Source organism: Sesamum indicum, linkage group LG3 (assembly GCF_026168435.1).
Source record: "Sesamum indicum cultivar Baizhima isolate 11 linkage group LG3, ASM2616843v1, whole genome shotgun sequence".
Classification (NCBI taxonomy): domain Eukaryota; kingdom Viridiplantae; phylum Streptophyta; class Magnoliopsida; order Lamiales; family Pedaliaceae; genus Sesamum; species Sesamum indicum.
The window spans coordinates 14,682,529-14,824,724 of NC_142659.1; the positions used below are offsets into that span (position 1 = coordinate 14,682,529).

The 142,196-nt window shown below is 34.8% G+C and overlaps 16 protein-coding genes across 23 annotated transcripts; 14 read left to right on the forward strand and 2 right to left on the reverse strand.

The window, feature by feature from the left end:
- The first annotated feature begins 2,222 nt into the window (after positions 1 to 2,222).
- Positions 2,223 to 4,329, forward strand: LYSOPL2 (lysophospholipase 2). Its single transcript, XM_088878237.1, has 2 exons — positions 2,223 to 2,846; positions 3,719 to 4,329. Exons 1-2 carry the CDS (start codon positions 2,304 to 2,306, stop codon positions 4,169 to 4,171), a joined length of 996 nt encoding a protein of 331 aa, XP_088734363.1. The 5' UTR covers positions 2,223 to 2,303; the 3' UTR covers positions 4,172 to 4,329.
- An 855-nt stretch (positions 4,330 to 5,184) lies between these two features.
- On the reverse strand, positions 5,185 to 7,848 carry LOC105157553 (V-type proton ATPase subunit c''2). The gene is made up of 4 exons (XM_011073961.3): positions 7,610 to 7,848; positions 7,455 to 7,532; positions 5,687 to 5,857; positions 5,185 to 5,569 (listed from the first exon to the last, which is right to left on the reverse strand). Exons 1-4 carry the CDS (start codon positions 7,720 to 7,722, stop codon positions 5,401 to 5,403), a joined length of 531 nt encoding a protein of 176 aa, XP_011072263.1. The 5' UTR covers positions 7,723 to 7,848; the 3' UTR covers positions 5,185 to 5,400.
- Positions 7,849 to 22,771: 14,923 nt separating this feature from the next.
- LOC105157554 (plastidic ATP/ADP-transporter) lies at positions 22,772 to 26,371 on the forward strand. Its single transcript, XM_011073962.3, has 5 exons — positions 22,772 to 23,782; positions 24,494 to 24,748; positions 24,912 to 25,055; positions 25,153 to 25,500; positions 25,727 to 26,371. Exons 1-5 carry the CDS (start codon positions 23,003 to 23,005, stop codon positions 26,078 to 26,080), a joined length of 1,881 nt encoding a protein of 626 aa, XP_011072264.1. The 5' UTR covers positions 22,772 to 23,002; the 3' UTR covers positions 26,081 to 26,371.
- Positions 26,372 to 28,796: 2,425 nt separating this feature from the next.
- Positions 28,797 to 31,230, forward strand: LOC105157555 (Phototropic-responsive NPH3 family protein). The gene is made up of 2 exons (XM_011073963.3): positions 28,797 to 29,947; positions 30,673 to 31,230. Exons 1-2 carry the CDS (start codon positions 29,219 to 29,221, stop codon positions 31,123 to 31,125), a joined length of 1,182 nt encoding a protein of 393 aa, XP_011072265.1. The 5' UTR covers positions 28,797 to 29,218; the 3' UTR covers positions 31,126 to 31,230.
- Positions 31,231 to 34,343: 3,113 nt separating this feature from the next.
- Positions 34,344 to 41,327, forward strand: LOC105157556 (pleiotropic drug resistance protein 1). Its single transcript, XM_011073964.3, has 24 exons — positions 34,344 to 34,762; positions 34,849 to 34,969; positions 35,052 to 35,140; positions 35,225 to 35,309; positions 35,392 to 35,551; positions 35,644 to 35,720; positions 35,978 to 36,031; positions 36,115 to 36,205; positions 36,290 to 36,591; positions 36,712 to 36,993; positions 37,081 to 37,394; positions 37,476 to 37,636; positions 37,736 to 37,839; positions 37,933 to 38,089; positions 38,171 to 38,245; positions 38,360 to 38,457; positions 38,551 to 38,883; positions 39,141 to 39,431; positions 39,511 to 39,594; positions 39,683 to 39,816; positions 39,929 to 40,156; positions 40,248 to 40,419; positions 40,558 to 40,812; positions 40,908 to 41,327. The coding sequence occupies exons 1-24, from the start codon at positions 34,425 to 34,427 to the stop codon at positions 41,163 to 41,165; spliced, it is 4,263 nt and encodes a 1,420-aa protein (XP_011072266.2). The 5' UTR covers positions 34,344 to 34,424; the 3' UTR covers positions 41,166 to 41,327.
- Positions 41,328 to 55,013: 13,686 nt separating this feature from the next.
- LOC105157596 (uncharacterized) lies at positions 55,014 to 55,613 on the forward strand. Its single transcript, XM_011074007.1, has one exon. The coding sequence runs from the start codon at positions 55,014 to 55,016 to the stop codon at positions 55,611 to 55,613; it is 600 nt and encodes a 199-aa protein (XP_011072309.1).
- A 1,454-nt stretch (positions 55,614 to 57,067) lies between these two features.
- On the forward strand, positions 57,068 to 57,964 carry LOC148788692 (uncharacterized). Its single transcript, XM_088878096.1, has one exon. It carries the CDS (start codon positions 57,068 to 57,070, stop codon positions 57,962 to 57,964), a length of 897 nt encoding a protein of 298 aa, XP_088734222.1.
- A 250-nt stretch (positions 57,965 to 58,214) lies between these two features.
- Positions 58,215 to 58,844, forward strand: LOC148788693 (uncharacterized). The gene is made up of 2 exons (XM_088878097.1): positions 58,215 to 58,460; positions 58,590 to 58,844. Exons 1-2 carry the CDS (start codon positions 58,215 to 58,217, stop codon positions 58,842 to 58,844), a joined length of 501 nt encoding a protein of 166 aa, XP_088734223.1.
- Positions 58,845 to 69,405: 10,561 nt separating this feature from the next.
- On the forward strand, positions 69,406 to 77,341 carry LOC105157557 (pleiotropic drug resistance protein 1). Its single transcript, XM_088878948.1, has 24 exons — positions 69,406 to 69,888; positions 70,038 to 70,158; positions 70,291 to 70,379; positions 70,672 to 70,756; positions 71,813 to 71,972; positions 72,062 to 72,138; positions 72,217 to 72,270; positions 72,351 to 72,441; positions 72,533 to 72,834; positions 72,956 to 73,237; positions 73,321 to 73,637; positions 73,718 to 73,878; positions 73,982 to 74,085; positions 74,188 to 74,344; positions 74,420 to 74,479; positions 74,597 to 74,682; positions 74,798 to 75,130; positions 75,254 to 75,544; positions 75,634 to 75,717; positions 75,820 to 75,953; positions 76,033 to 76,260; positions 76,363 to 76,534; positions 76,635 to 76,889; positions 76,999 to 77,341. The coding sequence occupies exons 1-24, from the start codon at positions 69,587 to 69,589 to the stop codon at positions 77,254 to 77,256; spliced, it is 4,203 nt and encodes a 1,400-aa protein (XP_088735074.1). The 5' UTR covers positions 69,406 to 69,586; the 3' UTR covers positions 77,257 to 77,341.
- A 143-nt stretch (positions 77,342 to 77,484) lies between these two features.
- Positions 77,485 to 83,703, forward strand: LOC105157560 (PII, uridylyltransferase (DUF2921)). Of its 7 annotated transcripts, none has more exons than XM_088878952.1 (4): positions 77,485 to 81,438; positions 82,287 to 82,389; positions 82,704 to 82,985; positions 83,369 to 83,703. In XM_088878952.1, the coding sequence occupies exon 1, from the start codon at positions 78,205 to 78,207 to the stop codon at positions 81,406 to 81,408; it is 3,204 nt and encodes a 1,067-aa protein (XP_088735078.1). In that variant the 5' UTR covers positions 77,485 to 78,204; the 3' UTR covers positions 81,409 to 81,438; positions 82,287 to 82,389; positions 82,704 to 82,985; positions 83,369 to 83,703. The 7 variants fall into 7 exon arrangements, with proteins under 7 accessions (XP_088735078.1, XP_088735075.1, XP_088735079.1 ...); XM_088878949.1 differs by having other exon boundaries at positions 82,950 to 82,985; XM_088878953.1 differs by having other exon boundaries at positions 77,485 to 81,414; positions 82,117 to 82,389.
- Positions 83,704 to 84,746: 1,043 nt separating this feature from the next.
- Positions 84,747 to 91,898, forward strand: LOC105157561 (pleiotropic drug resistance protein 1). 2 transcript variants are annotated; one of them, XM_088878947.1, is made up of 23 exons: positions 84,749 to 85,263; positions 85,393 to 85,513; positions 85,603 to 85,691; positions 85,806 to 85,890; positions 85,982 to 86,141; positions 86,219 to 86,295; positions 86,436 to 86,489; positions 86,570 to 86,660; positions 86,752 to 87,053; positions 87,134 to 87,415; positions 87,510 to 87,826; positions 87,952 to 88,112; positions 88,213 to 88,316; positions 88,410 to 88,566; positions 88,647 to 88,837; positions 88,948 to 89,280; positions 89,368 to 89,658; positions 89,733 to 89,816; positions 89,896 to 90,029; positions 90,121 to 90,348; positions 90,661 to 90,832; positions 90,911 to 91,165; positions 91,467 to 91,898. In XM_088878947.1, exons 1-23 carry the CDS (start codon positions 84,938 to 84,940, stop codon positions 91,722 to 91,724), a joined length of 4,272 nt encoding a protein of 1,423 aa, XP_088735073.1. In that variant the 5' UTR covers positions 84,749 to 84,937; the 3' UTR covers positions 91,725 to 91,898. The 2 variants fall into 2 exon arrangements, with proteins under 2 accessions (XP_088735072.1, XP_088735073.1); XM_088878946.1 differs by having other exon boundaries at positions 84,747 to 85,263; positions 88,213 to 88,566.
- Positions 91,899 to 101,678: 9,780 nt separating this feature from the next.
- Positions 101,679 to 104,341, forward strand: LOC105157597 (putative 2-oxoglutarate-dependent dioxygenase AOP1). Its single transcript, XM_011074008.3, has 3 exons — positions 101,679 to 102,110; positions 102,790 to 103,114; positions 104,024 to 104,341. The coding sequence occupies exons 1-3, from the start codon at positions 101,737 to 101,739 to the stop codon at positions 104,267 to 104,269; spliced, it is 945 nt and encodes a 314-aa protein (XP_011072310.1). The 5' UTR covers positions 101,679 to 101,736; the 3' UTR covers positions 104,270 to 104,341.
- Positions 104,342 to 108,795: 4,454 nt separating this feature from the next.
- On the reverse strand, positions 108,796 to 110,653 carry LOC148788694 (uncharacterized). Its single transcript, XM_088878098.1, has 4 exons — positions 110,291 to 110,653; positions 110,004 to 110,183; positions 109,787 to 109,894; positions 108,796 to 109,356 (listed from the first exon to the last, which is right to left on the reverse strand). The coding sequence occupies exons 1-4, from the start codon at positions 110,651 to 110,653 to the stop codon at positions 108,796 to 108,798; spliced, it is 1,212 nt and encodes a 403-aa protein (XP_088734224.1).
- A 5,239-nt stretch (positions 110,654 to 115,892) lies between these two features.
- On the forward strand, positions 115,893 to 117,832 carry LOC105157599 (putative 2-oxoglutarate-dependent dioxygenase AOP1). The gene is made up of 3 exons (XM_011074009.3): positions 115,893 to 116,366; positions 116,886 to 117,207; positions 117,399 to 117,832. Exons 1-3 carry the CDS (start codon positions 115,993 to 115,995, stop codon positions 117,645 to 117,647), a joined length of 945 nt encoding a protein of 314 aa, XP_011072311.1. The 5' UTR covers positions 115,893 to 115,992; the 3' UTR covers positions 117,648 to 117,832.
- A 6,542-nt stretch (positions 117,833 to 124,374) lies between these two features.
- Positions 124,375 to 125,769, forward strand: LOC105157562 (putative 2-oxoglutarate-dependent dioxygenase AOP1). Its single transcript, XM_011073968.3, has 3 exons — positions 124,375 to 124,880; positions 124,979 to 125,300; positions 125,396 to 125,769. The coding sequence occupies exons 1-3, from the start codon at positions 124,507 to 124,509 to the stop codon at positions 125,639 to 125,641; spliced, it is 942 nt and encodes a 313-aa protein (XP_011072270.2). The 5' UTR covers positions 124,375 to 124,506; the 3' UTR covers positions 125,642 to 125,769.
- Positions 125,770 to 129,518: 3,749 nt separating this feature from the next.
- Positions 129,519 to 131,791, forward strand: LOC105157563 (putative 2-oxoglutarate-dependent dioxygenase AOP1). Its single transcript, XM_011073971.3, has 3 exons — positions 129,519 to 130,009; positions 130,755 to 131,076; positions 131,285 to 131,791. Exons 1-3 carry the CDS (start codon positions 129,633 to 129,635, stop codon positions 131,531 to 131,533), a joined length of 948 nt encoding a protein of 315 aa, XP_011072273.1. The 5' UTR covers positions 129,519 to 129,632; the 3' UTR covers positions 131,534 to 131,791.
- The last annotated feature ends 10,405 nt before the right edge of the window (positions 131,792 to 142,196 follow it).

A 142,196-nucleotide genomic window follows, 5' to 3' on the forward strand; every position in this document is an offset into this window, starting at 1 on the left:
AGTATATAATATTATTATAAATTTCAATGAACATATCAAATATCAATATCTGATAATAATTTATAATGAACTAACATGTAATATTATTATTGTGATTGAAATTTCACAATTCAATTTTAGAAAGAATCAAGAGAAATTAATTGCACAACTATTCATCTCATGATTTGTTTTGAAAAATGCAGTAATTTTTTAATATTTTACAAACTTTTCATTTTATATTTAAGAAATGAATCTTTAATATAACCTAATTACTTTCCATAAACAATAAATAACACAAATTTAATAGTATTATATTATATTATAAGTTGTATTAAAAATATTGCCATTTTATTGTTATTATCTGAAATTTTAAATTTTATAAATATTAAATATAAAAAATTGGGTATTATCGACCCAATCCAATCCATTTGCAACCCAATCCATTTTAAACCCTTTAATTCAAATTTATTTTAAACCAATTCATTTGGACTAGATCCCAACCTAACACAATCCACCCATTTACCACCTCTATATTTTAGTAAAACCATATCACTGGCTAAAAAATTGGGTGGCGTCAATTTCAATCTCCACCACGAGTGATGACATGCCCCCGAGATCGTATATTGCTTGTAGGGCTACTTACATCGTACTCGCCACAATCATTTGATTGAAAGTATCCATTCTTACCAACTAAGCCAACAAATCTGAACATACCATTGTTATAACTTGTTTGAAATGTTAACGAACGAAAATTTGCTTTAGAATTTATTTGATTATTGATGTAATTAAGCTCAAACGAGTTTAATTGAATCAAACATGAATCAATTTATGTTGTTTTGGTCCGTCAAGCTTAACGAATCAAGTTCGAACGGGCTATTATCAATTTATTTCAATTGAACATCGAATAGTTTTGTTTATTTTTCAGCCCTACAGATTATTGGGCCGTTGGGCTGAACACTCTGAAGCATTTCATTCATTCTTTGCTTTCCTTCAAATTCAGACCATGGTCCATGGGTGTGAGCCCATGATGAAGTTTTTGGGCTTGGGTTGTAACGGGCCCAAACATCTGGACTTGGGTTCACAGCTCTAATAAACTAACTTAAAACATTTATTGCTGTAAAATACAGGTATAACTTCAATTTGAACATTTATTAATGTAAAATACAGCTCCAAATACTCTTTATCAAAAGATAATGTGGGCTTGTGGATATTTATCTACTTACATGGTAGAAATTGTAGTTTTAAGGTAAATAGCAACGAGTTATTATGAAATTTTAGTATAATTATAAATATTTTTTCGTTAATTTGTTAGATTTTTATTTATTTTTTCTAATAAAATAATTAAAATATTCTTAGAAACTATGAATTATAATTCTACTTATTCTTTAAATTTCTTTTACATTTTCTTGTGGACTACATAGGAAATAAGGAATTTTCACCTAGTTATTTATTTTTGTTTTCAAATTTCAATTTTTTTTAAAGCTAGGGAAAAGTGGACATGTTCAGCTTATGTAGCAGGAATACATAATTTTATCAAATACCAAAGGAGGATATTGATGACTTTTTAAAAAATAAGAAAATATTTGTAATTTGTTGTGGTTGACGCTTATAGTTTATCATATTTATTATTTTACGAAATTTCTGATGTACTCGATAGGATTCTGTTTATTGTTATTTTATAAAATTATTATTGTACTTAAAAAAAAAGGCTGAATATTTTCTATACATTGTATGATTTAACTGATAGTTTCTATCCATACAGCTCTAAAATCAATTTAAAAATTTATTTATGAACATTAAACTCTACAAAGATAGTTGAAATAGGGGGATTGGTCAACAATATTTGTATCAGGTTTAAAATATAAAAATGTTCACATAAATCATGATATTACTTGGGATTATATATTGAATTATTTCAAAAAAAAAATTATATTGGTATTTATTTTCATTACATATTTTCTAAAATATATAGAAAAAATTATGTTTGAAATGACTAAAAAGTATATATCAATTTATGGACTGAAAAGTTTGAAGATTTAAATTTTACATTTATTTTTGAAAAAAATGATTTACTTATTTTTAGAATATATTTAACAAATAAAGATACTTTTTGAAAATAAATTCAAAATGTTTTTAATAATGTGTTTCTCAGTGGTGTAGTGGACCAGAGAGGGTAGGGCCCCACAGAAAGTTGGTCTACCAACTCCCTTCCAATCCATTTTCATTTCCACCAGCTAAGTACCAACCCGCGGTTGGTGAAATACCACCGTATAAAACCCCCATCGCGTCCAAATTTTCTCCACGTCCATTAGCATCACCGCAAAATGTCGCCGGAGCAATCAGCCGCCCCACCCCCACCGCCGCCTAACTTCTGGGGCGACATGCCGGAAGAAGAATACTACGCCTCGCAAGGCGTCCGCAACTCCAAATCCTACTTCGAGACCCCACACGGCAAACTATTCACCCAATCCTTCCTCCCCCTCGACCCTACCCTACCCATCAAAGCCACCGTTTTCATGAGCCACGGCTATGGCTCCGATACCGGCTGGATGTTCCAGAAAATCTGCATCAGCTACGCCAATTGGGGCTACGCCGTCTTCGCTGCCGATCTCCTCGGCCACGGCCGCTCCGACGGGATTCGGTGCTACCTCGGTGATCTGAACAAGGTTGCAGCTGCTTCTCTGTGTTTATTTAAGAGCGTGAGAGTTAGTGATGAGTATAAGAATTTGCCGGCTTTTCTGTTTGGAGAATCGATGGGTGGGCTTGCAACTTTGTTGATGTACTTTCAGTCGGAGAAGGATCTGTGGACTGGGTTGATCTTCTCAGCGCCGTTGTTTGTCATTCCTGAGCCCATGAAACCATCTAAGGTAATTTTTCCTGATGCTGATGATTTCAGGTGTTGTAGATTAAGTTTTCCTTTTTGTCATCCCTAACATCACGTAGTTTACAAATAAATGGAGTATATGTGTTAAAGCAATTCGATGAAACGACTAAAATCTGCAGGGGCATCTGATCATTAAGGAAATATTCATTTTGGTCTTCTGATATCTTGAGTTTTTTTTTTGGGGGGAAAACTTGAGGTATATACCGTAAGTGTGTATTATAAGGTCGTAAAAGTCTTTATTTTTAAGATAATTATTATTTCGTTCTGGTGCTAATAATAATAGCAATTTGTCTCTCAAGACATGTCGGACTATAAATTTTGAGAAATTGTAAATCAAAATAATATTTTGTACCTCTCTTAATAAAAGACAAATTTCTTTTATTGCTAATACTTTTAATGCTATAAAATGTTTTTCAAATTGAATGAATGAAAAGAAATGGGAGGACTTATTTATAAAAGTTGAAAAAATATCATTGAATGATATATCCAATATAAAAACATGATCTTTTTAGAATTTATAATTTTTCATCCGAAATGGATGTATCGTTTAATCCAAATGGCATATCATTCCGCCCAAACGAATCAATTCACCTAAAGAGTTTCATCTAATGGCCCATTGTTCCACCCAAAAGTTTTATTTAATGGACATATTATTTCAATCAAAGTATACACTTATTTGTCTGAATTGACATGGGTAGATGGTGATCGAGCTCTGGCAACATCATCCACGTATAGTAATCAATAACTTATTACAATTTAATCCGATCGATATAAATTTATTCTTTAATTTGTCATTTAACATTTTCTAACAAATTAACAAATTTTTCATCTTTTGCTATGATAATGTTTTCGAAGGTACACTTATTCATGTACGGACTACTGTTCGGATTAGCTGACACATGGGCTGCGATGCCGGACAACAAAATGGTGGGCAAGGCAATTAGGGACCCTGAGAAGCTGAAGATCATTGCAAGCAATCCCAGAAGGTACACTGGGAAGCCTAGAGTGGGAACAATGAGGGAACTAGCAAGACAGTGCGAGTACGTGCAGAACAACTTCGACAAGGTCACTGTGCCGTTTTTGACTGTACACGGGACAGCGGATGGGGTGACTTGCCCAACGGGCTCAAAGATGTTATACGAGAGGGCGAGCAGCGAGGACAAGACACTGAAGCTGTATGAAGGATTTTACCACTCCTTGATACAAGGTGAGCCCGATGAGAGTGCCAATCTTGTGTTGGCTGATATGAGGGCTTGGATTGATGAAAGAGTTGAGAGATATGGCTCAAAATGTAACGGCAATAAGTGATGCCAGGGATGAGGTTTGGTTGGTCTGTTGTGGGCTTTAAAGAAATGTGGTTGGGACATAATGCTAGGAAGATGGAAATGTATTGGGACATGGGCTGGATACATGGAAATGTGTTGTACGAATTCTATTAACATTTAATACATATTTCTTTGCTGGAATTTACTTTGCTGGTGGTTGGTCAATGGATCAGGATAACTTGTCTATGTTGAAATGGAGGTTGGTAGACCTAACGGAAGATGGGACATGTGGCAGGTAACATACTGCTTTTTGAGGCTTTCACGTACTCCCGGACTCTAGTCAACTAAATGTCCCAACAATTGGTTTATGTGTGTTTGAATGTTAAGATGTAGTGAGGAAAAGATGTAAGAAAGGAAGTGCAAAGAAATAAAACACAAATACTTTATACTTGTTTTAATTTTAAATTTGATGCAGAAACGGGGTAAAAAGATGACAAATATAAGACATGTAAGTTGAAAAGCTGTGTTCCTCAACTCTTCTTTTTTTACCTTTACCAGTATAACCTTATCTATTAACCAAGAAAGAATGATATATAAGAAATTGAGAAACTCATCAACTCGTCTTAATCTTATCAACTGAAGATGTTTTAGTTGAGGCAAAGGTACTTTATATCTGCTGCTCTGCTGATAAATGAGTGACTGATAAGCTTGGTAATTTCACTGGTTCCAGTTAAAAATTACTAGTTTGTTGTTGACATGCAAATTAACGATCGAAGTGAAAACTTCTGAATGGAGATTTAAATGGACTATATCAACAAGAATTCCATTGTAAATTATCCATCCCGAACATCCAACACCACAGGTGAAGTTATATTCCATCAGTTTATAACTACTTCACCCCTTCTGGAAGAAAGCCTAGCCACACCCGGCAACCGCGTAATGGCTCTACCGTGATAGAAAATGAGAAATTTCGGAATAACTAAGATTTGAAAATAATGATATAACACCAACCTAGAAGTATAACAGCATGCTGTATCTCCGGGAGAACAAGTAATCTGGGAACTCAAATGGGCAAAATTTATTAGTCGGAGGCAAATACATACAAAACCCATATGGTGTAAGATTGAAGTTTTGGTTCCTTGTTTGTGACCAAGTTTCGTTGCTTCTAAGTTGCACATAGCAACAAAAATAAAAAATACAAAAACCAGATTACAAGAAATAAGAAAAATTATAGCATTACAAACACTTGACTGATAACACAAAGTTAACCGTTCACACCTTGGATGGCCAAGTCGCTTGTGCAGACATAATGATGCCTACGATGACACCGAACAGCCCAAGTGCACTGCCAAATATCTCTATAACCAGGATCTTAACAAAAAGGGATGAGTTTTGTGCATCAGACAAAGCGCAGCTGCTTCCTATTATCCCAACGCACAGCCTTTGTGACAGCAATAAAGAGCCAACAAAGTGGAAGAAAACATCAGTCGGCAGAAAAATATGGCTTTAAATCCAAGCTCATAAACTACTTAAAAGAGCGACGGAAATATAAACTCACCCACAGACAAGATTTGCAAAGCCCACAATAATTCCAGATGCAAATATAGCATAGCCTGCTCTGAGGGACTCTGCGTCATACATCTTAGAAGAAGGTACACTCTCCAGCTTTGTCTGAAGAATGATAGCCACAATTACTCCATATATGGCGACAGCCTCACAGAAGATCACACTGCGAGAAGGATGAAGATACAAAGAGTAAGTGATAAGACCAGAAGTCATAATGAATAATAAGAAACTCATGTATTTCCAGCTCAACAACACTAGTCATCCCAACAACCACTGATGACTTTCGCTAGTGTAAATCCAAACCATTACTTTCAAGGCTATTTGAAAACCTTAATTCTGTTGATTAATCGTCTGGATAGACCAACCTGACAGAGATGTCATTTGGTCATTGTGACATTAGTAAAACAATTTGCATATGATTTCTCTATAGATCCTTCATCTACTCAGCACAGGTACCATACACCACAATGTATACTGAAACTGGACACCTTTAACTGCTGAAAATACAATCAGCTTGAAAATGCCAGAAATCTTAAAGCTGGATATGGCATTAGAATTTTAATAAAGCAACCTCAGATGCAGAAACTTTCTTCGTTTTGTTTAAAAGGAAACACAATGGAAATTCTTGTACAAGTAAATCTACGATTAACATTAATTATTGTATCCATTTTAATTTCTTTATGACATTCAATCTATAAAAGGAGCTTTCAAACTGATAATCAGTTCTTCCCTAAAAAAGAAAAGGATGAAATTTAGTTTTCCTTGCTTTTGCTTGTCGTTTTCCTCCACTAAATCCTAGACTTCAGTGGAGATTAGAACTTGATGAATGATGTGACTGGCTAACAGCCAGATTTAAATGTTCAATTATGCGCTCTGGAATATTTATATTCTCAATTATTTATACGCATGGGAGAGTCTGAATATATACAGGCTACAGCTAATCTGTACAAAATTCTAGAGCAATAACAACAGTTACTTTTGAACTCCGAGAACTTCCAATATGAAAACTTCGGTAGTCCTGTTAGTCCAAAATATAAAAGTCATTCACTTCATTTAACTGTTTAATCCATCATACTAAAGAAGGTTTGACCTAGTTACAACAAAGAAATGGGGAAATTAAAAAGAGAAGCGGAGACACAACTGATGAGTGTGCATCAAGTCCATCACTTTCCTGATACAAGTTTTTGAGGAAATGAGTTGAATTTACTACACAAATACATACCACACATACATAAGGTCACACGAGAGACACCCTAACAGCGACTCTGAAAACACAGAGGGTAAAATGCCTCAAGGGGATTCATACTGAGTGCTTTCAGAGGGAATATTTAAGAAAATAGGCTCAATTATGTACTTCATCTTGCCTTCAGTTTTCACTGTTGGATATTACTTAAAACTAATTTTCTTAGTCATTATTCACTGTTTGATATTTCTTCATGCTACCATCTAGGAGATTGGCGAGTCTTCTCCCCCAATCATAGATTCAGTATCAAGAAGTTGTGGTAGACATCAGCATCCAGGAACTCAATTTAATCCATATCTCCCATCAATCAGATTTTTGAATGATTGATTAGTAACGTCAGATTTCACGTTCTAATTCCTACACAATCCAATCCCCATGTCTTACAACAAGCAAATCAAACAATCAGCGCGACAATAACTGAGCAGCAATTACGATTTCCTAAACTCGTCCCGCTTAAAACAAACAGCATTTTCAAAGTTAATTGAAAATATATTACAACTCAGATTTGACAAGGTACCTGATTAGGTTTTTGGAAGTAATGCGAGGAGCTTTGATAGCAGCACCAATTAAACTACTCCCTGTTATATATATTCCCCTACAGATTCAAAAAAATCAGGCAAAACATACCACCGAAAGATTCAGAAGAAGTATATATGCAAGTATGGAAAATACCAGGCGGCGCCTAGGACAGAGACGCCAATAGATATAGCAATTCCGATGGCGGAGAAGGTGTAAGGAGAGATCTGGACCAGAGCCTGTGACCATGAGCTCGATGACGTCACCATCGTGTTTTACACTTTCTTCCCCTTCCACTCTCTCTCTCTCTCTCTCTCTCTCTCTCTCTTCCTCTCTCAGATCGGAAAAGAATCAAAATAGTTTTCTCTGATCAGAGAGAATCAATCAATTATGGGAAGATTGTATGTCTGGGCTAAAAAAGGGGCCTGTTTTATTTGCAGCTGTATGGGCTTTAAGTGGAAGTTTGGCCTATTGGGCTCAGATTTAAAGCCCACTATGATAGTGCAGTCATTTGCCCTTGTCTTTTACAATTTTTTTTTGTAAAATAATTACAACAATACCCACGGCATTTAGATTGTTCATGATTCAGGAATGGGCTTTCGGGTTTGGGTAGTTCAGGTTCCAATCCGATTGAGTTTGATTTTTTTTTCTTTTTAAAAATAAAATGGGTATCAAATAAGGCCATATTTATCCACCCGGTTCCCCTATTCGGCAGTGGGATTCATTTGGGATTCGTAATGAGATTGCACAATATGGGACAATGTAATGCTATGTTTACTACCCAGGACATTAATAACAACATATCCTTATGCATCTGTTTACTAGGAGGGATTATATACAACACTTGTAAGACATTTACCTTTTTGCCCCCTTCAAATTACGAAATTACATAGTCAGCTTATCCGTTCTTCATTTCTCTTTCCCCCCTTTTCCCCTAAATTTGATTTATCGACATTTTGCGGCAAAGGACGAGATTCCGTCCGATTCCTTCGAAACGACGACGCGAACCACCATATTTTGGGTAAGTTAACTGTCACCCACACATTATCCGCATGCTGGTACTTAATTTTTGTACCGCTTAAAATGTTTTGATGAAATCGTATTTTGATTTCTAGGGTTTCTCAAGTGCCCGATCCTCTTCGTACAGACGGCTAATTCCGTGGGTTCCTAACTGCTTCCGAACATAATACTGTGAGGTTAACATTTATTCCCAAAGCAACTTGTTCCCCTTCCTTGCATTTGTTTACTCGCCTTTCTATCCGCTGTTCTGATACGAAAAATATTTTGTTTATTTTCTTAAAATAAGTTACTACTATATCACATACAATACTTTTTTGCTATTGTTACCTGTATTTTGGGCAATTTAATTGCCTTGATTTTTGTCAGTATCCTGGAATACACCTGGTAAGTGTAATGTCATCTGTCTAATTGGTTTTTCTATTCCTTAAAAAATGTAGTTCATTCACGACTGTGACTACTGTATAATTTGATTATTGCCGTCCAGGTCAATTGCTCTGTTTGTCAATAATATATGTTACTATTACCGTAGGCTTATCTTACAATTGACTTCCTTGGATCATCATGTTGCATCCTTTCACTTTCATTCCATAGGGCAACGTAGATGGAGACCCCTTGTTCCAAACACGATTTTAGTAGTAACGATTCCGAAGCTAGAACGGATAGTAGGCACCGTTCTTCTGTCTCAAACGACCAAGTTGTGCATTTTTGCTATTGTGGTAGGGATGTGGCCGTACGCACTTCATGGACCACCCTAAACCTAGGTAGAAGATTTCGCGGGTGCCCGGGCAATGAGGTTTGTTAATAAATAAAATAAATATTTAAATTGTGCAAACAATGTTTGGGGGGATAATTCATATACGATACTCTCAACCGTATACGAATTATCCCTACATTCGTTGGTCTTCCATTATCGAGGATAGCTACATATATATCACATACCGTTCTTTTTTTTTTCAGGGTCATTACTGCGGTACATTCCAATGGGTTGACCCCCTAATGTGCCGTAGGTCTAAGGAGATTATTCCTGGACTGTTGAACAGAATTTTCAAATATGAAAGTCGGATGAAACATTTAAATGAACGGCTGCAAGTGGAGGAGACGCGCCATTCTACATTAAGAAATTATTTAATTGTCTTAATATTTGTTTGGCTAATGACTATTTGTATTGCGTTTCATGTCTAACCTTGCTTAATTCCTCGTACTGTGTATATTTCTTTGTTAACTACAGTTTGCATCCACGCTTTGATTTATGCAATATTCATTATCGCATGCGCTGAAATGACAAGTAAGTGCTCCTAAATCTGCTAGGTTTAAATTATTTTGCCTACTTGATGTTGTACTGTATATTCTCTCTAATCATTTATTTGTCAACTGTGTACTGTTTTCCATTTCTCATTATTATCACTTTACAGAAGATTAATAATCTGCTTTGGCCATTGGTTTTACCTTATTTGCAACATACATATCTTTACATCTCAAATGCTTATTATATTTAAAGCATAAATCTCGCTCAACATTCGTATGGTGTTATTTTGCGTTTTAAATATAGGTTCTGTGTTATGAGTACATTGTACAATTATATTAGTTGACTTGCTAGTTAATACTAGGAACTTCCATTGTATGGTGAACGCTACATTACTTAACGTCATATATATGAAAATAGGCGCCCCTTAACTTTTCCCAATTACCCTGACTATTCCCTCAAATCCGATTTTAATTGCTGCACAGACATTCATTCATCTAATTGCCCATTGCCCAACTACTTCATTTACCGTGACAGAACTTTCAACATTAATTGGGTACCTGATCAGGGTCTTAAATTTGATGCGAATGTTAGAAATTGGAGGCGAGATCCCATTGTTTCCATCTGCTTCATATGCATTTACCACTAAGGCCGCTCCAAACCCAGTGATTATGCCAGAATGTGGGATTAATTAAACCCATCTACCATAATTTAATGCAACAGACACATGAATTAATGTATGTGGACCTACTACTTTTCATCAATACGATATGTACAGTTTTTGCAAGTCAATGGCTAACACATCATATTACACTGCCCTCCTTTCCACTATAAATGTGACTGAATTGATTATTCCATCTCATTGCAACATCATCAACTTCCATTTTATGCCCAAGCAGCTTACTTTTGTCAAAGATAGTTAATGATGTGGCATGATGACTTCTACTATCAAAGGTACATGTTTTATTGTGACAAATGGAGAAAGGATATGAAAAAAACTTTTGTTAGTAAATTGTCGTATCATGCCAAGAAATGACGTTTTCACCCCGATCGTGAGAACAAGTTTGCGATAACTGATGATTTGGAAGAGGTGCAAAAATATCACGGAGGCAAGATTGACTTCGGCTGGGGAAAATATGTCCTTAAGTTCCTTTGCGAGAGACATGAGGTTTTTGGGAAGCTGATTGCCCGCCGGGATGTTGTCCATAACCCTAGGCTACGATTCGTAACTGCGGTCGACTTAACTTGGAAGGAATTATGCAAGTTGATTTGTTCTTTTTAATGTTTGTACGTACATGATGTTATATTAGTATATTACGTACAACACTGACAATGTGTACTTTTGTTGTTGATGCTGTATGACTTCTTCCTTATAGGAATCTCGCATCGACAAATGCTACGTGAATGCCTATGAAGATATGTGGGATGACTTATGTTAGCTGTTTGCGCAACCGGTGGACTCAAATACTGTTTCTATTGATGATGAAGGTTTACAAGGCAAGGGGATTCCAAGGAACAACCTGATTGTCAAGCCGTCGTCAAAGCAATCGAATCTCTGGGTGATCCACAGAAAGACGGGTGTCCTTATGGATATATCTCTGATAGCCCGACCTCCAGTTCTTCCCTATGGAATTTCATTGATGATTTCTATGGTTGCGAGGATGACACGGATTCCTTGCAGCCACTGCCGGGTGTTCTAAGCACTGAACAGAAAAGCAGAATTAAGCCGTGTGAAGGCCCTGCCGCTGCAAGGTCTGAAGAAGAAGCAAGTTCCTCCGCATCAAATCGCACTCCGGTAAAGAAGGAAGATTGAGGCAGCAAAAGTTTGAGTGCGTTGTGTGGACGTTTTACGTGAAAGGGTTTTGAGGAAGAAGGTCGTCTAAGGTGGTTGTCTTACTTGCATGGGATCTTTTCTATTATATTATGTACATATACTTATATATATTTATATATAAATATGTATTAAAAAGTTTGCGGAATTTTGTCGGGAATAATGTTGTATTTTGCAATATTTTCTCATTCTGTCGAAGGTTATTTTACTTTCCCTTTTAGTAGGCCTATAATGCATTAATGTGTATCAGGCAAGGAATGTTTGTTCATGACAGTTGCAGGTGGTATTATTTTTTCCTATATAATTACATGGGTTGTACACGTTTTGTGGACCACTTGCATGTATTAATCGTGGCGTTTGTACTGCTATACAATTTTCTTTAATGAATGAACTAACGGAAAGTTTTTTTTTTAATGTAGTGTAATTATGTGATATTTTCAAATTATAATTCTATTTGTCAACTATTGTAACTTTATTGTATTTTATTTTCTCAATTTCTTTATAATTGGCAAAATATCATTATTTTTTATTGCATAACGTGCACATAGCAGCCCAGTCATTTATTGGTTATTTTACCTGTTGAACTTAATCTGTAATTTAGTATAAAAAGCCTATCACATACAAAGTTAATGCTGTGTCTGAAATGTGAAGTGATGTATCCATTATTAATTGTGTTATCCTAAAATATATCACTTACACACCATAAATAATGCGGGTTTCCAAAGCACCCTTCACAATCACTGCAGGCAATGATGAGTAGGTGGACATTATTGGTGGCATACAAAAGACTTCAAGTCCGTTTCTATATAAATGGACAGCTCGCAGTCAGAATCTGAAAAGAAATGAACATCTATTCCCAAACCCTATTCACCATCCATATCCTTCTTTCCACTTCAACCACCGGTGTCTGCGACGAACTTGAGAAAATGCCTCGTCGAAAATATCCAATGGGTCAGTCGCGCTATTTTTATACTCGTACCTGGACGAAGAAGGTGGACAATGCATTCTGTACCTACCTACACATCTATGCCATAATAGGCAGCCCACAGACAAACCCACTACGCCCGTTAAACTCTGCGTTCCGAAACGCGGCGGATGCCGTCAAAGAATACGCCCGACGCTACTGGTCTTACGATTTCTTCAGATCCAGACTCAGGTTGTTAGGTTTGCGACACGATACTTTCGGAAAACTGCTTGAGGAACCTAATATCAGATGGAACGAAGAGGCCAACCGGATGTCTGGAACTAAAGAAGACTGGCGCAGAATCATATGGGTATGGCATTTTTCCTTTGCATTTTGTACCCACTTTTTATGTACGCAGGTGCATTTGCACCCTTACAAAACACTAAGAGATGCTGGAGAACCCCTTCGCCAAAGTGTTTACTACTTTGGTGAGCCAAAATGGGAGCAGCTTCAGAAGATCTTTGGTGGTCGAGTTGGCCCGCCATACAACGAGACAAGCGAGGACCTTGGTGACTTCAGTTTTGATGGGTCGGACAACTCAGCCGTGCAGTTCTTGGGGGTGAAACCAGATGAGGAGCCAGAGGTGATTGATCTAGTTACTAGTGAGGATGAAAGCTGATTGTATTGTGTGCGATGTTGGATATGAGGGTTTCTCTTTTTGGGTTAGCAGATGAAGGAGACTTGAAAATTTTTTCCCTTGATTGATGACGGTCGACATGCTTCTGTATTTTGTTTGTTTTTATTTTTCTTTTTAAGTTTATGTTGGAAAATATGAATGAATGGTGGTTTTACATTTCTGCAAGTTCGCATGGCTAAACTATTGTAATCCGTTGTTCATTTGATAATTTTGTTGGCCGATTTTTCATTATTAATGAGCCAACAAATTAAATGACTAATTATACGTAAGAAATGGATCTAACCCAAATTAAATGAGTTAATACATGTATGTAATATACTTATACTGGCAAGATGTAACAAAAAAATAAATTTTCACTACATTTTATAAACTTGACTTTTTTTTTCCATAGCCATTGTAAACCGTAGCAGAAGGTATATGTAATAAACCCTTAGTTGGAGGTTAACTGTAGCACATATCAGACAAGACAACACACATAGTCATTGAAGGCATAAAAATTGTGAAACCTACCACTGACCCAACGAAAGTGCATTCAACCAATTTTAGTTTACAAAACATGCGCAGGGTGCCATAAATTGCGGCGTGTACTAGAACTTATTATCTATAAAGGCACATTTCCAAGTTTCGTAAACATCTCCTACGCATTCTTTCAACTTCTGTGTCAACTTCTACGAAACCCTAATTCCCCAACCCTCTTTCTGAACGTCAAGCTCGTTTTTCCTTCATTACTAACCGATCGACGGGAGGAAATGCCAAGAAGGAAAAGACCCATGGGACAGGGACGATACTTCTATAGTAGAACTTGGACAAAGGATGTGGACGATGTGTTTGTTGACGCCCTCTCGTTCATGGCTTCCAGAGGAAGAAACTACTCAAATCGACGTCAAAGCGATCTCCCCTCGTTGAACTTCGCTGCAGATGAGATAAATAGTTGTGCCGGCAAAAACTGGCACTTATATTTCTTCAAAGAAAAATTGCGTGTACTAAGGGTTCGGTATCACACATTCCGTAAAGTACTTGCCGATGAATCCATCTCCTAGAATGAGAACACGAACAAGATGCTCGACAAGCGGAAGGAATGGAACAGAATAATACGGGTATGAGTCTGTGAATTCCAAACCTTACCTTTTCATATGGACAACACATACAATCGTCTATCCAATATGCTAATTTAATATTCGTACTGGTATAACGCAGGAAAGACCTTTTGCCAAGGTGTATTACTATTGTGGCGAACGAAAGTGGGATAAGATGAAGGAGATATTCGGGGGGAGATGACGTCCTTTCATCGAGTGAAGACACTGCACGACTGTACGAATCCACCAATGATGAATCGGACGGCACTGCGTATGGGTGCCATGAAGAGGAATGTTTGCAGGTACTCAATCCCCGTACACAATCGGAGGACGAGTAATCATGTTCCGTAAAAAAGTATGGATGGATATTCCATCTTGTTTTGGTCGGATGAAAATGGTCGGAAGTAGTTTGTGATTGTCCCTGTTCATCTTTTAGTTGCCGTTTTCGACAGTTCGTACTTTTGTAGCAGACCATTTAAAATTTTTATGAAGTTTGTGCTATTTTTAATGAGGCTTAAGGCATCAAATTTGTATTTATGCTGTAATATTGAACCTTATAGAAGCGGACATGCTGTTTGTCTCTAACGTGCAAAACGAGCTCGTGCATAAAATCATGATATTAAGCAACAGTTTCTCCCGTTGATATATAATTTGATGTATATTTCGAAAATAATTGAGGTTCGCTAACCTTCAAACCACGTGAAAAAAAGTATGCATTATATTAGACATACAGTAGAAGAAGAAATATTTAAACGTCAGACAAACAACACACTTCAAAACGACGATGTTGTATGGACCAAATATTCCAAATCAATACATAAGCCATATGTATGATTAGCAACAATTTTTGCATATTGTTACGTAGAAGTACGGACAAAAAATAAAACCTTCACCATTTCGAATCTGTTTTGCCCTTAAATATTACCTGCTAGCATTAGCCGTACCATCTTCACTCTGGAATCCTTCGACAAAACAAGAAAAAGCTCCATTTCCTTTAGGTCCTTAACAAGTCTGTTTGCAACAATGAGGTGTTCATTCTCGTTAAATGAGTCAAGCTCTCTAACCTGTTCCAGGATCATCGCGCGATGTTTGGGGTGACCGAATTCGCTTTGAAGGACCCTCGTCAGTGTTGCCAAACGCGTGTTCGCTGACTAGTAAAATGAGGATACCATTTCAATCAACTTTGAAATCTCAAAGCCTGCGTCGGTTCTCTTGCGTTTTCCTGATGAAGTGCTACCCGCCCGTTTCGCAGCATTAGATGAATTCGTTACGAGATCCACGTTTGCATTCAACGAGCACAGAGGGTCTTCATCCAACCCGACTACACCTACATCTAGATTCCATTCAGCATTCAGTAAGTTGCATTCTTGCATGTCGGCAATCTCCTCATCTCTAATGTCATTTGCATCATTGAATGGATCCGTGCTACGGTCACCCGTTGCACGGTCCTTGCCAAATGTTTCTCGCCATGCACTGAAAAAAGGCCATGTCTTGTACCGCATTCCCTTTGCGTAGGGATCCATCTGCAACATCAAATAAAGGAAGGTGAAAATAGTTCATAAGTAAAATACATGTTTTGGTTTATTTTCGAAAATCATTGAAAGTGTGGTTTAATACCTTCACGTAATTGTCCCAAGCATTGTCGTCTTCCACCGTGACCATATTCCAGTGGTCATCCCAACCCAATCCTGACCGCGTCAGCATGGTAGTTAGCATCGAATACTGCTTCTTCCATACATGCAACTTGGAAGTAATATGTGGTTCAACCTTGATGTCAGCATTTGGAAAAGTCTTTGCAATGTACGCCTCTAGTTGGGTTAGATAACCATTCCTAAACCCATTCTCGCATTTCCAGCCTGTCACTACCAGATTCTTAAGTCCTGCTACCAGACATTCTTTTTGTAGAATCGTCCACATTCAGTGATTTAATGGCTTATCTCTGTTCCCTCCGCATCGTATCAACCTGCTGGTACCTTAATCGGATCCTATGTCCATTATCGTATAGTTGATTCACCACCTTATACTGCAGTAACCTGCACCGAAGAAATTATGTGGATATTAAAAAACTCATAGTAGTTTAGTGCTATATCATGAGAGAACATGTAACAAAAATGTAAATGTAATGACACACGTAACGTCCAAATATGTGGCAAGACCATATCCCATAAAAAATAAATAAGAGAAATATAATTTCGTGTGTTAGCATAGATATTTCAAAAAAGAACAAATAGAACAACAGACTCTAACACGGTCATAATTTTTATGTGAACATGCCGTGTTGACTAGGGGTGGCAGGCGAGTCGAGCCGGCTCGCGAGCTCGGCGAGCCGGCTCGACTTTGAGCTCGACTCGAGCTCGAAAAATTCGAGCTCGAGTCGAGCCAGCTCGAGCTCAAGCTCGAGCTGGGTTTCTGTTGTTCACCAGCTCGCGAGCCAGCTCGCGAGCTGGTGAATATATATATATATATATATTTTATTTTTTTTGAATTTTTTATATATTTAGTTTTATATTTTATATTTGATCAATTTTATAATATAAATTGACCATATATTATAATTATTAATTAAGATCATACATTTTATTTTGGATAATAATAAATTATGGTACTTTTATTTATACATTTAATCTTTATACAAAAATAAATTTAATCAACAACTTAGTAAATTATAATATCTTTTATAATTAAAATTATTATTTAATATGATATATAGAACTTTAGTCTTTATGTTTTATTTTAATATATATTTTTATTACGTTAATATCTTCTAAATTGACAAGTAATTCACTTATAATTTTTTATTTTTTATAAATTTATGTCAAAATTTAGTAATTCCTATGAATTAATCTTATCTAAAAATTATAATAATAATAATAATAATAATAATGATGATGATGATGATGATGATGATGATGATGATGATGATGATGGTTGAAAAATTTTAATTATTATTTTATTATATAAATAATGAGATTAAAAAGTTTAATCAATAATTACGATATCTTAAAATCTGGGCACCTGATTCATACGAAATTTAAACATATACAAGATTGTGCACATTAGATCATATCAGACGGTATGATTTAAAATCACATGGCCTGATTGAACGATACACCGTATTGAATGATTACTATTATGTTTCGAGTACGATATCTCGACATCCGTATATCCAATAAGTCTAAAACTTTACCAAACGTATTTTTTTGTAAGTTTTATCATATCTAACGGTCTGATCTGAATTTTGATGGTTTGATTAACCTATTTTGTTCAATAATGTAACATGATAGTTACATCAATGTCATATTAACATTTATAAATATATAAATTTTGCAGATTGTGAACATATATTAATTTCAATTATATCTATGTAAAAATTTTAAGATACGATCTTATGATTTAAAATAATAATAATAATAATAGTAGTAGTAGTAATAATAATAATAATAATAATAAAAGTAGTTACTAGTAGTAGTAGTAGTAGTAATAATAATAATAATAATAATAATAATAATAATAATAATAATAATTAGAATAATAATAATAATTATAATAATAATAATAATAATAATAATAATAATAATAATAATAATAATAATAATAATAATAATAATAATACAAAAAGTTGTCGAGCTGAAATCTGCTCGAGCTCGAGCTCGAGAAACCGAGCTCGAGCTCGAGCTCGAGAATTCATTGGCGAGCTCGAGCTCGAGCTCCATCTTGGCGAGCTCGTCGAGCTCGAGCTCGAGCTCGAGCTCGAAGTTCCAGAGTCGAGCTCGAGCTCGAGCTCGATAAAAATGGTCGAGCTCGACTCGAGCTCGACTCATTGACAGCCCTAGTGTTGACACAATCGCCTCCCAAACCTAAGAGGGCAACATAACTCTGGGTACAGTAAATGGACGGAACAATACAACCGATCTTTCATCCTTCATGTTAGAAGCTTTATGAAGGATGAAAGATGTAGGCAGAATATTCCACAAACAACGTCACATACGACTCGTCCGCTCATTGTACATAGACGTTGCCAATGTATCCCTCCAAGAATTCCATGAGGGGTTGCTCTCAATGTTCTACACGCAATCGACATCAGCCTCCGCACGTTCATCTCCATGACTAGGCAACTCGTTGGGCAGTGGATCATCGGGCATTTCGATCTTTAAAAAATTGTGCAACAAGCAACAAGCCAAGATGATCTAATTTTGCACCTTAATGGGGTAGAATGATTGACTTCTTAGAATTTCCCATTGCATTTTAAGTAGACCAAACGTACGCTCGATGACATTGCTCGCGGAAGAGTGCTTTAAGTTGTGAAACTCATGTTTATTTTGCGGTCTACTAGCTCCACTGTCCCATTCTCGTAGGTGATACCGTTACACCTCTGTATGGGGTCAAGAAACCTTTAGCATTCGTGTAGCCATTATTAGATAAGTAGTACTGCACAATGCGTAATCGAACGTTACAAAGTGAATTAATTATTTAGAAGAAGAAAATGTTGTAATTGAATGGGCTATAGGTAGATGGTATAGCTGAAGGTGACACCTGTAGGAACTCTTAGTCTACCCTGTCTGTGGACGGTATCACGTAAAACACGACTATCCGCTGCGCTCCCCTCCCAACCAGAAAGAACGTATATGAATTGCATATTAGGATTGCAGACACCAAGTAAATTCACGGCCATGTGGCCTTTGCGTGTTCAATACCGTCCCTTTTCAACTTCAGGTACTCGGACGTCAATGAAGGTTCCATCCAACACCCCGAGACAACCCTACGGCGAGTAAGATAATCACAGATGTAAGGTGTATATAAGAAGCACATTGAATTTGAAATTGATCATATTTAATTTTTTGAAAATTAAGAAAAAAGGTAATATGGTGTACTACTACCTTAAAACCATCTCCAGCGTGGGTCCATGCAATCGTCGATAATTGGCGTCGATCGAGCTAGGAGTATGTTGTACAATTTGATTATTGCTTTAAGGATCCGGTGAAAATGTTTGTGGATCGTGCGGCCGGAACGTAGAAAATCATGCTTCACCACACAAATCTTTTTATGATGGGCCACAACACTAAGAAAAATTGCGACTTGCTCTGGCACGGTACAAAATTTGCTTTCAGAAATCACACCGGAATATTGGAACAAATAGCACAGCCGACCGAAGGCGTTACGGTCATATGTACGTTGCGCAGGCATGACTCATCATTAACAGAAACTAGCCGGTGAAGGTGACTAATCTGGTCCGGTACCCGAATATTGGTTATGTATCTCGGAGGTCCAATCCGAAGACGACAAGGTTTACGTGTGTTCAGGTGTTTTGTAACATAAGTGAACATAGTGAGAGCGATTGTAAGCTTGTCGAGAATTTGTTGTACAATAATTAAAGCCAAAATAACTCTTTGAAATGACCTTATCCTAAACATGAAAAAAACTTTTATTCACAATGACAATAGTTTGGATGATTGCAAAGGCAAGGACAATGAAAAATCACCAAACATTGGGTCAACAACATCATAAAACACAGAACATTGCTATATTGTAAATAACCTAGGTACAAAATCCAAAAATACAGGCATAATTGCATGAAACAAATTGCCCACTTTTTGGGCGAATATGGTAAACATTAAAGAATAACAAAGGCACATACCCGTGTAACCATTATATTAAAACGACCAAACCTAATTAGCTAAATGTTATAGTATGCTCAACCCAAGTAAAATTTGACGGCAGTAAAGAGTATAAGGCACAAAAGTACTGAAATGTTCCACTGAGAAAGTAATGACTTGAAAGAAACCCACCTTCAGATCGTGAACAATTAAAGTACGAACCACAAACAATAACGATTCTCGGGAACAAGAACTCACTGGACAACGTAAATGGGACCTCCGGGTGTGATTCCTGCACCCCTCACAAAAAGACCAGAAAAAAAACATTAATTTTTCAATTTAGGAAAAGTGGACAACGAAGACGAGATACCATACAACCCAGTGATTGAACAGTAAGATACGTAGATACAAACTAACGTACTGACGAACATTGGCGACGATGAACTCACCTCGAGGCGATGCTACCGGTAGCTACCTGGAAGACATGTCCTTAAAGCGGGATTTTGAAGAACATGGAGAAGATGATGGTTTCAAATGGAAAAGCGAGAGCGAAGTAAAGGCGGTAGGGGTGTGTATAAGGCCAACAATGTCATTTCAAGTGCTGATTTGAGGGTATTATAGTCAAAGTAACACATCTTGAACGCTGGGATACATTGTCCGGATGCGAATCCCACCCCAATTGACGAGATACTTATCAGGCGATTAATCCCACTTCGTCCCGGGCTTCACTAGGTAGTAACGGGCCGCCTCATTCGCAAGTAAACGCTCTGCTGACCAGGCTTACTCCGTATATACTGCCTAATCCACCATAGTAAACATGGCCTAAGAGTTCACAAAAATTGGGTTGGTGTTCGCGTAAGATTTCCTACCCAAATTATCTGATCAGATACCTGAATTTATATATTAAAAAAATAAAAATTATGTGTTTTTTTATGTTTGAGTCTAAGTCTGTACACATTTCCTTCTCTTTTCAATCTTCTATTCTTCTTCTTCCCTTCTAACCTCAACAAAAATCTCTTCTTTATCTAAATCCTAAATTTATAAAATATCATAAAAAAACAAAGAAATTAGAACACCAAATTCAAAAGTTAGTATTATTTTTTTCTTTTATTGTTTAGTTAATTATATATTCAAATTTCTATTATTTATTGTATCAAAAACTTAAATTTTAAAAACTAAAAAGAATTAAGTAAAAAACTTTTATTATTTTTTTTAACAATATATGTATATATATATATATATATATATAAAGAGGCAAAATTTTGCCTCTGTAAGAACAGAGGTTCGAAGAAACAGAGGCAAAGTTGCCTCTGAATTAATGCATTTAGAGGCAAAATATGCCTCTATTTTTTCTTAATTATTCTAAAAAAATAAAATAATTTGGGTACCCGACATAAAAAGTGGGTCAGGATCAAGTAGCTAAAAATAGCTATCAAAAAGTTTGAGCACCGAATCCGAACTACTTGAACTTTTATTACCCGACCTGACTCCCACCCCCATTCATGAATGGGCTTGGGGTTTCTAACTCAATTATTTTGATAATGTAAATGCAAAATTTCTAGTTTTTCAATGAAAATAAATAATATTAATAAATGAGCCCTTTTTTTTTCATTTAATCTTATATTTAACTCGTAATATATATAAAAGTATTTTAATTACATCACTGCTCATAAATTCAAATCTCACTGAAAATATAAAGTTAATCTATTTTATTTGCACATATTATAAGTTGATGGTGGCTAATTTATGATATTTGATTCAATAAAAATTGACATTAATTCTTGTTGTGTTGGTGAAATTATGATAATCTGTTTAAATGGGATTTGCCTTCTTTTAACAACTACCTTTTTACTCTATTAAAAAATAAAAACTCGTATGATGTCTTAATTTAGTTGTCAAAGTTGATATTATTCCATGAAAATATTTGAAATCATGACTTTAAGTCACACAAAACTTGTAGGAATTGTCCCATTGTATGAGGATTTATTATCATTGTTATTTATTATATTAATATATTGCTAAATTTATTAAAATATTGATGTAGTTATGTAATTATCAAATTTATAAAAGAATGACAATGATAAAATGAAATAGTGAATATTTCTATACTTTATCCTTCCCAAAATTGATTTTTTTGTTTTCCTTTTTCTGCAAACTAATAAATTTTTGAGTTATAATTATTTCTTTCTTGAGCCAAAATAACAAACTTTTTCTTTCAAACTTACACTTATAAAGCATTACAATAACTTACTAACATTTTGCCCGGAATCCTTAACCCACATGGTTAACGTTGCTCCAATATTACAAAACCTAAAGCGTGCTTCACGCGTTCAATTTTTTATACATACATAACTAATAACTTGGTCAAGGAAAGTGGAACTGAGCAGCAGCCCACCAACCCATTCAATCATGGTTGCCAATCTGTACTAAGAATTCAGTTCATGTCCCAAACAACTCAATTCTTTACTAAAGAATATGCCGACTTTTCACAATTTTAACTACAAATCATTGTGTTGATACACAGTTGCATTCTGTCTGAAAAGAAACATCAAAGAACCTCACTCCCACAAAGTTTAGGAGGGCTTTCGTAGGCCAATTTTCATGAGAAAATATCCGGAGTAGGCCTTGTTCTTGGCCCCATATGCACTTTTTTCACATGTTTCTCTTGAATCTTTGGTTGGGTGCCGTAAAGATCCTCTCTTGATTGCTACCCTTTTGTTTTGTCTTTCTGAATTTTTCCCTTTTTTTTCGGCTGCTGTCTCTATTTAGTATTTCCTCGATTTTTCATTTTAGTCCATAGATATTTGTCTTATTTCTTTATTTAATGCAAGAATGCATTTAGATTAATAAATCCCATTTTGCTGCAAATGCCTGACACCAAGATTTTGCTCTCATCTAACCATTTCAGGAAAAAGGTAGGTAGTATTTCTTTATTGACACCCTTTTTTTGTCTGTATACAGTCGAGGGTTTCATTTTACTCTCCTCTCTCGTGTATAAAAGATATTTGTGTATCTTCCTCAAGCCCTCCTCTGAGCAAAGCTATCTTCCCATTCCATCCCCCCAACCTTATCTCCACCACCCTATCTCTCTTTCTCTCTTGTGCTCGCTTCATAAAATTAAATTGGTGAGTTTCTTGAGGGAATTCTGCGTTGAAACAAGAAGAGAAAGAGAGGGGGTGGAGAAATGCAGGGCGTTTTGCAATCAAAAGGGCTTCTTTCATTGCCTTCAAACCCAAGAACGAGAGCTTTTGCTCCACAGCCATCACAGGGTTTAAGGTATAGGTTCTATCCTTTAAATCCCTCGTTAAAACCAGGGCTGCTTAATGGATCTTCTTTATCGCTTAACGCGTTCTCAAAGTTTCAAGGATTTATTGCAAAGCCTCAATTGGTTGGGCAAAAGAGCAGAAATTATCCCTTGTTTAGAGCTGAGGCGGCAGCAGCAGCAGCAGATGGGCAGTCTTTGTATGGAGAGAAAGAATCTCCCAAGTTCATGGGTATTGAGGTGGAGACTCTCAAGAAAATAATACCGCTTGGGATGATGTTTTTCTGTATTCTGTTTAATTACACCATTCTCAGGGATACTAAGGATGTTTTGGTGGTGACAGCCAAAGGGTCTAGTGCTGAAATCATACCTTTCTTGAAAACATGGGTGAATTTGCCTATGGCTATTGGGTTCATGCTCTTGTACACCAAATTGGCTAATGTGTTGTCAAAACAGGCTCTTTTCTACACTGTCATTCTTCCATTTATAGGCTTTTTTGGGGCGTTTGGGTTTGTATTGTATCCACTCAGCCAGTATTTCCATCCCACAGCTCTGGCTGATAAGCTCCTTAATATTTTGGGCCCAAGATTTCTTGGCCCTCTTGCAATTTTGAGGATCTGGAGTTTCTGCTTGTTCTATGTGATGGCTGAACTTTGGGGGAGTGTGGTTATATCTGTCCTGTTCTGGGGGTTTGCTAATCAGGTAATAGTCTCATATCAGTATTACATTTTGTCTGTGCATGTGTTTCTCAAATCATGCATTTAGTTTGATAAAACATAAATGATTGGATCAACCGTTGATTATTTCTTTGTTTATTCATCTGTTGTTGTTTGTCCTGATTTGAAACTATTGGTGATATGTACTTAGACTGTAATGTGGAACTGGATTGAAGTTGCTCAAATTATAACAAGAAATTCATTGTTTTAGTTAGCAAAAAAACTCTGTTTTCAAGAAACTATTTCGTTTCCTGGGCTTTGTTATTGTTTCCATTAGCCTGAATCACGATACAGTCTTGTATGGTTGGGAGTTTATGCATGCACTTGATGGCCGTTGCTCTGCTGATGAGTTATTCACTGATTCATATCTTGCTGAAGAAAGTTTGTAGGATCTGAAGTATACAACTTAGCAATTTTTTCACAGAAATGTGCTAAGTTGTTTTCCTATTAAATAATGCTCACTTTTTAGCAGATTTTTTTATGATATCGCTTTCGTCGTGCTTTTGTCCACTGGTAGTATGCTATTCCCGTATCTTTCCCAATAAAGGAGGAGATAAGGAAGAAAATATCTTAGCATATAAGAGATTGGAAACTTATTGTGATTTTGCTATCAGGTCATGTGTCTGTATATTTACTTCTTTCATCTTGATGAAAAATGTACTGGATCATTTACCACTAGTTAAATGCATTCTCGCAGATCACTACTGTTGAAGAAGCAAAGAAGTTCTATCCTCTTTTTGGACTTGGTGCTAACATTGCCCTTGTTTTCTCTGGTCGAACGGTGAAATACTTCTCTCAAATGAGGCAAAACTTGGGTCCTGGGGTTGACGGCTGGGCCATCTCCTTGAAGGGAATGATGAGTATTGTGGTGCTGATGGGGTTTGCGATTTGTTTCCTGTATTGGTGGGTGAATAATAATGTTGCTCTTCCCACCCGTAGCCAGAAGAAGAAGGTAATTGGCTGCAAGAATCATGCTACTTTTGCTTGATTCTTGCGATATTATGTCTTAAAATATAAGTTTCCTATAAGTTTCAATGCAGGCAGTTCTTGTACTTGTTTCCATAGTGGCTATGTTGCTTTAATTGTCTGTTAACAGTTTTATTCGGTTTTGTCAGGAGAAGCCAAAAATGGGGACAATGGAAAGTTTAAAGTTCTTGGTGTCTTCTAGATATATAAGAGATCTTGCGACCTTGGTTGTAGCATATGGTATCAGCATAAACCTCGTCGAGGTTACATGGAAATCAAAGCTCAAAGCTCAGGTAAAACAAACCTCGCCCATTGTCATCTGCACCATCCGTCAGTGATTATGTGAATTTTCAATTTCTTTCATTTCTCACGGCTCTCTAAATTGTACAGTTTCCAACACCAAATGAGTACTCTTCATTTATGGGCGACTTCTCAACCGCTACTGGGATAGCAACTTTCACTATGATGCTGTTGAGTCAATGGATCTTTAACAAATACGGGTGGGGAACAGCAGCAAAAATCACGCCGACCGTCTTGCTTCTAACCGGAGTTGGCTTCTTCTCCCTGATTCTGTTTGGCGACCCTCTTGCTCCAGGTCTTGCCAAGATTGGGATGACTCCACTTTTAGCTGCCGTTTACGTGGGAGCAATGCAAAACATTTTTAGTAAGAGTGCCAAGTACAGCTTATTTGATCCGTGCAAGGAAATGGCCTACATTCCTTTGGACGAAGACACCAAGGTTCGGAAACTTAAGTTACCTAATAACTGTTCGACAAATATGAACTTGTTCGCTTCTGAACGTACGACGAACATGCCATTTCATTGAATGGATGATTATGTTAACTTCTTTAATCCATGTTTAGAACTTGATAAACAGCATGGCGTTGAGCTGAAATTGATTTAAACTATGCTCGCCATCTTTGTCTCTTTTTCTTGTGTAGTAGTTAAATAAACTCTGTTGTCAGGTCAAAGGAAAGGCAGCGATCGATGTTGTTTGCAACCCGTTGGGGAAGTCCGGAGGCGCTTTAATTCAGCAGTTCATGATTTTAACCTTCGGATCACTTGCAAACTCGACTCCATATCTCGGAGGCATACTTCTTGTGATTGTTCTTGCGTGGTTGGGAGCCGCAAAGTCATTAGATGGCCAGTTCACCGCTTTGAGGCAAGAAGAAGAGCTTGAGAAGGAGATGGAAAGGGCCGCTGTGAAGATCCCGGTCGTGTCTCCGAACGAAGCTGGTAACGGTTCTCTTGCTGATGGACCGACCCTAAATCCCACCGGAGGCGACTCATCGTCGGGCGCCTCGTCTCCGCACGTGTGATCATATTTTTCCATTACCTGCAAAACAGGAGTAATAATTCAAAGTACTTCAGAAAGATTTATCAGGTGGATTGATGGTGTTAGGATTTTTCTGTCCAGAAATCCTTATTTGTAAGAATTTGTTTTAGCCTCTTAAATAATCAGAGCCAGTTAGTCTTGTCACTGACTGAATTGAGCCCCTCTGATAGATATAAAAATCTTTGCCCAATGTATTTTGTTTTCTTTAGCTTTGTAGTTGAGGGATAGCATCCTATCCAGAGGGCATGTTTATAGTAAGCTCAATTCAAATCCATACCTTTTCTTTTACACACACACACACACACACACACACATCTTAAAAAAATAGGTTGAGTTAGACCCAATCAATCCAACAAAAACTTAGAGGGTGTTTGAATAAGTTCATAAGATTTTCAAATTATATAATTTTTTTTTGTATAAGGAGCTTTTTTGTGATTTGATATAATTATAAATGTTCTTTTATTGTTTGAAAAATTATTAATATTTTTTGATTTTAAACGATGGTCTAACAACCAGCCCAATTTGTTAGTTTTCCATCTATTTTTGGTGAATTTATCAAAATGCCCTTGTTGACTATCAATTATAATTTTACTCATCTTAAAAATTTTATGAAACATTTTCTATGGATTAAGTTGATCATTTTTCTATAATTTTTAAATTTTTTTCATCCAACTCACTTGATTTTTTTTTTATAATTTTTGTTTAAGAAAAATCAATAAGCGCAAAATTGACAATTTTAGATATATATTCAAAAATTAAATAATTTAATCAAATATCCAAAGGGAAATTGGTATTTTTTCACAAAATGAGAGGACTTTTGAAATCATGCTAAGTATCAGGGGAGCTTGTTGTAATTTATCATTTTTTTTTTAAAGGAGTATATAAGATTCAAAAATAAGATATTAGAAGTTTATAATTTCGTTTTAAAAAGCATGGAGTTACCAATTAATTTTCAAAATTTTACCGAGTTCGTTCGATTTCTTTTCAAATTAATTATAAAATTATCATTACTACATCTTATAAGTTTCATAATTTTATTTTATCCAAGCAACAGGGCTATTTTTAAAATAAAATTTAGGGATAATTACATTCCCTTCACATGTGATTTGGTGGAATTACACGTAAATTCTCTATTACTTGAAAAATTACATCTTGTATCCTTGAGGTTTACTTTCTTCTAACAAATAGATCTCCTCGTTAGTTGAAATTCCCTGAATTTGTTGTTATTAACGAAAAGCACTGGATGGAAATTGATAAACATACCATCAATTGACTTATTATTAACTTATTGCAGATCAAACAAACATTTTTTTTGGTTAAAATATCTTTGCAATGATGAAAATATACATCCTCAGATGCATTAACATGCGAAGATGTATAAGGGTAATTTGGTCATAAGAAGATATATTTGTCATGCAATAAATTAATAATAATTCAATCACGTATATATATGGATTTTTCTTTGATATTTTTTTGTTTATCAGTAAATTCGGTAAATTCTGGCTACTAGAGAGACTTATTTGTTAGACGAAAATAAATTTCATAGATGTGATTTTTTAAATTATAAAAAGTCTATATGTAGTTATACCAAATCTCATGAAAAGTGTAATTATTCTAAAATTTAACATTTTGTAAAGTTCAGAAATATCTTATCTTATAAGATGTATCCGCGTACATTTATGCAATGCATGAAATAAATTTAGCCAAATATCCTCTTTATCGTGCCCCCAGAGAGGCCAACCCAATAGTTATGACACAAGACTTCCTTAAGAGAAATTTCATGTTCAAATTTTGGATGTATGCGTGTTTTAGGTGCGCGAGTGTAAAGAAAAAAAAAGAAAACAGACACCCTCTTAATTGTCATGAAATGCTTCTGGCTTGAGGAGTTGGTGAAATATTATTCATTTTAATCGTTACGACTCTACCAACATATTACATATGTTGAGTATCTACCGAATCAAATATTATGGGTCGAATTCTCACGACAATTCGAGGTCTGTCGACCAAAGTGATATCTCACTGGAGAAACATAGGCAAGAGCATTTGTTCATCTAGCTAGGAACTTCCAAGTACCAGGTTAAAATTGTACCACATCAAACCCACTGATTTCTTGTTTTTTATTAATAATTACAGTGTAAGAATGAATTCGTCTTGTACCTCACCCTTCTCTTGTGAACTCTGAAGAATACAAGTCCCAGCAAATCCGTGACATATTTCATTAAATGCTGCAACAAATGTAGACAAACTTGTAGCAGCTCATCACATGGTTCTTCTCGCCATTTATGGTGCCAAATGTTATTACAACATATGCATCACAAAAATCATCTTAGCCAACTTATGCGTGCTTTTGAAATAACGGGTTATTTTTAGCGAGGTTCATAATCATTTTAAATAGCGGATAATTCTTAGTGAGTATTGGGACGTCGAGTTTCAAACGACACCCTTCGATTTGAATCGAACCCACATTCAGGTTACATATACGAAGGTTTAATTGTGATCATATTGAAACATATCACACTCTTCGATCTGTGTGGGGTCGATATGTATGAAGGGTTGTGATCATTCGAGGACTTGAATATGTTACGTGAAATATTTATGAATTTCAAGTTTTTGTTTCTTGAAAGGTTCGCTCAAATCCAAATCTTTTCATTACGATGAAGTCCGAGAATGAGTTTTACATCTCAAGAAGTATGTAACAAAAGATAAAACTTTAAGGCCACATTGCAGCTTCAGCAAAATGAGGAAGAGAAAGAGGACAATGATTTTTAATGCAAATATGCCCTCCAGTGACCTATCATGGCTTATTCTCTACTAGATGAAGAACAAAACTCATCACAACACCACACAAACCGTTGATAGTGACTTCAGAAGGGATCTCCCCGTTCCTCTTAATTTCCAATCTTATCCTCCTTCTCCCCTCTCCAATATTATGTTCACAGATCACTGATAAGGAAGGTTTCTACCAAAAGCAAGGGCATTCTTGTCAAGTACAAAAAGTTCCTGCACTTGCCGCGTAGTTCGTGCACTTGCCAAGTGATGACCTGATAGGCACAGATTATCTATCTACACTAAGTTATGCAGCGTTATTGAGTGCACATAACTACTTCACATTTGTCCCAAAATGCAGAATTCCTCGCCGGAATCCGTCACGTTATCCAACAAGTTAGCACGGTCGCCGAGCGATCAACGCTGGTCCGATGATGCCGACATTTTAGACATGGATGGTTTCATCAAGACTCTCTTAGGAATCCAGGGGAAGGGAGTTAGGCCTGACTTGATTGGCTCAATCATCACACATTATGCCTCTAAATGGATTCCTGACCTAGCTGGAGACGAGCCAAAAAGTGCGGTTTCCAGCTTCCAAGACTCGCCGGAGAGTATCACTGTCTCATGGATGAAGCAGAAGCTCTTGATTGAGACTCTAGTTGGAATTCTGCCCTCAGAGAAGGACTCTGTCCCCTGCAACTTCCTGCTACGTCTCCTACGTCTTGCTAACATGGTCGGCGTGGAGGCTAAGTGTCTTGCTAAGCTTGAAAAGCGTGTTTCTTGGCAGCTCGATCGGGCTTCGTTGAAAGAATTGATGATACCATGTTTTAGCCACACGTGTGCCACGTTGCTCGACTGTGAGCTCGTGCTTCGGCTGGTGAGAGGGTTCTTGAGCTCGGAGGAAACCGTTAGGAGTGGCGCTGCCCTTGCGAAAGTGGCAAAGCTTGTGGATTGTTATCTTGCTGAGGCTGCCGTTGATTCCCATTTGACATTGCCTGAGTTTTTCGCGCTCGCTTGTGCCGTTCCAAGCCATGCACGTTCAACAGATGACGGACTCTATCGTGCGGTGGATATATATCTCAAAGTAAGTCGTATTTCACTTTTCATTATTTAGTACGCATCACTAGCTAAATATGGTAATTTTTGAGACGCCTCAATTGAGCGAGTCATTACCTTTAGTAAATATATTATACATAAATGATTGTGATTGTTTAAAAATAGAATAAATTGGGACTGAAAGTATCAAAATGTGTATTGGGGAATTGCTGTGTTGTCAGCAACACACGATTCTTGAGAGGTATTCCTGGGCAATGTCATGTGTATGAGACTTACCTTTCCCTTGACAAGAACAAACCAAGAGTGCCTGAAATTGGCTTTTGTGCTGTCAATTTGGAACGGGTGTGTTATGGTTATGCATACAGAACTGTTGGCGCTAATACATTATCAAGTGGTCTCGCCATTGCATAAATCTCACGGGCCCGGTCCAATCAAAGTGGGCCGGTCTGTATTGGTTTATGTGTATATGTTTTGGGTTTCACAGGACTAATAATTTGACTTTTTATAATGTTAATATGAGAACCAAATATTTAGATCGTTATTGAATTTGTTAATTTATATCTAAAAAAGATACTATATTATAAACACTAACACGAGTGGTATGGGTCTGGATCGAACAGGCCCGCAATAGTACATCGGGCCCAAGGCTTCTATCTAGGTACAATATACTCTCTTTACACTCGGTTTCTCAAACACAAGATATTCATCTCATTTCCCTCTCCCACAACACATTTATGTACTCATGGTGAACAGGCACATCCAGGATTGCCAAAGCAAGACAGGAAGAGACTTTGCACTTTAATCGACAGCAGAAAGCTCTCAGCAGAGGCATCACTTCATGCAACTCGGAACGAGAGGCTTCCAGTTCGGGCCGTGATCCAAGTCCTCCTCTCGGAGCAAACCAAGCTCAGCAAGCAAGTCGACTGGAGTGGGCCCTTGAGCAGCGGCCGTAGCCCGGCGGTAGGGCCCGAGGGCCCGGCCCGGTGCATGTCGAGACGCGAGATGTTCACGCAGCAGATGGAGATGAAGAGGTTGAAGGAGGATGTTCTGAGGCTGCAGAGCCAGTGCATGAAAATGGAAGGCGTGATTGAGCAGATGTTGGAAAAAAAGAAGGGAAGTTTCAGGTGGAAGAAGCTTTTGGAGTTGCAGTGTTTGAGGCCCGCAAATGATCATGATAGGTTTTTGAATCACTATGTTGAGGCTTGAGGAGTGATTTGGTGTATTTGTTGGTTTATTTCCACTGGGGTTATAATTTGTAATGTTTTTTTTTCAATTTTTTTTAAATAATACTAACTATTATTAGTGTTTAAATTTCTTATTTTTTCTTGGTAAAGATAAATTTTATTACAGAAAATATACGTACAAAAGCTATATAGCATCACATGGTCGCCCATACTACCCTCCGAATTCTATACATTGTCAAAACTTGTATAGAATCCGGCCTATGATGAGCTAATAATTTAATACGAATTTGCTTAATCACTAGCTCGACAATGCCCATTGGGATTTATGAATTTGAAATTAAATATTTGAAATTCTTAATAATAAATCAAATACACTAGCCCAAATTTACTATCAACTATGATTTCATTGGCTACGGACTAACATTATAGTGAATAATTATATATCATTAACCATGATTAAATAAATATCGACGTAAAAAGTTAGATTCTTTATCATGGAAACTATTTTTGTCAGGGCTATAAATCATATCAAATATTTTAACAAAACTTGTAAAAACTACATCCAAGAACCATTGCATGACCGTCATCAATAAATATTTACACAATTATTTACTTTTAATATAATAATTAGTCATAATTAAATATTAAATTCCATCGACTGATATTAGTTACCAATCCAGTCTTTCTAAATTTTTTTGAAGCAATTCCAGTTTAACTAATAATATTGGTAATGTTTATCTGTAAGTTGTTTAGATTTATTATTTTAAACTCTATCCTATTTTTAAAAATTTATTGATTTTAAATTATTTATTTAAAATTTGATGAAAAATCAATCTAATTGAACATATTCTTGGCACCATAACTTATTTCTTAACTCTTGTAATTTTAATTCATGCTTGATAAATTGTATTTTTAGAAATAGGGTTTTAAATCTTTGATAGCATCATAAAGGATATCCAGACCTCTCTATTCCATATTTATCAGTAATTACAACCAAGCCTTAAGAAAAGTGGAATATTGCAAAACGGCCAATACCTATTTTCATATTACTATTCTACATCTACTATTCCTATCAATATTAGATATATAGACTATGTTTTGTTTCGTGTTTGGACATTTCCTGAAACAAGATAAAACACATCCAATGTTTGTTTTTATGTTTTTTATACCTTATCTGTGTGTTATTTTATTTTTCAACTTTTTATATATAATATAAAAGAGACATGATTTGACAATGCACATTGCTTTTTGTCGTAAAAAAAATACAATATTAAACATGCAATATTTATATATATACATATATATAAATATATATGAAAGAGATATAATTTGACAATGAATAGTGATTTTTGTTTCCTAAATCCCAACATCAAACCTAAACCATTTATTTTAAAATATTTTAAATTATCTAAAAATACAAATCCAAACATACCATCTATCTCCAACACACACTTATTTATCTCTATTTTTTTATCTTTATCTCTAAACTATCAAAACAAAACACTCAAAACACAAAGATAATTTCTCACGAAGGGCTGTGGCAGCTGGAACTTTCATCTTTAGAATAAAGAGTAAATTATATCCATCCCCTAAGATTTCATTTGTTATAGTTATATTTTAATTTGTTAGATTAAAAATTATAATTATTCTACTTGAGATTTGTTCCGTGTTTTACGTAATTAACTCTATTCAGCAGGGTTAGTTTGATAATTTTATGCGTGACATTTCAAATATATATCATACAAAATTTTATTTACAATTGACGATATTTTCGAGGTGAGATGTCATTTGAACCAAATTTTAGGGTCGAATAGGGATGGCAATAGGGTAGGTCTCGGCGATTTGCCAAAATCAAGGACCCATTCCACTAAGAAAATTCTCACTATGTTTGGTTTTGATTTTGGCCCATCTTTGAGATGGGTCAAAATATAGAGTATGTTTGGTTTGCTTAGTTTTGTAGGTTTTGAATATATTTTTGATTATTTTAAAATAGTTTTAATTATTTTTTCAAAAAATATAATTAATTAAAAAATAATATTTATTTTAAATCACTCACAACTAAATAAATTATATATATTTTTATACATATATATATAAATATATATAAAAGAGACGTGATTTGACAATGAACAGTATTTTTTGTCTCCTCACTACCCAACATCAAATATACCATACTTATTTTATATTATCTCTAAAAACAAATCCAAACATACACACTATCTCTAACTTATTTTTATTTATCTTTGTTTTTCTTTCTCTATCTTCACAAAATACCCCAAAATAAGTTAAAAACAAAACCAAATATTATGTTTGAATCCTGATCCGCTCTGGATTCCATAGCCTAATAGACGCAGTTAATACTTTTAAAAATATTATTCTTTAAAAGATAATACTACCGTAACTTTATGTGTATATTTTAGGCATTAAATGTTTTTTGATTGGGTTAAATATTTTTTAAATTTTAAAAAAATAATTATAATTTTTGATCTAATATGAATATATATAATATCATACCAATCTCATATAGCGTAGATGCATGTACTCTAACTCTACCCTTACAGTAAGAAGAGCAAAGTGTAGAGTATTTCTTGGCCCCCCCCAAACTCTATCAAATTTCCCATCTTAAGGAGCTTAATTATTTTGTTTAGGCAAAATCTTCTTAATTATGAATATAATCATTGATGACCTAAGCAAAGTCTAACCTTTAGGATAAAGCTTAAGGGCGGCTTAAACGAACTAATCTACTTCATCAATTAATTCCTCCACATAATTAAATATATTTGAAATCTGAATCGAAAAATAAAATCTGAAAAAATAAAATAAATTACCCCCCCCCCCCCCGCACTCCATTCGACATATACAACCCCATTACTTTGGAAATGATTTTAGACAAATGGCATATGTATGTTGAGTGCAGTAGATGTAGTAGAGATAGAGTAGACTTGCAACAGAAAATCTGATCCGTCTGGACTTGGGATAACGAGGGTGAATCATGTTTTTTGCTGTAAAAATCCGTACTTGTTAGCGTAAATGGCGTATTCAAATGTGCATGCACAAAGGGGCATAGGTTACTAAGCAGTTGGCTATTAACATCCTATCATGCTGCTCTAGCCTAACGCACAGCCGTAGAGCAGGACGATTCATAAGGTTTGGCGCATTTGAATCTGGATTTACTCCATACTACATAATTAATGAGCTCTTAGGTGGTTCCCTGCATGAAACTTGGTCACAGGATTATAAAGTTGGAAACTTGTCTGATTCTTGATCACCACTATGTTTTGATTTATTTAGCTAATTTTGGACTTTGTTTTCTCCTGTTGTATGGCTAAAATGGACATGAATGATGTCTATAGAGCCAGTAATGGCTTCAGGAGAAATGCTTCAGCCGCTTTCAGGAATGATGTTTTAGAAATCTTTGAGAGTTCGTCGCGAGTTCATGAAGATGATGATGAAGCTTTAAAATGGGCTGCCCTGGAAAAGCTTCCCACTTTCGATCGTTTGAAAAAAGGTCTTTTGCTTGGGTCCAGAGGCGCCGTCAATGAGGTTGATATACAAGACCTTGGCTTTGAGGAAAGGAAACAACTGGTTGAAAGGCTGGTGAAGGTTGTGGAAGAAGATAATGAGAAGTTTCTGTTGAAGTTCAAGAATCGGATTGATAGGTAACAGGAGTCATTTTTCTGACTTGTTTTCCCTATTTGTTTGTAGTTTATTTCTGATATTTTCAAATGTGCTCGAGTTTCTCCAGAGTTGGGATAAATTTGCCAACAATAGAAGTCAGATTTGAGCACCTAAATGTTGAAACAGAAGTTCATGTAGGCAATAGAGCTTTGCCTAGTTTCAAAAACTTCTTTATTAATATCTTGGAGGTAAATTTTATCATCAGTCATCTGTTGAGTCTTTTTTAATCTGATAAGGTGATGTTTAATCTAACTCACTTTTCTCTTTAAGGGATTCGCGGCCTATCTTCACATAACCCCGAGCAGAAAGAAGCATCTCTCTATCCTACATGATGTTAGTGGGATCTTGAAGCCAGGCCGGTATGAAGTATCAAATCTTGTGAAATTAGTCTCTCGCTATTTCTAGACGACTTAATGTTATGGTTGTTCCTTTTTTCTTGGAAGAATGACGCTCCTTTTAGGTCCTCCGAGTTCTGGAAAGACGACACTTTTGTTGGCTTTGGCTGGAAAGCTCGATCCTGCTTTGAAGGTTAAGTTGCCAAACAGCTTTTGCTATTTTACTTCTTCCAGTTTGTTCTGCATTGAATAAAGAGAAGCTATCGGATCAGCAGGTTTCAGGAACAGTGACATATAATGGACATAGCATGAAAGAATTTGTACCCGAAAGAACAGCTGCATACATAAGCCAGCATGATGTCCACATAGGAGAAATGACAGTAAGAGAAACAATGGCGTTCTCTGCAAGATGTCAAGGAGTTGGAAGCAGCTATGGTTTGTCGACATCTTTTGATCTTTCATTAACTCAAAGGATGAAGAAAGAAATGTCATCATCTTGTTGATGTTTCATGTTGAAATTTCTGCAGAAATGCTGGCAGAGTTGTCAAGAAGAGAAAAAGAAGCAAACATAAAGCCTGATCCTGATCTGGATATGTATATGAAGGTAAGAACGGTTCATCTCTCATAGTTACATTAAAGTGTCCCCAACTCTCCCTTTAGTTTACCTGCCCTTCTTCAATAACTATTCCTTTCAACGTAACATGTTTAAGTTCTATATAGTTTTTGAAGCTTACTTGTTATGCTTGATAGAAGTACCAAATCTTAAACTTTGAAAGTGGAGTTTCCACAAGGAAGTCACTTCCGGAGCTAGTAGCTAATGCAATAAACCTATGTGAGGACTAACTCTATTCCTAATCATAGGCAGCAGCTATGGAAGGACAAGAAACAAGCGTTGTAACAGATTATGTAATGAAGGTAGCCTAAGTCATTAAGTATTTATAGTAGAAGGACTTTTGGAAGGACAAGTATTTTATCCATCTAACTTAATTATCTTGCAGATTTTGGGATTGGAAATTTGTGCGGACACTATGGTAGGAGATCAAATGATTAGGGGAGTCTCTGGAGGCCAAAGAAAACGTGTTACAACAGGTAGAGAGGTCATCTCTATGCGTAAAAGGGTTTGGTTATTGTATTTAAGCTGTTGGTCTGACTTTTCATTTGTTAAAATCACAGGAGAGATGCTGGTTGGACCAGCTAAGGCCCTATTCATGGATGAGATATCCACCGGCTTAGATAGCTCTACAACTTTTCAAGTTGTTAACTCAATTAGACAATTTGTCCATATTCTCAATGGCACTGCTATTATTGCCCTCCTGCAGCCTGAACCTGAGACATTTGATCTGTTTGATGATATTATTCTGATATCCGAGGGCCGGATTGTTTATCAGGGACCCCGGGAGAACGTGCTTGAGTTCTTCCAATCTATGGGTTTCAGATGCCCTCAGAGGAAAGGATTGGCTGACTTCTTGCAAGAAGTAGGCATCTGGATGATTAAAACTCATGAACATCCATCATGCATGACTCTCATTCTAATGTAACTGAACATCGTACCTTTTTCCAACTCCAATATTCTGATAACAGCTTCCTTGATTCAGGTAACTTCAAAGAAAGATCAGCGGCAGTATTGGGCACACCATGACAGGCCTTATAGGTATATTACTGTTGGGGAACTAGCAGAAGCTTTCAAATCATTTGAAATCGGGCAGAAACTTAATGCTGAACTCTCAAACCCATTCGACAAGAGTAAAAGCCACCCAGCTGCTTTGTCAACTGCAAAGTACGGTGTTAGCAAAAAGGAGATTCTAAAAGCTTGTGCCTCCCGAGAACTCTTGCTTGTGAAGAGAAACTCATTTGTTTACCTCTTCAGGATCTTTAGGGTCAGCATTCATGTCTTTCATGCCTTATCTTTCTTTTGCTCTATATATGATGTGCTTCCCATAATGACTTTTTGAGTCAATCTGTAGCTTAGTGTGATGGGTGTCATTGCAATGACTATCTTCTTTCGTACTCGAATCCATAAAGACATAAACGGTGGACGAATGCTTGTCGGTTCTCTTTATTTCGCTGTTGCAACAATTTTTTTTGGTGGGGTCACCGACATATCCCTGACCATTCAAAAGCTTCCAGTCTTCTACAAGCAAAGAGATTTTTTGTTTTATCCTGCTTGGGCTTATGGACTTCCCTCATGGATAGTGAAAATGCCTGCTCAAGCTGTTGAAGTAGCTGCCTATGTGGCACTCACTTACTATGTAATTGGATATGATCCAAATGTTGGAAGGTAAACCGTCCATTTAACATGTCTGCTTAAGATTTCACTATTCTCATGTATGTCATTATCAGTCAAGAGTTCATCTTGCAGATTGTTCAAACAATACTTGCTAATCTTAGTTGAACTTCAGACGGCATCTGCAATATTCCGTTTCGTTGCAGCAGGCAGTAGGAATATGATTACTGCAAACACATATGGGTTTTTTATATTGCTCATAGCCGTGTCAATGAGTGGCTTTGTTCTCTCAAGAGGTACTGAATGTACTATGCAGATTCTTGTTATACGTCTCGTACTTAAAGAGACCTGATTCCTCAATTTTTTTCTCAAAACTTGTGATCAATGCTCTCCAGATAATGTAAAGAGCTGGTGGTTATGGGGTTACTGGACTTCACCGCTGATGTATGCAGCGAATGCACTTCTTGCAAATGAATTTACAGGCCACAGCTGGAGACAGGTATGCTTAAATATGCTGTGTCCACATTCTGAATCCTGATATTGTCTTTATTTCAAACATGTTAAGCTAATATATGAACTTTGATATTCTAAGGTTTTGTCGAAAGATAATGTGTCATTGGCAGTTGAGATTGTAAAATCTCGAGGTTATTTTCCAGGCGCGTACTGGTACTGGATAGGATTAGGGGCACTATTTGGCATGTTACTTTTATACAATGCATGCTTCATTCTGGCTCTGACATATCTTAACCGTGAGTATCTGAATTTTCCATCTTTTAACAATCTTCGCTTGTGTAAAGTTCATCAAGTAACATATTGTCAACATACTTCAGCATTGGGAAAGCCTCAACCTGTCCTGCTAGAAGATGAGACAAGAGATGAGAATGATGTTTTAACTACAGCGAGTGGTAAGTTTTTTTTGGCTTGGCACTCAATTACAATCCAAAACCAACAACACTGTACATGGTTATCTTCTACTTAATTTTTCTTGGCCTGATATGTTTGGATCTTGCAAAATCCAGAGAGAGATGATGAAAACAAAAACCAGGGAATCATTCTTCCATTTGAACAACACTGGATCACATTTGATGAGGTCAAGTACTCTGTAGACATGCCACAGGTAAGTAGCAGCAGAGTACTTTACTTTCTTGGGCGGAGCTGGACATTGGCAGCATTCTAGATGTAAAGGAGTAATTGTTTGGATGAGTTTCAGGAAATGAAAGATCGCGGTGCTACTGAAGATAGACTGTTACTTCTGAAGGGTGTGAGTGGAGCTTTCAGACCTGGAGTTCTCACTGCTCTGATGGGAGTTAGTGGGGCTGGTAAAACTACCCTTATGGACGTGCTGGCTGGTCGAAAGACAGGTGGATACATTGAGGGAAGGATTACAATTTCTGGTTATCCAAAAATGCAAGAGACCTTTGCTCGGATTTCTGGATACTGTGAACAGAATGACATCCATTCTCCATTTGTTACAGTTTATGAGTCTCTGCTGTTCTCAGCCTGGTTGCGTTTGCCCCCAGATGTTGATTCTGAAACCAGGAAGGTTAGAGGTCTAATGATATGTTTAACTTGATAATTCTATTCTACTGACAGAGAGATTAAAAGACTTCACTTGCTTTGATTTGACATGCTGACTTCCCACTTAAGAAACATGCAACACATTAGTTGGATTTTGTCATAGTTGAGATCCGAATATAAGACATCTTTGTAGCTGTCTACGATTTGAGGCACCAGCAGAATTTGAACTGGAAACGAAAAAAGACACTTGTAATAGTAGTATACATTCTGTGCATATTACAGATGTTCGTTGAGAAGGTAATGGAGCTTGTAGAGCTAACTCCAATAAGACAAGGATTAGTTGGGTTACCTGGGGTCAGTGGTCTATCAGCAGAGCAGCGAAAGAGGCTAACTATTGCTGTCGAGCTTGTTGCTAATCCATCCATAATATTCATGGATGAGCCAACTTCAGGCCTAGATGCAAGAGCTGCTGCAATTGTGATGAGAACCGTTAGGAACACAGTGGACACTGGAAGGACTGTGGTGTGCACAATCCATCAGCCTAGTATTGACATATTTGAGGCTTTCGATGAAGTAAGATGCTCCTGACAGATAAACAAATAACTGTACTTTTTCTCTGTGGTGCTCAACTTTTTCACTATGGAATTTGCAGCTGTTCCTGATGAAGCGAGGCGGACAAGAGATATATGTAGGGCCATTGGGTCAAGGTTCTTGCCATTTGATCCAGTACTTTGAGGTCAGTCAAGAACAATATAGAAAGTAATTCTGTATCTTTATTCGTGAATAAAATAGTAGTTTACGTTCTGATCATATCTTGTATCCAGGAAATTGAAGGAGTGAAGAAAATCAAGGATGGGTATAATCCAGCGACCTGGATGCTAGAGGTAACATCTTCAGGCCAAGAAACTATGCTGGGGATTGACTTTGCAGACCTGTATAAGAACTCAGAACTGTATAGGTCAGTTCATTTTGAGATTTAAGATTCCTGCTTTACAGGACTCATTAGATAAGCTGAGCACACAGTTTGCATATTTTAACAGTGCTAATATTCATATCGGTGTCAAATCTAGGAGGAATAAAGCTCTCATCAATGAGTTGAGTAGCCCGCGACCGGGCACGAGAGACTTGCATTTCCCAACTCAGTATGCGCAGCCATTATTCACTCAATTCCTGGCATGCCTGTGGAAACAACATTGGTCATACTGGCACAATCCTCTTTATACTGCTGTAAAGATACTATACACAATATTCGTATCGTTCATTGTAGGTTCAATGTTCTGGGATCTTGGTTCCAAGAAGTAAGTCGAAAATATATTATTATGAATCTTAGCTAAAGACATCATATTACTTGACTTTGGCAAAATGATTTGTAACGTCTTAACTTTGCAGGGATACTGAACAAGACATTTTTAATGCTATGGGGTCGATGTATGCCTCCGTCTTCCTTTTGGGGCAGCAAGGTTGCATGTCGGTGCAGCCTCTGGTGGCTGTTGAACGAACGGTCTCTTATAGAGAAAGGGCAGCTGGGATGTATTCTGCCTTGCCATTTGCCTTAGGACAGGTGATCAGGAAACTAACTATAAATACCTACACAAATCTTCGTTCTGCCGTGTTCTGTAGTCTTAGAGACAGGACATTATGATCATGATGATGATAATCATCATCATTACTATCTACATTTCTTCTTTGTGTGCTGCAGGTTGTCATTGAACTCCCATATACGTTCGCTCAGACGGTAATATACTGTCCGATTGTGTATGCTATGATCGGATTTGAATGGACAGCCGCAAAGTTCATGTGGTACACGTTCTTCATGTTCTTCACACTATCATACTTCTCATTCTTTGGCATGATGACACTGGCTGTGAGCCCTAATCAGCAAATTTCTAGCATCATTACCACTGCATTTTTCTCGTTATGGAATCTCTTCTCCGGATTTGTAATTCCAAGACCAGTACGTCCTTCGTTCTAATCTTCATAAAATGAGTTTTACACGACTACGCTAACACACTTGAATTGATTGTTTCGTTTATGTTTGTTTCAACGCAGAAAACGCCGGTGTGGTGGAGATGGTACCATTGGGCGTGCCCCGTGTCCTGGACTCTATACGGCTTGGTTTCGTCGCAGTTTGGAGACGTAAAAGACCAGTTTGACAGTAAGCAGTCAGTTCAAGATTTCGTGCGGACTTACTTTGGCTTCAGACACGATTTTATCGGTGTCGTTGCAGTTATGGTTGCAGCATTTGCACTTCTTTTTGCCTTTATATTTGCATGCTGCATCAGATCTTTGAATTTCCAACGGCGATAACTCTCATGATTAAACAGATATTTGCATATACCAATATATCGTTGTTTGTGTGAAAAAATCTCCCAACTTTTCTTGGTTTTTCCCTGAAAAGTATGGCAATAAATATGTATGACAGACCTTGTAATGTTAAAGAAGCAGCAGATTTCATTTCTCTATGAAGAACCATGATGTTAGTTCCAAGTACCCCCTCCTTTTGCCTGATTGAAAATTCTTATGGTAAATTGCATTCACACTCACCAAGCTTAACCTCTGTTTTCGTCTAATAAAAGATCCATTCGTTGGTCATAATTCACGAATTGACTGATTTTAACAAAAAAATTGACTGAAAATCTATATTTATTCTCGACTGACTTATTATAAGTTAAATATATCGTCATATACTAATGCATGAGAGGAGGCGCATCTTCACCTTTATAAGAATAATTTAATTATAAAAAAATTATTAGGCCTATAATAAGTTTGTACGTCAATTAAAAATAAAAATGGGATATCATTCAATTTTTTTGCTTATGTCTGCAGATTCTCTCGATCTATTAGATAAAAACAAAGAGAGGAAAAGTTTTAAATGCTTATCTTTATTGTGGCTTATTATAATGTTAAATTCAAAATCAAGGTATCAAGAACTTGTTAATTTATCAACAAAAAATAAAAATTAAAAAAAAAAAGTATCAAGGTGCAGTGTAGATATGCGGAGCCTTATTACCTTCTTGTAGTCACACCTAGAGCTGTAAATGATTCGATTTGAGTCGAACACGTCATTGTTCAAACTTATTTAAAATACTATCGAACTTAAAAATTTATTTTTTAATTTAATTTGATCATTGCTCTAATCAAGCTCAAATAAGCTTTAACCTGATCAAATACGAATCGAGTTTGAGTAATTTGGTATTTTTAATATATTTTTTATTATTTTATACAAATTAATCAAATTGTATTCGAGTCAAGTTTGAAAGCTTATTGAACAAAAAATTTTGTTTAAATTTAATTTGTTAAGTTTAACAAATCTAATCCAAACAACCTTTTATCAATCAACTTTAATCGAAAATCAAATAATTTGATTTAATTTGTAATCCTAACCACAGCTTCCCCTACTCTAGCACAGTCATGCATTTATCCCTCTATTGCAAGTGGGCAAACAGGTTTGAACTTTTATGGAGTAGAATGGACACTATTGTTCACCTAAACCAGTTGAAACTTTAACGTTGTGTTTGGATTTATGGATGTAAAGTTCCAGAAAAATTAACAGTACTGGTATTGACTTTTATTCTGATACTGATCTAGTTATAAACGATTGGGCCAATCCAAATTCGAATTATTTTCATATATATCTCATTTTACATCAATATGATTAATAATAGTAATAAGTTATAAATAATTCAATAACTCATATAAAGTGATACATATAACCACACATCGTGTAGGACTCGAACCCATGATCTTGAATTTGTTTATGAGATTTCAGTCTTAACCTTAACCACTACACTAAAATAATAAAATCTTTCGGTCCCGACTTGGGCCTTTGTAAAAAATCATCAAATTCGATAAGATAATAAGATAATAATTTTTTGAAAAATTCCTTTATAAATATTAGGTTCCATTAAAACTCTAAATTAATAATTCATAAATATTACAATTATAAATATTATGGTAATTTGCTAAAATATGAAATATGTAATGCTTTATGCATTTGATCATTCATGGATGATTTTGCGATGCCTTTTAGATGAGAAGACATGGTTGTGTGTTATGAATTATTTTATTGAGATTTATAAAGTATATGTTTCATTCATCAGGAATGGATATATTTAATTGGCTATAATAGTTATTTAACTGCAACAAATTAATTTAAACATGTATAATTAAGTAATTCCAATGAATTGATACATATGTCCATGAATATAATAGTTAATTGTATATAACGAATTTTTATTATACATGAATATATTTAATTAGTTACAAAGAATTGGCTGATGCATGAATATATCCAATGAAGCATATATGAATTCATTTATTTTCAATACATATGTACTAAATTTGCTGAATTTTAAAAGTCTCTTTTTAATTAATAAAATATTAATTTATCGATATATTAATAGCTCTCGAAATTAATAAAATTTTATGGTTCCAAAATTATTAATTTATAGAGATTTTACTGTAGTTCATATTTTGTCTCAAATATTTGATTTTTAGTTGTAACATGAATATGCGAGGAAAGGTTTTAAAAAAATGACTCTGTATCGAACGAATTAAAGATCCATCGACAATAATATTACGCAAATATAGGAATGATTTGAAATCTTAATTTTGTGAAATGGGATTATTCAAATAAAATTTTTAAAAAATAGTAATTAAACATTTGAAATCACTATGTTCGAATTTATATATGAATCCAAACACAACGCAAACAAGAAGCTTTGTTCTCACAAATGAAAGCATGCATGCATGCATACATACCTATCAATATATATCATTGTCACTGGAGTGTGGAAATTTTGAGTTTGATATTCAAATGGACTGTGAATTGTTAGACTGATGATGATTGATATCTCATAAATTAAAATATTTGACATTATTGGTTTATGTAAATCGTGGTGAATTTAAAATTGAACCACACAAATTCAATTATTTTAAGTTAATATGGATAAATAGAGATATTATGGTATTAAATATATTGGTAGGATATATTTTATCATTCGAATTATATTTATTTTTTATATTTTTTTTATTGTGTCAACTTATCCTTTCAACTTTGTCAAATTTGCATTTTTTCATATATTGTTATTCTTTGGTTAACTTTTCTGTCAGGAAAATATCACATATAATGCACATGTGATATTTAATGACAATGTGATGTAATGTTTTTCACATGTGCACTATATGTAACTTGTTTCTTCAATAAAAACTAATAAGAAAAAGTGTAAGTTTTGCAAAAGTTGAGATAATAAGTTAACAAAAAAAAAAAAAATGATAAAGTGTTAAGATTGACATAATTCGGATGACAAAATGTAATTTATCCTATACCGATATTCATAAATACTTTAGGGTTTCAAAATCTTTCATACTCATGAATATTTTAAGGTCTAAGAGGAAAATCATATTTTTGGTCCTATATGTTGCGTTCTTTTTTAATTTAGTCTAATTTGTTATGATTTTCTCATATTGCATCTCATAAATTAAAAAATTTTCCAATGTTAGTCATCACTTGCATTTATTTTTTCTAATAATTAATGGAAAATGCACGGCAGATGCTAATATTTCCATTAATTATTGGATGAAAGATGACTAAAATTGACATTTTTTTAACTTATGAGGTGCAATATGAGAAAACCATAATAAATGTACTAAATGAAAAAAATCAAAACATGTAGGACTAAAAATACAATTTTTCGAGTCTAAAACCTTACCCATATCCACTCATTTAATTTTATTGGATCTAAGATAGGATACAAGATCTACTACCCATTAAATAAGATACAGGTATACAGCTGTCCGGTTAAGTATGAATTTATTTATTTATTTTTTCTTCATATGAGTAGGGTATTACTTACCTATTTACAGGCCTACGTAGGATCATATTTTCGAATTTGGACTTTTTCTCAGTAACAATTATCCAAGTGTTTTATGCTATTTCTTTTGCTATGTTATTTATTATTATCTTTCCATTTCTAAATTTATCAAAGTGTTGATTGTTTTTTAAATAATTATTGATTTTTTACTAAAATATTAATACAATAGAACATTTCATAGTATTATCCACCTTTCCATGTCCAAATAATTTAACAATCTTCACATTGATCAGATGTAGGATTATAGGGGGAAAAAATGCAATTTTGGTTCCGACATCGTTGTAATATTTTCAATTCTACCCAATTTAAAAATTGCAATAGAGGACTGTAATTAGACAAATTAGTATATTTTTAGCCCATATCTTATCCAAAAAAAAGTTAAATTACCAAGAAAGTATTATATATTTTATACGTGATCTAGTTGATTTGAGATTTTTTAATTTCTTCGGCCACTGACGTGGCATGATGAATGTAAAGAAAAAAAAATAAAATTTTGGTCCAATAACTGTACGAAGGTTGACACATTTCATTCATATTTAACTAGGATAAAAATGCTACATCAGCAAAAGTGGCTGGAAAAATAAGAATCCCCAAATTAAAGGGATCACGAGCCAAACATATGCTAATTTATGATGAGTTTGGCATTTTTTTCGATGATGTTTGAACTAAATATTTTATGATGAGTTTTAACTAGGATACACTAATATTTTTTAATTATAGTCCTCAATTGTACATTCAAAATTTGGAAAAGGATCAAAAGGCCAATAAATAAATAAATAAATTGGTTGAAGCTAAATGGTGAAGGTTTTTATTGCTCAATAAAAGCTAAATCAGCATAAGTTACAAGAAAAGAATAAATTGTGGCTTAGAATCCTCTCACGACGCCTTAGACAAACCGCAATCTTGTGACTGGGAGCCCCCCCTATTTGCCCAACTTCTCACACAACTAAAGCTAATATAATTAAAAAACTAAAATTATGGCTATAAAGTGTTTGGATTTGTTTTTTAAAATAATTTAAAATAGATATTGTATCTTTGATATTGTGGTTTGGAACGACTACAGTTAGAAGGTTTGCTGCAATGTGAGTTACTACTGTTGATTGAAAGTCTTTGCCACTATTGATTGAAAGAAAAGGTAAATTATAACTATCTTTTTTTATGTTTGACATAATTATAAATATTTCTTTGTTATTTGAAGAATCTTAATATTCCCTGATCTTAACGGATGTCTAACAATTAGCCCATTCTGTTAGTCCCCATTAGGTTTTCGTCTATTTTTTTTATTGAACTGACTAAAATACTCTTGTGGACTAACAGTTATAATTTTATTTATTTTTTATGACTAAGTGAATAATTTTTTTGTAATCTTTCAAATTTTTTAATCCACTCTGTTCGATTCTTCAATAATTTTTATTTTTTTAAAAATACAATGAGGGCATAGTTGACAATGTCATATGAGTAGAAATAATTATTTCTTATGATTAATTGTAAATTTGGATGCTAATTTCACTTTGAGATTTTCATGCATCTTTTTCTGTCATTATTTTTTTTATAAATTTAATATTAATTTATTATTCTACATATATAATGTATATAATAAGTATTTTATAAAATATTTTATAATAAATAGTATTATAGAATTGGGTAAAATACACTTTGCCCCCTAAGCTATTTTTGATGTAATATTTACCCCCTTAAACTAATAAATGTAACACTTATCCCCTATAATTAAATTTTTGGACAATCTTGCCCTTATATTATATATATAGTTCAAAGAATTACTTTTTCTAATAATTTTGTAATTTAAGTTCAATTAAAATTTTCTCAATTGGAAAAAGTATCTTTTAATTATAATGAAGTAATAGAAAATTAGTAAATTAAATAGTTTGAAAGTTATTATATATTACAGACCCAAAGTTAAGTAATGAATGTGTACAAAAAATAAACAAAAAAATTTTCATAAAAAGATTTTATTAATTTGGTAATAAAATTAAGCTATTAACTATTTATTTTTTAGATAAATTCAATAATTAAACAGTTTTTCGAATATATTTTCTTTAAAAAATATAATATAATATTTATATTTATTTATTATTTTCTAAAAATATTTAACTTTTCGTTAAGCATATATATTTGTCAATTTCTTCTAAAAAGCATATATGAATTGTTGGTTATATTATATTTATTATGTATCTACTTATATATATTAACTTATACTTCACTTGTAATTTAAATTCTTCTCTTATTAAAAAAAATTAATTAAAAAATAATTTAATATGCAAATACTAATATATATATAAAATAATATAATTATTCAAAGTATGAGAAATATTTTTGTCCAACTAAGAGAGTAAGTATTACATTTATTAATTTAGGGGGTAAGGTTACATCATGAATGATTCAGAGGGCAAAATGTTTACCCTATAGAATTTGCACATCTAGTAATTTTTTTGAATTTGTTTGGACAACTCTAAGTTAAAAGAATATTTTAAATTTGTCGACTATAAATTTGAATTATATTTTATTGAACATTGATGAATTTCAAATTCCTCCAAAATACAATTATTTAAAATCTTTTCTCAAAATCATTCTCTCAAACTCAAATCTATCAATACAAACATAACCCAAGGGTGGATTTGGATTTGAGGAAAGAATTTGGAGAAAAGATTTAAAATGACTCAATTCGAAAAGAATTTAAAATTTATCAATATTCAGCGGAACATATTTCAAAATTAAAATTAAAAAATTTAAAAATCCTTTAAATATAGAATCATCCAATCACATTTCAATCCAAATACAACTTAAGAGTTTTGCAGTCGAAGAGACTTGAAGCTATCGACGACTAATTAAATTCCAAGGTGCAAAAGCCCGTAACGACTCTTCTGCAATCTACTTCGAAGATAAGGTTGTCCCATCAATTACAGTAAGTCAGGTGAATGCCTCGACCGCCTCGCCTGACAAACCGTAACTTGTTATTTAGTCAACTGTATATAAACAAATGTGTAAATCATTATTATCATTTACGGTCAAATAAATCAATACAAAAGATTAAGTTATCGGACTCCGATTCATTAGAATTTGTTATTATCTTAACTACAATAAAAAATATTTAATTTTCCATAATTTTTGGGTGTGGTCGATTACTTAATTTACTATATATAATTTTTTACTTTTAATCATAACAAAATATTGTGTGTTTTTGCAGTGGTAGTAGAGTAATGGGATGATAGCCTTTTTATAAAGGCTATCTATTTGGAGGAAAATGTCATTACTATTTATGAGGTTAGATGTAGGCTATAAATATGCATGTTTTATATGTAAAAATCACAGTGACTGATATGATTCTTGGGGTCGCTTTTCAAAATTGTCTAAATCATCCAATTTAATTTAAAATTGACTATGGATAATTTGATCAAAAGAGTTCTATAGCCAATTGTAGGACAAAGCTTTTATGTTTTAACTTGAACCTTATTAGATACAAGAATACAACCAAGGGATGATTACACCGTCCCCTAAAATCTAGTGTAATTATGAGTGGTTTTTGTATAATTTGAAAAATTATATTTAATACGTTTGTTGTTTATTTTCGTCCAACAGATATTAATTTACTAGTCAAAATTTATTGAATTATTGACATCAATAAGAAATTTGAATGAAAATTTATATTTACCCTCGATTGACTTATTACAAATCAAACAAGTATTTTCTGATCAAACTTTATTAGGATGAAAATGTACCTCCTCACACATAGCAATAGCGTATAAAGATGTATAAGGGTAGATAGAGATGTACTTCCTCATATGCATTAGCATGTGAAGATGTATAAGAATAGTTTGGTTAGCGAATGCATGTTTGACCTACCACGAGTCTGTAAGTCAATTGAGGGTAAAATTCATATTTTCATTCAAGTTTTTTTATTGATGTCAACAAATCATGTGAATTTTATTAACAAATGAATTTATCTGTTGGACGAAAATTTTCAAAGAGGGTATATTTTGAAATTTTATTAAAAAAAGTACAATTTCATATTTTTAAAGTGATTTTAAGTGTAATCAACCCTCTTATTTATGCCACCTCCAAATTTTAGCCACATCCAATTAATGTAAGGTAGATTTATATTCAATGTAATGACTTAAACACAACTGTCCGTAAGTTTTCGGATCAAATGTGTTTAGTATTTCTTGATAATCTAATAAAGCTAGAGACTCCACACCCCGCCCCCCCCCCCCCCCCCCCCAAAAAAAAAAGTATTTTCTTTTCATTATATTTAGGATAAGGTTTAGCCTATTGGATAATATTACAACAACTTTTCTTAGTTTAACATAATGATATATACCTCCTTATTTTTTAAAAAATTACCAATATTTCTATGGTGTTTGATGACATTATATAATTCTTGAATAGAGGTATGAAATTATTAACTTTTTGTTTTGTTGTATTTTTTTCTTTTTCTTTCTTTCAGAAAAACTGAAAACTTATATAAAAATTAGAGGAGGTGAATGGAGAAATTTATAAGATTGTAAAAAAATTATCCACTTAATTTATAAAAAAATATTGTTTTTCAAAAATTAAATAAAATTATAAAATATATAGTCCATAAGTACAAGTTAGCCAATTCATTGAAAAAATAGATGAAAATCTAATGGGGACGAATGGACTGGGCCAGTAGTTGGACGACCGTCAAAATCAGGGATACTGGTAATTCTTCAAACATACTACAAGAAAATATGATATTAGTGACAAACTAATATGTGATAATTTTAAAGTTATTATTAATAATATAATTAAGTTATAATATAATTTTTATCTTTCGTTACTGTATAATTATTAGTGACAAAAAATATGTATAAAATTATTACTAAATACAATAATAATTTTTACAAAATAATAATAATTATTAAAATCATAAAATTCTTATTCTGACAAAATTAACGGTCTTCTCACTAAATATATATAATTAGTGAGAATATTAAAATTGTCTCTTGATTTTTTTGTCACTAATCTTCTATTTTCTTGTCGTGATAGCAAGGGGATATTTGTAATGTCAAATTTCAATAGAGCTTGTTGTAAGTTACCGTAATATATTATGAATACCTTCTCATTTTTTGAAAAAATTAAATACCCCTTAAATAAAAAATAATTATTTCTAGACGGTGAGTGAAAATTATTATTTTATCTTTGCTGATTATTTTTTTTTAGAAAACTTTTGAAAAAATATAAAAAAATTAAGAATGCGTAAAGTAAATAATCTATAGGACATATTAGTTCATAAAATATTTTTCAAAAAATTATTTAAAATACATATAAAATTATAATCAAAATAACGTTTTAATTAATTCACTATAAAAATTTAAATAAATATTTATTTGAACAAACTCATCTAACAACAAATATTAAAATAAAAAATATATTTATTATTTTTTAAATAATAATAAAAATATTTATAAATTATAGAAAAAATCTCAATCTAAGTGTCTATATACGAAATTGGAAGAGGGGTGACAGTTAGGTCGGGCGTGGAGAGTAGGGGCTGGAACCTAGCTGTGCATTATTGGTAAGAGTTTTAAGTTTCTGCAGCATGTCCACTTTAGGACATTCCAGACGGTGACAATATTTACTTTCCGATCCTAATGGTCAAAGTTTTTTATTCATTGTGTATTTCACGTGTGTCTATGTTTTAAATTCACTATATATTTTATTGTATTAATTACGAGGCTTTCATTAATTGTTATATAAATTATAAAAAATTTCAATCTTAGTTATTTCGTTAAATTTTTATTAGTATTTTACTGAAAAAGGGTACGTGCTAATCATATGATTATTATTTAAAGATTTTTTTGACGAAAAAAATACGTGCTAAGTATGTGATTATTGTCCACATGACCATTTTTTCATCAAAATACTAATGAAATCTGATGAAAAAACTTATAATTTATAAGAACATTAATGCTAACCCTAAGATTTAAGACAATGTAATTGTGTAGCATAGTATGAGTTATATAAAACAAGATATATATTGTGATAATACGATTTTTCACGATGGTTTTTCGTGAGCCTCATTGGTTAGTAGAAATTTAACCGAAAAAAGATGAGGGTTCAAAATTTTTAAGTCACTCTAACTTTTTATCTATACTTGATAATTAAGTGAACACACCCTCATGGTGTCTCATTATTTTTTATGGCCTGTTAAATTTTTATTTTTTTTAATTTTAATTTTAATTTTTTTTCTCTCTTCTCAACTTTCACATCTATTTTTTTTTTCACAATAATTTCTATAACTTTATATTGTATTTGTCTAAATAATATTTTTTTGCAAAATGATAATTGACTTTATAAATTTAAAATTAATTATGCATACGCATTATATTTAATTTATAATTAATGTGGGGTAGGTGTCAACATGGGATTAATTTAGATGTTCAAAATGAAGGAGGGCGACTCCTAGTAATATGTAGCAGTTAGTTGCGCCAACGCCTTGTTTTAATTGTTCAATTTGAAAAGCAATGCTAGTCTCAAGTAGATTTCAGATTTTTGAAAAAGCAATGCTGCCCTAGTTTTAAGTACATTCAATATTATTATTATTATTATTTGATTTATTTTTTTGGGAGGTAAGGTGGGGCGCATGGCAAGAGAAATTTATGGATACTTCAAAAAATTATTTGGTGCAGTATCGAATATCTTCAGTTACGGATACGATTTGGACATAACATCCGCGTGTCCGAAAACATAATATAAAAAAGAAAAAAAAGCACACGGTGTCACACACGTCTTTTGGTGTGTTCGACACGTTTAGGATTTTTTTATGTATATTTTTTAGGTCATGTAATTTAGTTATGAATTTAGATATAAGACATGCTTATTTTATATTCTATCTTAATATTTTTTATATGCATATTTTAATGTTATGAAAAATTAAGAATGTATAATAAAAAATATAAAATACATAAATGTGTCAATACCGTGTCGCGTCTTAACCTTTTAAAATTTTCCATGTTTGTGTTTTTGTCTGTATCGAGTCGTGTTCGTATGGCTCTATCTCTATGGGTGCATCATAATTTTATATTAGGTGAAGTTTGTATTTTTAATCCCATTTAATAAGATGTATATCTTTTATATATAGAGTTGTAAACGTTATATATGAGATACACTAACGAAAAGTAGCAAAGTGAAATCATATCCTGATAAAAGTCTCTAATTATGATGGGGCAAATTCTCTACAAAAATGTGTTATTTTTCAATATACACATCATAAAACACAAACAAAGTTATATTTTTTGTTCTATAACTATAGATAGATACTAGTATTTTTGGTCCTATAACTTACTTTATTTACACATCTAGTTCTTTTCTTACGAATTTAGCCCTTGAACATATATCTCACATTTGGTTATTTTCTTTTGATAAATTTAGTCTTGCGTTAATAATTTTAGGCTAACGACCTATAGTTAAAGATAAAAAATGAGATATATTCTAGTGGGGAAAAGTATTATTTTAGTCCTTTAAGTATGCCTAATTTTAATTTTAGTCCAATAACTATGTCCAATTTTGTTTAGGTCCAGTAACTTACGAAATTGCTTACTTTCAGTCTTCTGGTAGATTTTCAGACAATTTTACCCCTATGCAACTTTTGAAAGGCAGTTTTAGTCCATATGCACTCATAGGGGTAAAATTGTCCGAAAATTTGCCAGAGGACTAAAAGTAAGTAATTTTGTAAGTTACTGGACCTAAAAACAAATGGACATAGTTATCGGACTAAAATTAAAATTAGGCATACTTAGCAGACTAAAATAATACTTTTTCCTACTCTAATGTGAAGGGACCAAAATTATCAACACATGGCGAAATTTATTAGAAATGGACTAAGTGTAAGATGTTCAAAAACTAAATTTATAAAAAAAAAGATTAAATGTGTAAATGAAGTAAGTTACAGAACAAGAAATACTAACAACCTATAATTATACGATCAAAATGTAATTTCGCCTAAAACATATTAGACTTGTTATTTCTTAATTTAATATCTATGTAATGTTTTAAATTCATAATATCATAATTATCATTCTTTCACCTATACAAATTTAAAATACACTACAAGAAAGCAGAGCATCCATCTCAGAAACTGTCGCTACACTTAGTAGTTGAAGGCCCGTGGCTGAATGTTATAGATGGTGATTTTCCGTTTCTGAGGCAGAGACGGAAAGTTCCATCTCTAATTGTGGCGCCAAAATAACTAAATTTTAGAACAATTAATCTCTATTTTCATGAATAATCCGCCAGTGATTCCGTCGATAAAGAAAAAATACCTTGTCTCCAAATCCGTCTGTAATTCCGTCTCAAATATTCAAGTTTGTATTTTTACTTCCCAAACTTGCAAATTTTTGTCTCTTATAGGTTTCAAATTTTTTAAACAAACTTTTGAATTACTAAATCTAAATTAATACTTTGCTCGTTATACCATCCAAAAAAAACAAAACATATCAATTATATCTGAACCCCAAATCAAGAATAGCAAAAATTAAATCACAATATACACAAATAACAATAGAAATTAAGCCATAATATGAACCAATGATCACTTTCACTATCTATAATAATGCAAATTAACCAAGTCTAAATGTCATGCACCAACTCAAATATGTTCATTTTAATATGAGCAATTATCAGCAGTATAAGCTTTGATGAGAGAGATTATCAAATTACCTAATACCCCTGCTTTTTTAAAGTATTTATATATTCACAGTTGATTATTTTGACTATTTTGACCAATTTTCACCAGGAAATAAGTCATTTCTAAAGAAGGCCCTTGGATTGGGATGACGTGGCAGTATCTCAGTGGAGACACGTGTCGCTCTCCCAGACGGTACCGTACGGTTATAAATAGTCTCATTTATGATTATTCAAGAGAGGTATTTATTACTATTTTACCGCCATTTTCTGATCTAGTTCGACCACAGTTATCTTCAATCTCATCTTTTTGACCCCACTTTTCTAACTTAAACATCGGAGGGCCATCGCCGAGGGCTACTCGGCTAGTCTCACGTTTGTTGTGTTCTCTGGATCCACTAACAAATAGCTCGAAAGAAGGATCAAGCGACCTGACCTCGGGATCCAACTCTGCGACCCGATCCAGATTTTGTGCGACCTACATCATTTGGCGCCGTCTGTGGGAATTTGAGAACGAACTAGAAATGGAGGGTCATCTCGACGAGATCAACAGATGGAGGAAACTCAGGGGAGAGAGGAGGAACGAATGATACAGGTGATGAAAGAAGAATTGCAACGAATGATCGAAGAGGCAAGCAAGAAGGCTATTGTGGAGTATGAACGCAGAACGGTACCCCAGCTAGAGAAGGGGTTAGGAGACAATTATTCCAGGAAATGGAAACAGAGCAAAGGAGAGAGGTCTCGATGGTGCCTGAAAAAGGCCCCGAGAGAACCTTGTCAAATGAGGTGACCAGTAAAAGAAGTCACTAGACAGCCGGGAATCTCACGAGCAGACGTGGATAGTGTTAGCAAGCAGATAGAGAAGTTGGGAAAGCAAATAGAGGAGCTGAAGAAAAGGGGAGAGATTGTTTCTCAAAACAGGAGTTCACCTTTTACTAATCGGATCTTGCTGGAGGTGGTGGACAACAGCTTTCGATTCTCGGATCTTCCCAAGTACGATGGGAGCACGGATCCTAGGGAACATGTGGTAGCATTTGATCTGGTCATGAACTTATATGGCCAGACCGATCCGATCAAGGCGAAGTTATTCGTAACTACTTTGAAAGGAAAGGCTCAGGAGTGGTTTATGAGCTTGGGAAGTGGAACGATTGATTCATATGAGCAGTTAATTCATAAACTTTCTTTTTATTTTGCCAGTAAAAAGGAAAGCGAAGAGGTCGGCCATTCATCTCATTACGATCAGGCAAAGGGAGATGAGATGTTAAAGAATTTTTTGGGAAGATTTAATAACGAAGTATTGGAGGTGTAGGACTTGCGAATTGACATGATGGTGAGCATTCTGATACATGGTCTGAAGAAGGGCCCGTTCGCATCGGCACTGGCTTGAGACCCGCCAGCAGGGACGGAGCAATTAATGGAGATGGCACAGAAATACATAGATGAGGAAGAAATGAATGCCATGAAGGATAATGAGTGGACAAGGGACCCAAGGCAATAGAAGGGTGAACGATCGAGAGACGGAAAGCAGCAATCTGAAAAAGATCGAGAACGGAGAGGACCATACTAGCCCAGGTATCACAGGTACACTCCCTTGACTACGACTAGAGAAAGAGTGATGACAATGGTGGAAAAGGAAGGTCTCCTGCAGTGGCCAGGTAAGATGCGTGATACACTTGCGAAGAAAAATTCTAATAAGTATTGCAAGTTCCACAAAGACAAGGGTCACAACACAGAAGATTGTTACCAATTGAAAGATGAGATCGAAAGGCTTAAAAGACAAGGATACTTCAAACACTTGATCGACAGGAGGATTGAAGCAGGAGATCGTAGTAGATCAAGGAGTCGCGAGCGACATCAAAAGGAGGATGCTGGAAAAAGTTTAGCTCGGGACAACACACCTACGAATGGGGTTATTCATACTATTTCGGATGGTCCGACGAACGAAGATTCATCAAGGGCGAGGAAAAGACATGCTAGAGAAAGCAGATTCAGATATGGAGAGCAGAAGATGCATGTGGAGTCGCAGGAAGACATTGTCTTTGGTGATAGAGATTTGAGTTCTGGTGTTCTCGACCAGAATGACCCAATAGTCATCAAGATGGATATAGCAAATTATCAGGTACATGAAGTGTTGATAGATAATGGCAGTTCAGTTGACATTATTTTTATTGATGTTCTCATAAAGATGGAGTTGGGGAACATAAAGCTGAAGCTAGTTTGAACACCCTTAGTTGGGTTCGGGGGTAGTGAGGTCGTGCCTAAAGGTGTGATGGATCTACCAGTTTCTTTAGGAGAGGAACCCAGAAGGAAGACGTGTATGATTCAATTTTTGGTAGTCGACAACCCATTTGCATACAATGTAGTATTGAGGCGATCGGAACTGAATAAATTTAAGGCAGTGGTGTCGACGTATCATCTAAAGATGAAGTTCCCTACAACACAAGGAATAGGGGAGGTGAAGTGCGATTAGCGAACGGCCAGGCAGTGCTATAACTTGGCCATTAAACAAGGAGAGACAACGAAGAAAGAGAAGAGGAAGGAAGAAATGAGCCAAAGCGAGGAGGTGAAGCGGGGAAAGATGGAAAGGCTCAAAGCGTCAGAGGAATACAAGGAAGTGGAGTTGATTTCAGGGGACTTTCAAAAGACGATCCGAATCGGGTCTCAAATGGCGACGAAGATAGAGACGTTGATGATTGATTTCTTGAGGAGAAACAACGACTTGTTTGCATGGAGTCCCTCGGATTTTCAAGGTATAGACCCTGAGGTAATTGTATATAGACTGAATATTGATCCGCACGTTAAACCGGTGAAACAAAAGAAGAGGATGTTCGGGGTCGAGCGAAACAAGATCATAGAAGGGGATGTTAGGAAGTTGCTGCAGGCCGGGTTCGTAAGGGAGATCCAGTATACGATTTGGCTCTCGAATGTGGTCATTGTTCCTAAAGCTGCGGAAAAATAGAGAATGTGCATGGATTTTACCGATCTCAATAAAGCGTGCCCAAAGGACCCGTACCCGCTCCCAAGGATCGATCTTTTGGTCGACTCAACTGCAGGGTGCGTGTTGTTCAGCATGATGGATGCGTACCAGGGTTATCACCAAATTTTTATGGCAAAAGAGGATGCAGAAAAAACTGCGTTCGTGACAGAGAAAAAAATTTATTGTTACAATGTTATGCCTTTCGGATTGAAGAACGCGGGTGCGACCTAACAGAGGCTGGTTAATCGAATGTTCAAGGACCACATAGGGAGCACGATGGAGGTGTATGTAGATGACATGTTGGTAAAAAGCAAACAAGAATGTGATCATTTGGCGCACTTGCGAACAGCTTTCAGTGTCATGCGATCCTATGGGATGAAGTTGAATCTAGCTAAATGTACCTTCGGGGTCCGAGGGGGTAAGTTTTTGGGCTATATGGTCAGTGAACGAGGAATAGAGGCGAATCCTAAAAAGATAAAAGCGATCATGCAGTTGGGATCGCCGAGATCGATAAAGGAAATGCAGAAGTCGACGGGGAAGGTCGCTTCATTGAATCGCTTCATTATCAGGTTAGCTGATCGAAATTTACCTTTCTTTAAGGTTTTGCGGAAGGTTAATGACTTCGAATGGAATGATGAGTGTGAGAGAGCTCTTTAGGAGCTAAAATTGTATTTGACTACCCCCTACTCTATAATCCCATGATTGGAGAGAGATTGTATGTATATTTAGCAGTTTCAGATAATGCTGTTAGCTCGGTGTTGGTTCGAGAAGATGGAAAGCATAGCCCCGTTTATTATGTGAGAAAAATGTTGCAAGGGGCAGAGAAGAAGTATATCCAGATCGAGAAACTTGCGTTGGCTTTGGTTACGACTGTGAGGAAGCTACGACCTTACTTCCAATCTTATCCTATTGTTGTACTGACTAACCATCCATTGAAGCAGGTTATGTCGAGACTAGACACGTCAGGTAGGATGGTCAAGTGGGCAGTCGAGTTGGGAGAATTTGACATAGAATTTCAAACGAGGAGTGCAGTCAAAGCACAAGTGTTTGTTGATTTTTTGATCGAGCTCACTGGTGAGCAACTAGAAAAAGATGAGAGATGGCTACTACATGTTGATGGGTCGTTGACCTCAAAGAATGGGGGAGCTGGAATCTGTATACAGGGCCCGAATGGCGTTGAGATCGAGATCGTTGTAAGGCTTAATTTTTTGACAACCAATAATGAAGCTGAATATGAAGCTCTAATCCAAGGATTGCAGACGGCATGGGATGGAGGTATAAGACAGGTAGATGTTTATACGGACTCACAATTGGTCGCGATGCAGGTACATGGCACTTATGAGACGCGAGAGTGGTCCATGATGCAATATTTGGCGAAGGTGAAGGAGATGATGGAAAAATTTGATAGATGTACCATTAACCAGATCCGAAGGGACGAAAATGCACGAGCGGATGCTTTGTCGAAATTTGGATCACTAGTGGAAGGAGTCAAGGAGAGAAAAATTACTGTTATGGTAAAATCACTCCCAGTGATAGATGAAAAGGTCGTTCATGCGGTCGAAGTTGCAGATTCTTGGAAAACACCCTTCATTTGATACCTTGAAAAATGGGGAATTCCCTAGTGATCCGATTGCAGCAAGGAGGCTATAGTTTAAGGCTAATCGTTTCATGATGCTTGGAGATGAACTATACAAGAGAACTCCCGAGGGCATTTTGTTGAAGTATTTGGATGGTGAGAGGTCGCAGTATGTGATGAAAGAAATACATGAAGGCAGCTGTGGAAACCATTCAGGGGGAAGATCGTTGGCCCAGAAGATCTTTAGGTAAGGCTATTTTTGGCCCACTATGGTGGAAGATGCGAAGGAATTTACCAAGAAATGTGAAAGTTGCCTGAAGTATGCAGGATTGCTGCATTCCCCTACGACCCTATTAGAGCCATTGAAGGTCACATGTCCTTTTGACCAATGGGGAATAGACATTGTTGGTCCGTTTACTCAGGCAGTGGCCCAGAAAAAGTTCTTAATTGTTTCTGTTGAATACTTTTCCAAGTGGGTAGAAGCTGAAGCTTTGGCAAAAATCTCTGAAAAAGAGGTAATCAATTTTATTTGAAAAAATATTATATGCAGGTTCGGGATCCCACGGGTCCTGGTATCAGACAATGGAATTCAATTCCAAGACAAGAAGATCATAGCATGGTGTAAGGTGTTGAAAATTCAACAGAACTTTACAGCGGTCGCGAACCCTCAAGCGAATGGGCAAGTTGAAATCACGAACCGAACATTGTTGCAGTATTTAAAGACCAGGCTAGAAGGAGCAAAGGGGGCGTGGGTCGAAGAATTGCCGGGAGTGCTCTGGGCATATCGAACGACCCCACGAACAGCTACTGGTGAGACTCCCTTTTGTTTGGTCTACGGTAGTGAAGCTGTTATCCCTGCGAAAATAGGAGAGGAGACTGCCCCGAGTCGCCCAGTATGAATCAGAGGGAAACTCTCATGAGCGGTCATTCGACCTTACAGTAATTGAGGAAGGTAGAGATCGCGCGTATGCTAAGATCTTGAGATATAAGAGCATGATGACCAGAAATTATAATCGAAAAGTGCGACCGAGGAGTTTTCAGGTTGGCGACTTGGTGTTGAAGAGAGTGGAAGTGTCAAAGCATATTGGAAAGCTTGATTCAACATGGAAAGGTCCATACAAAGTAGTAGAGATCAGACGGAAAGGAACATACATTCTATAAGACATAGAAGGGAAGAACCTGCGCGGCCATGGAATGTGCATAATTTGAAGAAATTTTATGCCTAGATGATGAACGTATGCGACCTACTAAGGTCTTGCCTGAAAAAGGCTTGAAATTGTCTGAAAAAGACACCGTAATAATGTCTAAAAAAGACGACCTGAAAAAAGGTTATTTCGCATGTACAATTCTATTTTATTTTCAAAGCTAACCTTAAAAAGGTCCACTAAGCAATCTGAAAAAGATTGCGGGATTTCTAACCTGAAAAAGGTTCACTAAGCAATCTGAAAAAGATTGTAGGACTTCTATCAGGAAAAATATTTATGAAGCAATCTGGCAAAGATCATGGTGTCTTAACTTCAAATTTAATTAAGCGATCTTGGAAGGAACCCTCCTAGTTTTACACGAAGTAAAGCAATCTAATAGTCGGACGATTTGGAAATGAAGAGATAATTCCGGTTGCTTGAAGGTCAGTTGAACAAAATATTTGGTATTGACAATCACAGCTTCATATACAAAAAAGGGAGTTGATCCCTACTTCACCATATCAGGCATCATAATTCAAGTACAAAAGAAAGTCAGCTAGCAGTGAATTACAAAAAGAAGTTTCTAATCCAACATCTATGAATGTGGAGATGGTAGTTCATCCATTAAAGGTGCAAATTCAGGAAAATCATCTTCAGGTGCTTGACCAGAGAGGTACGGCTCGAGATTTTTATCCAGGGATATATCTAGCTGATCAAGGTCAATACCTTGTGCAAACCCGTTGAGTTTCTGGATATGGCCTTGGCACTTCTCGGATCCCTCGAACATGAACTCTAATGCTTGATTCTCCACGGCCTCCTTGAAAGTTCGAGACTTAAGAAAATCGCGAGCACCATTCAAACGAGCTCGATCTAGCATCTCTTTATGCTCCTCGCTCTGTAGAAATTGGGTGCGGCCTTCAGTTAAACCCTGCTCTTTGCCCGATTCAAAGGCAGCTTCACGATCGCTTTGGGCCGTGGACCTCACTTCTTCCAATTCCTTCTCGGAAATTTTAAGTTTGGAAGAAAGTTCCATTTTCTCTCGAGCATCAGATTGCAGGGACTCAATCAGCGATTGTTGCTCCAAAATTTTCTTCTCCATCTCCAAAGCTCTTGCCTCTGCAACAACCTTGTCATGTCTCCAAATCAAGCATTGGAAAGAGAGATTATGGGCAAATGCCATGGCCTATCAAAGAAAGGAAGAGAATTAGCTGGGGAATGAGAAGTCAATTCATGAGTGATGAAATCGTTAGTTACTTGGGTTATGTTGTGCGCAAAGTGTTTCTCGATAGATGTATGTGAAGTTTGGGCAAGAATGACCTGATCCCGTTCGGGGCAAGCAACCCTATAGATTTCCTAGGAATCGTGTCCAGCTAGGGTCCGCAGAACACTGATATTTTTTAAGATCTTCCAATCGGGGACCTATTTCTCTCTAGACATTTCAGCGACCTGCGCAGAGGGAGATTGCTCGTGCCTTGTTTGTTGCCACACTTCTTGGAAGGCGGCAAACCTTCGGCGATTTTCGGGTTCGGCGGCTCTGTCAGCAGCGAGCTTGGCCTCTAGCCTACCTTGCCTAGCTGTTCTAGAAGAGGGATCGCTCTTGCTCTCTATGGGTTCTGCTGTAGAGGTCGCCTTCTTCTTGCCTCTCATCCTCTTGAGGCCACGATCCTCGGAGACCTCAACCACCTCTAGTTGTATGTTGGATGTATGATCCCCCACTTCAATTGGAGAGGTCGGTTGGTCAGAAGCTGTGGCGGTTGCTGGTGATGGAGCAGGAGTTACTGCAGGTTCTTTGGTTTTTCCTTTTGCAGTAGCTGCAGTACGCTTTAGTTTGCGGTCAACGGAAGGAGGTACCAAAACAGCGTTATGTAGTTGATGAGGTCGCTCTCGAACCCCTCCCCATAAGTTTTAGGTATTAGGAACTCTGATGCTTGATTCTCCTAGGCCTCCTTGAAAGTTCGAGATTTCAGAAAATCGCGAGCACTATTCAGACGAGCTCGATCTAGCATCACTTTATGCTCCTCGCTCTGTAGAAATTGGGTGCGGCCTTCAGTTAAACCCTGCTCTATGCTCGATTCAAAGGCAGCTTCACGATCGCTTTGGGCCGTGGACCTCACTTCTTCCAATTCCTTCTCGTAAATTTTAAGTTTGGAAGCAAGTTCCATTTTCTCTCGAGCATCAGATTGCAGGGACTCAATCAGCGATTGTTGCTCCAAAATTTTCTTCTCCACCACCAAAGCTCTTGCCTCTGCAACAACCTTGTCATGTCTCCACATCGAGCATTCGAGAGAGAGATTATGGGCAAAGGCCATGGCCTATAAAAGAAAGGAAGAGAATTAGTTGGGGAATGAGAAGTCAGTTCATGAGTGATGAGATCGTTAGTTACTTGGGTTATGTTGTGCGCGAAGTTCTTCTCGATAGATGTATGTGAAGTTTGGGCAAGAATGACCTGATCCCGTTCGAGGCAAGCAGCCCTATAGATTTTCCAGGAATCCTGTCCAGCTAAGGTCCGAAGAACACTGCTATTGTTTGAGATCTTCCAATCGGGGACCGTCTCTCCAGATATTTCAGCGACCCGGGCAGAGGGAGATCGCTCGTCTCTTGTTTGTTGCCACACTTCTTGGAAGGCGGCAAACCTTCGGCAGTTTTTGGGTTCAGCGGCTCGGTCAGCAGCGAGCTTGGGCTCTAGCCTACCTTGCCTAGCTGTTCTAGAAGAGGGATCGCTCTTGCTCTATCTGGGTTTTGCTGTAGAGGTCGCCATCTTCTTGCCTCTCTTCCTCTTGAGGCCATGATCCTCAGAGACCTCAACCACCTCGAGTTGTATGTTGGATGTATGATCCCCCACTTCAATCGGAGAGGCCGGTTGGTCAGAAGCTGTGGCGGTTGCTGGTGATGTAGTAGGAGTTACTGCAGGTTCTTTGGTTTTTCCTTTCGCAGCAGCTGCAGTACGCTTTACTTTGCGGTCAACGGAAGGAGGTAGTGTTCTCTTCTTAGCTCTGGCTTTGTTCGCGATTCTGGCAAGCATGATTTTAGATTCTGCAAAGGAGTCAGTTAGAAGATCGCTTAAGGGAATAAGAAACAAAAGAATGAGATTTCTGAAATCACCTAATGAGCCTTTGACTAGAATAGGAGCAGAGGAGAGGCCCGCGAGCTTCAACACTTTCTCCTGTAGTAGTACTTTTGGAAGGTACCAAAACAGCGTTATGTAGTTGATGAGGTCGCTCTCGAACCCCTCGCCATAAGTTTTAGGTATTAGGAACTCTGATGCTTGATTCTCCTAGGCCTCCTTGAAAGTTCGAGACTTCAGAAAATCGCGAGCACCATTCAGACGAGCTTGATCTAGCATCACTTTATGCTCCTCGCTCTGTAGAAATTGGGTGCGCCCTTCAGTTAAACCCTGCTCTATGCTCGATTCAAAGGCAGCTTCACGATCGCTTTGGGCCGTGGACCTCACTTCTTCCAATTCCTTCTCGGAAATTTTAAGTTTGGAAGCAAGTTCCATTTTCTCTCGAGTATCAAATTGCAGGGACTCAATCAGCGATTGTTGCTCCAAAATTTTCTTCTCCATCACCAAAGCTCTTGCCTCTGCAACAACCTTGTCATGTCTCCACATCGAGCATTGGAGAGAGAGATTATGGGCAAAGGCCATGGCCTATCAAAGAAAGAAAGAGAATTAGTTGGGGAATGAGGAGTCGGTTCATGAGTGATGAGATCGTTAGTTACTTGGGTTATGTTGTGCGCGAAGTTCTTCTCGATAGATGTATGTGATGTTAGGGCAAGAATGACCTGATCCCGTTCGAGGCAAGCAGCCCTATAGATTTCCCAGGAATCCTGTCCAGCTAAGGTCCGAAGAACATTGCTATTTTTTGAGATCTTCCAATCGGGGACCGTCTCTCCAGATATTTCAGCGACCCGGGCAGAGGGAGATCACTCGTCTCTTGTTTGTTGCCACACTTCTTGGAAGGCGGCAAACCTTCGGCAGTTTTTGGGTTCGGCGGCTCGGTCAGCAGCGAGCTTGGCCTCTAGCCTACCTTGCCTAGCTGTTCTAGAAGAGGGATCGCTCTTGCTTTATCTGGGTTTTGCTGTAGAGGTCGCCTTCTTCTTGCCTCTCTTCCTCTTGAGGCCATGATCCTCAGAGACCTCAACCACCTCGAGTTGTATGTTGGATGTATGATCCCCCACTTCAATCGGAGAGGTCGGTTGGTCAGAAGCTGTGGCGGTTGCTGGTGATGTAGTAGGAGTTACTGCAGGTTCTTTGGTTTTTCCTTTCGCAGCAGCTGCAGTACGCTTTAGTTTGCGGTCAACAGAAGGAGGTAGTGTTCCCTTCTTAGCTCTGGCTTTGTTCGCGATTCTGGCAAGCATGATTTCAGATTCTGCAAAGGAGTCAGTTAGAAGATCGCTTAAGGGAATAAGAAACAAAAGAATGAGACTTCTGAAATCACCTAATGAGTCTTTGACTCGAATAGGAGTAGGGGAGAGGCCCGCGAGCTTCAACAATTTCTCCTGTAGTAGTACTTTTGGAAGGTACCAAAACAGCGTTATGTAGTTGATGAGGTCGCTTTCGAACCCCTCCGCATAAGTTTTAGGTTTTGGGAACTCTGATGCTTGATTCTCCACGGCCTCGTTGAAAGTTCAAGACTTTAGAAAATCGCGAGCACCATTCAGACGAGCTCGATCTAGCATCTCTTTATGCTCCTAGCTCTGTAGAAATTGGGTGCGGCCTTCAGTTAAACTCTGCTCTCTGCCCGATTCAAAGGCAGCTTCATGATTGCTTTGGGCCGTGGACCTCACTTCTTCCAATTTCTTCTCGGAAATTTTAAGTTTAGAAGCAAGTTCCATTTTCTCTCGAGCATCAGATTGCAGGGACTCAATCAGCGATTGTTGCTCCAAAATTTTCTTCTCCATCTCCAAAGCTCTTGCCTCTGCAACAACCTTGTCATGTCTCCACATCGAGCATTGGGGAGAGAGATTATGGGCAAAGGCCATGGCCTATCAAAGAAAGGAAGAGAATTAGCTGGGGAATGAGAAGTCAGTTCATGAGTGATGAGATCGTTAGTTACCTGGGTTATGTTGTGCGCGAAGTGCTTCTCGATAGATGTATGTGAAGTTTGGGCAAGAATGACTTGATCCCGTTCGAGGCAAGTAGCCCTATAGATTTCCCAGGAATCATGTCCAGCTAAGGTCTGCATAACACTGGTATTTTTTGAGATCTTCCAATCGGGGACCTATTTCTCTCTAGACATTTCAACGACCCGGGCAGAGGGAGATCGCTCGTCCCTTGTTTGTTGCCACACTTCTTGGAAGGCGGCAAACCTTCGGCGGTTTTTGGGTTCAGTGGCTCTGTCAGCAGCGAGCTTGGCCTCTAGCCTACCTTGCCTAGCTGTTCTGGAAGAGGGATCGCTCTTGCTCTCTGTGCGTTCTGCTGTAGAGGTCGCCTTCTTCTTGCCTCTCTTCCTCTTGAGGTCACGATCGTCGGAGACCTCAACCACCTCTATTTGTATGTTGGATGTATGATCCCCCACTTCAATCGGAGAGGTCGGTTGGTCAGAAGCTGTGGCGATTGCTGGTGATGGAGTAGGAGTTACTGCAGGTTCTTTGGTTTTTCCTTTCGCAGCAGTTGTAGCACGCTGTAGTTCGCGGTCAAAGGAAGTTGGTAGTGTTCCCTTTTTAGCTCTGGCTTTGTTCGCGATTCTGGCAAGCATGATTTCAGATTCTGCAAAGGAGTCAGTTAGAAGATCGCTTAAGGGAATAAGAAACAAAAGAATGAGACTTCTGAAATCACTTAATGAGCCTTTGAATGGAATAGTAGCAGGGGAGAGGCCCGCGAGCTTCAACACTTTCTCCTGTAGTAGTACTTTTGGAAGGTACCAAAACAGTGTTATGTAGTTGATGAGGTCGCTTTCAAACCCCTCCCCATAAGTTTTAGGTTTTGGGTTTAGACTCACACCAACCCAGGTAAAAGTCCCAAGATTTACCAGGTGGAGGTCGAAGAAAGATATACCTATCACGCCAAGGACCGACATTAAACCTTAGGTCGTCCAGATAACGACAGTCCTTACGTGTGGTTAGATAGAACCACCCAGTTTCTCCCGATATTTTGGAAGCGGTGATATTGTACAGTGACCAGAAATTATTAAAGGTAGGGGGTAGATCAAGGTGTTTCATGACGATAATGAAAAGAAGTATGTGGCTAATAGAATTGGGGGATAATTGCATGGGACAGACGCCTGGACGGACAAGGATATTATTCACTTCGTGGGGTAACGGAAATCGCAATCCTGTATCTAAGTGGAGAGTGGACAATGCACAATAGCCCTCTGGGGGTTGATGCATGCGATCAAAAGAACGAGGAATCATGACATCATAATCAACAGGAATATTATATCTTCTTTTTAATTGCACAGGAGTAGTTTTAATGATGCTTACAATCCCTAACCACAGTTTTTGTTGCATCATGTTAGTATATTTTTTAAAAATAGGGACCTCATCAGAATCAGCGGTTCCTTCAGGGAGATTAGAATGAGGGGCAAGAATAGAAGAAGCGGGATCGCGGGAAGTACCAGCCGTCTCCCTTGGGGAGGTCGCTGACGATCCCAACATTGAGCTCGAAATGGAGCTCGATGCAGACTCAGATGCATACACAGGGATAGAGAGACTCTTGGACCTAGAAGACATGATATTGAAAGCTGGAATAAGAAGGGAATGAAGAGTAACTAGAAAGAGGAGAAAGTAGCTTGCAAGGGGAGATCGAATGCGATTAGCTGGTAGGGGCGGTCAAGGAAGTTCAAAGAGGGGACTATATATAGAGGAATATCTGAGGCAGCGCACCCTTCCACACATTACCGGATGATGACACGTGGGCAACAGCTGACGGTTTGGATCCCTCCATCTGACAAAACGCCTGTTCACTTCCCTTAGTGTCATTAATGACACTAAGAGAAGTGGGGGAGTAATGATGAGAGAGATTATCAAATTACCTAAATACCCCTGCTTTTTTAAAGCATTTATATATTCATAGTTGACTATTTTGACTATTTTGACCAATTTTGACCAGGGACTAAGTCATCTCTAAGGAAGGCCCTTGGGTTGGGATGACGTGACAGCATCTCAGTGGAGACACGTGTCGCTCTCCCAGATGGTACCGTACGGTTATAAATAGTTTCATTTATGATTATTCAAGAGAGGTTTTTATTTCTATTTTACCGCCATTTTCTGATTTAGTTCGACCACAGTGATCTTCGATCTCATCTTTTCGACCCCACTTTTCTAACTTAAGCATCAGAGGGCCATCGCCGAGGGCTACTCAGCTAGTCTCACGTTTGCTGTGTTCTCAGGATCCACTAACAGGTAGCTCGAAAGAAGGATCAAGCGACCCGACCTCGGGATCCAACTTTGCGACCCGATCCAAATTTTGTGCGACCTACATCAAGCTTAAATCTTGTCAATGTTCATTTTCATATTTTGAAACTGATCATTTCTTTTTTGTTAAGAATTTGCATCGTTATTATTGTTTTCTTTCTAGTATAAATATAAGATTATGACTTAAGTAATGCACAGAACACGACCAAAGCAAAGAAAAAGTGCATTAGTCATTTTGCCGTCAAATACAATCACGCGTGGCTTCTTAGTTGCAAGAAAAAAGAAACTAAAAAGTAGCCCTCCAGTCAATTAAGGTTTAGCAATAAAGCACTCATTATTTGCTCATTTTCAGGCATTTGCAAAGGCAAGAATGAGCTCAAGCTCTTCTTTTAGAAATAAATATTCTTAGGTATATTCAAAAGTTTAGTCATAAAAAAAAGGAGAATTTTGTAACAGTGATGCAAGTATCGAGCTTCTGAATTTACCCGAGAATAGGTAGAATATTTACTCCTGTAATAAGAACTTGAACGTCTTTTTTAGGTCTTTCTTTGCTGATGCTCTTCATTCTTACCTCTGCAATGTCTGAAAATGAAAACTCGAAGACAACCACTTTTCAGGAGGAGAATGGTGGTTTTTTTCTCCAAACAACCTTATGTGCTTGGTATATAAGGTTTTATATTGTATTCGACGAAAAAGACTAGTTTCATATTTGAGGGTCCAAAGTGAACTAATGGTATATATAACATGAGGATTAAAGGTGTAATTCTCCCCATAAAATCTTATCATAGAATAAATTTTAATTTCAATATTTGAAAGTAATACAAAAATAATAATAATAACTTATAAATACCACTTAGATTAATATTATATAGGAGCATAAAATCTAAAAATATATTCATGATTACATAATAGCAAACATAGTGATAGAGATAAAAATATTGGTGCTTCCTTTTGATTTCTCACTAAAGAAACTTAATATTTAATTATGGCTAATTATCATAATTAAAAATAATTACTCATAATAAATAGTCGTTGATCACGATCATGCAACGATTATTGACCGTAGTTTAAAGATTTGTCATGGCTAAATGCCATAACAAAAACATTTGATATGGCTCATAGCCATGACAAAAATAGTTTCTACGATGAATAATTTTTGCATTGATTTTTATTTAATCATAATTAATAATAATAATAATATTATTATTTACTATAATTTTAGTCCATAGCCAATAGTAAATTTTCTTATAGTGTATCTGATTTTTTTACTATTTCATATTCTACTACAAGGATATATTTTTTTAATAGATATATATAATATTTTTGCAAAGAATAATTAGTAGGAGTTAATAAATACAAAAGTAATAATTAGGAGGTTATCAATATGAAGTAATAAATATGGCAAGTAATTATAATAGGAGCATATTATATGTATAAAAATAATATATTCAAGGTTAATTTAGTTATACTAGAAAATGAAAGAAACTTTCAGCCATTCAGATTTTTAATATAGTATATAATATATTTTCATAAAAAAATGATATGATATTACTGACAGTTCTAATTAAATTGATTAAAAAATATATAACTATATAAAAAGTTAAAAAAATAAACATAAAAATATAACTAAAAATCAATTTAATTCAAACAAAAAATGTATTAGTGTAACACCATTGACAACAAAAAATAAAATTATTAATTTCATTCAAATGAAAAGGTATATTAATTAAATTGACGCTGCTATAATATACATAAAAAACACAATCTTATTCACTAATTTAAATATATTCTTATTTTTACAGGAAAATTTATATAAAGTTAAATCACACGTTTTTCACTTAAAATAGAGAAATTAAAATGAAAATAAAACCAAATTAAGTAATAATATTTTTTCAGTGATGAATACACATTCTCTTGTGAACCAGAAACTACATTTTCCTTTAGTGTTCTTTATGAAAAATTCTAGAAACTTTATTATCGCTTTTTTATAGCATGTGCCCGACACGTGCTTTTTAATTTAAATTCTAGAACCAGAAACTGTATTATTAAAGTTCCAGAATACATGAGGTTTTAATTTCACTGTTCAGGAATAAAATCTTACCCTTTTAACATAATCAAAAAATCAAAGTTTCTAGATAATTAGGTTTGGTCTCAGCAACCCAACATTAATTAACTAACTATATGCATACAAAGTGTCAAAACTCCTATTTCAGTAGCTACGCTATGTGTGTATATATATGTATATACATATGGCAACTAGCTCAAGAAGATATAATTATAATACCAATAATCTGATTTAGGTAAATATATCTATATATATATATAGCCCCAGTAATTAATTAAATTGGTACATTCTGCTCTACCCACCCTCCCTGCATAATTTTCGTATTGTATATTTTATATTTTGGTGTTTGAATATTTTATCTTTTTAGGGTAGTAAATAAATTTGGTAATTTTTCAATTTTGCACAATTTTGGTCTTCTAGTGGTCGGAATTTGTAAATATTGTCGGAGAAAAACATGTGATCTACACTTGCTTCTTTTTAATTTGGGAGTTTTTTTGTTCCTATTGATCAATTTAATGGACCAAAATTATAAAAAATTATATGTTACAGGACCTATTTCCTACCATGGAACGACAAAAGAGTAAAACGTTAAAATGCAAAAGATACAGAACCTAAAATTTGCTTCAATTCTAGCAGAAATTAACCAATGGGAAGAAAAGTCCCAAATTAAAAAAAGCACAGGCACATGCTTTCTTCTGATAATATTTGCAAGCTCTCGAACAAAAGGACCAAAATCGTAAAAATATAAAAAATTACAAGACCTATATTTACTATCCTAAAAAAATTAAAGGACTGTAACGCCAAAATACAAAAAATATATTGCATTCGGTCCCTCCCTCCCTATATAACTGTAGCTAGAAGACTTGATCACTTGTATGATTTTCTTGAATGCTTTCCCTACACAATTAGAAAGAGATGTAATAAGACAAAGTAGTTGCATGCATGAATCTTACAACTTTATGATTTCATCAGACCTGTAAGAAGCTGAAGTTGGATCCACATCTTGTTGTACCATTTCAAGGTAGGTAGTTAAAAAATGTACACTAGCAACAGCTTGAGGGCAAATTCTTCTTGGAGGAATCATGGTGCTGAGAGGTTTTCCAATTCAACACGAGAAGAGGACGATGAAGAAGCTCTGAAATGGGCTGCCCTGGAAAAGCTCCCGACGTTTGATCGTTTGAGAAAAGGGCTTTTGCTCGGGTCGAGAGGCGCTGCCAATGAGGTCGACATAGACGAACTTGGATTTCAAGAACGCCGAGATTTGCTGGAGAGGCTGGTTAGGGTTGCGGAAGAAGACAATGAGAAGTTTCTTCTGAAGCTCAAGAAACGAATTGACAGGTAATAATCTCATGACCTTATACCTGATTTTGGTCACACTTTAGTCATTTTCACTTGCCGTTAAAGCTCAAGAATATTTTGTATGTATTAGTATTTTCACATATATAGGGCGAACAAAGCGATTGACGCGTGTTCAATGATTTGATCAGAGTTGGAATAGAGTTGCCGAGGATTGAAGTGAGATTCGAGCACTTGAAAGTTGAGACAGAAGCTTATGCGGGCAGCAGAGCCTTGCCTTCTTTCATGAACTTCTATGCCAATATCTTGGAGGTAAGAGAGTTGTCAACTTCTCATCAATCATACATCCGTGTAATATATATATATATGTGTGTGTGTGTGTGTGTGTGTTCTTTCTTACAACATGAATTTAAATCTAATTAACCATGATGTTTTGTCTCCAAGGAATTCTCAAGCTATCTCCGAATATTACCAAGCAGAAAGCAGCCACTGACAATCTTGAACGATGTCAGTGGAATCTTGAAGCCTGGCCGGTAAACTTCCTTCACTACCAAATTTGCTTGTAACCCATCAGGCAGTATGGAAAATTCTTATCCGGAACAGATTTAATCGAATCAAATTAATCACGTAGCAACAGTAATACACTTGCATTGGTGTATGATTCACTTTTTCTAGATTGTACATCACAATAAATATATTACACTTACTATATAATTGATTCAGTATTAATCAAACCCGATTTGATTTAGAATTTTTCTGCCCCTACATATATGGTTGTCTATGAATTTATGATATCACTCGCTCTCTCTCTCTTGGGGTTTGCAGCATGACACTGCTTTTAGGGCCGCCGGGTTGTGGGAAGACAACGCTGTTGTTGGCTTTGGCTGGGATGCTTGATCCTAAACTCAAGGTTAGGTCGCCAAACATATAAATTGCACCTTGCTCCCTCAAAGTAGTATTTATTGCACTTTACACCCCTACAAATAAAGGGGTATAATGGACACAAAAAGTTTACTGCTCCCTCAAAGTAGTATTTATTGCACTTTACACCCCTACACATACTTACTAAGGGGTATAATGGTCACAAAAAGTTGACTTTTTTCATCCAAAAGCTGTTGATGTAGTCATGTAATTTTAACATGATATTTAAGGAAAAAGAAGGCCATTTCACCAAAATTGCAGTAGTGAAGAACTTATGAACTAGTAAGTTTGTTCTCAAATATGCAAGACAGTGTATATTTAGTGAGAAATGCAATTTTGATCCTCTAATTTGAGAGGGAATATTTTAGTTTTGCATGAATTGATTTTTATAAATTAGTCCTGTAATTTTAAAATTTTGGCAATTTTAATTCTTTTTCAACCAAATTGACCGAAAAAGTTGCATGTACTTTGCATATGACCCAATTAAATTGGGGACTTCGGCAAAAACGGATTAAAATTATCGAAATTTTAAAGTTACAGGACTAGATTGAAAAAATTCTTTGTGCATGACAAAAAATGTCACCCTCTTAAATTACAGGACTAAAATTGCATTTTCCCTGTAGATTTAAGTATACATGCAAGTAAAAATCAATGTTATACGTGGATATAAATAGACATAAATATAATATAATCATCATAGAATATACAAGAATAATAATCCAAATGTAAAATAGGCAGGAATAACACTGATTGATCAAAAACCACAAAATAAACTAAAGATGCAAATTGAAATAATTTTAGAACTTGCAATATATATATGTATCTAAAATATGTTTCAAATATATACTAATTTTGACAATATAATATTTGCAATATGTATATAATTTACAAAGTGCCCGATAATCTACATTATACTTTTTGTCAATTTGAGAAAAAATATAATATTTAACCATAATTGCTGTGCAAAAATCTTATTTTATGTACTACAATTTCCTCATCAAAGCCTTAAACCGTAGAGCTCAAAGCTAAGGTTCTTGATCACCAGTTTTCTGGAACTGTGACATATAACGGACATGGGATGAAAGAATTCATACCGCAAAGAAGTGCTGCGTACATAAGCCAACACGATGTCCACCTTGGTGAGATGACTGTAAGAGAAACACTGGCATTCTCCGCAAGATGTCAAGGAGTTGGAAGCAATCATGGTTAGTCTCCAACTGCTGATTTTTTTACTAAGAAAAAGGGAAATGTTACATATATAGCTGTTTATAGCATGTGCTGGAAATCTTTGCAGAAATGCTGGCAGAGTTGTCAAGAAGAGAGAAGGAGGCAAACATAAAGCCTGATCCTGATGTGGATATATACATGAAAGTAAGATTTTGTAACTTACAGAGATTGAAGTAGTTTAAATACGAAAGTCGTGATTGTATTGCTTTTTTGATTGTTCAGGCGGCCGCTATAGAAGGTCAAGAAGCAAGTATTGTCACAGACTATATTCTCAAGGTAACGAGCGCGTGAATTAGTTCGTATTGATCAATGAGACAGAATAGGATATGTTGAGTTGAATTTGATTGTCTCTGCAGATATTGGGATTGGACATTTGTGCTGATACTTTGGTAGGAGATGAGATGACTAGAGGGATCTCCGGTGGGCAGAGGAAACGTGTTACGACAGGTGAAGATGGCTGTGCTTGTTTATTAACAAGGATTCATCATTGGTGGTTTAAGGTCTAAATTTGAATTTTCTTTAAAAAAAAAACACACAGGTGAGATGTTGGTTGGACCAGCAAAGGCACTTTTCATGGACGAGATATCGACTGGATTGGATAGTTCTACGACTTTCCAAGTTGTGAATTCCATTAGACAATCTATCCATATTTTGGAAGGGACTATTCTTGTTTCACTTCTGCAGCCAGAACCTGAGACATTTGATCTGTTTGATGACATCATCCTCATGTCTGAAGGACAGATTGTGTATCAAGGTCCGCGTGAAAATGTGCTCGAGTTCTTCCAGTCTATGGGGTTCAAGTGCCCCGAAAGAAAAGGGGTGGCTGACTTCTTGCAAGAAGTAGGCACCGCAAATACTATAAATCTGATGAGAGTTGATTGCTACTGTAATAAAACTTGGCTTGTATATGCAAGAATTTCAGTTTTCAGATATGAAATGGAAAAATTATTACTTGGTGCAGGTAACATCAGCGAAAGATCAGCAGCAGTACTGGGCAGATCATGAGAAGCCTTACAGGTTTATCACAGTCAAGGAATTTGCTGAAGCGTTCAAGTTATTTCACGTTGGGCAGAAACTAGACGGTAAGCTTGCAAACCCATTCGACAAGACTAAAAGCCACCCGGCCGCTTTGACAACTAAAGAATACGGTGTCAGCAAAATGGAGCTCCTGAAAGCTTGTGCCTCCAGAGAACTCTTACTGATGAGGAGGAACTCTTTTATCTATATCTTCAACCTTTCCCAGGTTAGTATATTGTAGTATTACATTTTAACACCTTGTCTTGGTTTTTATTTATTAACAATGATCTCTTGAATCTGCCTTTTCAGATTTCTCTAATGGGTCTCATAGCAACGACAGTCTTCCTTCGTCCTAAAATGCACCGTGACAACATACTAGATGGGAGGAAATTTTCTGGTGCTCTATTCTATACTGTTACTCAGGCTATGTTCAACGGTATGGCTGAGATAGCCATTCTCATTCAAAAGCTTCCGGTTTTCTATAAGCAAAGGAGTTATTTCTTTTTCCCTGCATGGGCATATGCTCTTCCCCTGTGGATATCAAAGATCCCTGTTAATGTTGTTGGAATAGCTGCCTTTACGGTGCTCACCTACTATGAGATCGGATTTGATCCAAATTTTGGAAGGTAAAGCATATGATAATTCGTATACTGAAAGTTTTGGTCTTTCTCATTGTATGAGTATTGATCTTGAATTTATCCTACAGATCTATCAAATATTTCTTGATACTCTTGCTTCAAATTGAAGCGGCATCCTCATTGTTTCGTCTGATTGGTGCAATCGGTAGGAACATGATCGTAGCCAACACATTTGGGTTCTTTGTATTGCTTCTTGTTTTTGCAATGAGTGGTTTTGTACTGTCAAGAGGTATATATGAAAATGTTTCAAATTTACGATTCCTAAAGGTGAAAGAGATTGATTTGACTTTGACTAATTCTTTTTCTCCTCATTTTCATCATTGCTTTTCTAGAGAATGTAAAGAAGTGGTGGATATGGGGTTATTACATATCACCAATGATGTACGCGGACAATGCAATCGTGGTGAATGAATTCACAGGTCACAGTTGGAGACACGTAAGTTTAGACATCTGGTGTGATCTTGCAGGTTCATGGTATTGATTCTTTTGTTGGAAACATGCTTGTGATGACATTCAAACTTCATTTTGCTTTTCAAAGGTTGTCTCAAACACAAGAGTATCATTGGGAGTCGAGGTTTTGAAGTCTCTGGGGTTTTTCTCCGGCTCATACTGGTACTGGATAGGAGTAGGGGCATTATCAGGCATGATATTGTTATTCAACTGCTTATGCATTCTGGCTCTGACTTACCTTGACCGTGAGTACTGCTGAAATTTTTCTTCTCGCCATATATTTCTTAGAAGCTTGCAGTAATACAATGTTAATATTGCAGCTCTGGGGAAACCTCAAGCTGTACTACCAGAAAATGATCATGAGAGTACTAAAAGAATTGGTGAGAATAGTCACAAAAGATGGATGTATAACTCGATTTTATACTTACTTTCAGGCTTTGATTAAAATCTTGAATGGGGTATTTCTTAACTGTTGAATGTCTGAATTTTGAGTGAAGAGCAAACCAAGAGGGATGTCGTTCTTCCGTTCGAACCACACTCCATAGCATTTGATGATGTCAAGTACTCTGTTGACATGCCGCAGGTAACTGAAATATCTGTTTGATAATTTCATGAAGCTGCACAAATTAATGTCTGAGAGTTTTACATTTGATGTATTCCTGAAAACTAGAAGAATAGTCATTGAAATGGGCTTGCAGGAAATGAAAAGTAGGGGTGCTACTGAAGATAGATTACTACTCTTGAAGGGTGTCAGTGGAGCTTTTAGGCCAGGTGTTCTCACAGCTCTAATGGGAGTTAGTGGGGCTGGTAAAACTACTCTTATGGACGTGCTGGCCGGTCGAAAAACAGCTGGATATATTGAGGGGAATATTACAATCTCCGGTTATCCAAAGAAGCAAGAGACATTTGCTCGGATTTCTGGATACTGTGAACAGAATGATATCCATTCTCCTTGTGTTACAGTTTATGAGTCCCTTCTTTTCTCAGCTTGGCTACGTTTACCTCCAGAAGTAGATTCTCAAACCAGAAAGGTGTGTCATTTTTAGGATGTTTTCTACTTTGCCAGCCCTTGAGTTCAAGCTGGACCTGAAAGAAATAAAAGAAACAAAGAAAGAGAGCTTGTGCCATAATGTCTTTGAACTCTGTATTTTTAGGCGTTCGTTGAGAATGTGATGGAACTCGTGGAGCTAACTTCACTAAGAGGAGGACTAGTCGGATTACCAGGGATTAATGGCCTATCAACAGAGCAGCGAAAGAGACTAACCATAGCAGTCGAGCTGGTGGCCAATCCTTCCATCATATTCATGGATGAACCAACTTCAGGATTAGATGCAAGAGCCGCTGCAATTGTGATGAGAACGGTCAGGAACACGGTGGACACAGGAAGGACGGTTGTCTGCACTATTCATCAGCCTAGCATCGACATATTTGAAGCTTTTGACGAGGCAAGATTCTTTTACAGATGGAAATAACTCATTGTTTTTTCTTTCCTATTTAATCTTTCTAAGATTTTCATAGTTTATTGGATTTGCAGCTGTTATTGATGAAGCGAGGGGGAGAAGAAATATACGTAGGGCCACTGGGTCGACACTCCTGTAATTTGATCCAGTATTTCGAGGTGAGTCAAGAAGAATAACAACGAAAAAAAAAAAAGCAAACTTTCCTACCATGAATGCCGAGTCAATAGTAAGTTACTACTTCAAGCTTATATCAAATCCAGGGAATCCAAGGAGTTCCAAAGATCAGGGACGGATACAATCCGGCAACCTGGATGCTGGAGGTAACATCTTCAGCCCAAGAAATGATGCTGGGGATCGATTTTGCTGAACTTTACAGAAACTCGGAACTCTACAGGTCCGTTTATTTACAATTTATTATTGTTACTTATATGAAACAACAAACCTGATAGTATATCATTTCAATGAAATCTTAGGAGAAATAAAGCTCTCATAAACGAGCTAAGTACTCCTCATCCTGGTAAGACAGACCTGCATTTCCAATCAGAGTATTCTCAGCCACTTTTAACTCAATGCATCGCTTGCCTATGGAAACAACACTGGTCGTACTGGCGCAATCCTCTTTACTCTGCAGTAAGAATTTTGTATACAGCCTTCCTAGCCCTCATGTTTGGATCAATGTTCTGGGATCTTGGTTCCAAGAAGTAAGCGAAAAAAATTAATTTGCAATCCCTTTCCAGAATTTCATGTTCATCACAAAATTCAAGTATCAATAGTTTTGATTTATTGAATTTCGTACGTTTCAGGGATACTCAGCAGGATGTTATCAATGCTATGGGGTCAATGTATGCATCTGTGTTCTTCTTAGGCGTCCAGCTCGCTTCATCGGTTCAGCCAGTGGTGGCTGTTGAACGAACGGTCTTTTACAGAGAACGGGCCGCTGGTTTGTATTCCGCCTTACCATATGCATTCGGGCAGGTGACTAATAAACAAGAACTTCTAGTTATTCTTCAGTTCAGTATATTACGCCATCCGCCACAACACAGACAACAGCACTTTCATCTGATCTTTTTTGCAGGCTGTCATTGAAGTTCCATACTGTTTTGCTCAGGCTATCATATACGGGACAATCGTATACGCAATGATCGGTTTTGAATGGACAGCTGCAAAGTACTTCTGGTACATATTCTTCATGTTCTTTACTTTACTCTACTTCACCTTTTACGGCATGATGGCCGTGGCCGCAACTCCTAATCAGCAAATAGCCCACATCATATCCTTCCTCTTTTACGCGTTGTGGAACCTCTTTTCAGGATTCGTCATTCCAAGACCCGTAAGTTCTTTCAAAATTCAATCTTTTCTACAACAACATAGTAAAATCAGGCAGATGCATGAACTAATGTATTGTAATATCTTTCTTTTTTCCGACATCGTCACCGCAGAGCACACCCGTGTGGTGGAGATGGTATCATTGGGCAAATCCTGTGGCCTGGACCCTTTACGGTTTAGTTGCATCACAGTATGGAGATGTAACAGATCAGCTAGACACAAAACAATCTGTTCAAGAATTCGTGAGAAGTTACTTTGGGTTCAGACACGATTTTTTAGGTGTTGTTGCTGCCGTGATTGTCGCGTTTGTAGCTGTCTTCGGTTTTATATTCGCGTTCTCTGTCAAGGCTTTCAATTTCCAGAAGCGATAAATATGTATTCACTAGTTTGTATAAAATACTTTTATCAAAGACATATATCTAGTGTAGATCATGAAACATTTTTCCTCACTTTTTACATTTATTGTTTGCTTGTGTTTGTTCAGTATGCGTAGGAGTGATGGAGCTAAGATTGTTGGTCTGCGGGGTTAAAAGATAATATTTGACTCGCAGAATCCGATGTATACAATGCAGAAAAATGAGTGAAGGGAAAAATATGAAATAAAGAATGCAGTCCAAGAAAAGATCCTTCGCAAGAAATCAAGAAAGAATCAATCAAGACAGTTCTTGTAATCCTTTTCCTTTTCAATCTTAATGGTCAAACTTTTTCTTGAAAAACTGTTGATTTCTTTTGATTGCGAAAAAAAATTCATAATAAAATTTCGTTCGGGAAACTATTTTCAGCAATTTTCTCTTTCGGCTGAATTTCAGTGGATACGAGGAAGGGGGACGAAACAAAAAAGTCAAAAGAAGTGGTTGAAAAATGAACAAAAGAAAATCAAAATGAAAGTTGGCTGACCAATAACCCATTTTTGTCATCAGTGTATGCTTGACTTGAACTTCACACTTCCCTCTCAATTTTGATCTTCAGACAGTTGCACATCAGTTCTAAACCCTTTGTTTCGCTTTCAAAATCCCACTCACTAACTAAATATTGCACATCTCTTCAACTCATAGCGAAGATCCTTAGTTCTTGGCTGCAGCAATAAGCAATGTGAAAGATCTTACCTTTTTCTCCCAGCAGTTGCTCAAGTTACCAGACCCACTTCTCGATAATTTTTCTTGGTAAGTCTTGCAAACTCCAAATTTACTTATCCTATATCAAGTCGCGGTTTGGGTGTTCAACATTTCATTTTGATTCTGTGGGCAGTCGAGAAATCCTTAAAAGAATCTTTCTTTTTTTCTTTTTGTCCCTCTTTTGTGGTGTACTGATCTGCAGCCATGAATATGATGTCGTCTATTGCTGCATCTTGGACCGTTTTAGGGTTATTTATGATGCTAGGTATTGTTTTTGCGAATTCGTACATGGTAAATAATGGGAATTTTGGCGCTAGAGAGAGGAAGCATTCTGTAAGCTACAAGTATGACAGGATTGGTGAGATAAATAAAGAATGTGCCCTTGTTTTACAATCTGCTGCTGAACTGAAACCTGATGATAGTAGATTGTATACCATCAAAGAGGAACTTTCCTTCTTGAATGGAGATTGGTGGCAGGAGTTGAATGGTGCAGGTGCTCTATTAATGCCATTTGATGATAGAGAACTTTCAGGGAGTTCAATTGATGTACGGTCACCGGTAAACTTGGTTTCCTTTTGGGTTACTGATGTTGATCGACGTCACCAGTCCAAGAACTCCATATTTGTTAGTGGGATCTTACAGATGGGCATAACTCTAGAAGGTTTACTCTCGGAGAAACCGTTTGAAGGAAGTGCACGGTTTGATATATGGCCGGGTCATTCGCAGCTTTCAATTAATTTTCAGGGGATTTACACTGAATCTAAGAAAAATCATGGGGAGAGAGTAATGTGTTTGTTAGGGAGTACGGTGTTGCCTTCTCGTCAGCCTGATTCAGGTGATCCCTGGGGGTGGGTCAAGGAATTTGGTTATACTAATCAGCCACTTCTCACGCAAGATGATCAGATTATACTTGTGCTCCGTTATCCTAGGATGTTGACCTTGACAAGCAGGGCAATCCGTGGAAGTATGAGAAGTTTGAACCCAAAGTCGAATTTGAAGTACTTTGATGAAGTGCACATGTCTTCTTGGTTGAGCACTTCTACAAACTATCAATTTACCTCAGAAAATCTTGTTTCAAGAGCTTGTGATCCGTACCCGTACAAAGATAGTTTGCTTAATGGTGAAGTTGATATATATAAAGGGCTTGACTTTTGTATCATACTTGAGAGATTTACTCGCCAAGAGGCATTAACCATTCTGCCAAACTGGAAGTGCAATGGCACAGATGAATTTTGCAGTAAGTTGGGCCCTTTTGTATCAGATAAGGAGATTAATGCTACAGATGGGAGCTTCAGAAATGTCAAGCTTGTTCTTCAGGATGTTCGCTGTGAGAATATGACTTCAAAGGAAAATGCTGGCGTTGTGAGGGTCTCTTCAGTGCTTAGAGCTGTTCCTCCTTCTGAGAATCAATTCACGGCAGCACAGAGGACTGGACTTGGCAATATGACTCTTTCTGCTGAAGGAATCTGGAAGTCTTCCAGTGGACAGCTTTGCATGGTTGGTTGCTCGGGATTTGTTGATGGGGATGGTAATGGTTGTGATACTCGTATCTGCTTGTCTGTCCCTCTTTCATTTTCCATAAAACAACGGAGCATACTTTTTGGTACTTTGTCGAGCATAGAACGCACTACCAGGTCGTATTTCCCTTTAGCATTTGAAAAGCTGGTTCGCACTGCTGAGTTGTGGGATCAATACACCACTTCTCATCCATATTACAAGTACTCTAAAATTGAGGCTGCCAGTGCAGTCCTGGAGAAAGACGAGCCCTTCAACATCGGGACTGTAATTAAGAAATCGCTCTTGAAATATCCGAAGTTAGAGGACATGGAGAAATTTCCTTATAGTCTCTCCCTTCTCTCTGAAGACCTCACCCTTCACATACCAGCAGTACCTGATCCGATTCCTAGTTCTTTCCCCACAAAAACTGACCTGGAATTGGAAATCCTGTCACTTGGCCCTTTGTTTGGACGTTACTGGTCTACACAAAATGTTTCAACCTTTAAGAAAGAAAATCCATTCCAGGATGTTGGTGAATACACAGAAAAACAACTCCTCCTTAATGTGTCTGCTCAGCTTAATCTTGTGGGAAACCAGTATAACAATTTCTCTTCATTATCTGTTGAAGGGATTTATGATCCACACGTCGGAAAGATGTATCTCATTGGTTGCCGGGACGTTCGAGCCTCATGGAAAATCTTGTATGAAAGTATGGACCTTGAAGCTGGGCTGGATTGTTTAGTTGAACTGGTGGTTTCTTATCCCCCAACTACAGCCCGATGGTTAGTCAATCCAACAGCTAGGATTTCCATAATTAGCCAACGGAATGAAGACGATCCACTCTATTTTGTTCCAATCAAGCTCCAAACAGTCCCCATTATGTATAGGAAGCAACGTGAGGATATTCTTTCTCGCAGAGGTGTGGAAGGGATCCTCCGGATTTTGACACTTTCCACTGCAATTGCTTGCATTTTGAGCCAGCTATTTTACATTAGAGATAACATGGAGTCTGCCCCATATGTATCTCTTGTGATGCTGGGAGTACAAGCTCTTGGATACACACTTCCGTTGATTACAGGTGCAGAAGCTCTTTTCAGGAAAGCAGCGACTGAATTTAACGAAAACGAGTCCTATGACCTACAGAACCGTCAATGGACCCATGTAATTGACTATACTGTGAAGTTTCTAGTACTGGTTGCATTCTCACTTACTCTGAGGCTTTGCCAGAAGGTGTGGAAATCCCGCATCAGAATGCTAACACGGACCCCTCTTGAGCCTCATCGTGTCCCAAGCGACAAGAAAGTACTTTTTTCTACCTTGTTTATACATATTGTTGGATATATCCTTGTTCTTATTGTCCACTATGTGAATACAAGTTATAAGCCTCTTCAAACAGCACATTTTATTGATTCTACTGGATACGCTCATGCAATCCGTGAATGGGAAACGGAACTGGAGGAGTATCTTGGCCTGGTTCAGGATTTTTTTCTCCTTCCTCAAGTAATTGCTAACTTAATGTGGAGGATCCATGTTAAACCTCTCGGCAAATTGTATTATTTTGGTATAACTTCCATTCGGCTTCTTCCCCACATATATGATTACGTCAGGCCACCAATCCCAAATCCTTACTTCTCTGAAGAATATGAATTTGTGAACCCTCGCATGGACTTTTATTCCAAGTTTGGAGACATTGCTATACCTACAGTTGCCATTCTTCTAGCACTTGCTGTTTATATTCAGCAGAGATGGAATTATGAGAAGCTTAGTCAAACACTAATTTTGGGCCAAAGAAAACTCCTACCTCTCGGTTCCAAAGTATATGAGAGATTGCCATCTGTGTCGTTTGAAGCCGAGCTTGCTTCTGGTGTCAACAGAAATCCTACTAGTGGGAAAGAACATGATCCAGAATGATTGAGAGTAATCTCTTACTTCTCTTGGGCGGTGAATTTTTAATGTCAATGCAGATCAATATAGCTCAGAGCGAATGAGTTTGTGTCTTCATTTTCTGTGATAAAGATGAAATCAAGATTTGTACTTACGGATTGTCTATTAACTCTTTTTTGTTTTTCTAAATTAAATATCCGTTAACTGAGTCTTACCATTTGATTCTGGGTGATAATTACATTGAATTCTTCTGACAACGTGACCTCCAGCACAGTTGTTGGAAATATCAATTTTTTTACACAGGACAAATGACTTGCCCGAGACTTGGGTTTGCTCATGAATGATCAGTAGGTGAAATTTGAAGGATACCCTGAATTTACTCTGTTTCTGTCCAAAACCCTCTAAAGTCTTGATATCTTTTCACCAAGGAATAAAATGGCTGGAAATGTATAAAGTTCTTAGAATTTCTCTCCCCTACTTTTTAGTGCTTCCAGTTATCAGTTGACATAATTGATATTTGTTTACTTCTAAACAATAAAGAAAGAATGAACTAAATGGTGAGTTTCTGTGCATCATTTGAAAGATTCATGTACAGCGATTTGATCCTACTGAAATATATATTTCGTTATATAATATATTCCTATAAGCAACACTCTCTGTGCTTTTATTTCTACACTAACATGATCAAATGGTGTAGCATAATGCCATAAGATTGCCCTTACTGCTTCCATGCAGATGGACTTATCAAGGTGTAAATTTTCTAACCTTTCTCTGAAACTCATTGGTATTGATGGAATGGTCTCACTGTAGAACTTTATGGTTGGTGATGCACAATACTTGCACACTATTTGCTCTCTACGTCTAGTTTTAGCAGAGCGAAGGCTTCTAATGGTCGAAACATGCAGCCTTTGCTGATAGCACCATTCAGACATCCGGTGTGAGGGTATGCTCCTTACCACATGGTCCTATGATTGCTGCCTCAACCCAAGAAATCGTATGTTATGTCAGGTAAATGCTTGTACTCTGTATGATTTATCACTTGATCCGACTCTGATTCAACTCTATTATGTTCAGATCATTATTAAAATGAATTTGCATATAAGTTTGGGGCTTGTGTTAGAACTGTAAATTTATTCAGTCTGATGAAAAAAATAAAAGAAACGGAAACATCTAATGACTAACTCAATTTTTGAAGTTGAACTGTTGATATGAACTCTTACTACAACTTCAGGATGCACTTTACATCCAACTCCAATTGAGAAATCTGATTATGTAATTCATCCGTGTGATTCTTGATTCGCTTTTCTGTGTTTTTCTTACAGATCTGGTTGTTTCATACAAGAGACATGTCTATGATAAAACAAATTTCTTAAAAAAATAAGGTAGGGTGGTTTTGAAGATGCAAACGCTAGCACACTTTCCACAAAACCAAAGGGTAGTGCTAAGAACTGATTAAGCCCCCCAAAGCTGTCCAATTTATTTCGTGATATGTGATGCTATGACATGATTTATTTTCTCAACTTCTTCGTATTGTAATTCGTTAATCCGTTTGTCTCATTAATTCCCAGGTTCTCATCCAACCGTCACGCTGAAGGGGGAGTCTGGTAAGTTTCTTGCATGTATAATAAGGTGCAAACAATCCAGTATTCACTGAAATTATTGACATATATACACAGATTCATAAGCACATACACTATCAACTACATCAACATGATAAGCTATGTGGAAAACGAATTTATCATTTCAAGTACGAAGGATTGAAAATCCATTGATTGTGCATGAAGTCCATCCATTTAATTATTACCGTATTTCCGATCTTGGTAGATAATATCAACCTGGATTGTTCTTTACATATTCTGGAGGATGGGCCTATAGTAAATAGAATCCCCATCCGAGGTCTGTAAATTTCATGCATGCATATCTTGTGTTTTAATTTCCCTCTGAGATTAGTTTTTGATGCTTTTCTTACAACAATAATGTGTTGCAGAGACTAGCTAGGAGTAGCAGTATTAGTGGAATGCCGTAAGATTTAAGGAGTGTACACTACTGTATGAGATGCCCTGCACTGCGTTGCTGTGACATTTATGAAGTTGCTGCTTTAGGGCAGCAGTCCTATGCTAAGGATTGTTACTTGTCATAATTCTTGAACTAATCAAGTTGAAGTACCAAACTTCATTATTCAGCACTACAGAATGCCGATTCATGTGATTTATTTGCACTGCCTACTTTATTCAATACTATGCTACACCTTTGTTGACAAAAACCAATATAGGTGTAATAAATATTGGGTTTTTTGATGTACCCTTAATTCCTGCTGATTCAGATCCTGTGACCCTTCTCTTGCAACCTTTCTTTAACGGATAAATTGCGTTTTTTGGTTAATGCATATGCCTTCTTTATTTCTAGATCAGTCTATATTCGATCTTGCTCGTTGTTATACGCTATTTGTTCATAAAAGAATCCTACCTCAAAAGATGCATGATTAGATAAGTCTCATATTAGTTCCACATAGCACTAATATGCGATTTATATCGCGCACCTTACACTTAGGATCATAACAATTCGTCATACTCCATAGCCGTGGCGCTCCTGTCATCATTTGGACCATACAACGAGACTTGGATTAAACAGGAAAAACAGAGAGACCACTGTCCTTAACTGGCAATCTTTAAGGTTACAAGTTCCAGCAATAGTACAGGATGTTTTATTTTATTTCATGGTTCTTGTGCGGTTTAATTTTCAAATATTTCACAATTCTTCAGTTCTTTCCACAACTACCTATCAATAATATATGAGTAGAGCGCCCGTAAAATACAGTAAAATTTACCCAAGTAAATAAATAAGTGAAAAGGGAAAAATAAAGAACTCTTGATGGTAAAATGTCTTAAACCAAAATATTTATCTCAGGTTTGCCCTCAAAACCCCAACTTTTGTATCCACAAAAGTACGTCTGAGGAGCAAACTGTAATATAGGATCAGGCTCCATACTGATATAAAAAGTTAACAGAGGAGGATGCCTGATAGCGGAAGGTTCTTGCATATCCAGGCCATGATCACTGGATTTCCTGTTCAAGTATTTCATGCTTGGTCCCAACAGAAAAGCAAGCTGAAATCCTGAAGTACAAAACAGACTTTCTTCCAATTAATTGTCTTGACCAGGAAATCGTGTTTTCAAACATTTAATGCAAATTCATTATGCTTTCTCTGTCCCATCTTCACCACCTCTGCTTATTACAGCAAGTGTACAAAGCCTTAGTTTAAAGGTAACATAGAGTTGATGTAATAAATCCCAACCACCCCTACATAATCCTAAACCTTTTAGCATGTGTTCTGTTGATTAGCCATTCCGTTTCTCTTTAATAGACATATAAAAGAATTTTGTATCCCTCGAACCGAGTAAACTGCCAGAGTCTGTAGATTTGCTGCCACAGGGCATTCCGAATTTTGACATCTCCTGTTCAAACAAATCAAACTTCAAGGAATTTAGATAGACTTCATCTGAATCTTAATTGAGTTATTGAGATACTGGTGTATTTTTGTTTTGCTGTCTTGATAAATGGACGGTGGTGGTCTTTATGAAGCAAGTAGTAGCTTGAGAGCAAACAGTTCCTCCTTCTGGAGGAATGGCGGTTTGGAAGCTTTCTCACATTCAGCACGGGAAGAAGACGATGAAGCAGCACTAAAATGGGCTGCACTGGAAAAGCTTCCTACTTATGATCGTCTGACGAGAGGTCTTTTAGTAGGATCAAGGGGTGCAACCAGTGAAGTTGATGTAAGAAATCTTGGATTTCAAGAACGAAGACTTTTGCTTGACAGGCTAATAAAGGCTGCTGATGAAGACAACGAGAAGTTCTTGCTGAAGCTGAGGAACCGGATTGACAGGTGACCTCAAATGAGCAAAGCATGTGGTTGATTTTTCTTTCTTCCATGATACGTATTTACGTGCTTAATTAATCTTTTGCTGATTTTAAGAATGTTAATGTTTCCCTTTGTTGTGTGTGGTTTTTCCAGAGTTGGAATTAATTTGCCAATGGTAGAAGTCAGATTTGAGCATCTGACTGTTGGTGCAGAAGCCTATATAGGGAGCCGATCTTTGCCTACTTTCTTTAATTTTACTATTAACATATTGGAGGTAGTGATTTATCAATATTTACTCTTGAATTGTACTACATATCATCTATGGTGGAGAAACTTTCTTATCTGAATCGTCTCTCTCGTCAGGGGTTTCTGAACTATGTGCATATACTTCCAAGCAAGAAGAAACATATTTCCATTCTGCAAGATGTCAGTGGAATCATCAGGCCTTGCAGGTAAGAGATGCGATTGATGAACTCCATTTACATTTAGATTACTTTGTTGCTAATAGTTTTTGTATTTCTTGACAAACATCGTCTCTGATTCTGAATTTTCATTACTGTTTGAAGATTGACTTTGCTTCTAGGCCCTCCAAGTTCAGGAAAGACTACACTGTTGTTAGCTTTGGCGGGAAAGTTAGATGCTTCTTTGAAGGTCGAAAATTGCCAAAATGTATTTTTATTTGTTTGGTTTCGTTTGTAATATAGAAATCAGTAACATAACATTATTCAATTCACAACACCAGGTTTCTGGAAGTGTGACTTATAATGGGCACAAAATGAATGAATTTGTACCACAAAGAACTGCTGCATACATCAGCCAAGATGATGTTCATATAGGAGAATTGACTGTCAGAGAAACTCTGGAATTCTCTGCAAGATGCCAGGGGATTGGATCTCGCTACGGTCGGTAAAGACTCCCCATCTCTTATATGCTCGATCGGAAAGTAAGGTTGCTGATCAATCTTGTTGTGCATTTGCAGAGATGCTCTCAGAATTGTCAAGAAGAGAAAAGAATGCCAATATTAAGCCTGATATGGATATTGATATCTTCATGAAGGTAAAATTCCAGAAATTTAACCAACTTTTTTTTTTTTGCAGCCAGAATTTAACCAACTTAAAGACTGTTAACATTACATTGATTTCGATATCATATGAAATGTTTCTATGGTGTAAATCTTGAATCTTTGCATGACACAGGCGGTTTCTACTGAAGGACAAGAAGCAAGAATAATTACAGACTATATTCTTAAGGTATAATGACCTAAAACTTTCAATTCTCTGAACAAGCATCCTTTCATAGAAAATGGAATTTATGAATTGTATCTTTGCAGGTTTTAGGCCTGGAAGTTTGCGCAGATACTTTGGTTGGAGATCAACTAGTAAGGGGAATATCGGGGGGGCAGAAGAAACGTGTTACGACAGGTAGGGAAACTGTGACAAAGTGTAAATAAACAGGCAAAAAATGTTGTTCTATTTATTCAAGAACTGGTAAATACTGAGACTAAGATCACAGGTGAAATGCTGGTTGGACCTACAAATGCTCTTTTCATGGACGAGATATCAACGGGGTTGGATAGTTCTACGACTTTCCAAATTGTGAACTCACTAAGACAATATGTCCACATTCTCGATGGAACTGCTCTTATATCACTTCTACAGCCAGCACCCGAGACTTATGATCTATTTGATGATATCATACTTTTGTCTGATGGCAAAGTCGTCTATCAAGGCCCTCGTGATAATGTACTTGAATTTTTCGAATCTGTGGGTTTTAAGTGTCCCGAGAGGAAAGGCGTGGCTGATTTCTTGCAAGAAGTATGCATTTTAAATATTGAAAAACTGATCATCAATACAAGTCTCTTCTCAGTTACAATGAGGAATTAGTTGTGTTACAGGTGACGTCGAAGAAAGATCAGCAGCAATACTGGATGCGTGTCGATGAGCCTTACAGATTTGTAACAGTGAGTGAATTTGCCGAGGCGTTTCAATCTTTCCATGTCGGTCAGAGACTTAAAGATGATCTTGCATCTCCGTTCGACAAGAGCAAAAGCCACCCTGCTGCCTTAACAACCAGAAAATATGGTGCTGGGATGGAAGAACTATTAAAAGCATGCTGCTCAAGAGAACTCTTGCTGATGAAGAGAAACTCATTTTTCTATATCTTCAAGGTTTCTCAGGTTGGTCATATGTATCGTGTTTCCACCTAATATCTTTCACCTGATTTTGTTACCAATCAGTTGCTGATACGTGAATGCTTATGTTAATTTTCAGATTACCACAATGGCATTTATTGCTATGACCATCTTCCTCCGGACTAACATGCACCGGCATAGCGTAGAAGATGGATATATGTATGTTGGTGCTCTGTTTTTTACTGCAACATTGATAATGTTCAATGGCATGGCCGAGAATTCCATGTTGATTTACAAGCTTCCTGTGTTCTACAAACAAAGACGTGCTCTCTTTTTCCCGCCATGGGTTTATGCTCTTCCCATGTGGATACTGAAGATACCTATTTCATTTGTCGAAGTAGGCGTTTGGGTTTTTATCACTTACTATGTCATAGGATTCGATCCAAATATCGGAAGGTAAAACTCTAATACGAATCAGCAAGTATACCTCTCTTTGACAGATGAACACAATTACTTACTTAAACATGAATCTTACTGCATTTACATGAAACTATCATAAAAGTTGACGATCTTCACTGCAGGTTGTTCAAACAATACTTGCTACTCTTACTTCTGAACCAGATGGCTAGTGGATTATTCCGGCTGATCGGAGCAGTCGGTAGACACATGATTGTTTCAAACACATTTGGTGCGTTTGTATTGTTCATACTATTTGCATTGGGTGGTGTGGTCTTGTCACGAGGTAATATAAGAAAACGAAAAATTCAATTCTTATACTCGTTTGATTTATTCTCATATGATCTATGTCAATTGTCTCTTGTTTCTTTTTCACGTCTTGTCAGTGAATGTGAAAAAATGGTGGATATGGGGTTATTGGTCGTCACCATTAATGTATGCACAGAATGCAATTATAGTGAACGAGTTCACGGGGAACAGTTGGAAAAAAGTGAGTCCATGTTTGAGAAATTACGTTTCTTCTTGTGATAGTTCTTTTACTTCGAAGAAAATAGCTGATATTCAACTGAGTTTCTGTCGTAAGGTCATTCCAAACACGACCGAATCATTAGGAGTTGCAGTTATGAAGGCACGAGGATTTTTACCAGAAGCACAAATGTACTGGATAGGCGTAGGGGCATTATTTGGATTCACAATCCTATTCAACATAGGTTTCATAGTAGCTCTCACGTATCTGAACCGTGAGTATCTCTAGTTCCTTGTATTATTACAAGTAATGTTTTCAGAAATTCATGTAGCATTTTAATCTAGTATTATGTAGCTCTTGGAAGGGTTCGAGCTGTTATACCAAAAGAAAGTGATGACAAGCAGAATGATAAAGAGATGGGGGAAATTAGTCACGTCAATGCCAACAGAGAGGCTGATCAGATGAGGAAAAGGGGAATGATTCTTCCATTTGAACCATATTCCATCAGCTTTAATGAAATTGTATACTCTATTGACATGCCACAGGTACTTGGAAATTTTACGTTGTTTTTTCAAAATTTTGGTTGCTTCTTGCATCTTGAAATTATCAAAACGGAATATAGTAAAGAATCACTTAATAACAAATGATTTTTCAGGAAATGAAAGACAGAGGTTTTCTTGAGAATAAACTGGTGCTTCTAAAGGGTGTGAGTGGAACTTTCAGGCCGGGTGTCCTGACCGCTTTGATGGGAGTTAGTGGGGCTGGTAAAACGACTCTTATGGATGTGCTGGCTGGTCGGAAAACAGGAGGATATATAGATGGGACTATTACAATTTCAGGGTACCCCAAAAAGCAAGAAACATTTTCTCGAATTTCAGGATATTGTGAGCAGAACGACATCCATTCCCCTCATGTTACTGTGCATGAATCCTTGCTTTATTCAGCCTGGCTGCGGCTGGCCCCAGAGGTCGATGTTGAAACGAGAAAGGTTAGTTTATCCGTGCAGCAAATAAAGCTTCGTATGCAGAAAAGTCGGCTATCTATTACTACGTAAATGGTAATTAAACATTTGCAGATGTTCATTGAGGAAGTTATGGAGCTTGTTGAACTCACACCATTAAGAGGTGCACTAGTCGGGCTGCCAGGGGTTACCGGTCTGTCGACTGAGCAGAGAAAGAGGCTAACTATCGCAGTCGAACTCGTTGCAAACCCCTCTATAATATTCATGGATGAGCCCACCTCAGGGCTTGATGCAAGAGCTGCTGCAATCGTGATGAGAACAGTTAGAAACACTGTTGACACTGGAAGAACAGTCGTGTGCACCATACATCAGCCTAGCATCGACATCTTTGAAGCTTTTGACGAGGTGAAAATGGCTCGATGTGAATACTAACCCTTACTTTCTTCGTGTTTTCACTGACTTAAAAGTTACTTTACCAGCTATTTCTACTGAAACGAGGAGGAGAAGAGATATACGCCGGCCCATTGGGACGTCATTCCACCCAACTCATCAAGTACTTTGAGGTGAGTTTGCCAAAGGTGAGTAGAGGATTTCGTGTTAAGTATCATGAAATCTTAAGAGATTGTTTCCTTTGAATTAAAGGGTATTCCAGGAGTGAGCAAAATCAAAGACGGCTATAATCCGGCAACTTGGATGCTGGAAGTTACTGCTTCAGCACAGGAAATGGCCTTAGGAATCGATTTCGCTCAGGTGTATAAAAATTCAGAGTTATACAGGTTAGCAGTTTAGTTGACTGATTCAATCCCTTGTCCCGAATACTACTAGTGGTATGCTGACTAAAGCTGCGCTTGAATTGAAACATTTCAGGAGAAACAAAGCTCTCATCAGTGAGCTGAGTACCCCAAGGCCGGGGATGAAAGAGCCAAATTTCCCTACTCGGTACTCTCAACCTTTCCACATCCAATGCATGGCTTGCCTATGGAAACAGCACTGGTCGTATTGGCGAAATCCATTGTACACAGCCATTAGATTTCTCTTCACAATATTCATAGCAGTGAGCTTCGGCAGCATGTTCTGGGACCTCGGCTCCAAGAGGTAACTGAATTCCATTTTGAGTCCGTCAAACGAAATAAAAGACGGATAATCATAACATACGTGGTAAAATTTAGGCACATAATAAAGAATCCTTTCTTTTGGAAAATTCAACTGATGCTCCTGTAAGCATGTTTTACGTTATCGATTCCCTCCAGACATCCAGTCTTGAATAGTTAGCACAAAACATGGTTTCAGGAGGTGTGACTTACGTAGTTTTTCAAAGTTAAGGGATTTTCATAATAACGCTAAGCCTTAGGGAGTGTCGATGTAAACTATCCAAAATGCTGATTTCCGTGGAACCGAAATGAGCAGGAACAGTGTACAAGATATATTCAACTGTATCGGTTCTATGTATGCGTCTGTCCTCTTCTTAGGCATCCAGAATTACGTCTCCGTGCAGCCAGTAGTTGCAGTTGAGAGAACGGTTTTTTACAGGGAAAGAGCAGCTGGAATGTATTCATCATTGCCATATGCCATTGCACAGGTTAAAACAATATACATACTTAACTGTAAACTCTTAATCCTTTTCATCCTCACACATATGTTTCTTCCTCTGTCATAGGTTGCAATTGAATTTCCGTATATATTTTCACAAGCAGCCGTCTATGGCAGCATCGTGTATGTGATGATGGGATTCGAAAGGACCGCAGCAAAATTCTTCTGGTACATATATTTCATGTACTTGACACTATCGTACTTCACCTTCTATGGGATGATGACAGTGAGTGTAGCTCCAAATCACCATATCTCCACCATAATTGGAGCTGGCTTTATCTCGACGTGGAACCTCTTCTCAGGATTCATAGTTCCGCGCCCTGTAAGTCCAAGAGCATCCATTCGCAATTATAAACGAAGACATTTCACTAGAACGTGTAGTGACAGCTATTCTGTCAAAGTTTTCACTGACAATAAGTAATGACAAAAAAAAAGTTGTGTCAAATGCCTCACTGTATGCAATCAGCGGCACAGCACAGTTACGACACGGTAACACAATTATAATTGTCGCCATAAACATGTCATTAATTAGTTCTTAAAAATTATATAATGACAAAATCAAAACTAGTGACAATTCAGAGATCATGCTTTCATATTTTTTTTCTCTCTCTTGCCAACACCAGAAAATACCTGTATGGTGGAGATGGTACTACTGGGCTTGCCCCGTCGCTTGGACGTTATACGGTTTGGCCACGTCTCAACTTGGAGACGTCGAAGAGTATATAAGCCCGGAGTATACGGTGAAGGAGTTCTTGCACAGTTACATGGGATTCAGACACGACTTTCTTGGAGTTGTTGCAGGCATGCACGTTGTGTTCGTAGTTGTTTTTATTTTCACATTCGGCTTTGCCATTAGGGTGTTCAATTTCGAAAGACGATGATGACACGCTCCGACAGCTCTGCTACTTCCATGAGAAATATTGTAGTTGAAGCTCATGTTGTATTTCATTGTTCTTACCGTAGATGGAATGCTTCAAATTTGAGCATCATTTTAAATGGACAACAAACTTTGAGAGTCATTTCCCAGCTGTCTGATATGATAGAACTTCAACTTAGCGGGTGTTTCATAGTAAAATGCAAACAATCCCCTTGTAATATCGTAAATTTACTCCTTGTGAAAAAATAAATAACGATTTACCTTCTTGTATTTTTAAAAATATAACTATTTAACACTCCTATGGTTTTTAAAATGAAACAAGTTATCTCCTTGTATAAAGAGTTAAATTGCTTCATTTTAAAAAGTACAGGAGATAAATTGCTATATTTTTTTTTATAAGAAGTAATGTGTTCGTTTTCAATATTACAGGAGAATAAATTATTATTCACCCTAGTATTAACAGGGGGGGTAAATTTCATTTTAGTCTTGGAGTTTTGATTTTAACTCTAAAACAATCACAGTCCTTTCAACTCAATATCAGTTTCTTTCATGGATGACTTTTCAATATTGCCCTTATAAAACTCTCTCTCCCTTTTTTTTTTTTAAAGAAAACCTTTCATCATTGGCTTTTCATTTTTAGTTACAATTTGGTCTTTCTATTTTTAAACTTAGAAAAATATAATTGTTTTAATTGAAATAATTTATCGTTGGTCAATTATTCAGATAATAATTTGATTAAGAATATATTAACGTAATGTTTTTGTGAATTTAATGAACTCGTTGAATTCTTCAAATAAAAAAATATTTAAATATATAAGTTGGAAAAAAAAAGGTTTCAATAAATAATTAGAGCAAAAAAATTTAAACAAAAAAACTTCTAAAACTATAACATAAATAAGAAATATAAATATGTCAACTAAAATGTTGAAAAATAGGGTATATAAAACCGCTTATTCATTCAGGTGTTCTATTATTTAAAAATTTCAAGAATTTCATAAATTTTAAAACAATTATATTGATATGTCATTAATTAAGTTAATATCTGTATATAATTGAAGATCACCATTTTGTTCTCTTTATTTTTTTTTTGTTTGCCAATTATTTAAATTATTTATTTTTCTTTCAATAATTTCTAATAATTTTTTTCTATTCTTCATTTATCCAAGTAACATATATATTTTCAAAATAATAATTAGATTCTATTTTTTAAAATTAAATGTGCACAAACATCTGAATGATTAATCAATGATAAATTCTTTCAATTAAAATAATTATTATATTTTAAGATTATGTATGAGGGACCAAATTGCAATAAAAAATAGAAAGTGAAGGATTAAAATGATTTTGTAAAAAAAGAAAAGTTTTATAGGGATAATATCCAAAAATTACTTACTGAAAAGACTAATTTAAAATGAGTTGAAAAGACAAAAACTATTTTAAAATTAAATCGTATGAATCTTTCCTGTATTAACAGTGATAATTATTTTGTACAAGTCCCCACTACTCTAGCAGGAATTAATGATAAAGAAGGTGTTTATAAGTTGTCTCTAAACCTAATTTCCGAAAAATATATATGGATCAGATAGTGACAACAAATAACTATTATCATTGTATTTGGTGTTGTACCTAAATTTTCACATTAAATATGTCATTAATTATTTATATTAACAACTTGATACACAATTCTTGCCACCAAATATATTTTAATAAGATTTTAAGAATGTACGGGGTGGCAATTTTGATCATTTAAATTAAAATTGACAATTTGATTATGTAACTTTAAGAATTATGACAATTTTAGTCTTTTTCAAGTTGTAAAATTGCACGTTATCAATCATGTCAACATCTAAATTGATAACACCAGCAATCCAACATGTTTCCTTTCTTTCTCTTTTTTTTTGGAGGGGGTGGGGGATAACTCCGCAAAAAGAAAATTATAACTTTAAAAAAACTTGTCGTGTCATCAAATAGTAAATTTATTGAAAGTTTCAATTTAGGTGTTGACATGACTGACGTGAAATTTTCTAGCCAAATTGGCCGAAAAGGATTAAAATTGCATAATTTTTAAAATTACAAAGCAAAATTACCACTTTGAATCTAAAATGAACCAAAATTACCATCCACTAATTTACACGACTAATATTATATTTTCTTATCTTTTATTGCAATGACTGCATAATGGAACTCAACTGAAAATATATTTAGGCTTCAAAATATTATTTCAACATTTAATACGCAACACCAATTTGGTAGCAGAGGCCGTCGTAGCTATACAGGATATATTATCGAAATATTTGGTAGCAATTTTTAGGGTTGTCTAAGAATTTATTCATGGTGTAGGGTAGTTGTAAGAAATCAGTCCGTCCAATTAATTTTGTCAGCTATAAATAAGATTCGATTCATTGTATTATTTAATATATTAAAATTTAAAATTGGTCAATATATATCAGTAATTCTAGATTGAATAATGCATTTAAAATTAAATAAAGAAATAAAAAACTTGTATAAAAGTAGATATGTACGCAAATTCATTGGAATCGAATCTACGATCTCTTAGCTGATAGAATTATAGCTACGATGGCCTCTACTACCAAATTGATATTGCGTATTAAATGTTGAAATAATATTTTGATTGATTTAAAAATATTTATAAATATTTTTAAAAAAAACAAAAAACTTTTAGTAAAGATTAAGAAATCAGTCAGTCCAATTAATTTTTGTCAGCTATAGATAAGATTCTTGAGGGTTTAATTTATTAGTGATTTTGTCTTGTCCATGTCTTCTTTCCACACAAATACCAATTATGAAATAAAGTGCAATGTTGGGCCTTCATTTGGTAGCCCAATTCAATTTAATTAAAATAAAAATTACTACCATTGCCCTCAAATAAAACAATCAAACTCAAATGTCAGCACTTTTATTGATGATATAGTTATTTTTTAGAAGATTATGTATTGGTATTATCAGCAGAAATAAAAAAAAATAATTGGAGGAAAATTATATATATGCAAAGTAAGTAAAAATAAACTATGTACTTTTTTTGTCTTTTTAGCTTATACGTTCAAATTTTTGCTCAATTTTGAATGAAAATAAAAGTGGACCTCAAAGGAGTTCCATATACATTCAGTTTTAATTCTCCTTCATCTGTTCTTTCTAACCAAATATCAACCCGACCAAACAAACCCTAAGAATTATTATAAGTAAATGGAAAATGTGAACACTACAGAACAAAAAAAAAAAAAAGGATAATATCAATGATAAATTATGAGTAAATGATAAGCATTAAATAAGAATGATTGTTCATAAATTTAAAGATAAACTTAGCATTTTCCGATATTAGGCCAAAATATACAAATATCCATTATTTTTTATAAAATTACAAAATACACCTCTTGAAATTATACTTGCAATTACAACTATACATCCTATTTAGAAGCAAATTTTACACAAAATAATTTTACAAAAAATAGATGGGTGTTCATGTATTTTTTATCAAACTTAAAGGATGTCTATGTAATTTATCCTAAATTTAAATAATTATAAGAATTACATATAAATTGCCACTATTTATAACTAACCAAACATGTATCACAGAGACTTAGAAGGGGTATATTAGTAACCACTTCTATTTTTATGGTGAAAATAGATTATAGAAACAATTGTAAGTTAAGTCACAGTAAAAGTTGAAAGTATTTAAAAATATAGATTATTACGTGAAAAATAAATTAAGAAGAAAATTTTAAGTTTTGTAATTTTAGTAATTAATCATTTCTTTTTATTTTATATTACAAAATAGACAAGTTAATATTATACTAAAATAATTTTAATATATAAAAAAATTAACATCAAACAAGAACAACAAAAAAAAAAACATTTATTAATAAAATGTTTATCAAAATCAGCATTGAAACTATTCAGTTTAAATAAAATTAAAATTACTGCAACCGATCTCAAATAGAAAATTTTGAATTTAGACAAGATATATACTTTTATATGCTTTTTTTCTTATATTTTTACTTTTCCGTCAAATTTTTGAACGAAAACAAAATTGAACTTCAAAAAGGGTTTCAGATGTGTCTAGTTTTATTTTTCCTAACCAAATATCAAATTTTTTCTTATATATCCATTTTCACCTGACATCATATTATTAAAAATGCATCTTGTGCAACAATATTTTCAGTTATTAAAATATTTCCATAAATAAATTTATGTTAATTATAGTTTATAAGTTAAATGGGACAAAATATGTTGTTGAGCTCATTTGTCGGTTGAGAATATAACCATAAAAATTTTTTCAACTAGAATTGGTGATAACATTTTAAAAATAGACATCCATACATATATATCATAACATCAAGCAAAAATATTTTTATTTTGGTACATATATGATAATATAGATATGGGCTTATATATAATAGTGATGCAATATCGTATAATACTGCATTATTAGAAGGGGACAATAAATTCAAGACACCAATGTCGTATTCTTGACTAAAAGATCCTATGTTTTTATGAGATTTGATATAATTATTAATATTTTTTTATTATTTAAAAAGTTATTAATATCCACTGATATTTGATAAATTATGTAATATTTAGATGATAGTCTAGAATTTTCAAATTGTACTTTTAAAAAAAAATTGGACGAATTGGATGGAGAAATTTAAAAATTTGTAAAAAAAATTATCAAGTTCATAGAAAAGTTTCAGAAATTTAAGTAAAACTATAATTTATAGTTCACAAGGGCATTTCAATCGGTTTACTATAAAAAAATGAGTGAAAGCCAGTCGAACACCAACAGATTGGGTTAATTGTTGAACGACTTTTAAATTAGAGGGCTATTGGTAATTGACCAAACAACAAGAGTATATTTATAATTATATCAAATCTCAAAAGGGGTGATTGTAATACATATATAGACACACTATAAAAAAAGTATTATTAGCTACAATATTAGTGATTATGACTAAAAATTATGATAAATGACTACTATTAACCACGATTAAATAAAATCAATGCAAAAACTAGCTTTTCCATCATGAAAAAATTATTTAGTTTGGCTTTAAAACATTTTCCATGACTTTTAAGCATGACAAATGGTTTAGCCACCTTCACAAAAATTATGTTCAAGAATCATTACTAATCGTGGTCAATAATTATTTGTTACGTCTATTTGTTATTAACCATGACAACTAACTATAATTAAATATTATAATTTTTTTTAGTGATATATATATTATGTTTGGGCAAATTGTCTGGACTTAATTGAATATATAATTTATGCACATCTACCTCTGTTTACGTTGGGCTTAGATAAACTTTACTACTTGAGTAGACACAAACTAGTGTTAGTCATTGCCAAAAAAATATAATATTCTTCACATTATAAATGAATACGACATATAGCACACCTCTTCTTTAAAAAGATAATTATATTTGATTTTGGAAAAATTTTAAATCAGTTCGAGTTTAATTGTATTTGAACTAATTGTATGACAAGTGTAATACTTACCGTGCGATTGATGCACAATTAAAAAAAAAAATGACCAATTACATAGCAAGTGTATCACACTTGCTCTGTTATTGATTTGAGTAAAAAAATTTCAATAATTTTTGAAATCTCAAAGTAATATGATATGATTCTTTTGTATAATATAATTTACATAACATTGACATAATAACCAAATTTTTGTCTGACATTGTACGCATTAGGTTTCCTGTAAGGAATATTATTGAATGATTTGATCTTCCCTCTCTAAGCTGAAAAAGACTTAAGGATTTATGGATTATATTATTACACCAAATTTGTACTATGTTCAGACAGGTTAGATCTACATTTAAACTCCAAAGAATAAGTTGTCATTGTCTTCAAGTCCGACGTACATTTAAAAAGAATAAAAATACTTCGCAAGATGTAAAATGATAATGATAATATTAAAGTTGCTATTACTTATACATATTTAGTGACGACACTAATTTTGTCATTGACAACTGACAATAATATATAATTTCCTCACAAGATTAATAATGAAAAGCTTTAAATAAGTTATCATGTCCAGTGTGTAAAAAATTATGGGTGATTTGTTACAGAAAAGATGTGCAATAATAAATTAATAGGTAAATTATATATTCTCGTTCGAACTATACTTATTTTTATTTTTTGTTATTTAAATTTCTTTTTTTGTGTCCAGTTATCATTTTAACTTTGTGAAATTTGCACTTTCACCATATACGAACCTTTTTCCGATCGATGTTTTTGCTGGAAAAAAACATCACATAATTAAAGTGCACATGTCAGAAAAACATTACTACATTGCCTTTAATATCATGTGTGCAATGCATGTGATATTTTTACGATAAAAAATCAACCAGAAAAAGGTCATATATAACAAAGTTGAGATAGTAAATTGGCATAAAAAAACAGCTTAAATGATAAAACTTAAAATGAACATAATTCTAATAACAAATGTAATTTACTCCAAATTAAATTTTTTTTGAGGAATTTACCCTAAATTAATTATTGACAACAGAAATTGCCACAATGACTGAAAATATTACTATATTATGTCGTCTCCAAGTTGCTGTGACATTTGTGTCATTAATTGTCAATTCTCACGTCTTAAATGCAATTTTTTTTCACTACAATTAAATTTAATTATTATCATTATAGAATAGAAACTAGTAAAATTTTGAAGTTTCAGTTCTTGATCTGTTCGTCGGAATAGCAGCCGGGAGCTCTATTTTCAGTTTGCGATGTTGTACATCGATGAATCTAAGATTTTCAATCTCTCCCCAAACTTTATATCGGCATTTAAATTAGTTAATTTTGAACCTAGATCATCCAAAAAAGCTGCGTGATCCGCAGATATTATTAGACATAGATATGCTCCTGATTCAAGATTTCTATCCTAGAGATATCCTGTTTCAAGAGGTATGTATGATAGGAAGGCGTAATAGAAATCCACGCCCCTTGTGTCGGGAAGGCTTTCTAAAATTTTTCTGCTAATTTTCTAACAAAAATTAACAAGAGGATTGGAAATAAGAAATTTTGGATGTTATAGGACTATTTTCGATATTTACATAATTAATAGGACTGAAATTTTTGCTAACAGAGACAACCCTAATATTGTCAGGGATCAAATAATTTATAGCAATATGACCTATACTATATTAAGCGTTCAAACTAATTTAGAGTAAACAATTATGAAATATGTCATGTTCCGCTCTGGGTAATAGTCTAGTACTGTTAGAAGGATCCATCTTTGTCCTATTTGATGTAACATTAATGCGTGATGGTACGGATTTTATTTTTAAATTATAATTTAATTATATTTATTAATTAGAAAAAAAATATAATTCTAGTATGTAAGTTAGGGGATTACAATTTTAATCTTATTTAGATTAAAATTTGCAATTTGATCATGTAACTTTAAAATTTGTGATGATATTAGTCATTTCTAACCAATTTGGCTGGAATATTTCAGGCCATCAGTTATGTCAACACTTAAATTAGGGCTTTTGGTGAAATTGATTATGTATTAGTCCAAGTTGTAATTCTTAATTGCAATTTTGGTCTTGTATTTTTAAGAGGTTGGCAATTTTGGTCCACTAATACTAGATGTGGCGATTTTAGTCCTCAAGCTGACAAAATAGTAGCGATTTTGATCCTTAAACTCAACTGGTGATCATTTTAACCATTTATGATAGAAGCTTAATATTACTATCAGATGCTCTTAATCAGTTACAACCTGTATCTGAAATAAAATTAAGCCTGCATAAACTTCATACATTAGTCTGACCGCCTTGCCACATGTTCCAAGCCCTCGATTTTACGAACTTCTTCCAACCAAAATACCGCAACATATTGTTCGTATGTACTTAACTCCTTCAGCAACAAATGTTGCGAGACGTCTACGATATACCAAGATTCGAGGTAGAATACCAGTAAGTAGAGATTGATTAGGTAAATTTAAGGAACTAGCAAAATACTAGAGTCGAATACACAAAGTTCTCTCTAGATAAGAGAGATCCAAAAGATAATTTCAGACTATCTCCTTGTTGTTGTTCTACTCGAATTTTGATGTATTATAGACCTCGTATCGTGTTTGTTCTTATTTGTTACTAAAGGAGTCAAGTATATGTGAATTATCTACTGCAGTAGTGTGGTTAGACGAAATCTGTAAAACCAAGAGCTTAGAATATCGATGGCAAGGTAGTCAAATCAAGGTATAAAGTTTATCGAGGTTTAATTTACTTGAAAAGCATATTGGATTTAATTAAATACATGTGACATTACTATTGAGCTTTTATGATAAAAGGGCAAAATGGTCACTAGTTGAGCTTAAGGACCAAAATCGTTACTATTTTGAAATATGAAGGACTAAATCGGTATATTATTAGTTAGAGGACCAAAATTGCCATCTTCTTAAAGATACAGGACCAGAATTAAAAATTATAATTTGGATTGCCACATCATCAAATTCATTAAAAGCCAAATTTAGGTGCTGACTTGGCTGATGACGTGGAATTTTCCAACCAAAATGACTATTCACAATTTTTTATATTATAGGACAAATGCGAGTTTTAATTTGAATAAGACCAAAATTATCAACCCTTCTAACTAATTTGGCTAAAATTATAATTTGTCTTATTAATTGTCTAAAGGAACACATGTCAATCGTGCATTGGTGTAACACAAATATATAATATCAATGTGCGATAGAAGATCTTCACCAGAGCCTATATGACTAAATTCCTATATATGCATAAGGAGATACAAAAATATTATTGAGGCCTTGCTAGATCAATAAAGTTGAAACCTTACAATAAAAAGATAATAAATTTGATAACATGGATGTGAATATATGTCCACTTCTATACTAGTTTGTAATTTCTAATTTATCACACTTGAATGTCCTTGTTAATTTGAATTGTTGAGTGTTAAATCGGTGTTTTAAATTTAATTTTATTGAATTATGTAAATACTAGTACTGGCAAAATTATATTTTTTTTATTTTGTAGCTATAGGTTGATAACACTTTTGGTCCCTATAACTGACTCTATTTATACATTTAGTCATTTTGTGTTCAATATAGTCTTGAATAGGGGTGATAATAGGGTGGATTTGGGTGGACCCAAGACTCGCCCTGCCAATTCCAGGAAGGACCCAAGACCCACAAGCGCCACAATTATTTTTAAACTCCGCCTCGCCCCGACCCGAATAAAATTGTTCATGGCCTAACTCAAATATTCAAGTCCAAAAAATAAATCCTCGATTATAGATGCAATATTCATAAAAGCAATCTAAACAATTTATAGCAATTATACATTACTAACAACTTTTTCATTTCATCCTCGTTAAGTATTGTTGGATAATCTTTTAATTTATCAATTGTTCAACAAATACCTAACAATAAACAAATAAAATAATATAATATTTTGTTAGTATTTTTTCTATCAAAATAAAAGTAAAATAATATATATATTAAATTATAAAGAGGGGCGGGTCCTTAAGCCACCCCCCCCCCGGCCGACCGTGTTCTAATACTTAGGACCCCCACCCGCGCCGCTTGTAAATTTTTTGCATTGGGTTCAATTGACACCCCTAATTTTGAAAATATCACATTTATTCTTTTTTTTTTTTTTGGCAAACTTTAGTCTCGTATTGACACTACTATAATTATATAATTGACAAGATAAAAATTATAGTCACTTAAGTATATATTTTTAATGATAAATTATAAAATTGATAATTGATATTTTGTCACTGATATCATATTTTCTCGTGAAGACATGTGAGATATTTAGAACTAATTAATCCGTAAAAAATAAGACTAAATATTTAAATAAATTAAGTTACAGTACTAAAAATACTACTGAGTTATAATTATAGGATCGAAAATATAATTTGGCCAAAAAAGAGAGATATTTCGCCCATAATTAACTATATATTTCTTCACAGATTCAGAAAAAAGAAACTGATCACAGAACACCAATCAACACACAGACACATATTCATGGGTTCGCTGACACTGCACAAACTCCCTGTCATTGCATTCACAGAAGAAAACTCGAAACCTGGGACAGAAACATGGTCCAAAACATGCAGACAAGTGATATCTGCTCTGCAAGAATATGGTTGTTTTGTGGCGGCATATGATCAAATCACCCAACGTATACATACTGGGGTTTTCGAAGCCCTGGAGGAACTGTTTGACATCCCAACTGAAAGAAAAGTTCAGAACAAGTCCGCAAAACCCTTGTATGGATATGTCGGCCAGATCCCATTGATTCCTCTGTATGAGAGTATGGGTATTGATAATGCCAATACACTTGAAGGAATTCAGAGCTTCGCCAAAGTCATGTGGCCAAATGGAAATGATGGCTTCAGGTACAGTACTTCTTCATCCAATTCATTTTTTCGTTTTTGCTTTTTTGGAATTTAAAATTAGTATTATGTGTTTTATATTTTTGAAGAAAACCAGCGAGGTAGATAAATTTGTATGCGTAATAACCAAGAAATTTTAAATAGATCATCTCTACTTGTTCAAATTTTCTTTTTACATATATTATGATTTGTGGAAAATGTCTGAAAATATTACAACATAGTCCGGTTTTGGGACATGAAAAGTAAGGGAATTGATTTATTTTCTGATTTTATGTATATTATGATTGTCCAAAAATGTTTGAAAACGTTACCTCATAATATGGTATTGGACATGAAAAGTATAAATCAATTGATTTAGTTTACAAGTTTTACTTTCCTTGCTATAACAAAGTCGAACAACGACAAAAACTAGGATTCTTTATTTATGTCTTTTCTTGTATTAATTGTATTTTGCAAACGACGTAAAGAATTAATTCACGAAATTGAAGCCTCACGACCTTCGAGTCCCGCTAATATTTGGATATTAGTTTACTTTAATGACAGTTATTGATCAGTTGTACATATTTGAAATTAATAATTGACGTATATATATTGATTATTAACAATTGAAATTCATAATGTAATCATTGTAACTGGTTCATTTGTACTAATTCGTTTTTTTACTTGTAATTATTTTTTTCAGTGAAAAGCTTCTTTTGTACACAAAGTTAGCAGCAGAATTGGAGAAGATTGTTGTGCAAATGGTGTTTGAGGGGTATGGAGTGGGGCAGTACTATGAATCCCACATCAGTTCAGCCAACTATCTTTGCAGGGTCATGCAATACAGACAACCTAAGATGCAGGAAAACAGAATGGGATTTGTATCTCATACGGACAAGAGCTTCATGTCCACAATTCATCAAAATCAAGTTGATGGTCTGGAGATTAAAGCCAAAGATGGTGAGTGGTTTGGTGTTCATGACCTTTCTCCCTCCTCCCTTGTCGTTATGGCTGGTGATGCAATTATGGTGAGTTTATTTTATTTAATTCCAGTAATCATTCTGCACATTTTATAAAATAATTTATATACTTGTCTTTGATTTGAAGCTGACATCTTTTAACTTATTTAATCGTCCAATGCACACCTACGTGGTACATATATAAATAATTTAACTTAAGATTAAACTGATTTATAGATATAAAGTCAAAATTATAGAAATATATTTATAGTCACGATATTGAATTTTTAGAAATAAATTTGATTGATTTATTTTTTTTAAATATCTATCAAAATAGATATTGCAAATACATATTTTTATATATTTAAAAAAAGATAAAAAAACATTGTTGATTAGATTCTTTTGTATAAAAATTAATACTTTTTGTATTCTTTATTTAAAAAAATAACTTGTTAGATAATATTTATTAGATACTACACAATATTCGTTGCTAGGTAATATTATCAAAATAGATATTGAATACGTGGCACTTAGGTGAATAGTTTCAATAATTCTGTTTTATTATATATAGATATATATTTTTAGAATCTTATAAAAAAATTTCGGACTAATATTCCCTATATATTATTTATTTCACTCACCGTCAAATTTTTACATGTTTTCAAATATACTTTTTATTTTTCTTGAAAAATTTTCAGTAAACGTAAAGTAATAATGTCCACCTCATCGTTTAGGTGCAACATTTTTCATTTGAGAGAGGTATTTGTAATGTTTCTAACAACGATGTAGTATCATAATTATGTCAAACCTCAGGAGAGGTAGCTGTAATTTACCCTTAAATTAATAAATGTCATGACCTTAATTATTAGAAGTTTATTGCGAAAAAATAGTTCTATTTATTTTTTATATATATTAAGAAGTGATTAATTATTTAAAGTTTGTGATATACATATATGGTTTGGTTGGAGGACTATATAGGCATGGAGCAATAACAGGATAAGATCTCCACCCCACAGAGTGACCATGCAAGGAAATGAAGCAAGATACTCCCTTGCACAATTCTCATTCATCGAGAAATCAATGGTGCAGACACCTCAAGAACTGATCAACGATGATAATCCACAGCAATATAAACCGTTCGATCACCTCAAATTTCTCGAATTTTACAGCAAAGAAGAGAACAGGAGACTTGAGAGCGCCATCAGAACCTATTGCGGTGTCTGAGAATATTAACTCTCTCTTTGTTTGTCCAATGTTTTTGTCATGAGAATAAAAGAAAAGGTTCAGTTGTGTGTATGTATGTGGATATCAACTTTTCATGTTGGCTCTTCTGTCTTGGTGGCCAAATGTTAGTATATTTAGTACTCAATACATTAATATTTTTAAATCAATCAATAAATTCAACGTAAACAACAACAAACTACGTACTATTTTAAAAGTAGAAAAAATTACAATATTAGTCCTATAACTTAAGGGGAAGTAACATTTTTTATCCTATATAAATTAATTTTCGTAATTTAGTCCTGTACTTTTATAATTTTAACAATTTTAGTTTTTCTCCAGGCAATTTGGCTGAAAAATTGTATGTGGGTCCCCATGGCTTAATTAAATTGCAATTATAGTTATGTTGATTATTCGTATAGGACCAAAAGTACCAACTTGACTAAGTTACAGGACTAAAATCGTCAAAGCTACCTAAGTTACAAGACTAAAATTATAATAGTAGATGTTATTAAGCATAGTTTTTGTTAAATATTAATATCGACATAAATAATTATTATTGTAATCGATTTATTTCAATTAATAATAGTTCATTGTTGTTATTTAAAAAAAATATAAAAAAATTCAAATGCTTGCAGAATAATGACAAGAATTCCCGGACAATTAATTTGAAAGGGAATCTTATCTGAACATCATTTTATTACTATTATATATATATATGGACATTAATGTTTATATACATAGATATATATCTCTTAGCAGCCAATAAAATAAAGCTTGTTTTAAAATCAAATAAGGATCACCGTCCGTTCGAATAAGAAATATTGACATCGCGGGATCACATCTCATCCCATTTGTCTTCATCTTCTTTGTTTTCAAGTAAAGTAATTAAGGGCTTAATTATTTTTTATTATAAAAATTATAAATATGGTAACAAATTTGTGTCTAGTTGTTGTTGCATCCACGACTCGGCAAGAAAAATAATTTTTTAAAAGAAAAATAAAGCTTGAGTCGTGGATACTTAACGCATAATTATGATCTTAAGGACTTAAATTTGGAACCTGCCTTCAAATATTAAATTTAGGTTAAATTCTAACCCATATATATACATGTTTATCTTTTTGTTTTGCAGGTACCCGTCTAGCGAATATCGGCAATGATGATAGCCGAGATTCGTCCTTGAGCCAGGTTCCCTTGTTGGTCTTGATCTAAGGTAGAGATTGTTAAATAAAAATGGTCCATGACCTTATGGTAGGCCCAAGGCCCACTTTTCCACTGGATGACTCCCTCTTTTCGCCTAATCTGCTAGGCTCAATTGTTCAACCCAACCTATTACCCGATCCAATCCACTACCCTAACCCTAAAATTATTTCCCCCCATTTATTTTTGGTTGCGGCCGCTTTATGCTTCTCTCTCTCTCTCTCTCTCGCCTCCTTGGCCTTCTCCCTTCTCTGGTTTTTTACCAATAGTCTCCAATGGTATTGGGAACTTGTCACCGCCATTATCCTCCTTCTCCTTCTTCAGTTCTACCGTTAAATTCCCCCTCCCCCTAATCTGAAAATATCATTGAAAAAGTTTGAGGCAAAAATAATTTAGTGTTCTAGAGATCTTTGTGATATCCTAAGTAGTTGGTTGAAATTCTTTAGTGGCTGGTTCTTTGTGAAGATCCTAGTGATTTTTCTTGGTACACAGTCGAAGCAACCGTGAGATTAGTTGTCGGCCTTTTGTGGCCAAATCTTGCCTCTTCGAATCTCAACTCCCTGAGTCAATTTATTGCGTTCTTTATTTTTCTGTTGTATTATTATTTCATTCTTTGAATATATATTATTCTGTCAGAATCTATTTGTATTATTTAAGGGTTGAAAACTCAAAAATCTATAATAGCTAATTAGGGTTCTTGAGCTTCTGCTGAAGGGTGAATACCCAACATAATTAATTATCAACTTTGACAAATTAATTAGAGATGTACAGTTATTCACTAGAAAAAAAATTACTATTGCTTATAATATTAATGTCTATAACTAAAAATCATAGTAATTATATAGCACCCCCTACGCGCTACATCTAATTATTACTATTTCTTCATTTCTTTAAATAGAACTCATTCTATAAGTAATTCCCTTTCAACCCGTAAAATAAATTCTAATTTATCAATATATTATATATATCACAAAAGATAATATATACCACCAAAAGTTTATATTACCCACACTAGTTGTCTCCGTGTACATAACCTCAAGGAAAATAGTATCACAATTTTAACCACAACCTAATAAAAGACCAGAATATTTAACAACCAAACAACCAAAAACTCTGGCTTCAGATATCACGAAAATTTTTCGAGACCTTTCTATGAATTTTCTGTCAATTTTGTCGTTGCTATATAATTTAATTAAGCAACAATACATAGAATTACATATTTGGTTAATCATTTCGATGGAATTGTGTAAATTAGCTATAATAATAATTAAATCTAACAAATCCAATATTTTAATTAACTAGCTATATCAAATTTATAGCAAATGTAATATTTAATTCGACACTATTTTAAATAGCCAAAATCATAAAGTACTCCGATTAAATAATATATCACTCGATAAACTATATTTAATAAAAGAATTAATTAAATAATATAATTATATAAATTATTAAAAATTAAAATAAGACCCCTAGGGAAGCCAGCAAGCCAACGATCTAGTTTCAGTTGATCCAATTATAGAACTAGTGGTTACAACGAGTGAGCTAGCCCTCTTATTTTCAGATCTTTCTCTTTCCTTTGCAAGCTAAAATCGCATTCACTCCCCACTTGAAAGTCGAATTAGGTCAACTAATCGAGACATATTTTAAAGGTCTTAATCCCTTAATGAGATTACTTTAACACAAGCTGAAGCTTAAAAGAAGATGGCCATAGTTGTGAGATAATATAATTATATAAATTATTAAAAATTAAAATATAAATCTTATCTCGCTGCGCGTCAACTGAAGCAGAAAAGGGGAAATTGCTTGAAATGGTTTGAGAGTATACATATATGTATATATATTATATGTTTATCATGGGGTGGGGCGGTGGGTGATGGCCCACCCCTCCCCCAATTCATTTTCCTCCTTTTTTCTTTCCTTTTCTCTTTCTTTCTTTATTTTTTTGTTTTTTTATTTACTTTAAAATTTTTTCAAAATATTCATTATATCCTTTCTAATTTTTCTAATTAATATAATTTGCTTTCAAATATTATAACGAACTTCAATTTAATTCATTCAAGTTTTATTATATCCCAAATTCAATCTATAATTTATTTACTAATTAAATCTAAATTTTTAATCATTACCTATTGGTTTCCCAATTACTTGAAAAATTCTACGGACGTCACAATTTTCCCCTCCTAAAAAAAATTTTGTCTTCGAAATTTAACTAACTTACCCGTTCAATGGAATAAATAGGAATACTTCTCTTTCATATGCTCCTCAACCTCCCAAGTCACCTCTCTAGGGGAATGATGACTCCATCTCACTTTTACCATCGGTATATCTTTATTTCTCAATTTTCTTATGTTTCTATCCAAAATCTCTGTTGGTTCCTCCACATATGTCAACTCCTCATAAATCTCTATCTTCGGCTCACGAATAATGTGGCTAGGATCAGATCGATAACGTCGCAGCATCGAAACATGAAAAACATCATGTATTTGTGACAACTCTACTGGTAATGCTGGTCAATATGCCAATGGTCTGATTCTTTCAATAATTTCATACGGTCTAATATATCTCAGACTCAACTTCTCTTGCCTGCCAAAACTCATAATTTCCCTACAAGGAGATATTTTCAGGAAAACCTTATCACCTACTTCATACTCCATCTCCCTTTGGTGTTGATCAACATAACTTTTTTGTCGATCTTGTGCTGCCTTCAAGCACTTCTTAACTATTTGTATCTTTTATACTATTTCCTACACTAATTCATGACCTTCTAGTTGTCTTAATCCTTCTATATCCCAAAAAATCGGACTGCGACACCTTCTTCCATATAAAGCTTCATATGGGGCCATACCGATACTAGAGTGGAAACTGTTATTATATGCAAACTCCATTAGAGGTAGATGATCATCCCAGGTGTCCTTAAACTCCATTGTACAAGCTCTCATTATATCTTCTAGGGTTTGAATCGTACTTTCTGACTGCCCATATATTTGAGGATGAAATGCGGTACTGAAATGTAACTTTGTGCCCAATGCCATTTGTAAACTTTCCCAAAAGCGTGAGGTAAATCGGGAATCTATGTCTGACACAATCGATATAGGCACCCCATGTAATCTCACTATCTCGAAAATATATAACCCAACTAACTTATCCAGTGAATCAATTATTCGTACCGACAAGAAATGAGCAGATTTTTTCAATATATCCACAATTACCTCAATAGCGTCGTGCTTTCTGAATGTACGTGGCAACCCCACGACAAAATCCATACTGATTTTCTCCCACTTCCATTCTGGTATTGATAGAGGTCGCAGTTTACCTGCTGGTGCCTGATGTTATGCCTTTACTTGTTGACATGTCATACATTTAGCCACAATTTCAGCCACATCCTTCTTTATTGTCTGCCACCAGTAATAAAGTCTTAAACTTCGGTACATTTTTGTAGTACCAGGGGTCATCGCATATGGTGCATTATGAGCTTCCTGCAAAATCGCTTCGCGTAACCCATCTATAGCAGGCACACAAACTCGTCCCCCATTCACTATTATTCCATCAACTCTTATCAAAAAATTTATTTTCTTACCAAGTCTTATATTTTCCAGCATTCGTAATAAGAAAGGATCTCGAGTCTGCGCTTCTTTGATCTGATCCACGAAGTCTGGCTTAAGTTGCAAAGCTGCCAATAAACCCGCTACCTGATCAACCTCCAGTTCCGTATTCATAGACCTCATCTCTAGTAGCAATATCTGATTGTGACTCCCCAGATTGGCTAATGCACTTGAACTCTTTCTACTCAAGGCATCTGCTACCACGTTCACTTTCCCTGGATGGAAGTCAATAGTGCAATCATAATCCTTCAGTAGTTCTATCCGTCTTCTTTGTCTCAAATTCAATTCCTTTTGCATCAAGATATATTTCAAACTTTTATGGTAAGTAAAGATCTGAAATTTTTCTCCGTACAAATAATGTCTCCAGATCTTCAGTGCATGCACAATCGCGGCTAACTCCAAGTCATGTGTGGGATAATTTAATTCATGGTTCCTCAATTGGCGGGACGCATAAGCTATTACCTTTTCATTTTGCATTAACACACATCCCAAATCCTGTTTAGAAGCATCCGTATACACTATATATCCACCACTACCAGACGGCAAAAAATCAAAATCGGATTGGAGGTCAGTTTTTTCTTCAACTCATTAAAACTTTGTTGGCACTATTCCGTCCACTGAAATTCTACCCCTATTCTCAACAACTTGGTCAGAGGACCGATAATTATAGAGAAACCCTCAACAAATCTCCTGTAATATCCAGCCAACCCTAAGAAACTTCAGACTTCAGTAGCATTCTTTGGCACTCTCCATCCATAATAGCCTTTACTTTTGAAGGGTCAGGCATAACCCCATCACCAGAAACTACATGCCCAAGGAAAACTATCTGATTTACCCAAAATTCACATTTGCTTAACTTAGCATATAACTCCTCTTTCAAAATCTGTAAGACTATCCTCAACTTGCTCATGCTATTCTGTATCCCTCGAGTATACCAAAATTTTATCTATAAACACAATAACGAAGTGATCCAGATATTCCTGAAATGTACGGTTCATAAATGCCATGAATGCCGCTGGTGCATTTGTTAACCCAAAGAGCATCACCAGAAACTCATAATGACCATACCGAATGCAGAAAGCTGTTTTCGGTATGTCATTCTCTGCTATCCTCAGCTGCCAATAACCAGATCTAAAATCGATCTTTGAAAATATTGTAGCTCCATTTAATTGGTCTAGCAGGTCATCAATCTCGGCAATGGATATTCATTCTTCACTGTTACTCTGTTCAATTGGCGGTAATCGACACATAACCTCATACCCCAATCTTTCTTCTTCACAAACAGCACTAATGCTCCCCACGGCGAAGTACTCGGCTTAATAAACCTTTTCCCCAATAATTTTTCGATTTGCTTTCTGAGCTCTTGTAATTCCATTGGGGCCATTCTGTACGGTGCAATAGAAATTGAGGCAACTCCTGGGAGAGTTTCTATGAAAAAATCCACTTCCCTATGCGGTGGCAAACCTAGTAAGTCATCAGGGAATACTTTAGAAAAGTCTTTCACTATCGGGATTTCCTCCAATGTGGGATTAACCTTCTTAGTATCTACCACATGGGCTAGATATGCTTCACAACCCTCTAACATCAATCGTCTTGTCTCCGTGGCTGATATTACACAAAATGGTACTACGTGACGAATCCCCACAAATATTACTTTTGATTCACCAGAACATTCGATCATCACTTTTTTTTTATAACAGTCGACTATTGCTTTATGTTGTGCTAGCCAATCCATCCCTAAAATCACGTCAAACTCCTTCAAATCCAGCACTATAAGGTCTACAGGTAAATTTACATCTCCAATTCTCACTAAGCTCCCTTTCCTAACACTGTTCACTACCACACCCCCTCCCATGAGCAAATAAACAAACAAATTACATCCCAATGGGCTATTCTCTCCCGGTATTTTAGATGCAAATTTGGATTAAATATATGAATGTGTAGAGCAAGGATCAATAAAAATATAAGCTACAATGTCAAATAACAATATCGTACTTGATATCGCATCATTCGATGCTGGGGCTTCCTATCTAGTAATGTTATATATCCTTGTCTGGGCCTGTCCCTTAGTAACTTGTGCTCCAGCCCCTCATACCGCTACCCATAGTGTGGCCACTATCTCTGTTGCCAGTGCCTCTGCCTCTGCTAGCTCCCCTGTCATACTCCCAACACTACTTTGGCTCTGAGTCCCGCTAGCAACACTTTCAACCACGTCTATAGTCTGACTAGAACAATTCCTGGCTATGTGTCCTCTACCTCCACAACAATAACAATTCTTCGGTACATCATCCCGTTTCCAACATGGCCCTTGATATTGTCTTCATAGGTAGAACAACTCGGAGAAAAAACTGATCCTTGACCATAACTCGGTCCAGCTCCCCTTCTTGATCCAGTAGAAGACGTAACAAATGAGCTGCGTTCGAGTGAACCTCTGCTAAAGCCCGTGGATCCCCCGAACCTCTGTCCACTACTTCCTTGAAAAACGGGACCACCACGTGTAAAACTCCCACTTCCCGTTGAGAATGAGCGACCGGTTCCCCTCTTGGTCACCTACTCGATTCCCCTATCGTGTACGTTGATTTTTTTTTCTTCCCCCTTCTTGTCCTCCATTACTGCTTCTTCCATCCGGACTGTTGATTCAACAAGAGTTTTAAAATTTGTAATTCGGACTGCGAGGCCTCTTTTGATCTCCGATCGTAGCCCCTGCTCAAAATGGTAACAATGATCCTCCTACGTCACTATTGCTTCTAGTACATATTTAGCTAGTGCTGCAAAACGGAGATCATATTCTGCCACCGGTCTGATCATCCCCTTGCACTAAATTTAGGAACTCCATCCTCTTCTTGTCTTGGTACATCTTGGGTCTGTATTTATCATCAAACTCTTTCTGAAACTCAACTCAAGTTATTTCTCTTGGCTCATATCCCCTCTTTACAGACCTCTACCAAATCAAGATATTCCCCACAACAAGGAAACAACATACTTAAGTCGATTTTCTGGAGTGCAATCTACTAAATTCATCACATCTTCGACTTTTTCCCACCATCTTTCAGCAATCACTGGGTCTAAGGTACCTTCAAATTCCGTAGCCCCCATCTTCCTAATTCTTTCATAATTACGATTAATTGTAGGGACTACTGGTGCTGGCACTCGAGTGGATGCGTGTGCCTGTGTAAGTAATTGAGCTTGTGCTTGTGCTTGGGCCTGAAATGCCATTTGAAATATCTGTGCATACTCTGATGGTAATCCTGCCACTGGAGCACCACCGGGAGGAATTGGAGCATCAGCACCAACATCCTCTCGACCTACCTCCACCCCACCTGCACTTGCAGGTGCCACTGAGCCCTCTACGGACTCCGCCGACTCTTCCCTACTAGCTACTAGGTCAGCACGTACACCTTGAGAAGCCATCCTACATTAAACAATTCAATCATTAGGGACATCTCACAATCATTACCCTAGAAACATAGACCGGCTCTGATATCACCTAATGTAAGACCCCTACTCGCTACATCTAATTATCACTATTTCATCCTTTGTTTAAATAGAACTCATTCTATAAGTAATTCCCTTTCAACCCGTAAAATAAATTCTAATTTATCAATATATTATATATATCACAAAAGATAATATATACCAACAAAAGTTTATATTACCCACACTAGTTGTCTTCGTGTACATGACCTCAAGAAAAATAGTATCACAATTTTAACCACAACCAAATAAAAGACCAGAATATTAAAACTCTGGCTTCAGATATCACGGCTGACCCACCTAATAAAGACGACGATACCGCTCAAAGTCCAATGTGGCTAGTCAATGTGATTTATCTCCGAAAAAGTACGTGGCAAGGAATGAGCTGCCTAGTCAATAAGTATAGCCAATTAGTCTATATATATATACAGACAACGATTCACGTACGAGCAATCACACCGACTAACGGTCATTCGTCATATAGCAACATCAGATATAAATAGATACTCACAACTGTAAATCAATCCACGACATAATATTCGACATTATCGTTTATTAGTTAAGGGCCCCACTTACTCTAATTGGAATACATCAGTCAATGGTTTCGTCGGCCATCGTCATATCATATATAACACAGGATACCCGTTGTATGTGATATCCCTACACTCTTTTACTTCAGCTGTGTAGCAATATTAGCACAGGACATCACAAGAAACATGGTATCCCCACACTACCCCAGTGTGTAGCTAACAGCACAGGATATTCCCCGTTGCCCGAAATACCCTGGTAACCTACGCGCCATGGTACCTAGCTTAATTCATATATTTTTCATATCACATTATCAATCACATCATTATTAATCACATTTTCATAAACCATTGAGTGTGTTTCCAACTAGGTAAGCATCATCTTTTATCTCAATTCACGATCATCATTCTTTTCTTTATAATGTTAAGTTCCTTAATAATAGCTCCCAATTTGATTTCATACTACAATCAATTATACGATCACATAATCATACCAAACTCACGTCCAACCATTACAAACACATATGACACATAATAACAATTCCACCGATATTAGGGTAATCTAACAAATAATCCACAACTAATTATGTAAACAATCAATATACGAAAGCCACATATAATAATATAAAGCAAAGTCCACAATCGCATCCAAGAAATCAATATATATAATATATATAATACTACATATATAGATATATGTATATATATATATATAAATCCAATTAGCTATACTTATCTTAAATCCCCAAATACTTCGATTTCACGAGGGACTGTTCAACCCTCTACTTTGTCGTCACATCCTATAATAGAATATTATACGTATAATCAATATATTTAGAATATTATAAACTCTAAATAAAATATTATATAATGTTCGTACATTTTCTACCAATCTTTTGATATTCTATTTATATTAAGGTCCAAACCCATGTTCCATTTTCTTTGAAATAATTACATTTTTCTAAGCTTCTCAATCATATAATTGATTTATCAACTAACTCATAAGAATTCATTTAATCAAACCCCATATATATTTATAACTATTATTTTTAATAACATCCGTAAATTATATTACCACTGAAAATATCATTTTCCCTCTTTAATAACATAATATTTTTTGACTATAATTTTTCGAGACATTTCTATGAATTTTCTATCAATTTTGTCGCTGCTATATAATTTAGTTAAGCAACAATACATAGAATGAATATTTGGTTAATCATTCCGATGGAATTGTGTAAATTAGCTATAATAATAATTAAATCTAACAAATCTAATATTTTAATTAACCAGCTATATCAAATTTATAGCAAAAGTGATATTTAATTCGACATTAATTTAAATAGCCAAAATCATAAAGTATTTCGGTTAAATAGTATATCGCTCGATATAAACTATATTTAATAAAAGAAACTAATTAAATAATATAATTATATAAATTATTAAAGATTAAAATATAAATCTTACCTCGCTGCGCGTCAACTGAAGGAGAAAAGGGGAAATTGCTTGAAATGGTTTGAGAGTATATATATATGTATATATATTATATGTTTATCGTGGGCTGGGGCGGTGGGTGATGGCCCACCCCTCCCCGATTCATTTTCCTCCTTTTTTCTTTCCTTTTCTCTTTCTTTCTTTATTTATTTTATATTTTTTTATTTACTTTAAACTTTTCTCAAAATATCGATTACGTCCTTTCTAATTTTTTTAATTAATATAATTTGTTTTTAAATATTATAACGAACTCCAATTTAATTCATTTAAATTTTATTATATCCCAAATTCAATCTATAATTTATTTACTAATTAAATTTAAATTTTTAATCATTACTAATTAGTCTCCCAATTACGTGAAAAATTCAATGGACGTTACAAAATAATTATTATTAATCATGACTAAATAAAATTGATGCAAAAAACTAATTTCCATCATGAAAAATTTATTTTCTACAGCTAAGAGCCATTGATAAAAAGATTTGCAGATACTTTAGCTATCCTCGCAAAAGCTATGGTCAACAATCGTTGCATGGTTATGGTAAGTGACTATTTAGTATGACTATTTATTACTAATCATGGTGATTAATCATTGCTAAATGCTAGATTTTTTTGTAGTAATTGTTATATAATTAATAATTTTGGCAAATAAAAATTATTATCATTTAAATATATACATATATTTATTATAAAATTATTAATTATATGATTATATCAATATTTCAGTAAACTACGATATACTATACTAAAACATCATTAATATCATTTAGTAAGAATAAGATAGTTAATTTGGATATTATAACCTAATAGTTCGTAACTATATTAACAGAATCTTAATTTCTTCTACTTCATTAAAAAAAAAAAAAAAACTAAGTAAATGGAATATTCATTGATGCAATTATAACCTAAGAAAAAAAACCCAACTTAAGTGCATTGTCAACAGAATAAAACAATTAGTACACTAGTGTCATAAACAACCGTTTAGAATAAAAATTATTATTATTTTTTTATTAGTATAGACTTATAACTAAAAGAAAATATGGTTTCAAAGATGGATTTTTTTTCCGTATTTTAAACTAATACTACTGTGTCAAAATTAAATAGCGACAGAAAAATCCGTCATCGCACTTGTACCAGAAGGTCCTCGTGGCTAAATTTTGAAGATGGAAAAAATTCCCATTATGATTCTAAGATGAAAATATTCTGTCCCTAATTCTGACAAAAAATAAGAAACAATTTTTTGAAAATCCATCTCTATTTTCATAGATATATATAATCCATCTTAAAAATATATATAATTATTGAGAATATACATGTTCCACTCAAGAACGCTATAAAACACCACTTGTATGCTTCCTACCTCATCTAAAACTCTCCAGAAACAAGTTCTCAAAAAATTTAATTCAAAAAAGGAAAAAGAGAAGGAATCATGGGATCCCTAAATCTCCCTGAACTTGTTGTAATAGACTTGAGCAATGAGGGATTGAAAGCAGGTTCAAGTTCTTGGTCATCTGCATGCAAAGACATAAGACAAGCCCTTGAAAATCATGGCTGTTTTATCGCTTTGTATGACAAAATCTCACCCCAACTTCACAGATCCATCTTCCAAGCTGCTGATCAGCTGTTTGATCTTCCCACTGAAGTCAAAGTGCAGAACATAAATGAAAAACCCTACCATGGCTATGTGGGTCAAATGCCCATTGTGCCCCTCCATGAAGGTTTAGGCATTGACTATGCCACCACACTTGAAGGAGCTCAAAGTTTTACCAAACTCATGTGGCCTGATGGAAATGATTCCTTCTGGTATGAATTTTTTTGGTCCGGTTATTAGGTGATCTTGCATATTCGTTTTTTAATTTTTTAGAATAGTATTTGGTCCTATATCTTTTTAATTTTTGCTATTTCAGTTCTTTTTTTGGTCGGAATTTCGCAACGGAAAAATACATGTGTATCTCATGCGTACATGACCTTTTAAAATTGGGGCTACTATCTATTGGTTAATTTTTTTTCTGTATTTTTTAACCTTCAACTTTCGAGAGTAGCATTTTGGTACTACATCTTTGTAATTTTTGCAATTTGACTTACGTTTTCTGCTCGAGTTGATCTTTCTCGTTGTTGGAGGTGAATTTCAGCTTAAAAATACTGAAAATTAAAAAGATATAGAACTAAAATGCCACCTAAAAGTTAAGAAATGAACACACCAAATGATCTTCGTTATGGGACCAAAATCATTATATTTACCCTATACATATATAGTATATTTTTAGATGAGATGGTGGTGGAATATATTTTTTTAATTTTGTACTTTTGTATGTTTGTTAGTGAGACCGCAATGTCCTTTGCCAAGACAGTTGCGGACATAGAAAAAATTGCAGTAAGACTGTTGTTCGAGAGCTACGGTGTGCAAAAGTACACTGACTCGCATGTAGAAGCAACGACTTATCTTCTTCGATTCTTGAAATATCGTGCGCCCGAAGAGGGAGAGTCCAACAATGCTTTTCCCTCCCACACGGACAAGAGCTTCTTTACTGTACTTCATCAGAATCACATTTCGGGCTTGGAGGTTAGGGCGAGAAACGGCGAGTGGATTAATGTCGTGTTCCCGCCATCCTCTTTCGTCGTCATGGCCGGCGATGCTTGCCAGGTGATTATTCTTATTTTTTGTTAAGTCAAAAGAATAAATTGAAAGCCTTAATTAATTATAAGGTAAATTATATTTTGTGATCCGAATGGCTGTTTTAAGAATAATTAGTACATATATGTATAGGAATTAATTAATTATTAAAATTATTGTTGGTTGGGAAATTAAATATTTAATATAAATTAATTTGATAGGCATGGAGCAACAACAGGGTACTTTCTCCAAACCACAAAGTGAGCCTGGACAAGAATGGGAAGGAAACCAGATACACAATGGCCCAATTCTCATTCCTGAGCAAGATGGTGGAAGTACCAGAAGAACTGGTTGACGATGAACATCCCTTGCAATTCAAGCCATTTGCTCATGTTGATTTGCTAAACTTCTATGCTACTGACCACGGTCGAAGATCCCAAAATATACTCAAAGATTTCTGTGGTGTTTGAAATGCATATATATAAATATATGTTTCCCACTTTATTAATAATGTTGGATTATTACATGCATGTTTTGATGAATAACATGAGTACTAAGTTGCCTTATGTTGTTCTCATGGTTTGTGAATAAGTGAAATGTATTATAATTGTGTTTTGCTGAAGAGATGTTTGTATCAAGTTCAATGTTTTATGAATATTGTATGGAACTCTGAGTTTAATGTAAATTAACGGAAATAATATGAGTTCAATAATTTCTAATTTTTGCGAAGGTGAAGTTGAAAGAGAAATTCTAATCCGAATCGTATTTAATTAGATTGGAACTAATTATATGACAAATATTATACATTTATCGTATAATTAGTGTATAGTTCAAGAAAACTGACGAAAGTTTAAATTAAATTCACGTGACCAAAAATGTTGTGAATTTAGTTTAATAATGGGACTAAAAAGTATTTTGCCTCAATTTTCCCTTAAAAAAAATCAGCTCACACGAGTTTTTCTGTCCAAATGGCCACTTAACAGCCATGTGCAAGGCATGTTCCTTCTACCATTAAATTTTTAAGCTAGGATCATTTTTGCTTTTTTTTATTTATTACAAGACTAATTAACGTTGTTAAGTTGAAAAAGAATGAAACTAAAGGTGTTACCAGTTTAGTTAAATGGAACTAAAGAAGCCTTTGCTTTTCAATGTTTTTTTCTTTTTTTCACTCCACCGTCCAACTTTTAGAATTTTTAGAACTTTGCAATTTTTTTTCACTTTTAGAGAAATAAAATGAGAATATTCTTACTACATGAACACTAGTGCTTTAGATAGATTTAGGTTAAGGGTTAAAAGTATAATTTCACCCCTCAATTTAAAAAAAATCCCCAAAACCTTCAGCAGCTAGATGTTCTGGCGCAACAGGGCCAGGAGGGGGGGGGGGGGGGGGCAAATTTCTTGAGGTGGCGCAACGGCTACAGGTCGGTGGCTGCGATTCCTCTCGTAGCTCAAACCGTCGTCGGAAAACCTTATCGAACATATATTGTATTGCCTACTGTACTTACTATATAAAATAAATTATTTTCTATATTATAAATGCAAGTATGATTTAACTATGATACATAAATATTATCAATCATAACTAATATAAGCAAATCAATGTATAATTATGTTTTCCACAGTTAATTAATACTAATTAATATTGGAGTTAAAGTATTTGTTATAATTCTTAATTATCTCTAAAGTGTTTGGCGTAATTTTTAGTTATTACTATTCTTTCAGCCTGATTTGCCAGAAGCAGCAGCCAATAGCCCCGAAGAAACTATAATAATTATTAGTTATTATAATTTTTTATTTTTAACTATGATAATTAATTATAATAAAATAAAATCATATTTCTTGTAGTCGGAATTTTTTTTCTCTTACGATTTTGCTCATGAAAATAATGCAATATCTACCTACCCAAATTAACGTATTTTATGGCACACCAGAATCCTTGTAAGAAGGCAACATATCATTGTGATTGACATCAACAATATATATACGTATGTATATATTCTTAAACAATTATAGTTGTATAGGACTTTTTATAATTACAAGATAATATATAAAAAATATAGGTTATATTGAAGTTGCTACTCTAATCAAGTTGTTCATCGTGCAATATTCTTAGTTATTTATATGTACTTATGAGCAAGAAAATCCACATGTAGAAATCTAAACCTAACCAACCCCAATCATAAAAGAGACAATATTTCTTTAGAAATACCCTACCTCTTATTAGTGTGATACTCCATCCCACCTGAATTATGAACTAAAAATATAAGTATTTGTCAAAAAAATTCAAGTGCATCTATTGGATATCTTTTTTCGACTAGTTGTCCATAGCCATCTCTGCTTTATAGAACTAATGTGTCGAGTTTTTTTGTTTCAATTTTGAAAATATTTAAAAAATTATGTAAAGCATAGGACTAAATGTGTCCAGTTTTTCTAATCTTGAGATTATTCTAAAAAAATTCTAACGTAGAGAACTAAAAGTGTTGAACCCTTATCATATGGGACTAAAAGTATAGTTTTTCGAAACTAATAAGATAAGCAATTATATAAACATTGACCAAAAAAACATTCAATGTTTCTTTTCAGTGACTTATTTATAATCGAATTTCAGAGTTCACTTGACGACTTTGGAAGTAATTCTTATGTCCAATGGACTCGCAATCCAGGGCATGACAAACGGAAAAGAAAAACAAAAAGCTAGTGGATATATAAAATTTCGTATTACAAGAGATATACTCTTTTTATTATTATTTAAAAACATCCTAAAAGATATATCACAATCAATTAGTACAATATATAATTGTAGAAGCAAAATCAAAGGTCACGGAAGACAATTCCAATAGAGACAACTGGACATGCCATGCATATATATATATAACTAACGATTCACTCAATCGTTTGTTTCTATTTATTTTTTTTAGCATGAAATATTAATTATTCATTGTAGGTAATATATTGTATATATTATCGAAAGGGGACCAAAATGAGGTAATAATCAAAGGTGACCACAAATTGACAAACTACACCAATACTTGGATTTTTACAAGTATATTATGTAACATTAATTACATACATATCACCTTCCAATTCAATTTTATTTGAAATATATAAAAATATTTAGTGATATCATGACACTTGACTTTAATGAAATTAAAGTCGTGCTTGATTAAAACAAAGTTGGTTATAATTAGACCATTCGTCTAATATTGTACAAGTCTAGCTTATTTTATTTAATAATTAACAACTATAATGATGAAGTTATTGTCGCGCATGATTAAGAAAGAAATTCGTTATAATTAGACCATTCATCTAATATTGTACGGATCTACCTTATTTTATTTAATTATTAACAAATTATTGTAGCGCTTGATTAAGAAAGAAATCGGTTATAAATAGACCTTTCGTCTAATATCAATCAAATCTAACTTATTTTATTTACTAATTAACACCCTCTTTTGACGATAAACAATGAGGAATTACACACAACTAGTTATGATTGGAGGGGACCAAAATTGATGATTGATGATCAACCTAAGTCATGGCTGTAGATATTATTCCATCAATGAAAATTAGCATTTTAGTGAATTGAAAATTGTGTCATCCATCAAGAGGGGCCAAAAGATGTCATACATTCACAAATTAACTGGATTTACATTATTTTTGTAAGTACATCAATCGATCCTCCAACATGCAAAAGATTATAATTTATAAGGGACCAAAATTGATCATGATCCTTTCATTATTATTATTATTATTATTATTATTATTATTATTATTATTATTATTATTATTATTATTATTATTATTATTATCAGCTTCAGCACTATCATTATGTTGTTGTTGTTATTATTATTATTATTTGGATAATTATACTTCAACTTTCTTTAAAAATGTGAAATCACACATTTCTCAAAATAAAGTTCTGAAATTTAACTTACATCCCCTCCAAAAATTTTTCATTTACACTTGATCTCCTTCCGTTAGAATTGGACAAAAAATGTTGACAGTAGCAAATAAAATACATAAATTTACTATTTTGCCCCTCATTTCACATGTATATTTTAATTTCGACTCATAAAGGAATAAATGTAATATATATATATATATATATATATGGAGTGAAGTTAACATCATTACATTTTTTCCTTACAAGTATAAAATTATTACCTGTAAATATTAATGATGAGTAAAATTAAAAATTTATGTAATTTTTTAGTAACTTCAATTTTTGTCCAAAATCTAAGAAAAAGGGGTTTAGGCTAAATAGTAAATTTTTTAAATGAGAATAAGTGTAATTAATTTTGTTTTTGAAAAAAGTATAATTTCATATTTTTAGAGAGGATTTAATTATAATTAACCCTTATTATTATTTAGGCATTTTTGGGTGATATCGTCATACATGATTGACAATGATAGCGAAAAAAAAAACATAAAGAGTACAAAAGGCGCGTCTCAAAAATTGGCGTTTATTTATTTAAATGTAGTTCATGATCCCCCCAAATAACTTAAATTTAGGACAACCTTAGTCTAAATTAAATATTTATCATTAATTAGTCAAAATCAAATATTTGTCATTACATGCATAGAACTTATCTTGTATTATATCTGTAATATAATTCAAGATTTTCTTTATAATTTTTATACATTACTACCTTTTCAATCTTCATCATCAAATTGCGTCCATCTACAATAAATTACAAAAAATGATCTTGCGTTAGTATAATTGAGATCTATTTTATAATATCATTCAAGATTAATTTATGAAAAATTCTTATTTAAATTAGATGTGGTCAAATTAAATTAATCGTAGAGTAAGTGTAATACACTTATCATGTGATTTAATTATTTTTCTAAAATTATACATCAATTAAATCATAAGTATATTATACTTGTCACTCAATTAGTTCATGTTCGGCTGTGTAATATTGTAAAATCACATATTATACAAACTATATTACTTATTATTTTATTCGTAATATTATTTTGAGTTTATTACACTTACATCCGCTTTGAGAACTCTTTTTCTACACCTAATATCAATCCGTTAGAGTTTGGATTAGAAATGCCAATGTTGACAAAAAAAGTTACATAAAATTTTAATTTCTTCCCTTCATTTAACATTGTGATAATTACACTTTCCTCCCTTGAGGTTTGATATAATTATACATAGACCCTCTAAGTTTGAAAAATTACATTTAACACCTCTGAGGTTTGCTTCCATTTAACAAATAAGTCCCTGTTTGTCAAAATTCACTGAATTTGTTGATATTAATAAAAAAAAAAATGAACATAGATTGACATATATTGACTTATAATAGGTCAAATAAATTTTTTATGACCAAATTATTCCCATACGTCTTCATTCGTTAATACATGTGAGATGATATATATCTATGAAGTTTAGTTCGAAAAAATTATTTGACTTGCAATAAGTCAGTAATAAGTCAATTGAGAGTAAATATCAATTTTTATTCAATTTTTTTAATTAATATCAACAAATTCAATTAATTTTGACTAACGGATGGACTTATTTGTTAGATGAAAGAAAACTTCAGGGGCGCTAGACATAATTTTCCAAGCCACAGGGGATCTACACATAATTACACGAAACCTCTGGGGAGGAGAGTGTAATTATCTCTTTAACATTTTTCTATATATTTTTGTACTTATAAAGGGATAAATATAATATACTTATATGGAGTGAGGTAAATATCATTATTACATAAAAATGTTAAGTGAGTGATAAAATTAAAAATTTATGTAATTTTTTTTGCTAACTTTAACAGTTACCCTAACGAAATGAGGTCAAGTGTAAACAGTAAATTTTTGAGGGGTTGTAAATGTAATTTTGAAACTAATTCGTAAGGGAAGTGTAATTTCACATTTTCATTGGAGCCTCAATATAATTAATCCGATTTTTGTAGTAGTAGTTTGTTGAGTTAACTAAGACTGGCTATACAGATTGATGGACATAGTCAGCCACAGCAGACGCTAGAAAAAATATGATTTTTCACTATAATTCATTAGTTATTATTATTGTTAAAAGAAAAAATATTGTTACGATACAAATTAACCATGGTTCTGCAATGACCATTAGTCGTTGTTTTTGCAAGCGAGGCTAAAACATTAATCAAAGCTAAAACTTCGGCAAATATTTTGATTATAGTTAAAAGCCATGAAAAATATTAATTAATCATGAGAAAAATAAATTTTCGCATTAATTTTAATTGATGTTAATTAAGAGTATTAATTTATCATAATTTTTATGTACAAATTATTTATAGTATAAAAAGAACAATTCTTTATAGTGGGACAAGAGTGGAACCCAATATTAAAGAGTTATATATAATTTTGCCTTATAATTATACCCTTGATTATGTATGTATTCGCATTTGATCCAATATGAACTTTTAGATGAAATATCAAATATATAGCGAAAATTATAACTTTGATCCTACTTAAATTTAATTTGGCAATTAAATCCTATAATTTAAAAAAATTGACACATGGAGCATAAAATCCTTGGAAAATTATAATTTTGGCCAGAATTTTGCATGTGCTACTCACATGAGCCCAAATTTCATGCGAATTGTATTTTTCAATAAATTTTATTTTGAATGTACCAATATGTTAAAGTTATAGGACTTAATTATCTAATAAATTCTAATAAAACTAAAATTGCCACTGCTTAATAATTATGGCATAAAAAATTGCAATTTTTTCCTTAAATATATACTTGATTAAACTTTTATATTCCTAATTGTAATTATATGCTTTATAACCTATGTAGAGTTAGCTAATCATATGATGAATTTCTTAAATTAGTTTCATTGACTTGAAAGCATCTAGTGACAACACTAATTGATGGGATATATCAGACCCAATAATAAAAAGAACAAAATACCTCTTCACTTAAGCGTTATATAGTCTTTGCTAGGGCCTATCCAACGAGCCTAATGGCTTTTTGCTTCTCAAGTTCCATAAAATACGATCTGGACTAACCTCAAAATGATCTCGATCTTTGAGCCGGATCACTAACCAATGCCTTCAATTCAATGTGTTTAATACACAAATTGCGTTGAAATATCAGCTCATACGTACGAACAAAATAATGACATATATTTGCTATCCAAAATGATAATGACAAGTTTTCTACTATAATCTGATAAGATAGCGGCTAATTAGACCACTGTCTATGAATTATTTGAATTTTATTAAGGATCTACCTTTGTCTATATCATAAGTTCCTACATGAAACATGTGTTCCAGCATATAGTTCTGAATTTCTCATCCTTCCCAGGTTGAAAAAAGAAGGAAAAAACTAAGTGTACCATGGGTTCTTTGGTAAATCCTACCCTTCCCACAATACACTTTTCTGGGAAAAACTTAGAGCCTGGTTCCACACCTTGGATGTCCACGAGTAAAGATGTTGTTCGTGCACTCGAAGACTACGGTTGTTTTGCTGCAATTTACAGCAAATTTTCCCTCGGGATGCACAAAGCAATTTTTCGTTGTTCGGAGGAGTTATTTGACCTCCCGACGAATGTAAAAGTCCAAAACACTTCAGACACGCCATCCCATGGATACGTCGGACAAGAGCCGATTATCCCTTTGTATGAAGGTCTAGGGATCGAGAATGCCACAACACGTGAAGGAGTCAAGAAGTTTACCAATCTCTTATGGCCATCTGGAAATGACCGTTTCTGGTTCTTTTTTTTTTTTTTTCAGTACTCTATTGCGGTTTATATGACTTAATTGTATCTCCATAATAAAATACTTCTTTTCTTTTTGTTGGTGGGGATAGTGAGACTGCTTTAGAGTACTCGAGGCTCGTTGCAGAACTGGATCAGGTGGTGATGAGAATGGTGTCAGAGAGCTACGGCATAGAGAGTAGCTACGAGTCATTGCTTGGGGCAACCTCGTACCTTCTTCGAATCATAAAGTATCGAAAACCAGAGAAAGGTGAAAACGGTTTGGGTATTGTCCCTCACACGGACAAAAGCTTCATGACCATTATTCACCAATGCCAGGTAAACGGCCTGGAGATTAAGACAAAAGATGGTGATTGGATAACCGTCGATCCGTCTCCCTCCTCCTTCATCGTCATGGCGGGTGATGCTTGTATGGTATATTTGCTAGCCCATCTGTTTTTCTTTTTTTTTTTTTTTTAACCAAATTAGGTTTGATAATTTCTTTTATTTTTTTGTGTGTATGTGTGTAGGGATGGACAAATGGAAGAATAGAACCTTCAATTCACAGGGTCATAATTAAGGGGAGTGAGGAAAGATACTCACTTGGGCTCTTCACATTCATAAGGGATCTCAAGATACAAGTGCCAGAGGAGCTAGTTGATGATCATCATCCTGCACAGTTCAACCCTTTTGACCACTACAAGTTTATTCACTTTTATTACACTGAGGAGGGCAGGAAATCAAACTGTCCTCTTAGGGCTTATTGTGGAGTTTGAGGTTTCATATGTCTGCATGCACATGTTATTTTTAGGTGTGTCTGAATGTGTCATGTTTAATGATGAATTAATGAAATGTTGTGTAATAATTTATATAAATAAAAACAATTAAAAGCTTGAAGTGTTCATCAGTGAAGTTGAAAAGACCAGGATTTGATCCTTTAGTGTCCATTAAAATGAGATCGACTGAATTTTTTTTAATTTTAATTTTAAGTGGAAAAATTTTTATCTGTGTATATATCATTATTTTGAATTTAATCATCTTGTCACTTCGTTACAACATTATAACACAATATTGTTGACTTGGGCAAAAAATCATGAGCAGTTTTCACATTCACCAGCATTACTCCAAACCAGGACAAAAAGGAAATAGTGCATTTTATGTTCTTCAAGTTCGTATTTTTATAATTTTGATCCCATTATTATTGATTTTACTATATCGTACCCCATAACTTATAAAATTTTTCAATTTAATTAATTAAAAATCAACAACAATGAAACCAAATTACGGAGAGACTAACTTACTAAACATAAAATATAATTTTTTCAGAACAAAAAGTTTAGGGACAATAAAAGAAATTGAACAGAAAGGAAACAAGAAAAACACACACACAGTGGCGCTGTTTGGCCAGCACGGAAGTTATTGTGTTAGAATATTAATATTAAATGTCCATGAATATTAGATAAAACTGTGATAAAAATAATTATGTGTATAAAAAGTGACGAATTGGAAATAAAAATATACTAAGTTTCATTTGTAGAAGAAAAATTATAATTTTAGTCCTTTAATTAGGGGTGATAATTTTGGTTCTTTTTTGGATAATTTGATCAAAAAATTGTATGTGACTTGCACATGATCCAATTAATTACAATTTTAGTCCAATAAATCCATTCGTGCAGGACCAAAAATGACAACTCCTTTAAGTTACAGGACTAAAAATTCCAATGTCCCTTAAGTTACAGGTTTCAAATTATAATTTAGTTGGATCATGTGCAAGTCTCATGCAATTTTTTCTGGTAAAAAAGGATGAAAACTGTCAAAATTTTAGAATTACAGGACTAAGTTGCAAAAATCAATTCGTGCAGAACTAAAAAAGCCATCCTCATAAGTTACAGGACTAAAATTATATTTTTCCCTTTTTCGACACCAGTAAAATTTATTTTGCGATGTATCTTTAGAGGAATTCTCAGAAGCAGACATATGACTATTGAAAAAATATTTCTCGACGGAAAATCGCATTATTAGTACTATAAGTCAAGGCCTTTTTCAAATTAATTCCATTAATTATGAATTTCTCACGTTATATCTCATACGTCAAACATATTCTCAATTTTAGTCTTCTCATGACTTTTTCATTCAATAATTGCTACAATCTCCCCAAACCCAGAAACCCTAAAAATCAACCCACCCAATTTCACATAATCTATCCTAAGCAAATCAAAGAAATTCATGATAAAAATCGACCTACCCAATAACTAAAAACGAGAATAATTTTAATTTATAAAATATAATGTGAAAATCTCATAATAAATAGGTCCAAATTTAAAAAGACCCTAATTTATGAGATTAAAAATATAATTTTTCTCATTTTTGACATTAAATAAATCTATGTTACCCCAATAATTACATCAACATAATATCTACATCACTGATTATGAGATAAAACCAAATAATTTTAGAATTTTATCAGACCTTATCAGCTAGGGAAATCATATTCAATTAATTTGCACGCCTAAATCATTGAAAAAGACAACTTATTATAGCTTTTTATTTTGTGGTTAACAACTTATGTTAGCTTCGATAATTGATAATCTTCGTCAGTTAGGACAATTTTGCAATTGATTTTCTTTTTCAACTTGGACAAGGACTGTTTGGATCTTCTTTCTGGCAGAATTTAAAATCGAATTTTCCAGGACGGTTCTCAATTTTATATTAATTTGGAAATTATTTTCGAATACATAGGTATCATGTAGATAACGGTGTTCGTTAAGCTAAGATGGTAGGTGAAATCTTCAGATATTATAGTTTAATTTTCCTGTATAATATTAAAATGAAAATGTCATCATCATAAGTATTGAAATCAATTATTTCAAAAGGTAACCAAAACATCGATCTAGCCAGGCCCTTACGCAATATATAATTTTGAAAATCATTAAACATCCTATATGATGATCTAGCTTTTGAGAAATATTTAAATTCTCAAATTTGTTTTATATGTATATGTTGCAATTTATGATAGTTTAATATTACCCAAAAAAAAAAAAAAAGCAAGCTTTGGTTGTCAGTTTGAACAATAAATTCCATACATTATTTTATATATGTTTTTTTATAAATATAATCTACGACATTTGTTCAAAAGTCCTCGTAATTAAATCCAAAAAATTAAAAAAAAAAAAGAAAGAAAAGGTTGTTAGAATTGGGCTTTTTGTATCTTCTATATTTAATAATAGATAAGCCAACTATTTACTTAAGTAACAGCTTGTCCATATTATTAACAAAATCGAGCATTAAAAGAAATCAATTTCGAGGTTGGACCCTCATGATTATCTGGTCACATCGACTCTCTAGTTGAAATAATGTTTTCTAATCAAATCATAGTTATAAAAATAATGATATATTAGTTAATAAGATTTAATTCAATTGCAAAGTCGAGGTTCTATAATTTTAGATATTATGGGTTCGAATCTCACCATGCGTGGTATGTTATTTTATTGTAAAGTAGGTATTTTTTTCTACTGTTATAGTATGTGTTGACTACAATATGATTGTTGTTGTTGTTCTGTTAGATATAGATATTCGATATGAATGATTGTAATTGATTTGTTTTGAATAATAATAATTCTTTTTTACCTAAATAAAATAGATATACATCAGATCTGATTTACTCGAGGTAACTGGTATTTATTGCTTTGACTCTTTAATTTCTAATCGGATATTCAATCTTGACCATAAACTAATTTGGGTGTCAGAAGGGTCTTCATCGGGACGATCCCAACAAACCTAACGTACTTCAAGACCCCTCACAAATTTAAAAAAATTACGTGGCCAAATCTAAATCGTTGATTAAGATCACATATTTCGAATCAGATCACATATATAGTAACCATGTTCATCATTTACGTGAGAAACAAAATTATTACAATGAAGTAAAAATACTTGTCACTTGTCATGTACCTATAATTACTGATAATATCAATATTTTCTATTGACTTCTTGTCAACTTTTTCTTGTTTTTTACTAGGAAGTGGATATCTTCAGACGTAGGCCTTTGATTTAGAAATATACAAAGTACTCACGCAAGAATCAATTTAGGAAAAATTGTAATTTTTAGTACTATGAATATATGAGTGATAATTTCTATTTCTGTACAAATTTATTTTGCTTATTTATTCGAATATTAAAGGGAAAAATGATTAAAAAAGTGCACCCAATTAAGTTAGAATGTGCATTCACATACACTTATTCAATAATTGTAACAAATTCAGCTATTAATTTTTGTTCTTAATGTGGTGAATTTTTAAAGTTATAGTATACAATTGTCAAAATAAATTTATACAGGATTAAAATTGTCAAGTCCACATTTACAAGATCGAGAGTTTTGCCGACCAATTCAAGAAGACTTAAATGCATTTGGCCGCGTAATTTAAGTAATGCATAAATTTATTTTGATAATTTTATTATATTATTCAGGATAAATATATGTAACCTGAATTTGCTAAAATAACCCAAAGAAATGCACCGAGTTAAGTTAGTTTCGTGCACTTTTTCGGTCATTGTAGCAAATTCGTGTTATTTTTTAGTTTAATATGCAAAATTTTTAAAATTACACTATAAAATTGCAAAGATAAAATTAAATTAATTGCCAATTCTATGCTTAGAGGAGTGAAGTTACAATTTTCTCAACAACTTTGATAAGGTCGAAAGACCTTCCCTACAAATAGCTGGAAACACTTGCAAAGCAAAAGAGCACTACAGAAACCAAAAGAAAATATGGGTTCTGAAAGCTGCATGAAGCTCCCAGTCATAGATTTCTCCAACTTGAAACAAGACAGTAGAACTCCAACATGGGAATCCACGAAAACCCAGGTCCGGGCAGCCCTGGAAGAATACGGCTGCTTTGAGGCTGTATTCGATCAAATTCCTCCTACTCTCCGACAATCGACAATCGATGGAATAAAACAGCTCTTTGATCTCCCTTTACAGACCAAACTACGAAACAGGTCCAACAAGCCTTACCATGGCTACGTTGGCCAATATCCCATTGTTCCGCTGTACGAGAGCTTGGGAATTGAAGATGCTCTCTCCCCTGCAAAAGTCGACAGCTTCTCAAATCTCATGTGGCCTGAAGACGGCAATCCCACTTTTAGGTACGACAAAATCTTCGTTTCAAATGTCGAATTTAATTTTTTATTACAATTTCTCTATTTAATCCTGCATTGCATTCATGTGTGTAAAAAATCATATTATTTATTATTTAAGTAAAAATTTTAGGATCAAATGCATATTTTGTCTCGTAATTTAAGTTATCCAGTGTTTTCATCCTTTAACTTTTTAGGATAACATTTGGTCCTCCATATTTTTAATTTAAAGATTTCAGTCCTTTTGTTCATCAGAATTTACCTCCACCGGCAAAACTCGAGCGAATAAAAAAAACACAAAGTTTAAGAAAATTAAAAGGATGCAGGAGCAAACTGTTACTCTAAAAAACAATTAAAGAATAAAAATAAGGACCGAAATTGACTAATAAAAACAAAAGCCCTGATTTTAAAATATTACATGAGCTACTTGCATTTTTCTTAGGAGAAGGATGAATTTCGATGTAAAAAGGACTACAATTAGAAAAAAATTAAAGAGTAGAATCAAAATGCTACTTGAAAAGTTAAAAAATCAGAACGTCAAATAACCTAAATTACGGACCAAACATGTATTTGAGCAAGAAACAAATTATAAATGTAACTTTTATATATTTAATAATACAATATAGAATACAATACTAATTTATAATAGAAAATTCGACCCGCCTTAATCTCACCATGCTGTCTCAATCTTAAATTGAAGTTCTACATTAAATTTTTTAAAATCAAGGTTTCTTTTCGTTTTCTTGGTTACCAGCAAGAGCATAGCGTGTCTCTCGGAGCAGTTTTCGGAACTGGACAAGGTTGTGAGGAGGATGGTTGTGGAGAGCCTGGGACTGGAGAAATACATGAATGAGCACATGGAGTCGACAGACTATCTTGTTAGGGTTCAGAAATATGATGGGCCACAAAGCGCTGAGTCGAAGATTGGATTGACATCGCACACGGACAAGAACATCGTCACCATATTGCATCAGAACGAGGTCAAAGGTTTGGAAGTGCTCACCAAAGATGGACAGTGGATCGCTGCTGACCCCTCACACAACTCTTTCATTGTCATGATTGGAGAGTCTTTCTATGTAAGTACTGCTCCCAACTTCTACTATAAACTTTTTCATCTGCCTTACCTTACGATTTTGTCTTGAAAAGGCGTTTCAAGAAAAATAATGCATTAGGTCTAATAAATCGCTCAACTACGACCACTATGGGACGTTGATTATTGTCTCGGTATATAATATAAAATGTGGGATCATATAAGGAAAATTTAACATGATTAATTGTTTGCAGGCATGGACAAATGGGAGGCTGCATCCTCCGTATCACAGGGTGATGATGAGAGGGGATGAAGCACGGTACTCGATCGGATTGTTTTCGGTTCCTAAAGCCGGGTACATAATCAAGGCTCCAGAGGAGCTGGTGGACGACGAGCACCCCTTGCTCTTCAAGCCATTCGACCATGTTGAGTTTCTTGATTTTTACTACACCGAGGCCGGGCAGAGATCTCCGGCCGCTCTAAAGGCTTATTGCGGAGCCTGAAACCTAAAACTTGCATGTAGACTATTGTCATTTTTCAGACATATATAGTTTGTTTAGTTTTAATGAACGTGTGTGTGTCTGTGTTTTTGTGTGTGCATGAGGGTCTATGTTTGACTTGAAAGATTATGATATGCTGTTCCCGTAGCTACTCATATAATTTCTTTGTATTTGTTAAGGTGAAATGCTTGAATGAGTACATTAAGTTATCATTCGTGTAGAGTAGTTCTGGTTGTAAGAAGTTGTACTCATGTTTGTTTCTCTCTGAGTTTCTCATTTTTTATTTATGTTTTAATATTGCCAAATTTTCAAAGTTACAAAATTAACTCGTGTAGAACCAAAATTGCTACCTGCTTTAAGTTATATGACGAAAATTGCAATTTTTTCAATTATTTTATTACATGATTTTGAAAATTAAAAGGCAACGATTTTGCAAGTGTTAACTCCTAAATGTCATTTAAATCATAGAAAAAATTTAACCCATATCGAATTCAGCTGGACATGAAGTAATTATATAATAAGGATTATAATACATTTATTGTGTGATTGATTTGATTTGATCACACTTGTTTTGGATTAAAAAACTTTCTAAATCATGAAACTAATCCGATCATAGAGTGATCGAGTGAATTGTTGATGGAACGGGCATATAAAATTGGGAGAATATTTGAAGAAGTCGTCTACAAGCCTCTAAAAACTCGTATTGGAAAAAAAAATAGTTCATTTTTTGGATAATTCTCGACAGTAAAATTAATTTGCAGGTACTCAATTTAAAAGAGAGAGCCATAACTAATTAAGCTAATTAGGGCGCAAAGCAGGCTATTTTAGGTTGGGAGTGTTTGCAAAGGCTTCTATTTTTATAAAAAGCGATTTTTAAAAAAAGTTGGAAGTCGTAGCAAAATTAAAAGTAGGTAGTGTTTGTAAAAAATGTAAAAAAGTAGATAAAAGTTAAATTGGATAGTGTTTGGAGAAAAATCACTTTTAATTGATTAACTACCATTTTGTCCCTTTGTGTTAAAAGATACTATTTTTTGCTTAGTATTTCACTTGTTTTTTTTTTTTTAATAATAATAATTTTTCACAAAATAATAATTCTATTTGGATTAGCATATTTCATTTTATTTTTTTAAAAGATATTACAAAAAATATGTTTAATCAAATAATAATATGTGAACAAAATAATATAATTAGATAATATAGAAAATAAAATATAAAAATTTTAAAATACTAAATATATAAAAGTGTAATTTGATTATTGCTAAATTTCTCCAATTATTTAAACACTCAAATATTAACTGTAAATATATAATTTAAAAAAAATTAAAAACAATAAAGTTGAATTAAAATTATTTATAATAAGGGTAAAATAGTCAAAATAAAATTAAATTTAATTACAAAAAAGCCGAAGCACATGAGGTGCTTCTAGCTTTTAGCCTAAAAGTGCTTTTTTTAGTCGTTTTCAAAACACAAGTTGGCATCCCAAACACTTTAAAAGTGCTTTTTTAGAGCCAGGAGTTGAAAAGCGTTTGCAAACACTCCATTATCTCAGGAAATTGTTAAATTCAACTAAAGAATACATAATACCCTCGTAATAATCTGATAAAATATGAAGCCCACACCAAAACCTACAAAAAAAGAAAAAAAAAAGAAAAAGAAGAAGAAGAAAATTAACTCTGGTAAAAAAATATTAAATTGTTTTTAAAAAAATATGCCCGAACAATAGTCAAAATGATCGAATTCCCAATAACCGGTGGCCCCTTATTAAAAAAATAATGAGACGTTAGGTTCTCCTTGAAAAGACAATTACGTGCATAATAAATCGCTCTGCGCATATATAACTCCTCCTGCAGAATAAAAAGTTATGATCATTTGAAATTCTATCGTCGAACAAAATGCTTCGAGCACTATCGTTTCAAATTCAGTTGATCCAAACGCTACCAATTATTGGTGGAAGTAAAGGAAAGATGTGCGCATCTCATGCACGCTCAATTATTCAATTTTAGAAGAAATATTTGATCTTATTACTTCAACTGGCACTAATTATTTAATTAAGTAATCGAACAGATTCCAGCAAATTACTTAATTATTCTGTCTATTATTAAACGCGTCCGAAAATTTGTCCTCCAAGGTAAGGACAATTACATAGTTTGAAACATCAATTATTTGTTTTCTGATGAGATCATGAAATAAACTCTTGGTATACATATAATACTATTAATAATAACTTCGTACAGATCGATGATTGATCTAGATATGATGATACTTAATTCAAATAGCAAAAGTTGATTTTTATTTTTATTCTTTTGGTTTTTAAAAAAGAGAGAGAGGAATAATTAATTATTACTTGAATTATTTGTTACTTCATAAAAGAAGAAGAAAGAAAGACAAAAAGAAAAATAAAATTACAAAGCAAAGTTAAAGCACTAAATTGAAAAGTATCCCAAAAAACTCATCTTCAAGCTTTAATGAGAATTAAGAGAAATTGAAAAGTATCTCAATAAAACATATTTTGAAAAGAATTATAAAGACATGACTCCACATTTATTTAAATAATTACAGGTCTTAATTTAGGTCAATAAATCCTATTTGTCCTCAAACTAATTGCGGGTGGGGGTAAGTGTAGAAGATGACAATGGAATGTAACATGAAAGCAAAACAATCACAGGCTATGTGCAGCAGCAAAAACGTAGCTTTCTTTCACAGAATTGAAAAATCAGAATTTTTGTGTGCTTTACAGAGGAGCTCTTAAATACAGTTTGAAGAAGATGGAAACGGAAATAACAGACTAAGCCAACTAATTAACTGACTCATTGACACGTAGGCGCCATGTGGCGCACACCTCAGCCTAAGCTAATAAAAAGAAGAAAACGTAAAAATAAGAACACGCTTCTTCTTCACAGTACTCTGTTCCTACTCTGAGTTCATGCTGCTGCAGGTCCATCAACCAACTCCAGTCTTCTTCTCATCACCAACTTCAGACTTCTTCTCAACACCCCCCCCCCACAAGTTGGACTTGGGGGGCGAAAGCAAACAAGCCCAACTTGCACAAGAGAGGAAGAAACGCAGGGCTTGACAGAGGCTTAGTGAACAAATCCGCAACCTGCTCCTTGCTGCGAACAAACACGGGAAGGAGGAAACCAGCTTTGTAGAGATCACGAACAATATGTCAGTCTATATCAAGATGCTTCGTGCGCTCATGGAAAACGGGATTAGCCATTATATGCATAGCTGCCTGGTTATCACAATGAAACGGAATGGGGGTGGAAACAGCAACTCCAAAATCACGAAGTAAATAAGAAATCCATTGCAATTCACAAGCGGTAGCTGCCATACTACGGTACTCAGCTTCTGTAGATGAACGGGAAACTGTATACTGCTTCTTTGTCTTCCAAGAGATGAGGGCAGAACCAAGGAAAACGGCATATCCAGCGAGAGAACGACGAGTATCAACACAAGCTCCCCAATCAGCATCACAAAATGCCTGGAGCCGCAGGGAATTTGACGACGGAAAGAAGAGACCAACCTCAGAACATCCCTTCAAATAACGAACTAAGTGCAGGGCGGCTTGCCAATGAGAGTGACAAGGAAGCTGCAAGAACTGACTAAGCTGCTGTACCCCATGAGAAATATCCGGGCGAGTAAAGCTAAGGTACAAGAGACGACCAACTAGGCGTCGATATTGTTCAGGATCCTCAAATAAATCACCAGAATTGGAATGAAACTTAATACCAGGAGGTAAAGGAGTTGCTGCAGATTTTGCATCCTCAAGACCACACTCACTAACCAAATCAAGGATGTACTTGGATTGGGTAAGAGACATACCATTCTTAGAACGCCCAATTTGTAGACCAAGGAAGTACTAAGCACATCCCAAATCCTTAATAGTGAAGAGAGAATGTAGACGCTGTTTTACCTGCGAAATGGAGTCAAGAGAAGGAGCCATAATGAGAACATCGTCAACATAAACAAGAAGCCCAATGAATCCTTTATCTAAAGACTTGAAGAAAAGACAATGATCGTGCCCAGATTGCTTGAAACCAAGACCCTCAAGACTGCGCGTGAATTCAACATTCCACTGTCTCGGCGCTTGCTTCAATCCATACAACGAGCGCCTAAGAAGACAAGCGTGCCCAGGAGCAATGTCATAGCCTTCAGGGGCGGTCATGAAAATTTCTTCATCAAGATGGCCATGAAGGAATGCGTTATTTATGTCTATCTGATGCAGCGGTCATTGAAATGCAATAGCAAGTGCAAGAACAAGCGTATAGTCACAGTTTTAGCCACAGGTGAGAACCTCTCAATGTAGTCCACCCCCTCTACTTGTGTATACCCTTTGGCGACGAGCCTCGCTTTGTGCCGATCAACAGAACCATCCTCTCGTAGCTTTGTTTTATATACCCATTTGCAACCAATGGGTGATTTGCCCGAGGGCAAGGGAACCACCTCCCAAGTCTGATTTTTCTCAAGCGCCAATAGCTCCTGCTTCATAGCTTCAATCTAATGGGGAATGCAAGCTGCTTCTCTGTAATTTCGAGGTTCCTGCACAAGAGATAGTGAAGCAACAAACCCAAGATATGCAGAACTGAAGTTAGAGAAAATAGGAGGCAAGGAAGGAGTATTAAAGTGACAAACATAATCACTGAGCCAAGATGGCTTGTGATGAGCACGCTGGGACCTACGAACAATTGGAGAAGGAGCAGGGGAAGATTGTGACCGTGTAGGAGAGGAAGTATAAAGGGAAGTAGGAGGAGATAAAGGAGGAGTAATATCATCAGAGGTATCCTCAGTTAGAGGAAGACAAGGCAAGGGAATAGATGTAGAAGATGGAGTAGCTTTAGCGAAAGGAAAATGGTCCTCATGAAAGTGAACATTTCTGGAGTTAAAGAAAATTTTGGACTCAAGATCATACACCCTATAGGCCTTTTGGCTAGGAGGGTACCCTACAAACACACACTTAGAGGAACGCTTATCAAATTTGGAGAGATGTGGCTCAGGTTTTATGGCGAAACAGAGACATCCAGTGGCACGAAGATGAGAATAGGTTGGTGCTTTGTTATGTAGGATTCGTATGGAGTTTTCCATTCTAAGACAGAACTAGGAAATCTATTCACAAGGTATGTAGCTGCTAAAACAACATCTCCCCAAAAATAACGAGGAAAAGAGGCTTGGAACATAATTGACCGAGCAATTTCAAGAAGAGTTCTGTGTTTGCGCTCCACAACTCCGTTTTGTTGTGGAGTGTAAGCACAGCTACGCTGGTGGAGAATACCTGAGCTAAGGAGGAAACTTGGAATGAGGAGCTGAGAAATTCAGCCCCATTATCAGTACGAATGGCTTGAATTTGCTTATTGAATTGAGTAGAAATCAGTTTACAAAAATTCTGGAATATCTCTAAGGTTTGGCTTTTAAATTTCATGAAGAAGGTCCAAGTTGATCGATTGAAATCATCAACTATAGTTAGGAAGTAATGACATCCAAAAGTGGTAGCTATCTTGTATGGCCCCCAGATATCCAAGTGAACAAGAGAAAAGGGGGATTTCGAGCAAATTTTACTGGATTCGAAAGGTAATTTGTGCATTTTTGCAAGAGGATAAATGACGCATGGATTAGAAGGATGATCTAATTGTCCTATATCATTAATGCGTTCCATGGATGTTTTGGACAATTGTCCAAGTCTCTGATGCCAGAGTTTCGTATTATTGATTACAGAAGTATATGGAGGAGAAGTACATTCAGTGTTTGCAAGTAATGCACTAACTGGTACAATGATAGATTGAAGAATATAAAGACGATTAATCAAGCGAGCTGTAGCCAGGACCTTTTTAGTCTTCTAGTCCTGCAGAGTACACAAATCAAGGTTAGAAAGTTAAAATGAATTGGCAAGGAAGCACAAAGTTGCCTCACAGAAAGCAGATTAACGGAAAAAACGGGAATGTGTAAAACATCAGTGAGCTCAATGTCTGTATTGAGATGAATAGAGCCTATGTGATAGACTGATTGTGTGTGGCCATTTGGAAGATGGATAAGCAAAGGAGTAGTAAGTTATGTGTAAGAATGAAACAATTGAATGCCTGCACAAATATGGTTTGTTGCACCACTATCAACAATCCAGTCACTTGAAATTACAGAGGGAGGATTCGCACAATTACCTGCAAAATTGTCCAATTGTGCAAAGTTTATTTTGAGAGGATCTGTAGGCGTATCATCCTGCATAAACTTCTTCAACTCTGTTCGTACAATTTCTGCTATGTTCGAATAATTCCCTTTTGAAGCTCTGCTTTTTGATCACTGGATACCATCGCACTAAATCCTCTTCCCCTTCCTCCAGATTTCTTCTTTTGTTCTCCCATTTCTTTGTACCACTCAGGTATGCCGTGCAGCTCTTGTCAATTCTCCTTTGTATGCCGTGCAGATTTTTGAAACAATTCTCCTTTGTGTTTGAAACACTATATGCCTCTTGTCAATCCACTTTTTCTTGTATGGTTGGCCTCTCACTTGGAAAGCAGCTCCACTATTCATTTCCACGCTGTCGAGGCTGACTTGCATTTGTTTTTCCATCCTGAGTAACATGGAATACGCCTTAGTGAACGATGGTAGAGGCTCCAACAAGAGAATTTGACTCCGCGCCTGATCATATATTGCATTTAGCCAACCAAAAACTGAATCAGATGATTAGACGCGGCTAAGTCTGCCATAGCTTCATTTACACCACAAGTGCAACCAGCACATGTGCATTTTGGTGTAGGCGAAAAAACCATAAGCTCGTCCCAAAGTCTTTTCAATTTGGTGTAGTATTCAGTTATGGACATGTTTCCTTGTGTAATTTCTCCAATCTCTCTCTGCAATTGCTAAATCATAGGACTATTGCTCTCACCGTAACGAGCTTCCAATTCGAGCCAAAGCTCGCGAGAAGATGCCACATACATGAAGGACTCTGCCAAATCCTTCGACATACAGTTTAAGATCCATGTCGTAACCATGGATTCTATACGATTCCACCTTTGAACTCATCTGTGTTGGTAGGTGGTCGGATTGCCGTGCCGTCAATAAAATCCAATTTCATCTTTGCTGTAAGAGCTCGTTTTACAGCTCTGCTCCAAGCGAAGTAATTCGTACCAGTAAATGATGCTGTCACCATCACCATTCCAGGGTGATCTGAGGACTGCAGGTGCTTGACATCAAAATCTGCAACGCCACTCGACGTTGCATCGTTTCCCAGTGAATTACTGCAATCTGCCGTAGCCATGGCAGACACGTTCCTTTGCACAAACTGAAGGTAAGAAGAGATATGCAGAGACCTTCACTAGGAAGGCTCTGATACCATGTAGAAGATGACAATGGAATGTAACATGAAAGCAAAACAATCACAGGCTATGTGCAGCAGCAAAAACGTAGCTTTCTTCATAGAATTGAAAAATCAGAATTTTTGTGTGCTTTACAGAGGAGCTCTTAAATACAGTTTGAAGAAGATGGAAACGGAAATAACAGACTAAGCCAACTAATTAACTGACTCATTGACACGTAGGCGCCATGTGGCGCACACCTCAGCCTAAGCTAATAAAAAGAAGAAAACGTAAAAATAAGAACACGCTTCTTCTTCACAGTACTCTGTTCCTACTCTGAGTTCATGCTGCTGCAGGTCCATCAACCAACTCCAGTCTTCTTCTCATCACCAACTTCAGACTTCTTCTCAACAGTAAGCGTGGGGGGTTAGTTTATTTTTTTTTTTAAATTTAAATTTATATTATATATAATAATAATTTATTTTCAAATCTATAATTATTTATCAAATAAGAAATTTATTTTTAAAAATTTGTAATTATTTATTATACTAATTCTGTTTTTTGAAATTTTATATTTATTTTGTTTGCATTGCTAATCCATTTAAGTTGATTTTCTTTTTTCAGACTGATGTACTGGGTTATATATTTTATTCTAATTTATAATATATTTTAAAGCGTATAAGATTATTTATTATATCCACACAACGACACCGTCTCTTGACAGCTAGTATAAAATATAAATTAAAATTTTATTTTTATGCAATTTGACCTTTTTTTCCCCCATATAAGCCTTTAAGTGGTAGAAGAGAGAAAAAATATCCAATCAATAAAAAGAACACAAGTAAAAAAGTGTCCCCCCTATTTTTTTCATGTTATTGCTTATGTGGCAGGAAAATTTCCACATAAGCACTTATGTGACAGGTAAAGTTAAAATATTCAGTCAGTATGTAGCACCCCCTTCGCTACGAGGGCTATATCTACCCTAAACGTCATACTTATAGTAATCCCTGTATTCATATATATACATTTGCACATAACCATCTAATCAATTTGCATACGTAATCCCAACACGTCATAGTACGTATTATCAACCCACAACATTATATATATATATATATATATATATATATATATATCACACACCACAAGGTGATTCGTCACAAGTAATCCGTACGCTTATATTCTCTCTGTACAAACAAAATGTGGTTTGTACTCTAACTGACAAAGAGGACAAAACTGCATACTGGCCCGACCTGCCTGAGTATAGCGCGTGGACCTATTCTTCAACAGTCATACACCTCAAAATCTATTCCTGAAAGAAAATGTCAGCAGGGAAATGAGCCTGCCACTCAGTAAGCAAATAACCAGTCCTATCTATATATGTATATCAAACACAACCCAAACAAGATGAACAAGCAACACGCATGGAATACAATCAATTTAATTCCAACATAATCAGCTTTATTACACCACGTGACTATCCCATAACAAGACAATTAATCAAACTCCATTTATTTCCTAGATTGCTTACGAGAAGGTGATATTGTGTTTTTCCCATCAACTCAATCTCACCGTTATATAAGTTCAAGTGAATCCCCTTGACAGCCGGCTCATCAATCTCATTTCGCACATAGCATTTTCATTTCGCATCAAAGCTCTTTCATTGCGCACATAGCACTTTCTTTTCATATTTTCGCCTTATAGGCTTTTCAACACGTCAAGGAGTATTCACACCACGATTATATTCAATTTCCACCACTCCCTCATTTCCACATATCACCATTCTTGTAAGCAACTAGTCACGTAAAACCATATATTAATACATTCTCATTTTCAGACACTCACAACACATCAAACAACAAACATAATATTTCAACGTACTTTCTCATACCACGTACACATTATCGTCAATCAAATTACATCATTCACCACTCATATATATTTTCAGATAAATCAAAGTCAGCATGAACCACAAAATCATATAATAGTAATACCACAAATAAAGATGACATATATAGATAATACTAATTATTTACTTACCTCGACCTTACAACGTTTCTTTCTACTCAATCGCTAATTGTCAGTCCTTACACCTCACCCCCGTATCCTATAATGAGTTATACCATACACAATTAGTATATCGAGAATATCGTAATTTCTTTTAAATATAATATTGACTATCATTTGTACAATTTCTAATAATTCTTTAATATTCAATTTCTATCGAAATACAAATCTTCATTTTTCCTCTTTATTAACATACCATTTATTAAATATAATTCTCGGAATATTTCTATGAATTTCCTATCAATTTCTCGCTATTATACTCTTTAATTGAACAATAATATATATAATTGTGTATTTGGTTAACAATCCCGATGGAATTATATAAATTAGCTATAACGATAATTAAATCTAACAAATCTAATATTTCAATTACCCAACTATATCATTTTTATATCAAATGGGATATTTAATACGACACTAATTTAAATAGTCAAAATCATTAAGTACTCCGATTAAATAGTATATCGCTTAATATAATCAACATTTAATAAATGGAGTACTTAAATAATAGAATTATATAAATTAATAAAAATTAAAGTTCAACATCCATACCTCTATTTTTCCGAAATGTGTGTGTGTGCTGCTGTGTGTGTATGAGTGTGTGTATTAATGTGCATGTGTGTTTATGTTATGAAATGAAGAGTAAAAAGGAGAGGCCCACCGCCTCACTTCAAACCCTCTCTCTCCTCACTTTATATATATATATATATATATATATATATATATATATTATTATATACATAATAATATTATTATTATTTTATATATTTAATTAAACTTTTTTCAAAATACCCATTACGTCCTTTTTAATTTTCTTTAATTAATAAAAATTGTCCCAAAATATTATAACGAACTCCAATTTAATCCGTTCAAGTTTTATTATAATTCAATTTATGACCCATAATTTAGTGGCTAATTAACTAAATTTCACGAAAATTTACCAATTAATCCTACAATTATGTATTATAATCTTTGGGGCGTCACACAGTAAAAGTCCCAAACAAAAAAGCCCTAATGTTGTCCACCTCAGTAATTTTCGACAATTTTTAAAACTTCGGTAGCTAGAGTGCTATAATTACAAAAAAGAATTAATTCCAAAGTATTATTTGCCACATCTATATTAAGGGTCCTGATGGGGAAAATACAAATTATAAAAAATACATTTCGTTAAGGGTATTTTTGTAATATGCTTCACGCAAAGATCCATATTTCATGAAAGCGGGTCGGGTAGACCCACCCTCTCAGAAAAATCCGCATCGAAAGAGGAGCTGTCTAATCACAAGATCACCTTATAAAAGAATGACACATGGCTCGAA

Excerpts from the sequence above, each read along its gene's own strand:
- LYSOPL2 (XM_088878237.1), top strand. The coding sequence starts at position 2,304 with ATGTCGCCGGAGCAATCAGCCGCCCCACCCCCACCGCCGCCTAACTTC. Across the intron at positions 2,847-3,718 it reads AGCCCATGAAACCATCTAAG|GTACACTTATTCATGTACGG; the intron begins GTAATTTTTCCT and ends ATGTTTTCGAAG.
- LOC105157553 (XM_011073961.3), bottom strand. The coding sequence starts at position 7,722 with ATGGTGACGTCATCGAGCTCATGGTCACAGGCTCTGGTCCAGATCTCT. Across the intron at positions 7,533-7,609 it reads TCTGTCCTAGGCGCCGCCTG|GGGAATATATATAACAGGGA; the intron begins GTATTTTCCATA and ends TTGAATCTGTAG. Across the intron at positions 5,570-5,686 it reads TTTGCAAATCTTGTCTGTGG|GCTGTGCGTTGGGATAATAG; the intron begins GTGAGTTTATAT and ends GCTGTCACAAAG.
- LOC105157554 (XM_011073962.3), top strand. The coding sequence starts at position 23,003 with ATGCAGGGCGTTTTGCAATCAAAAGGGCTTCTTTCATTGCCTTCAAAC. Across the intron at positions 23,783-24,493 it reads TCTGGGGGTTTGCTAATCAG|ATCACTACTGTTGAAGAAGC; the intron begins GTAATAGTCTCA and ends GCATTCTCGCAG. Across the intron at positions 24,749-24,911 it reads CCCGTAGCCAGAAGAAGAAG|GAGAAGCCAAAAATGGGGAC; the intron begins GTAATTGGCTGC and ends CGGTTTTGTCAG.
- LOC105157555 (XM_011073963.3), top strand. The coding sequence starts at position 29,219 with ATGCAGAATTCCTCGCCGGAATCCGTCACGTTATCCAACAAGTTAGCA. Across the intron at positions 29,948-30,672 it reads CGGTGGATATATATCTCAAA|GCACATCCAGGATTGCCAAA; the intron begins GTAAGTCGTATT and ends CATGGTGAACAG.
- LOC105157556 (XM_011073964.3), top strand. The coding sequence starts at position 34,425 with ATGGCTAAAATGGACATGAATGATGTCTATAGAGCCAGTAATGGCTTC. Across the intron at positions 36,994-37,080 it reads ACCTCTTCAGGATCTTTAGG|CTTAGTGTGATGGGTGTCAT; the intron begins GTCAGCATTCAT and ends GTCAATCTGTAG. Across the intron at positions 39,432-39,510 it reads TATTTGAGGCTTTCGATGAA|CTGTTCCTGATGAAGCGAGG; the intron begins GTAAGATGCTCC and ends TGGAATTTGCAG.
- LOC105157596 (XM_011074007.1), top strand. The coding sequence starts at position 55,014 with ATGGTGGAAAAGGAAGGTCTCCTGCAGTGGCCAGGTAAGATGCGTGAT.
- LOC148788692 (XM_088878096.1), top strand. The coding sequence starts at position 57,068 with ATGATTGGAGAGAGATTGTATGTATATTTAGCAGTTTCAGATAATGCT.
- LOC148788693 (XM_088878097.1), top strand. The coding sequence starts at position 58,215 with ATGGTGGAAGATGCGAAGGAATTTACCAAGAAATGTGAAAGTTGCCTG. Across the intron at positions 58,461-58,589 it reads CAAAAATCTCTGAAAAAGAG|AACTTTACAGCGGTCGCGAA; the intron begins GTAATCAATTTT and ends AAAATTCAACAG.
- LOC105157557 (XM_088878948.1), top strand. The coding sequence starts at position 69,587 with ATGTACACTAGCAACAGCTTGAGGGCAAATTCTTCTTGGAGGAATCAT. Across the intron at positions 70,159-70,290 it reads TCTATGCCAATATCTTGGAG|GAATTCTCAAGCTATCTCCG; the intron begins GTAAGAGAGTTG and ends TTTGTCTCCAAG. Across the intron at positions 75,954-76,032 it reads AGAAACTCGGAACTCTACAG|GAGAAATAAAGCTCTCATAA; the intron begins GTCCGTTTATTT and ends ATGAAATCTTAG.
- LOC105157560 (XM_088878952.1), top strand. The coding sequence starts at position 78,205 with ATGAATATGATGTCGTCTATTGCTGCATCTTGGACCGTTTTAGGGTTA.
- LOC105157561 (XM_088878946.1), top strand. The coding sequence starts at position 84,938 with ATGGACGGTGGTGGTCTTTATGAAGCAAGTAGTAGCTTGAGAGCAAAC. Across the intron at positions 87,054-87,133 it reads TGGCTGATTTCTTGCAAGAA|GTGACGTCGAAGAAAGATCA; the intron begins GTATGCATTTTA and ends GTTGTGTTACAG. Across the intron at positions 90,349-90,660 it reads TGGGACCTCGGCTCCAAGAG|GAACAGTGTACAAGATATAT; the intron begins GTAACTGAATTC and ends CGAAATGAGCAG.
- LOC105157597 (XM_011074008.3), top strand. The coding sequence starts at position 101,737 with ATGGGTTCGCTGACACTGCACAAACTCCCTGTCATTGCATTCACAGAA. Across the intron at positions 102,111-102,789 it reads AATGGAAATGATGGCTTCAG|TGAAAAGCTTCTTTTGTACA; the intron begins GTACAGTACTTC and ends TATTTTTTTCAG. Across the intron at positions 103,115-104,023 it reads TGGCTGGTGATGCAATTATG|GCATGGAGCAATAACAGGAT; the intron begins GTGAGTTTATTT and ends AGGACTATATAG.
- LOC148788694 (XM_088878098.1), bottom strand. The coding sequence starts at position 110,653 with ATGTTAGAGGGTTGTGAAGCATATCTAGCCCATGTGGTAGATACTAAG. Across the intron at positions 110,184-110,290 it reads ATTACCGCCAATTGAACAGA|CTGAGGATAGCAGAGAATGA; the intron begins GTAACAGTGAAG and ends GGTTATTGGCAG. Across the intron at positions 109,357-109,786 it reads GAATGCTACTGAAGTCTGAA|GAATTGAATTTGAGACAAAG; the intron begins GTTTCTTAGGGT and ends TTGATGCAAAAG.
- LOC105157599 (XM_011074009.3), top strand. The coding sequence starts at position 115,993 with ATGGGATCCCTAAATCTCCCTGAACTTGTTGTAATAGACTTGAGCAAT. Across the intron at positions 116,367-116,885 it reads GATGGAAATGATTCCTTCTG|TGAGACCGCAATGTCCTTTG; the intron begins GTATGAATTTTT and ends TATGTTTGTTAG. Across the intron at positions 117,208-117,398 it reads TGGCCGGCGATGCTTGCCAG|GCATGGAGCAACAACAGGGT; the intron begins GTGATTATTCTT and ends TTAATTTGATAG.
- LOC105157562 (XM_011073968.3), top strand. The coding sequence starts at position 124,507 with ATGGGTTCTTTGGTAAATCCTACCCTTCCCACAATACACTTTTCTGGG. Across the intron at positions 124,881-124,978 it reads TCTGGAAATGACCGTTTCTG|TGAGACTGCTTTAGAGTACT; the intron begins GTTCTTTTTTTT and ends TGGTGGGGATAG. Across the intron at positions 125,301-125,395 it reads TGGCGGGTGATGCTTGTATG|GGATGGACAAATGGAAGAAT; the intron begins GTATATTTGCTA and ends GTATGTGTGTAG.
- LOC105157563 (XM_011073971.3), top strand. The coding sequence starts at position 129,633 with ATGGGTTCTGAAAGCTGCATGAAGCTCCCAGTCATAGATTTCTCCAAC. Across the intron at positions 130,010-130,754 it reads GACGGCAATCCCACTTTTAG|CAAGAGCATAGCGTGTCTCT; the intron begins GTACGACAAAAT and ends CTTGGTTACCAG. Across the intron at positions 131,077-131,284 it reads TGATTGGAGAGTCTTTCTAT|GCATGGACAAATGGGAGGCT; the intron begins GTAAGTACTGCT and ends AATTGTTTGCAG.